The 109782-nt window shown below is 42.1% G+C and overlaps 2 protein-coding genes and 2 non-coding genes across 10 annotated transcripts; 3 read left to right on the top strand and 1 right to left on the bottom strand.

Annotated features, from left to right (window-relative positions):
• Nucleotides 1-49614: 49614 nt before the first annotated feature.
• On the top strand, nucleotides 49615-78494 carry CAP1 (cyclase associated actin cytoskeleton regulatory protein 1). Of its 6 annotated transcripts, none has more exons than XM_061412381.1 (13): nucleotides 49615-49875; nucleotides 65018-65139; nucleotides 65727-65830; nucleotides 67527-67604; nucleotides 69278-69421; nucleotides 69516-69601; nucleotides 72739-72844; nucleotides 74023-74200; nucleotides 75568-75743; nucleotides 75910-76033; nucleotides 76173-76255; nucleotides 76571-76714; nucleotides 77324-78494. In XM_061412381.1, exons 2-13 carry the CDS (start codon nucleotides 65028-65030, stop codon nucleotides 77405-77407), a joined length of 1419 nt encoding a protein of 472 aa, XP_061268365.1. In that variant the 5' UTR covers nucleotides 49615-49875; nucleotides 65018-65027; the 3' UTR covers nucleotides 77408-78494. The 6 variants fall into 6 exon arrangements, with proteins under 6 accessions (XP_061268365.1, XP_061268366.1, XP_061268368.1 ...); XM_061412382.1 differs by having other exon boundaries at nucleotides 49615-49893; nucleotides 65015-65139; XM_061412384.1 differs by having other exon boundaries at nucleotides 49616-49875; nucleotides 65730-65830.
• Nucleotides 73345-73417, top strand: TRNAR-CCU (transfer RNA arginine (anticodon CCU)). Its single transcript has one exon. It is a non-coding gene; the product is annotated as a tRNA-Arg (tRNA).
• Nucleotides 78495-78565: 71 nt separating the features above from the next.
• Nucleotides 78566-95401, bottom strand: PPT1 (palmitoyl-protein thioesterase 1). 2 transcript variants are annotated; one of them, XM_061412386.1, is made up of 9 exons: nucleotides 95056-95401; nucleotides 90313-90422; nucleotides 89971-90098; nucleotides 89420-89490; nucleotides 87816-87918; nucleotides 84498-84588; nucleotides 83543-83641; nucleotides 81725-81796; nucleotides 78566-80012 (listed from the first exon to the last, which is right to left on the bottom strand). In XM_061412386.1, the coding sequence occupies exons 1-9, from the start codon at nucleotides 95267-95269 to the stop codon at nucleotides 79890-79892; spliced, it is 1011 nt and encodes a 336-aa protein (XP_061268370.1). In that variant the 5' UTR covers nucleotides 95270-95401; the 3' UTR covers nucleotides 78566-79889. The 2 variants fall into 2 exon arrangements, with proteins under 2 accessions (XP_061268370.1, XP_061268369.1); XM_061412385.1 differs by lacking the exon at nucleotides 78566-80012 and adding an exon at nucleotides 80078-80315 and having other exon boundaries at nucleotides 95056-95212.
• LOC133245466 (small nucleolar RNA SNORA79) lies at nucleotides 80194-80340 on the top strand. Its single transcript, XR_009735723.1, has one exon. It is a non-coding gene; the product is annotated as a small nucleolar RNA SNORA79 (small nucleolar RNA).
• Nucleotides 95402-109782: the final 14381 nt, after the last annotated feature.

Here is a 109782-nt window from a genome sequence, read left to right as displayed (position 1 = left end):
ATGGCTGGCTGGCTGCATTTTGCTCACACATGCCATTGGCAGACAATTTATGATGGTTCAAGTTGGTCTGTTTTATTTGTAAAGAAAGAAAGTGAAAGTTGCTCAGTTGTGTCTGACACTTTGCGACCCTAAGGACTATACAGTCCATGGAATTCTCCAGGCCAGAATACTGGAGTGGGTAGCCTTTCCCTTCTCCAGGGGATCTTCCCAACCCAGGGATCGAACCCAGGTCTCTGGCATTGCAAGTGAATTCTGTACCAGCTGAGCCACAAGGGAAGCCCAAGAATACTGGAGTGGGTAGCCTATCCCTTCTCCAGAGGATCTTCCTGACCCAGGAATGGAACCGGGGTCTCCTGCATTGCAGGCAGATTCTTTAGCAACTGAGCTATCAGGGAAGCCCATTTTATTTGTAAAGAAAGGTGTTAAAAAGAGAAATTCCTCATCCTAATTGGAACTAGGTCCTTCTGGTTTGTCCCCACAAATCCACAAAACACAACCTCCCTCCATCCATCTCCTATTTAAAAGAGTCCATTTCTAGACTCTTTACTCTGTTTCAGCGATCATATTTATCTATTGTTGCTCCAAAGTCTCCCTGTATTAATTACTATAGCTTTATAAATCTCAAAATCTTCCAACTTTTTGGAAGTTGATGAAAGTCTTCCAACTTTTTTTCAAGAGTTCTTGGATATTCAAGGTCCTTTAATTAGCATATAAGTTTTGCTCTCACTTTATCAATTTATACAAAATCACACGTACACACACATACTACACATATGGAATTTTAATTGAATTGCAATTAACCTATAGACCAATTTGGAAAAAACTGATAACAATATTGAGTCTTCCAATTCATGACCATGTAACATCTGTCCATTTACTGAGGTTGTGTTTAATTTTTCTCTAGTTAGGTCTTGTTTTTTGTTTTTGGCCATGAAGCTTGTGAGAGCTTAGTTCCCTGACCAGGGATTGAACTTAAATCCTAGACAGGAAGACCACAAACTCCTAACCACTGGACCACCAGGGAATTTCCTCTTGAGATAAGTTTTATAGTTTTCAGTGTTAAAGTCTTGCACAACTTTGATAGATTTATTCCTAGGTATTTAATACTTTTCATGCAGTTAAAAATGGTATCGTTTTTTAAGTTTCATTTTTCCAGTTGTTTCTTGCTAGTTTGTAGAAATACATTTGTTAAGTATATTGATCTTGTATCCAGTAGTCTTTTAAATTCACATATTAATTCTAAGAAACCTGCACATATTTAATTAAATTTTTTTTTCATCCATCTAATGTTCCAGCTGGTATTTTCATTATTTTAAAGCATCCCATGTTTTGACCATCATGCTTATATTTCTGACTCTCTTAAATATCCTGAATCCATTAACTTTCTAAGCTCTTTAGGACCTCCAGCCTATTGACCCTACCACCTTTTTATAGCCCTTCAAGTTGCCTACTTACCTCTTGCGGTCCACGGTCTCATCATTATCGTTATTTTCTTGCCCCTTTCCCCTTCTGTTTCAGTCCAAACCCTAGGCTCAAGGTGGTTGAGAAAAAGACACAATGATGTTGACTAATTTCACAATAAATGGGCCTGTAATGCTACTCATTTCCCCAATCCCTTTGCTTTTTTACTCTCAACTGACTATCTCACACCTTCTATCTTCTCAAACCTCCAAAGCCTTCTTTCCATCTTCACTCTCAACTCATGATCTTGCTTCTTATTTTACTGGAAGAGCAATCAAAAGATTCTGCATTCTACAACCACATCAACCCACCCACCAGCACATGCACTCTCCTATTCAAGCACATTCCTTCTACAATAGCTTTATCTTTCTCTCTCACATCTTCCTCTTCTCCCTATCTAATGATTCCTTCTCAGCAGCTTACAAACACATCATGTTATCTCCTGTCTTAAAAACCAGATCAAACCAAATCCCTCCTCTGACAGCACACTTTTTTTCCCCTAAGTACCAGCTCACTTCTCTAATCCACTTTATAGCAAAACATCTCAAAAGACTGACTTTACCCCTCTACTTTGTCCACTTTTATTCTCTCTTGAACCACTCCAGTCTACTTACCCTAAGCTGCAGGCAGTGCTGTACAGGGAGCAGGGAAAAGAGCAGTATTGAGAGATGGGGATGACTGGACTCTAATCCATTCAGGCTTTGCCCCACCATTCCACCAAAACTGCACTTATCAGGTCACCAAAGGACCTCCGTGTTGTTAAGTCCAGTGCTCAGTAGCCTTCGTATTTGCTCATCTACAGCCCAGATGTTCATTTCCTCCTTGAACTCCTTTGACCTCACAGGGACATCCTTCTCTCTTCTCTTCTTCCCTGCCTGACTTTCCTTCCATCTTCCCAACCTCTACCTGAAGTGCTCAGGACCCAGTCTCAGACCTCTTTACACTACCTGCTTTGGTTGATGGTTCTCAACCCTAATGATCAAATGCCCCTTTTAATTTAATTTACTTTTTAACTGTTTTATCATAAAGAATGTCAAACATACAAACAAAAATGGAGAGAATACTGTATTCCTATATAACTATTGGTTATGGTGGTGTAGGTGCTAAGTCATGTCCGATTCTTGTGACCCCCTGGACTATAGCTTGCCAGGCTCCTCTGTCCATGGGATTTCCTGGGCAGAATACTGGAGTGGGTAGCCATTTCTTCTCCATCATGTGTCTATTATCTGGGTTCAATACTTAATAATACTTCTGCCCATTTTCTTTATCTATCCCTTTTTTTTCTTTTTCTATTTTCTTTGCAAATCCCAGGCACCATGTCATTTTACTCCTACTTATTTCATTGTGAATCTCTTTTTAATTTTTCTCTCTTTATTTCTTCTTTTTTTTTTGTAATTCCAGCAAAATTAGTATGCATTTCTTAAAGACATGGGCCATTGCCTTGCAAAACCACAATGCCATAACCAAACCTAACACATTTAAAATAGTTCTTTAGTATCATTTAATATCAGGTCCATAATTTACACTTTCCCTAATGTCTCAGATATATCTCCTTACCTTGAATTTGTTCAAATTTGGATACAAATAGGTCTCCACATTACATTTTGTTACTGTATCCTTTCGGCATTATTCACCACGAGCAAGCAGTCCTCCTCCCTTTATTTTTCATGATTGACTTATTGCAGAAACCAGCTCAAATGCCCTGTAGAATGTTCCACATTCTGGATCCACTTCCTTTTTATAACAAATCTTTTGTAATTTGCCCTTTACTGTCCTGAAATAAGATTCAGAAATAATGTAGCTACTGTATCAGTTAGGGTCTGGCAGGAAACAGATGGCACACTCAAGCCGAGTCCAACTGAGTTCAGTTTTATGAAGGGATTATTGACAAAGATGTGGGCAAAGTTAAGGGAACCAACAAGAAATGAGGAAGCAGTGAAGGGCATGTCTCATCCCTGGGCCTGAAGGACCAAGATGAGGGAGTGGTAGCTCCCTTTGGTTGAACACAACCAGAAGCCACTGGGCAAGGAAGCTGGTTGATGTCATGTATGAAAGTCTGCCTTCTGGGGCAGAGAGCAGAGTGCAGAATAACAGAGATCTGGTCTGAAGGGACAAATGGAGAAAACTCATAGCAATTTATACACATAATTTCAGAATAATGAATTGAATTTCCTGTTACAAGGAGAAACAAGAGGAAAACTAATGCATAAAGTGTTATATATTTATTTATATGCAAAAAAAGTTATATATTTATTTATATGCAAAAATTTTGCACAACTTCACCAGAAGTCCTAATGGAACCATCAGGTGCTTGCTTCCCAGAATCACTGTGTCTGCCGAAGCTGCACATGATCCAGCAGAACTGGAGTGGCATCTCAAATACAGAGAAAAGCTGTGTGGTTGATTTTCTGAACAAGGCAAAACACCCTCTTCCATCAATTACGTGGAAAGGGTGTTCTTGGGAAACTTGATGAAACTGGAGCCTATTATACAGAGTGAAGTAAGCCAGAAAGAAAAACACCAATACAGTATACTAATGCATATATATGGAATTTAGAAAGATGATAACAATAACCCTGTGTACGAGACAGCAAAAGAGACACCGATGTGTAGATCAGTCTTATGGATTCTGTGGGAGAGGGAGAGGGTGGGGAGATTTGGGAGAATAGCATTGAAACATGTATAATATCATGTATGAAATGAGTCGCCAGTCCAGGTTCGATGCACGGTACTGGATACTTGGGGCTGGTGCACTGGGACGACCCAGAGGGAGGGTAGGGGAGGGAGGAGGGAGGAGGGTTCAGGATGGGGAACGCGGGTATACCTGTGGCGGATTCATTTCGATATTTGGCAAAACTAATACAATATTGTAAAGTTTAAAAATAAAATAAAATTAAAAAGAAAAAAAATGTTGAATACTCTGTGTTTATGTGGAGAATCAATTTAGGCTCTATGTTGAGATAAATAATAAGCATATTTTTCATCAGATGAATGTCTGATAGGACATTTGAAAATCGTGTGGAACATGGGACAATTTCTGTTGTGCAGGACTGTCCCGTCCATTGCAGGATGCTGAGGAGCTCTGGCCCCACCCACTAAAGCCCCAGAGTGCTCCCCACCCTAATCACCATGACATTACCTAACCCCCAGTCCCTCCCCACAAAAAAAAATTCTGGCAATTTTCCAAAATTTTCTTTAGTGGGTGGATTATCCTATTGGAGAATCACTGGCTTACATGATCTCCTCTGGTCTCATGGGTTTAAGTGCACTGACAGCTTCCGATTTATTCATTCAGGCTCATCTTCTTTCCTGAGTTCACACTTGTAGATTCAATTTCTACTTCACGTGTCTCTTTACATCACTAGCTGGTATCTCAAAATTTATCTCTAAAACTAAGACCTTGAATCTACTCCTCAGCCCAGACATCCCCACCCTTTTCCTTTCCCAGATTTATTTTAGTTTAGTGACCGTTTAATTCTCCTAGTTGTTCAGGCCAAAAACATCTGAATCATTCCCGACACCTCCCTTTTTCTCACACTCCACTTGGGATTCATCAGTCAATTCTGTTGGCTCCACATTCAAGTGTTAGTTGCTCCGTTGTGTCTGACTCTTTGGACTGTAGCCCGCCAGGTTCCTCTGTCCATGGGGTTTCCTAGGCAAGAATACTGGAGTGGGTTGCCATTTCCTTCTCTGGGAGAATCTTTCAACCCAGGGGTTGAACTTACATTTTCTGTGTCTCCTGCGTTGCAGGTGGATTCTTTACTCACTGAGCCTTTGCAGAAGCCTCCATCATATGAATTTTGGGGGAACACAGTTCAGCCTATAACAGTTGCATTGTATTAAGGAGAACATTACTATAATTTGAAAGTTAAATATAGACAGAAAATGTGTATGAATTTCACTGACTGGCCAAAGGGATAGACCATACCAGGTTGTTGGCATCCCAGTATCATTCTAACTTCCTTCTAAGATTCATCCTCACTTCCCTTATATTTTGGAGGCTGGAAGATTTAGGATTACATTTCCCAGATTCCTTTGACAGCATGGTTCTAGATTGGGTCTTGCAAATGAGAGATGTGCATGTGAGATTTGCAAGGCAGAGGAAAGGAGAAGCTTTTGTTACTCTAGCAGTGGTGACCAAGCTATAGCTTCTGCAGGCAGCAGGTGATCTGGGATGTGACTTCAGATATCCTCCTGTGACTCACCCACTTTCGTGTCTCCGGTAGCTAAGCTCCTTGGTGTTGGTTCCTTATGATTTCTGTACGTCTTGATTTCCTAAACATTAGCAGACATATTTTTGGCTGCAGGATTCTTTGCAAGGTACTTCCCCAAATCTCATATTATTCATTACGTACATTATTCAATTGTACAGCCATGGAGACCAAACTGGGCAGGGCAATGTGCAGTAGCCTGGTTCTCCAACCAGGAGCAGAGGCCGGGAGCTTTCATAACACCCTCAGGACTTGGAGTCTGACATTTTTCCCAAGGGAACTCTGCACCTGGTGGTTGGTTGCAGGACATTTAAGGAGATGAATTAAATATTGCGCTAGGATCAGAAGTCCTTAGTTCTAGGCCCAGCCTAGGTGATTGCTACATGGCCTTGAGCAAAATCCTTATCTTTTGGGATCTTCCTTTTCCCATATATAAAATGGGAGAAAGAAGAAGAAAACACATTTGAATAATAGCTAATATTTACATACTACTTTCTATGTTCCAGTCATTATTCTGAGGACTTTTTGTACATCCGCTCATTGAATCATCACAAAAACCATATGAGAAAGGTACTATTTCTATCTTACATTTGGGGAAACAGATATTAAGAAACTTACCCAAGGGAATTCCCTGGTGGTCCAGTGGCTAAGATTCCAAGCTCCCAATGCAGGAGGCCTGGCTTCAGTCCCTGGTCAGGGAACTAGACCCTACACGCCACAACTAACACCGAAGATCCTATGTGCCACAATTAAGACCCAGCACAGCCAAATAAACCAATAAAATAAGTAAATACTGAAGAAAAAAAAAACAAAGCAAATCTAAATTGTTTTTTTTTTAATACACTTCTTTTTAAAAAAAGAAAAGAAAGAAACTTACCCAAGGCGCCCAGGAAGTCACAGCGTGTTTTAGCCAGTATGCTATTTTGCCCCTTGTTACATGAAAATGTGTGACAGATGGCAATTGAGGGCTTCCTGGGTGGGTCAGTGGTAAAGAATCTGCCTGCCAATGCAGGAGACATGGGTTCAATCCCTGATCCAGGAAGATCCCACATGCTGAGGTGTAACCCTGCGCCACAACTAGACTGTGATCTAGAGCTCAGGAGCTGCAACTTATTGAGCCCACGAGCTGCAATTACTGAAGTCCATGGGCCTAGAGCCCCGTGCTCTGAAACAGGAGAAGCCACCACAGTAAGCCTGCGCGCTGAAACTAGAGAGTAGCCCCTGCTCGCCACAAATAGAGAAAAGCCCACACAGCAACGAGGACTCAGCACAGCCAAAATAAATAAATGAAATTTTGAAATGGCAACCTATCTACAGCTTGGAAATGGCTCGTTGGAGATGTAGTGACCTTTGTCCCAAGTTCTTTGACCTCCCCACACAAAGCAGGAATTCACTGGATCCAGAAACTAAAGACTATTCCGTTTCTTTGTCTTATATGTCTCTCTGCACATCTTTGCTCAGCTTTTTTTCCCCACTAACAGGTAGAAGACGGCCAGCTCATAGCTCTGAAACATACTTTTCTGTTCAAGCGACCTCCCACATTTGAGTTGCCACTCTTAATTCTAATTAGTGATTTCCCCCAGAGAGACCCTATCAGCCTGGCTAAAATCTGGAAGTGATTGCTCTCCAATCACTTGGAGGCGACACATTCGCTGTCTTGACTGTAAAGATATTTAGATCCTTTCTCACTGTTGTAGCCACGCATTCCGGAAACAAACTCACTCCAAAGGACAATGCAGATAGTGGGGTGCAATTTATTACACCGGTGGGCCCAAGGCAGTCTCCTTTTAGCCAAGGACCCCAACTAGTTTTTATGAAAACCTTATATTCCCTAAGTGTATATGCTCAAACCCACCTCCCCAAATTCCCTGAAACTAGTCTGAACAAAGGAAAAGAAAGAGACAATTAAAGTTAACCCGTGATGCATATGCCTTAAACCCGTGGATTGGTGTGCCTTAAGCCTAGGTAGTTAACAGGGGACAATTATCAATAGACCTGTGGTCATACCCCAATAAGCATAATAGAATTTATGATTCTTTTTGGTTACACAGATAATTAGTTATTAGGTAGTTAGAATAGGGAAAAGGAGTCCAGAATGGTGGCGGCTAAAAGATAAGGAAGAGAAAAGCCCGTGAAAATAGAACAAAGGAAGGTCCGAGGACCGGAGTCAGGACCTCAGGTAGAACAACACTCCTGGCTAACCGAATTTACATAGGGCCAGCCCAGGGGGAAAAGAAAAACATATAAAAAGAGGAGCCAAAGGGCTCTCTCTCCCCCTATCCCCCGCCCCCACCCCCCACTGCCGCCCCCTCCCCGCGCCGTGCGCCCAGGCGCTCTTCTCTTCGCGTCTTTGGGTCGACATGCCCTCACGCCTCGAGGATGGATTTTCCTGTTATTATCTAAATAAAATAGAGCTGTAATACGGAGCTGTAACAGTGATTTGTCTAAGAGCTATAACATGGTCCGTTCGAGACCTGAGAGCTATAACACGTTCTGTCCAAGACCTGAGAGCTGTGACATCCCGAGGGTTTTAATGTCCATCACTCCAAATCTTTGTTGTGACGAGACAGAACCGAGGAGAATACACTCGCCTGACAATTAGGGTTTCTTTTAGGCGACGGAGAGTCTAGGTACGAGCCCTGGGGCTCTTCCATGGGGTGGGGGTGGGGGTCTGGTTTTCCAGTTGGTGTGTCGTTTCCATAGATACTGAGCATATAGCTCAAAGTCCACAGTCCGGCCCTAGACAAGTCCTGCTTTCAAGATGGAGCCTGTTCTGTCTCTTCCTTCATCACCAGCTCAGAGGCAATAATATGTCTCTCTCTTTATTGAAAAATCTCTTCTCCAGGCCTGGCAGCCAGCCTTCATCTCCCAGGGACAGTCCAATTATAGTAGAAAGAAACTGCAATCTGAAGTTGTGGGATGGGATCAATGTCCAGGTCACCACTTACTGGCTGTGTGACCTCGGGTAAGTTATATAACCTCCCTGAGCCTCTGTGTAGTCATTTCAGAAAAATCAGAAAATGCAAACAATTCTAACTAGAAAAAGAAAACTACCTTCTTTGTCCCCTTCTTTTTACTAGGCTCCTTTTGATGTAACACACACAGGCACAGATGGGAGGAGTCTAAGGGTTTAGTTTCAAAGCTTTGGCAGGGTCTTTGTGTCTTTGTAGGAAAAGGAAAAGCCATTAAGAAGTACCTGGCCCTTCAATAGGCCTACTCATTATTCCCAGCGGGCTTAAGTGAACACAGTTGGGGAGGCCAAAGATCAAAGAAAGAAATAAAACTGTTCTGCATTGCAAATAGAAGTCTTATTCCATTGTGAGAGAGACGGCCTTGCAAATTTCGAGGGTAGCGGAGGTGAGAGAGCTAAGTCAGGAACAATTAGTGAAACCCAAGAGGGGGAGAATTATGTAAACCTCTAGGGGAAGGTAGGCGACAGGGACAAGTATGGGAGGGGTAGGTTTCCCCTTCCTGTTCTGACCCAGTTAGTGGCAGCAGGCCACCTTTAATCTAATCTAATGGGACTCCTTAGAGGAATTTCGGAGAAGGCAATGGCACCCCACTCCAGTACTCTTGCCTGGAAAATCCCATGGATGGAGGAGCCTGGTAGGCTGCAGTCCATGGGGTCGCTGAGGGTCGGACACGACTGAACGACTTCACTTTCACTTTTCACTTTCATGCATTGGAGAAGGAAATGGCAACCTACTCCAGTGTTCTTGCCTGGAGAATCCCAGGGACGGGGGAGCCTGGTGGGCTGCCGTCTCTGGGGTCTCACAGAGTCGGACTCAACTGAAGCGACTTAGCAGCAGCAGCAGAGGAATTTAGTAAACGGTGCCCCTTCCCTGAGTGGGTGCAGCTCTGTGCCAGCGTGCAGGGTTTGGAAAGTGGAGTGTGAACTGGGGGGCTTCCCTGGTGGCTCAGGTGGTAAAGAATCTGCCTACAGTGCAGGGGACCTGTGTCAGGAAGATCCCCTGGAGAAGGGAGTGGCTACCCACTCCAGTATTCTTGCCTGGAAAATTCCTTGGATAGGCGCCTACACACTTTATGGTCTCCAAGGCTATGCTCAGCAGCCCTGAGGGCCAGCCATCAGTGTAGACCAGTGGGCCGCAGGAAGATCTGCTTAGAAGACGGGCCCAAATTGAGCCAAAACAAGGGTGATGCCCAGAGCTCTGCCCTGTCTCAAGACACACCTGCTGAGATGAGAAAAGGAGAGACCAAGCATTCAGGCCAACTTGCTACCCTCTGAGATTACTTAAAATCGCTTCTACCAAAAAAATAAAGAACAAAGCAAACAAACAAAAAATTGCCTCTGACCTCCAATTCTAAACCCTGTGGAGGAAATCCACAGCATCCTTAAGAATCCTGTGAATTCCTAGGGTTTACATTCTCAGGTTATCCTACTGGGTTCCTGATCTCTTCCACATGCATGACCTCACTTCTTTCTCCAACTTTTACAAAAAGTTGAGAAGCACGTTTAAAACTGGGGTGGGGGTGGGGTTCAGGGAAGTATTTGCAGTGAAAAAGGGAACCCTCCAATTTTAACGTTCTTTTCAGTTATTCCACCATTTTACGGGTTTCTCGCTCACATTTAACCCTGTGTACATTCAATCCTCCAGAATTTTGCTAGCTCCTATCGCTCTTCCTTTCCTATACGTTCCTCCTTCTAGAATCGCCTTCTGCTCTCCAATGTGTCCTTCTCTGTTATGCAGAGCAATTCAGCTTTCCCCAGCTCTGAATATGCAGCATGGATATCTAAAGTCATCAAGTGGGGGTCTTAATGGAATCCATCCTTCTTATAACACCATACATATGATGTAGTTGCCAGAACCTAAAGAAAAAAGGTTCATTTACCATAAAATGCTGGTAAACCTCCTGGGTAATGTGGTACTTAACAAATAGGAGGTGTAGAATATCAGGTAAGGTTAGTTTTAGTCAGAAATATATTGGTCTTCTATTAGCGTGACCTTTAAATAGAAACTAGGGGCTTTCCTTGGGGCCCAGAGGAAAAGAATTCACCCGCCAGCGCAGGAGACATGGGTTTGATCCCTGGGACTGGAAGGTCCCCTGGAGAAGGAAATGGCAACCCACTCCAGTATTCTTCTCTAGAAAACCCCATGGACAGAATAAGGTCTCTTGAAGTCTTCAGTTTGTTATTCACTAAAGTATGGAAGAGATGAAGATGGGCTTTGTAGGGTCTGAGGATTATATAGTTTTACCAAGTGCTTTTTATTTTATTTTATGACCGCAAGTCATGTGGGATTTTAGTTCCCCAACCAGGGATCGAACCTGTGCCCCCTGAGGTGGAAGAGCAGAGTATTAAGCCCTGGCCACCAGGAAAGTTCCTTTACTGCTGCCTTTTAAAAATGTTGGTTCTTAAACAATAAAAAAATTGTTCTTATAAATGTAACTCAGTGCGACTTCAGTGTCCTGCTTTGGAAATGATGAAGGGGAAGGATGCTGCACCTGGGAAGAGCTGTCACAAGTTAAGCCGTTCTGCGCAGTTTTGCCTAAAGATGGAGCTATCAGAGTCCATGCATATCCAGAGTATTTTGATTGTCCATGATTTGGGCATAGAAATCAAAGCAAAAGATCTTACCTGGAGTTAAGTTTAATAAATCAGAAAGTGTGCTGCGTTCCAAGAAGTTCAAATACATCCTGCCGGGACTTTAGAGAATCACAGTCTGTATCCTGGATGATGGAGAGGCGAGGCCAAGAGGAACTATTGCAAACTGGTCTCTCTCTGTTCTATGGAGAAGTGATGATGAAGCTGACATAGAAGTGTTTTGTTGTTGTTTTTAATGCGGCTATGCTGGGTCTTAGTTGTGGTCCTGGGGATCTTGGTCGCTGCGTGCGGAATCTACTTCCCTAACCAGGGTTGGAACCCCAGGCCCCCTGCATTGGGAGCACAGAGTCTTAACCACTGGACCACCAGGGAAGTTCTGACATAGAGTTGTATAATAAAGATATTTAGGATCATCTTTTTCAACAGGGTCTCATGGATAACTACACAGCTGGCAATCTTTCAGGATTCTTGGGAAGGAAAAACAGTGGGGATGGCTGACTTAAGGGTGTGGATGTTGAGTAGCTTGGAATGGTTGGGACAGAAGGTCTCTCAGGGTGTCAGCAAAATAGAAGGTTCCAGGGACACAGTATTGGCTGCTCTTTTCCCCCAACCCATATCATCGACATCCTGAATCTCCTTTCCCTGGTAGCTTCACAAAACCTGGGAAGAGGGCTTGTGAACTTGGTTGCAAAAAGGGGTGGGGGGATGATCTTTTTAAGGAAAAAGGATACATTAAATATGAATAAAATTTAGGTCCGGGGCTTTGGAAGGGTCTCACACAGGAAGGGAAGGATGAAGCTAAGCTTCATTAGCGTCACAGTAAGTGTGTCTCTATTTTGGCCTGAGTCAGAAAACCTTTTTCTGCCCGCTGTATTTCTGGCCATTGGTCCTTCTGGAAGGCATCATAGAAAAAGATCAAAATCCACCATATTCATTCCTGTGGAGTGATGGCATAACATCAGAGCACCAACCCTGGGCCATCATAGGAACTAGCCTTTCACTAGCTCATCAAAGGTCAACTTTGTAATGAGAGAAGCGAAAAGAACAGCAGGGATCTATCTGGAAAACATCAGGTTATTATGACCATTTTCCCAGCATTCTCATGCTGATTGCTTAGAGGTTGTTTGTGCTAGCTGAATACCAATGAAGGATGGAGGAGAGCCAAGATGATCAGGCCAATCTCTGCAATTTATAACTTCCCATAAAGTTCTCATGCAGCTTTGCCTCCCTCTTTTTCCATTATTTGCTAGAGATAGAACATCACACTTTTTTTTTTTTTTTTGCAACTGTCCCTGGCTTCCTGCAATGTAGCCATAGGAGGATATGTTTTCCAGTTGCCTTTCAAATTTGCCCATGACTGGATATCTGATCTGATTTATATTTTGAAAAGTTCCCTCTGACTCTTGCTAGTGGGACATAAATGGAAGCAGGCAGGTGAGCTGGGGGCTCTGTAGTAGGCTAAGCAAGAAATGATAGGGCTTTAGACTTGGTAGGTGGACTTCAGAGAAGAGGTTAGAGTCTTTAAAAAGGAGAGTCAGCAGGACAGCTAGTGAATTGGGTGTGGGATGAGGGCTATAGGATGGGATGGAAAAGAGGAGTCACAGTAGCTTCCTAGGATTTTGGCCTGAACCACTAGATAAAATTTCAGAGAAAGGGAAGATGGGGGCAAGTATAGAAAAAAAGAATCAAGAATTCTCTTTTGATCATGAAATTGATCAAGTCAAACTCCATAGACTATGGAAAAGCTATTCTAAACAGTGCAAATTTTCAAGTCAATCACTAAAATATCCATTCATTAAAGAGCAAGCTCTATAAAAACCAATGCAAATACTATATTTAGATAAGTAAGTTTTGTTTCTTTTACCCTGACATAGAGAAGTCCATGTCTGGTCTGTGTTATAACTAGGTCAACATAACCAAATTCCACTTCCTCTGGAGACTTTCAAGGTTAAATAAAGTACAAAGAAGTAAAACTACAGCAGAAATGAACACACTGTGAATCAACTATACTTCAACAAAATAAACAGTTTTTAAACAAGAAGTAAAACTCAAATGACCACCATGTTTGCAGACCAAACAATTATATCTACAAAGCAAGTCTCAAGGTTTAATTATCACAACAAACAATTCTGATAGAGAATTTTGTTAAGTGTGGAAAGTTTTGTGTGCCTTCTCATTAATTAATTGATTATTAATAATCTCACATGCAAACAAAAAGTGCAGCTCCTTCCAAAAGGTGCCAATCCATGTCCGGTTTCGGCATCCATTCCTTCTCTGGTTACATTTGCTCATTTAACAAACATGTAATGAATAGACATTATACCAGGCACAGTACTAAATTATGAGAACATAGTTATGGATAAAACATTTTCCTTATCTTTGTGGAGCTTGCAGTCTAGTTGGGGAGATAGAAAAGTGAACACGTGGCAACTTCCAATGTCAGCAATCAGGAGCACTACATAACCTGAAAATGTTCATATGGTTAACACTTAGAAACACTGGCAAAATTTTAAGGGGAAAAAATGTAAGGAAACGCATAAATGAACTGGTAAGAAGAAAGAGTAATCTCCAGGGTCCAAAGTAAAGAGACAGCTGAAAACCAGAGTGGTAACCATGAAGGCAGATGACGTAGCTACCCTGGGGAAGACTGAATTCCAGGAATCTAAAATAGTCTAGGATTAGGCCTTCCCTGACATTCCGGTGGTTAAGACTTCAAACTGCTGCTGTGGGGAGGAGGGGCATGGATCCAATCCCTGGTTGAGGAACTAGGATCCTGCATGTCTTACAGCGAGGCCAAAAAATAAAATGAAATAAAATATTCCAAGGTATGTTCAGTGTGGGAGGGGACTAGACAAGGACATGATCTCCAGGGGTGAGAATCACTGGGTGCCACCTTGAAGGCTGACTACCACAACCCATCTGGCAAAGTATTAGCCCAACAAAGATGCCAGCCAATGACAAGACAATCTGGACTGGTGGGAGAGGAGAGGAATCATAAATATCATGACCAGTTCCATTAAGCGAGGACTGTTGCCTCTTCTTGAATTTTCTTTCTTGCTGTGTCATGAATTTTTTTTCTCTTTTATTGAGGTATAATTTTATGAGACAACAGAAAAATATATATAATTTTCTCTACTCCCTGGTTCCTGGCACAGAGCTCCTAAAGCCTTTGTAATTTCCTATTTTCAAGGAATCCATTAATTTATAATTAATAGGAGCATTAGGAACATCTTCTGTCTACCATTTGGTCTTTGACTCCAGGTCCTGACACAGAGTTTCTTGGAATTTCCTGAGTGATAGCAGGGCGTTTGTTCTAATGGGATGACTCTGAGTAGGCTCCTAGATGGGGGCTGGTCACAAGAAAGACCAAGTCATGATTAGAAGCCTGGAATTTTCAGTCCTACCTTCCATTCTCTAGAGAGGAAAGAGAGGCTTGGAGTTAATAATTGATCACGTCTGTGTGATGGAGCCTCCTTAAAAACCCCAATAGTATGAGGTTCTGAGTGCTTCCAGGTCAGTGAGCATGTGGAGGTATAGGGAGATTGGCATGTCCAAAGGGGTCATGGAAGCTCTGTGCCCGTCCCCTGGTGCCTTGCTCTGTGCATCTCTGCTCTGCAGGTGTTCATCTGTGTCCTTCATTGTACCTTCTATAATAAACTAGTAAAAGGTGAGCAAACGGTTTTTCTGAGTCCTGTGAGCCATACTAGCAAATTGGTTGAATCTTACGAGGAAGCCATTTATTGTTTGGTTGCTCAATCATGTCCAACTCTTTGTGACCCCATGGAATGCAGCACACCAGGTTCCCCGTCCTTCACCATCTCACAGAGTTTGTTCAAACTCATGTTTATTGAGTCAATGGTGCCATCTAACCATCTCATCCTCTGTCACCCCTTTCTCCTCCTGCCCTCAATCTTTCCCAGTATCAGGGTCTTTTCCAATGAGTTGGTTCTTCACATCAGTTGGCCAAACTACTGGAGCTTCAGCTTCAGCATCAGTTCTTCCAATGAATATTCAGGGTTGATTTCCTTAGGACTGACTGGCTTGATCTCCTTGTTGTCCAAGGGACTCTCAAGCATCTTCTCCAGCACCACAATTGGATTGGAGGAAGGCATGCATACCTCCAATTGATAGCCAGTTGGTCAGAAACACAGGTGACAACCTGGACTTGCAATTGGCGGCTGAAGTATGTGGGGGAGGGGCAGTCTTTCTTGTAGGACTGAGCCCTTAAACTGGGGGATCAGACATTAACTTCAAGAAGATAGTGTCAGAATTGACACCTATTGTAGGACACCCTAGAGAAGGCAATGGCACCCCACTCCAGTACTCTTGCCTGGAAAATGCCATGGACGGAGGAGCCTGGAAGGCTGCAATCCTTGGGGTCGCTGAGGGTCGGACACGACTGAGCGATTTCACTTTCACTTTTCACTTTCATGCATTGGAGAAGGAAATGGCAACCCACTCCAGTGTTCTTGCCTAGAGAATCCCAGGGATAGGGGAGCCTGGTGGGCTGCTGTCTATGGGGTCGCACAGAGTCAGACACGACTGAAGCGACTTAGCAGCAGCAGCAGCAGCAGCAGCAGTAGGACACCCAGGTAATATCACAGAGAATTGCTTGTTGTGGAGATAAACCTCATACATCTGGTGTCAGAAATGTTGCAAGTGTGGTAGTGGTGTGAGAGTCAGGGAGAAACACAGGAAGAAGGCTGGGTTTTTCCTTCTCAAGCTGACATAGAGTAATACGGAGAAAGTCAGATGTATTTTGAAAGTAATTATCCTTCTTTTTCTTTTTCTCATCCCTTAGACTTATGCACGATGTGAAATGTGATGGTTAAATTTGTCGTTTTGTTAAGTTGCAAAATCATAATGGAACCAGGGGAGAAATGGATGCCATAACTGGACATGGGTTCTCTCCTTTCAGAAGGAGTTGAGTATATTTTTTGTTTGTATGTGAGACAATTGCATTATGTTAGGCAGAGGCATTTAAAAAATTGTATATGGCATGAAAAAAGTGGGAGGGCGTTGCTTGGCAACCCATGGTTGGAATGCAGAGGACATCTGTTGTTTTCCTCTATCAGCATTCTATCTCCTTCTTTTGGAGTATGCTTCCACCCCCACTGTATGCTGGCTTGGTGGGGCTGTCAGTCATTGTTCTCTGCTCTTCCCTAGTTGGAGAGAGGGGGGATGGGGTCCAGTCCCGACTAGGCCACCTAGAAGTTCCTTCTCTGGAAGAATATCTCGCTGGGAGACAAGAGGACAGAAAACTCTTAAAGTTGATTCATTTTGACACACTGTCCTGAAGAGACTATCTGTTTCTGTCACTTACCAATCCAGAACTGCCCTGATTCCTGATTATCTTGATAGTCAACTGTTGAGATTATCTTTTTAAAAAAAATACTAATTTATTTTTGGCTGCTCTGGGTCTTGGTTGCTGCACTCAGCCTTTCTCTAGTTGCAGAGTGGAGGGGAGGCCACTCTTTGTCCTGGTGCATGGGCCTCTTATTGCAGTGGTGGTTTCTCTTGTTGCGGAGCACAGGCTCTAGGCGCTAGAGCTCAGTCGATGCAATGCATGGGCCCTGCAACATGTGGCATCTTCCTGGACCAGGGATTGAACCCATGTCCCCTACATTGGCAGACAGATTCCTAACCAATGGATCACGAAGGAAGCCCCCAGAGTATTTTTTGATTTTGTGAATTTTTACATTTTCTCCTTCCTTAAGTCAGCCAGAGTTAGTTTCTGTTGCTTGTAGCCAAAGAAATGTATTTGGCAGTTAATTCCTCACACTAAGTTCAATTAGAAGAATCCCATAGCAAAAAGAACACTAAATTCAGTAGAAGGGTTTTGTATCAAAGAGGTCCCCCAAACAAGATGATACTGAGTGATTCAGCTTTTTCAGCATCTACATATAGTAGGTTTCTCCCCAAGCATTATGCCGTGGTGTCTGGACTAGAAAAGGTTTCAGGAAGGGTACCAGTACTTGTTGATACCTTGTATGCAGAACCATCACCTAGAATATGGCCTTAAAGATTTTGCACTACAAAAAACTTCAAGGAGTGCCATTTACATAGATTATGATGTGAATGGTACCCTTGGTGATGTGTAGTGCAGTGACTTGTTACTCCCCTCTCATAGTTCCTGTTGCTGGATTTGGCTTTTTGTGTCAGCCTCATACAGCCTTCTTTTGAATTTTCCCTCAAGTGCACAGTTGACTTTCCCTCCAATCAGTCAGGGCTAAACCAATCCATCAGGTGAGTTTGTATGTGTATAAATCAAATAGTGAATAGTATTCAAAACTTTCTCAAGAAGTTCCTAGGAGGTCAATGGATAAACTGAATATTTGTGTCCCCCTCAAATTCGTAAGTGGAATCCCTAAACTCAGCATTGCTGTATTGGGTGATGGAGCCTCTAAAGAAGTAATTAGAGTTAACTGAGATCATGAGGGTGGGTTCCTGTCCAATAGTGTTAGTGTCGTTATAAGAAGAGATACCAGAGAACTCTCATTCTCTTTCTCTCCACACACATACACTGAAGGAAGGTCATGTGAAGATAAAGCAAGGTGATAGTCGTCTGCAAGCCAGGACCAGAGCCCTCACGAGAAACTGAATTGTCTGGCACCTTGATCTTAGACTTGCCAGTCTCTAGAATTGTGAGGTTTATTTTTAAGTCACCCAGTCTGTGGTATTTTGTTATGGCAGCTCAAGCCAACTAAGACAGATTTAAATAGATATGTGGAGGTGGAGAGAAGGGCATTAATGAATTTCATTTATTAGAAGTACTGACTCCCAAACTGTGTCCCATCTAGCCACCTTGCTACATGAAGAAGAAAAAATGAGTTGATTAGGTGTCTTTTGGTTTGTTGTGGGTGAGGACAGGTGAATGGAAAATATGAGAGAGAATGGAGTCGACTCTGTTTCATGTTTTCTTCAACATATAATCCATAAATACTCTGTCAAAGGAATTATCACACCATGACCACCACCACCGCAATCACACACACACAAGCACTAGAACAGTGCTTAAATTAAATTGTATTAATCATCAGGGAAATGAAAATGGAAACAACAATGAAATACCACTTCACACCCACTAGGATGGCTATAATAAAAAGGACAAGCAACAAGTTTTAGAGAGAGCACAGAGAAATTAGAACCATGATCCATTGCTGGTAGGAATGTAAAATGGTGCAGCTGCTGTGGAAAATAGTTCAGCATTTTTTCAAAAAGTTAAGCACAGAGTTGCTATGTGACCCAGCAACTTTACTCCTAAGGCTTCCCTGGTGGCTGAGGCAGTAAAGAATCTGCCAGCAATGCAGGAAACCTGGGTTCAATCCCTGGGTCAGGAAGATCCCTTGGAGAACAGAATGGCAACCCACTCCACTATTCTGGCCTGGAGAATTCCATGGACAGAGGAGCTTGAAGGACTATAGTCCATGGGATCACAAAGAGTCAGACACAACTGAGTAACTAATACTTTTTTCTTCTAATACCCAAGGAAGTTGAAAACACGTTCATACCAGAACTTGTACACAAATGTTCATAGTAGCACTATTCATAATAGCCAAAAAGTGGGAAGAAACACAAATGTCCCTCAACTGATAATGAATAAACAAAATGTGGTATAAATGAAATAATATTCAGCCATAAAAAAGAATGAACTACTAATAATATATGCTGAACATGGATAAACCTCAAGAGCATTCTGCTTAATAAAGAAGCCAGATGCAAAAGGTCACATGTTGTATGATTCCATTTGTATGAGATGCTCAGGGACTTTCCCCAGTAGTGAAGAAGTTAAGACTCTGTGCTTCCTGGGGACCCGGGTTCCACCCCTCATTGGGGGAAACTTACAAGATCCTGCATGCCACACCGGGCACTTTTAATTTAAAAAAATTAAAACAAGTAAATTCATAGACAGAAAGTAGTTTAGTGTTTGTCAGATGCTGTGTAGGAGACAAGGAGGATGACTGCTAATGGGTATGGGGCTTTTTTTTTTTTTTTAGCCAAGCAGCACATGGGATCCTAGTTCCCTGACCAGAGAAGTTCCAGCATGGGTCTTCATTTTGGGGTGATGAAAATGTTCAGGAATTAGATAGTTCTGATACATATACTGAAAATGACTGAATTTTACACTTGGATGAATTTTTTACTATGTGAATTATACTTCAATGAAGAAAACCAGGAAGGATAGCAAGCTGACTTCTATACTTACACATCTTGGACAATCAGCCATTTGGTAACTCCATCCACTTTGCATTTTCTCCCCAAATTCACGGACTTATAGAATAAGGAGAAAGAATTGATTATAAATTACAGAGCATTATTTTTAGAAGCATCTATATTATATACAAGGCTAATTATAAATGCCATATAAAATCCTACTAAATATAAACAATCCTAAATGCAGACCTTAGCAAGTTAAAGTCTCCTAAACCCTGTTTTATAAGCTAATGTATAGTGGTAGTTAAACAAATCCTCACATATCAAGTGCCTAATAAAATAAAAGTTTATTTTTTAATTTAGAATTCCAAAACAGGATTTTCTCACTGATCAATAAGCAGTACTCCCTTAAACAATAACTCAGGGACCCGACTGCTTTCATCTGGTGTCTCTATCTTCAACACAGAGCTTCCAAAGTTGCTCTTTCACAGAAAGAGAAAAAGCATGGAGAACTGTCCACAATTCCATTGGCCAGATCCCAGGCACAAGGCTATCTGTCTCTATAAGGGGGCCAAGAAATGTAAGCTAATGAGGGCCCCAGTGGAAGAGGAAAGAGATTTATTAAATTGCTGACCAGTCTCTGCCCACACCCAGCCCTCGGTTAACTCTATCAACAGTTTAGAGCAAAGTCCTCCAGCTTCCTTTGTATGCATACATTAATATATAACAATATTTTGTAATGAAAATGGAATCACACCATGCACATCAGATACTATGCATGGCCGCTGATTCAGATATAACCTACACGTACTTGTCATCCGTATACATTCAGAATTTAAGAACACACAGGTCCAAACCTTGTTAAGCTCCAGCACTGTTATTCAGTGTTCATGCTGACACGGACACTATCCAGCACTCTCTCACATGCTTGCTGTGTGGATGGTTAATCCCAAGTGAGAAGAATCGAATGGGAATTTCACAGCCCTGCTGACATTCCTCTTCCTCTTGACACTCATTGTCCTCTTATATTGTCTGATATTTTAATATTAGCTTCAGATGCAGTTCATCATTTTCTTCATTTCGTGGCACATTATCATCATTGGTTCATGCAGTGCTTCTCATGCATATTTTATATTCCCTTTCATTCCATTTGTGGCTCAGCTGGCTTCCCTGGTGGCTCAGCTGGTAAAGAATCCACTTGCAATGCAGGAGACCTGGGTTCGATCCTTGGGTTGGGAAGATCCTCTGGAGAAGGGAAAGGCTACTCACTCCAGTTTTCTGGCCTGGAGAATTCCATTGACCGTATAGTCCATGGGGGTCCCAAAGAGTTGGACATGACTGAGCGACTTTCACTTCACTTCATTCGATAACCCACTTCCTTCCCACTCTATAGACACCTCTGTAATGGGTTTAATACATACCTTTGTCTTCGTGTTCTTGCAAAATGTATATTGCTGTGATCACATATTTTAAATTTGTGTGTTTTATATGTATAACTTATTCTGACTTTTTAAAATCAATGCTATTTTTAATTTAAGATCCATCCATGTTATTGAGTATACATCTGATCCATTGTTCCCAACTGCTACATGTAGTACTCATGATAAAATTTTACATAGTTACTTTTCAAATGCAGAAACTCAGATCATCTCCACTCCTCCGCATCACAAATAATGCTGGAATGAACAGCCAAGTTCTTGACTCTTTACAAGCTTGTGTGGGAACTTCATTGCACTATAGATTCGGGAGCAGATTTGCTGGGTCCTTAGGAAGACATTCACAGTACTGGACTATGCGCCACCATACTGTGCTCTGGAATGGTTGCACCTGTATTTATTCCCCTCATGAAGAGTTCCTAGTTCCCCAATGAAGCTCATTATTAGTCTCGAATTTTTGCTGTTTGACTAGATGTGAAGCAATATTTCATTGTTCATTTCTATTTTTTCTCCTTATAATTTAGTTTAAACATTTCTTCATATGCTTGCTACCCTTCTGAGTTGCCTCTTCTGTGTATTGCCGACTCATATCCCTTCCCATTTTTAAAATTGAAGTTGTTGTACTTTTAGCAAACATTCAGGACTTCTTTGTTTTTTTCTAGATCAAGAATTAGTAAACAATGGCCCACAGACCAAATTTAGCACATGTCCAGTTTTTGTAAATAAAGTTTTGTTAGAACGCAGTCACTCTCATTCACTTATCTACTGCTGCTTTTCTACTAGAAGAGTAGAGATGAACAGTTATGTCAAAGATCATCTGTTCTACTAAGTTGACTTAAATTTTCACTGTTTGGTCCTTTACAGGAAGTTTGCCAAATCCTGTCCTAGTTAATAATCTCTTATTGGCGTCAGACATGACAAACCTCTTTTCCCGTTTTGTTATCTTTGAACTTTGTCTATACAGTCCTTTATTGAACAACAACAACAACAAAAATCTCTACTTAATGTAATCAAATCCACTGATATTTTCTTTTTTACCTCAGGTTACACTTTTTTTAAGTTTAAAAAATGATTTCTGTTCTGCCTCTAGGTTACAAAACTACCTTCCTACTTTTTTTTCCTATTTAATTCATACTCTTACCTTTTATGTTTAGGTCTTTAACCCATTTGGAACTCACCTTTAAATACAGTGTTAAATAGAGAAATCTAGCATTTTTTCTCCATATGCTGCTAAGTCGCTTCAGTCATGTCTGACTCTGTGCGACCCCAGAGATGACAGCCCACCAGGCTCCCCCGTCCCTGGGATTCTCCAGGCAAGAACACTGGAGTGGGTTGCCATTTCCTTCTCCATATAGAGAGACAATTTATCAAAAACTATCTACTAAACAATCCAATTAGCCTTTGTGCCAGTTTTCAATGTATTGCCTCCTAGTTCCAAATCGACCCTCCCTTGCCTGCTCAGCAAAAATTATGATGATCCCTTTAAATATTTCTCCATTCTCTATTAACATCCGGCATAATGTTAAGCTAGTCAGTAGAGGATGCCAGGGGAATACTGGAGGAAAAAAGAGATTTTTCCTGCTTCCTTTTCTTATCAGGCTCTTGCAGTATGCAATCTCTGTGATACCAGGTTTGCAGCACATAACTTCTCCAGCACCTGGTTCCTGGATTGTGCAGCAGCCTGCAATGCGCAGTATATAGCAACTTTCCCTGGCACCTTCTCGGGTATATTTCCAGCAAAATTCACTGGTGCCACTTCATCATCCAGTGAAGAGGACACTACTTTGTCAACACATTCTGGGTTTCAGTTTGGAGGGCAAGGAATACTCTTCTGCAAGCATTGCCCTAGAGGTAGTTGCTTTTCCCGACAGTTGAGATTGTTGTATTATTTAGGTGCTCTCTTTATTTCTTACTACTCAATCTCCTGTAATTTCATCCCCTGCTATAGTTACTGGATCTTTATATAAAATTTTTCCTGTTCATAATAATGTATAGTTTCTGTCCCGTGGTGGGACCCTGTCTGCTACAGTCATATTCTCATTTATTTGTGCTGTATTTTTATCATATATTAAATTCATGTATTTATACCTAGGTCTGTCTCTGAGATCTACTTTTAATGGTGTGATTTAATCTTAAATGAGATAATAGATGCAAAATACCTGGCCATTACTTATCATAGAGTAGGTACTCATTAAATGATATTAATCATGGTAGAGATTACCTATCTTTGCCCTCAAAGAGTACATCTAAGACCAATAATCTGACTTTGGTTTAATTTTGTGGGCTGGAAACGGGGAGTCAGGTGTAGTAGAGGACAGTGGCTTATTTCTCAGTTCAATCAACTTATGAATGAATGAAAATCCAGAAATCACTGCATTTTCCTGATTTTAAGCCACTGTCTTAGTCATCATCCATTATTTAAATTCATGAAGACATTTATTCCCACAAGGTTACTGATAGGTCTATTCTATAATTATAAAAATTTCTTAAACATAATAATTATAAGTCTGGATAATGTAGCTTCATATAGGAATTCAAGGGAATACAATATATTCCAAGTATACACAATGCTTTGTTTCTTTTACATTCTCATCCCAAACAGGAAGTTTCTCTTACTAAATACAACTGAGGTATAAAGCAAAATCTAAACAAACAGAAAAACATGTCCTATTCTTGGAAGGGAAGACTTAAAATGTCCAGTCTATCAAAGTTTAATACAGTTATAATTATAAACAATATTTTTTGAAATGGACAAAACAATCTTTAAGCTGATTTTGTAGATAGTCTCCACAGATGAATGTGATTAATTCCTTCTTTTGCTGATGAGAGTTATCTCTCCCCTTAAACCTAGACTGGACTTAATGACTCATCAGTAGAATAAAAGGCTGACTTACTTAATCAATAGAATGCAGAGAAAGTATCATTTTGGGATTTCCAATGTTAGATCATAAGAAATATTGCAGCTTCCATGTGGATCTCTTGGAATGTTTTCTCTTCAAATATTTCCCCTCAGAACCCAGACACCATGGTGTGAGAATCCCAAGCCATATAGCTAGATCATCTATAGGCACTATGATTGACAGCCCCAAATAAGCTCCCAGCAGAGAGCCAACATGAATTCCCAGTTATGTGAATGAGCCATCTTTGACTGGCCATATCCAGCTCAGTCAAGCCTTCAGGTGGCTCGGGCCCCAGTAATCACTTGAGAGAACTGCCCAACTGAGGACTGTCCAGCTGGGCCCAGACAAGCCAAAGGAGCACGAAAGATAGCAAATTATTGTTTTAATTTACTAAGCGTTAGTATGGTTTGTTATGCAGTAATAGATAACTGGAACAGAAATTGATAACAAAAGTGTCATCCTTCTATGACAAAAACCTAAGACATGTGGCAATGGCTTGGGACCATGAGGTTTTTGGAAGCTGAAAGGGCCTCAGGGAGACTGTTAGTGAAGATTTGAAGGAGAGAAAGGAAATTGTGATTGGAAGTCAGAGAAAAGGCAACTCCTGTTATGTAGCAGCAAAAAGTTCAGAAGTGGTAAAACACAAAATAGAAAATGTAGTGAATTTGGGTGAATTTGGCTAAGGAAGTTTCTAGGTAGACTGTCCCAAGCCTGACTGGTTTATTTTAGCTGTCAATGACAAGCTACAACGATAAGCTGTCAATGATAAGCTAAGAGAGAGGTAAGTTAAAAGGGAACTAGTCAGCTTTTTAGAAAAATTTGGAGGATATATGAAGGACACAGGACAGTCTTCCTGCCATTAAAAATTCTCAAAAGAGGAATGCTCTTCAAATAAAGAAGAAGTCAAGAGTGCATCTGTAAGACTCTCTGTTAAGACTTTAGAAAGTTTAAGTACATATTTTATAGCTTCTCTCAAGTAAACAAAATCACTTCTAAGGATGCTAGAATGCCTCTTAGACTTTTTTTTTTTTTAACTAGACAAGAGAGCCTTTAAGAATCTTAAGGGTGTTTCCTATAGCATACTGAATCTCAGATCAAGGTAGAGAAGGGCAGACCAAGATATTTTGAAGACATTTGTGGATGTGACTTTTGAGAACTTAAATAAAATCCCCAGAAAACACAAATGTTCAGGAGAACTGCATTTTTAGAAATAACATCAGCTTCAAGTAAAGAGTACAGTTCAAAATGTAAAGAGCCCTTGAAACACCCAACTTCCTGTGGGCAAGAAGCAGGATGTGAAGGCTACGTATGAGGCACTTTTTAGGAAAAAGGAAGGATGAGTCAATGTGAAGAACCAGACCAGAAGGCAGAGCCTAAAGCTACAGAGAATCATTCCCCAGAAGCAGGCGTGCATGAGTGCTCAGTCACTCTTTGCAACCCCATGGACTGTAACCTGCCAGGATCCTCTGTCCATGGGAATTTTCAGACAAGAATACTGGAGTGCGTTGCCATTTCCTACTCCACACAGAAGCAGGACTGGGTCCCAAACAAGGAAATGGAAGCATGTACCTGACTGGGATTTCAGAACTGCTGTGGACCACTGTCATGTGTCTCCTGTTTCTCCCTTTTGAACAGAAGTTGTTTTTTTTTTTTTTTTAACAAAAGTATTTATTGCATTTGTCTTATCCCCATAACACCACTATCTGCTGTGTTTGTGTTGCAGACAACTTGATTATTTTTTTATAGATATTCAGATGAAGAGGAACCATGCCCAAAGAGACTCATCTATAGCTAGACCTCATTTAGATGATGAGATCCTGAACTTTGAGCTAATGCTATCATGAGATGAGATTTTAGGAATCCTGGGAAGAGGATTCACATTCAATGGACGTGAATTGTGTTGTCCAAAGGGTGGGTGGTGGTAGGTAGTCTTTAAATTTGTTACACATTCAATCTCTTCCGTAGTTTCTTTTTACTCCAAAATTTTTGTGTGCCTTCTCATCATCATTTCACCAAAGATTTATCTATTTTGTTATTCTTCTCAAGGAATCAACTTTTGGCTATGTCAGTCTTTAAAAATCACATGTATTTGCTTTTTGCTTAGTTTCTCCTTTTACTTTTATTAACTCATTACTTCCACTTTCTTTTTGTTAGTTCTGTTGTTCTTTGTCTAACTTTCTCTCCCTTTTTTTTGGCCACACCCTTTGGCTTGTGGAAACTCAGTTCCCCAACCAGGGACAATGAAATCCCAGAACGCTAATCAATAGACCACCAGGGAATGAACTCTCTGCCTAACTTCTTGACTTAAACATTTAGCTCTTTAAGTTTGTACCTTATCTTCTTTTCTAACATTAGTACTCAAGGCTTTGCATGAAATATATCCTACAAGTATCAATGTATAGTATTTTTTTTTTGTCATTTCATTCTAAAAGCATTTTCTGATTTCTTATCTGATGTCTTTGATGAGTTTGAAAGTGAAAGTGAAGTCGCTCAGTTGTGTCTGACTCTTTGCGACCCCATGGACTGTAGCCTACTAGGCTCCTCCATCTATGGGATTTTCCAGGCAAGAATACTGGAGTGGGTTGCTATGAGTTTAGCAGCATGTTTAAAATTTTCCAAACAAACAGGGCATTTTTAGGTGTTGCTCTTATTGTCCTCTAATTAAGATTTAGACACCCAATGTGGTAAGTATAATACTGATTCTTTGGTATTTGAGATTTTTCAACAAGGCTAGAGAATGGTCTAGAGTATGGTCAATATTTACAGCAGCTCCATGGAAATGATCAATGAAAATACATACTCTCTAATATTAGGTAAATTTTCTAAGTAAGATATATTAAATCACCCCTTAAAACTGTGTTCCACTATTTAAAATGATGCTCCTTTGGATGGACATGTACACTCTGCTCTATTTAAAATGGGCAATCTACTGTATAGCATAGGGAACTCTGCTCAATGTTATGTGGTAGCCTGCATGGGAGGAGAGTTTGTGGGAAAATGGTCACATGTCACTTTGCTGTCCACCTGAAACTATCACAACATTGTTAATCAGCTATATGCCAGTATAAAATAAGAAGTTAAAAAACAACAACTGTGTCTTCGTCTTGGGTCCCCCTGTGATAACTGTATGCCATTTGTGACATCTTTTGCAGGTATCATTCCAGTTTTCCTTTTTTTGTTAATATGATATAAAATACTCCAAACTTTTATGGTGTAGGCAGTATGTTTGATATTAAACTATTAATTAATGGAGTTTTATACCTAATAGTTTGTTAGTATTTTAAGATACTGATATTTTATATCCTTTTTCTTTTTTTTTGGTTGCACCATGTAGCTTGTAGGACCTTAGTTCCCCAACTAGAGATTGAACCTGGGTCCCCTGCAGTGGAAGTCCAGAGTCCTAACTACTGAACTGCCAGGGAATTCCCCTGATATCCTCTTTATATGAAACAATTGACTTCAAATTTTAAGCTGGAATGTCATTGCAAAATTGTTCAGAAAATTATTGCAACCATGTAATTTGTAGAGATTTTCAATACTTAGATTAAGAATTATGTGCAAACTGGTCACAGTCTATGTTCTGATCATCAAACAAAAATAATTTTTAAAAGGTTATAAAAAAGTTTATGTTACCATAGAAAAAGATTGAACTCAGACGTACATTTCAGTGTACATGAAAATTTTAGGAATGAAAAAACAGTCATCCTTCCTCAGGCAGGAAGCTATAAGTGATTTAATAAATGCACAATTAGCCATCCATGAGAAGAAAAAAATAAGATTGGACTCCCAAACTCACTACATTCAGAAATAAAGCCTGGATGCATGAAACTTCAAAGATAAGAAAAAAATGTTAATAATATTTTAGAGTCTAAACATATAATTTAAGATTTAGAAAGATCTTTCATTTATTTTTTATTTTATTGAAGTATAGTTGATTTAAAATGTGTTAATTTCTGTTGTACAGCAGTGTTTCAGTTATGCATATATATGTGTATACTTTTCATATTCTTTTTCATTATGGTTTATCACAAGATATTGAATATAATTTCCTGTGTTGTGCTCGACAGTAGGACCCTGTTCTTTATATTATACATATCCATTCTTTATATTAATATGATAGTTTGCATCTGCTAATCTCAAACTCCCAAACCTTCCCTCTCCTTCCTTCCCCTCCCCCCAAGCATGGCAACCAAAGTCTGATTTCTATGACTGTGAGTAGAAGGACCTTTTAAATAGGAGAAAAATTCAGAAAATCAAGAAAAAGTTAGATTATAGCTCATAAAAATATTTTTTTAATGTGAAAAGATAACAAAAGCAAAAAGTAGATTGAAAAAATGTTCGCAGTGCATGAAATTGAATAAGGATTATTACCTGCAATATACAATAAGAGTCTATAAATTAACATTTTTTAAAAAGACAACTCCACGCTCTGTAGCAATGGAGGCTATAGTTCATCCCATTAACCTCCCTCTTCTGTCCACCCTCAGGAAGAGGGGCCTAGGAGAGCCTTGGAGGAGAAGCTGCTTTCCAAAGCTGTGTGGAAGAATGGATCCTTGAGCTGTACAAGGAACAGACTATGTCAGCAAGGGATGGACTGTGTCCATGACCTCTTCAGTTCAGTTCAGTTCAGTTGCTCAGTCATGTCATGACCTCTTAGATCTATATTCAAATAGAGAACTGCTCGACTTCCCAGTGGTCCAGAGGTTGAGAATCCGCCTGCCAATGCAGGGGACGTAAGTTCGATCCCTGGTCCAGAAGGATCCCACATGCCAGGGAGCTAAAAAAAAAAAAGCTCCTGCATCACAACTAATGAAGCCCATGCTTTAAAGCCCATGCTCTGCAACAAGAGAAGCCACCACAACAAGCCCTCACACCACAGCTAGAGAATAGCCCCCACTCATTGCAACTAGAGAAAGCCCATGCACATCAAGGAAGACCCAGTGCAGCCATGCTGCGTGAGGAGTGTAGGTGGCTGGCAGCTTCCAGCTGCAGTACTGCTGGGGTTTGCCACAACCTGCATGCCAGGGCAGAGTCTCCCTGGGTTATTCTTAGTCCATGGCTGAGCCCAGTAGGCCTAGCGCTGGGCCATTTGTGCCTCGCATAGTGTTCAGCTAATGGGAAATCAGCCTGGCCAGGGCATTCTCAGTGCTGTCTGCACTGCCCTTGAGGCTCTTCTTAGCCGCTCCTCCTTTTATGGGCCAGTCCTGTGTCATGATGTGAAGGTTCTCCCTGTCTACTCTGGCTTCTCATTTTTATCTTTTACAGGCATTTACCCTTGAACTTCCAATTCCATCTTTGGCATCTGCTTGCTAGAGGACTCAGTCTGGGGTGATTCATTGTGCAGCAATACATAACAAAACAGCTAGATGTGGGTGCTGCCATAACAAATGCCCAAAATGTGTGGCGCTGGTTTTGAAACTGCCCGGCAGGGGCCGGAGGAGCCTGAGGGCAAAGGCTTTCAAAGAGCTTCAGTGAGAGTGTAAGCTAAAACCTAAAGGACCCGAAGAGAATTGTTGGAGGACACAAGGACAGAGCGGAAAGGGGGTCCTTTCCCAGAAAGGTCGGCAACACTGTCATGTGAAGTAATACAGAAAAGAAGAAATGTCTTTGTTGAACTCAAGGAGTCAACCAAGGAGATTTCTAGGTAGAATATTGAAGGTGTTACCTGCTTTCTACACATTGCCTGTGATGAAACATGAAAGGAGAGAGAGAAACTGAAAAATAACTTAACTGTAAAGGAGACTGGGGCTTCCCAGGTGGCACAGTGGTAAAGAATCTGCCTGCCAATGCGGGATACTCGGGTTCAATACCTGGGTCAGGAAGATTCACTGGAGGAGGAAGTGACAACCCACTTCAGTATTTCTTGCCTGGAAAATTCCATGGACAGAGTCTGGCGGGCTACAATCCTTGGAGTCACAAAGAGTTGAACACGATTGAGCACATGTGCAAAGCAAAATAAAGGAGATCACGTATGGTATGATTCCATTTATATGAAATGGAATCAGAACAGGCAAATCTATAGAAACAGAAAGGAGATTAGTGGTTGCTATAGCTGGACACTGAGGACTGTGGGGAAATGAGGAATGACTGCTAATGGGTATGGGGTTATTTTTTGGGGTGATGAATATGTTCTAAAACTCACAGCGGTGATGGTTGTAAAAGCTCTATGAGTGAACTAAAAACCATTGGATTGTATACTTTAAATGGATGAATCGTATGGAATGTGAACTACATCTTAACAAAGGCTTCCTGAATACTCAGGACCAGGACTTGGACTCAAATTTAAAATTGGTTTTCATTGTTGGCATCTCCAGATGGTAAATTATTCTAAAATTAAGAAGTATCTCTTGGGAATTTCCTGGTGGTCCAGTGGTCAGGACTCTGGTACTTTCACTGCCATGACCTGGGTTCAATCCCTGATCAGTGAACTCAGATGTTTCAAACCACGAGGTGTGGGCGTACAAAAATAGTGTCTCTTTGCAAAAATAAAATCCAAGACACTATTAGGAAAACATTATCTAAAAATGAAATTAAAGGTTAACACTACAAAACGATCTAAGGAGGTGTCCAACAGAACCTGTCAGATAGAAAGAAGTCTCCCCAGGTATCTTCAGGATATTCACTCACAGTAGTCTTTTAGTGAGCCCAAGGTAGAGAAGAGCTGATCTCAAAGAGTTATGGCTTTTGTTGAAAGGAGTGGGATAAAAATCAATGCATTAAAACCCCACAGCGCCTTTAAGAGAACTGCCCTGCCAGCAGCATTATCAGCTTAGACTAACAGGCACAAAATGAAAAGAGGCCTTTGCAACCCTTTTATAGGCAAGAAGCAGGCTGAGAAGACTACTTGGTTGCAAACTCAGTTTTTCTTTTGGGAAAGGAAGGATGATTCAGAGGGTGGAAACAAGAACCCAGACATTGGAGCCAGAAACCACAGTGAACAAGAATGATTCTCAGGCAGTTGGGCAAAAGACTAATCCAACAAACATTTCAGAATTGGCTCTGTTGTGTACCCCCTTCTTCCCCTCTTTTTGAGGTTATCTGATGCCTTTCCCAGTATGGTATGAACAACGTATGTAGGGAAGAGATAACTTGCCTCTTTAGTTTACAGATCTGCTATACAGAGAAGGGGTGTGAGGGACAGACCAGTTAAGAGATAAATTCAGAAGCTCTTAAGATAGCCCAAGCAAGAGATAGTGGTGGTTTTGAATAGGCAGCAGTGGAAAAAGTGATTAAGTGGTGAGATTCAATGTATTTTGAAATCCGAGCCAACAGGCTTTGAGTTCAGTCAGTTCAGTTCAGTCACTCAGTCGTGTCCGACTCTTTGCGACTCCATGAATTGCAGCACTCCAGGCCTCCCTGTCCATCACCAACTCCTGGAGTTCACTCAGACTCACGTCCATTGAGTCAGTGATGCCATCCAGCCATGTCATCCTCCGTCATCCCCTTCTCCTCCTGCCCCCAATCTCTCCCAGCATCAGAGTCTTTTCCAATGAGTCAACTCTTCGCATGAAGTGGCCAAAGTACTGGAGTTTCAGCTTTAGCATCATTCCTTCCAAAGAAATCCCAGGGCTGATCTCCTTCAGAATGGACTGGTTGGGTCTCCTTGCAGTCCAAGGGACTCTCAAGAGTCTTCTCCAACACCACAGTTCAAAAGCATCAATTCTTCGGCGCTCAGCCTTCTTCACAGTCCAACTCTCACATCCATACGTGACCACTGGAAAAACCATAGCCTTGACTAGACGGACCTTTGTTGGCAAAGTAATGTCTCTGCTTTTGAATATGCTATCTAGGTTGGTCATAACTTTCCTTCCAAGGAGTAAGCGTCTTTTAATTTCATGGCTGCAATCACCATCTGCAGTGATTTTGGAGCCCGCAAAATAAAGTCTGACACTGTTTCCACTGTTTCCCCATCTATTTCCCATGAAGTGATGGGACCAGATGCCATGATCTTTGTTTTCTGAATGTTGAGTTTTAAGCCAACTTTTTCACTCTCCTCTTTCACTTTCATCAAGAGGTTTTTTAGTTCCTCTTCACTTTCTGCCATAAGGGTGGTGTCATCTGCATATCTGAGGTTATTGATATTTCTCCTGGCAATCTTGATTCCAGCTTATGCTTCTTCCAGTCCAGCATTTCTCATGATGTACTCTGCATAGAAGTTAAATAAGCAGGGTGACAATATATAGCCTTGACATACTCCTTTTCCTATTTGGAACCAGTCTGTTGGCTTTGAGTTAGGACATGAGAAAAAAAGAAGAGTTGAATATGAAGCCCTGGAAGAACCAGGTGAATGAATGTCCCACTCATACCCCTTTCGTCTGCCTCCTTTCAGAGCAGAATTTTCCAGAATGACCTACACCGTTGTCTCCATTTTCTCACTCCCACTTTGTCATCCCACACCTAGTCTCTGCCTACTACCTCTGCAAAATTGCTGTTGACAGTATTACCAATGACCACCGTATTTCTAAATCCAATGGACACTTACCCATCCTCTTTTATTTTTTTTACTTTAAAAAATTTATATTGGAGTGTAGCTGATTTACAATATTGTGTTGGTGTCAGGTGTACAGCAAAGTGAATCTGTTATACATATATATACATCCACTAACTTTTAGATTCTTTCCCATATAGACCATACACAGTTACTGTGTAGAGTTCCCCATGCTATATAGTAGGTCCTTATTATTATCTATTTTATATGTAGTGTCCCAATCCCAATATTCCAATTTATCCCTTCTCTCTTATCCCCTGGAAACCATAAGTTTATTTTCTAAATCTGTAACTCTTTTTATTTTGTCAATAAGTTCATTTGTACCATTTTTTTTTTAGATTCCACATACAGCTTATCCATAATTTTTATCTTTCTCTGACTTACTTAACTCAGTATGATAATCTCTATGTTCATCCATGTTGCTGCAAATTGCATTATTTTGCAACTAGCCAATCTGATCGCATGGACCAGAGCCTTGTCTAACTCAATGAAACTAAGCCATGCCTGTGGGGCCACCCAAGACGGGCGGGTGATGGTGGAGAGGTCTGACAGAATGTGGTCCACTGGAGAAGGGAATGGCAAACCACTTCAGTATTCTTGCCTTGAGAACCCCATGAGCAGTATGAAAAGGCAAAATGATAGGATACTGAAAGAGGAACTCCCCAGGTTGGTAGGAGCCCAGTATGCTACTGCAGATCAGTAGCATACTAGACATACTAGATCAGTAGACATACTGGAGATCAGTAGCATACTAGACATTCTAGGAATCAGAGAACTAAAATGGACTGGAATGGGTGAATTTAACTTAGATGACCATTATATCTACTACTGTGGGCAGGAATCCCTTCGAAGAAATGGAATAGCCATCATAGTCAACAAAAGAGTCTGAAATGCAGTACTTGGATGCAATCTCAAAAATGACAGAATGATCTCTGTTCGTTTCCAAGGCAAACCATTCAATATCACGGTAATCCAAGTCTATGCCCCGACCACTAACACTGAAGAAGCTGAAGTTGAATGGTTCTATGAAGACTACAAGACCTTTTAGAACTAACACCCAAAAAAGATGTCTTTTTCTTTATATGGGACTGAAATGCAAAAGTAGGAAGTCAAGAAACACCTGGAGTAACAGGCAAATTTGGCAATGGAGTACAGAATGAAGAAGGGTAAAGGCTGATAGAGTTTTGCCAAGAGAACGCACTGGTCATAGCAAACACCCTCTTCCAACAACACAAGAGAAGACTCTACATATGGACATCACCAGATGGCCAACACCAAAATCAGATTGATTATATTCTTTGCAGCCAAAGATGGAGAAGCTCTATACAGTCAGCAAAAACAAGACCAGGAGCTGACTGTGGCTCAGACCATGAACTCCTTATTGCCAAATTCAGACTTAAATTGAAGAAAGTAGGGAAAACCACTAGACCATTCAGTTATGACCTAAATCAAATCCCTTATGATTATACAGTGGAAGTGAGAAATAGATTTAAGGGACTAGATCTGATAGACAGAGTGCCTGATGAACTATGGACTGAGGTTCATGACATTGTACAGGAGACAGGGATCAAGACCATCCCCATGGAAAAGAAGTGCAAAAAAGCAAAATGGCTGTCTGGGGAGGCCTTACAAATAGCTGTGAAAAGAAGAGAAGCAAAAAGCAAAGGAGAAAAGGAAAGATACAAGCATCTGAATGCAGAGTTCCAAAGAATAGCAAGAAGAGATAAGAAAGCCTTCCTCAGCAGTCAACGCAAAGAAATAGAGGAAAACAACAGAAAGGGAAAGACTAGAGATCTCTTCAAGAAAATTAGAGATACCAAGGGAACATTTCATGCAAAGATGGGCTCAACAAAGGACAGAAATGGTATGGACCTAACAGAAGCAGAAGATATTAGGAAGAAGTGGCAAGAATACACAGGAGAACTGTACAAAAAAGATCTTCACAACCCAGATAATCACAATGATATGATCACTCACCTAGAGCCAGGCATCCTGGAATGTGAGGTAAAGTGGGCTTTAGGAAGCATCACTATGAACAAAGCTAGTGGAGGTGATGGAATTCCAGTTGAACTATTTTATCCTAAAAGATGATGCTGTGAAAGTGCTGCACTCAGTATGTGAGCAAATTTGGAAAACTCAGCAGTGGCCACAGGACTGAAAAAGGTCAGTTTTCATTCCAATCCTAAAGAAAGGCAATGCCAAAGAATGCTCAAACTACTGCACAATTACACTCATCTCACACGCTAGTAAAGTAATGCTCAAAATTCTCCAAGCCAGGCTTCAGCAATATGTGAACCATGAAATTCCAGATGTTCAAGCTGGTTTTAGAAAAGGCAGAGGAACCAGAGATCAAATTGCCAACATCTGCTGGATCATCGAAAAAGCAAGAGAGTTCCAGAAAAACATCTATTTCTGCTTTATTAGCTATGCCAAAGCATTTGACTGTGTGGATCACAATAAACTGTGGAAAATTCTGAAAGAGATGGGAATACCAGACCACCTGACCTGGCTTTTGAGAAACCTATATGCAGGTCAGGAAGCAACAGTTAGAACTGGACATGGATGAAAAGACTGGTTCCAAATAGGAAAAGGAGTATGTCAAGGCTGTGTATTGTCACCCTGCTCATTTAACTTATAGGCAGAGTACATCATGAGAAACGCTGGGCTGGAAGAAGCACAAGCTAGAATCAAGACTGCCGGGAGAAATATCAATAACCTCAGATATGCAGATGACACCACCCTTACGGCAAAAAGTGAAGAGAAACTCAAAAGCCTCTTGATGAAAGTGAAAGAGGAGAGTGAAAAAGTTGGCTTAAAGCTCAACATTCTGAAAATGAAGATCATGGCATACCGTCCCATCACTTCATGGGAAATAGATGGGAAACAGTGGAAACAGTGTCAGACTTTATTTTGCGGGCTCCAAAATCACTGCAGATGGTGATTGCAGCCATGAAATTAAAAGACGCTTACTCCTTGGAAGGAAAGTTATGACCAACCTAGATAGCATATTCAAAAGCAGAGACATTACTTTGCCAACAAAGGTCCATCTAGTCAAGGCTATGGGTTTTCCATGAGTTTGGGTAAACTCTGGGAATTGGTGATGGACAGGGAGGCCTGGTGTGCTGTGGTTCATGGGGTTGAAGAGTCGGACATGACTGAGCGACTGAACTGAAGCGAATTGATGGTTTTTCCCGTAGTCATGTATGGATGTGAGAGTTGGACTATAAAGAAAGCTGAGCGCCAAAGAACTGATGCTTTTGAACTGTGGTGTTGGAGAAGACTCTTGAGAGTCCCCTGGGCTGCAAGGAGATCCAACCAGTCCATCCTAAAGGAGATCAGTCCTGGGTGTTCATTGGAAGGACTGATGTTCAAGCTGAGACTCCAATATTTTGGCCACCTGATGCGAAGAGCTGAAGAGCTTTTCATTTGAAAAGACCCTGATGCTGGGAAAGATTGAGGGCAGGAGGAGAAGGGGAAGACAGAGGACGAGATGGTTGGATGGCATCACTGACTCAATGGACATGAGTTGGGTGAAATCTAGGAGTTGGTGATGGACAGGGAGGCCTGGCGTGTCGTTGTTCATGGGGTCAGAAAGAGTCAGACACGACTGAGCGACTGAACTGAACTGAACTGATGACTGACTAATATTCCATTGTACATATATACCACCCCTTCTGTATCCATTCCTCTGTTGATGGACATTTAGGTTGTTCGATGTTCTGGCTATTGTAAACAATAAATGTTGGCGAGGGTGTGGAGAAAAGGGAACCCTCCTTGTTGACGGGAATGGAAACTGGTACAGCTACGATAGAGAACAGTATGGAAGTTCCTTATAAAGCTTATAAAAGAGCTACCATATGATCCAGCAATTCGTACTCCTGGGTGTATACCCTGAGACAACCAGAATCAAAAAGACACATGCATCCCAGTACTCACTGCAGCACTAATTAAAATAGCCAGAACATGGAAGCAACCCATTTTCTTTTTATTTAGTCACTCTGCTGCATTTAGTACAGGTACACTGCCTTTTTGAAGTATATTCTTCCCTTGGCTCTCTTGAGCCATGTACTTCTGATTTTCTGCTACCCCTCTGGTTGCCCCTTCTCATTTTCCTCTTCTGGATTCTTTTCTAATACACTATTTATATAGATCAATACCTCTGAATGACCCTTTTCTATAGTCTGTCAATTCTAGGATTTCTAAACCAACACCTCCTGCCTAGACTTGTCTTCTGAGCTCCGTATATGTCTACTTGCATATTCAAGAATCCAATAGATAAACAAACTGAACGTGTGAGTGTAGGAGTCATCACTTTCCCCAACAAACCTACTCTTCCTCCAATGTCCCCAGTCTCTATAAGGAAATACCATCTACCCAACTGCTCAAGCTAGAAAGCTATAGTCTTGGCTACTCACCCTCTCTTACACACAGACAATCAATCACTAGTCCTGTAATTCTATGTCTTGGATCACTCACTCTCAAATCTGTCTATTTCTTTTTATCTAGTGCTGCCAAGCAAGATGTAGGCCAAGCCATCATCATCCCTTGCCTGGACTTTTGTATCAGCCCCCTGCCTCTATCCAGCAGCCTCCTTGTACTCACTTTAGCTCTCCATGCTATTTGCTTGTTTAGGCACAAACAGGACGGTGCATTCCCTCAGTTTAAAGTCTGTCAATGATCTCCTACATCCTTGGAATTTACTACAAATTGCTTAAGATAGCTCATAAGACTTTGCATAATCTGGATTGTGCTGTCTCTTTCACCTCAGCCTCATATCATTTTCCTTTCTTTTCTGGAACCCGTCTCAATGATCTGCTCTCAATCCCTTGAACATGCCAAGATTTTCTCACTTTTGGACCTTCACACTTTCCCTCTGCTTAAGCAGCTCTTCTCCATTCTCTTTGTCTGGCTCTCACTCATCCTTCAAGCCTCAGATTAATAACACTTCCTCAGGGCAGTTGACCCTAGCCCCCAGATTACGTCAGCTCACTCTGTTGCGTGTTTTCTTAACCTTTTGAACTTCTGCTTGGCAGCACTTTGCTTGTGATTCTTCTAATAAGTTAGTAGAGTATCTGTTTCATGTCCGCTTTCCCCACCAGAGTATTAGCTCCGGTACAACAGACCCTGCTTATTTTATTCATCATCATAGATAAGCATGTAGTTAGATACTGAGTATTTCTGGACTGGCTGACAGCTGGGGGGCCCAAGTAGCACTGGTCTTGGGCACAGACTAGACTTGCCTGAGGCTATAACCCCCACCCTTTCCTCTCTTAAAGGAAGTTATAAGGACCAGAGGAAATAAAAGTACTGGGTGACTTCATGCACTGTCTAGTACAATATGAAAGAGTATTCATCACAATTTTACTCATTAGAGTGAAAAATTAAAAAAAAAGCCAATAGCCCCTAAATGTCCAGCAATATGGGAATGGCTTCATACATTAACCAGTGGTTTAAAATAACTGCCTAATATATCTAAGCCTTGTTTTTCAAATAGAACCTCACATAGGACCCCAACGTAAGATGCATTAAAATTTGGCTATTCTGGTGAACATGGGAGGGGGCAGAGCTTCATCTTTTCGGCCTCCCCAGCTTTCCCTTTCTCTCACCTCCTCCACTCTTCATCCTTTCTCTTACAGGTCTTGAAGGTGTTCCAGTTCCTGGCTCTATTCTCTCTTTTCAAGTCAGGACATAATTTTCTGGGTTTCCATGAGACACTCCCAAATACTTTGTTGTGTCGTTGTTATGCTGACTCAAGTTGGTTTTCTGTTACTTGTAATTTTCAAAAACAAAAACATCTTAATACTGTTGCAGCTTGAAATTCATTTATGTAATGGAAAGAGAACTGCATTTGGAGTCAGAAAACTGTTTTTAAATCAATGTTCTGACTTCAGGCAAATAATCATTTTCAACTCAGTTTTCTCATCTGCGAACGGAGCTGAACTTTTGCAAGTATTAAAAAAACAATGTTAAAAAAATGTTAATATATTAAAAAGATCAGTATTAAGCAGGCTTTCAACAAATGCTTAACAAATAAGATTAAAGTCTTGTTAGAGGTCCCTCCTACCCACTATAACTTGAAGGAGCATATTTAGTGCAGCCAAAGTTAGCAAGGCTGCCATCTTGTGGTAATTTACTGACGCACTGAATAGCGTCACGACACATTTGAAGTAAAACGTTCATGGTCACATCTCTTTCTTTTTAAAAAAAAAAATTCTTTGGCAGCACCACGCAGCATGTGGAATCTTAGTTCCCTGACCAGGGATGGAACCTACAACCCCTGCATTGGAAGCACAGAGTCATAATCACTGGACTACCCGGGAAGTCCCATATCTCTTTTTCTGACTGACTCTCCTGCTTCCTTCTTTCTCTTATAAGCCTCCATGTGATTGTATTTGGCCTACACGAATAACCCAGGATCACCTCCCCATCTCAAGATCCTTAATTTAATCACATCTTCAAAATCCTTTTTGCCATGTAAGGTAGCATATTCACAGATTCCAAAGATTTGAACGTGAACATCTTTGGAGAGTCATTATCCCACATATCACAGTGCATTTTTCTTCAGTATAACATTGGTAGCTTAAAACTGGCCATGATAGGAGTATTTACAATACAGAAATTGGCAAATGCTACAAATCAGGTATTTCCCCAGGGGAGCACATACTGCTAAAGTCTTACTGCATACCTCTGGTCCTGATGGTTTATTGAGGTGAAGAGCCATTAGAATTAGGATATAATCCAGAGGATTCCTAGGGCACCTCCCAGTTCTGCCATGTTTAATGCAAAAAATTGTGGGAATTTTATATAGGCAGGAGCACCAAGGTCTTCAATCCCTTAAGAAAAAAGTTTTGGGTGACCTACAGAAAATCAGTTATGGCTCCATCTAGAGGCTATATGATTAAGTTAAAGTTAATGCAGTATATGTGGAAGTGATATCTACCATTTATGGATCAGGACTTTTCCTTCATGCCCTACCTCTTTTTCCATCACTATGATCCTGATGAACGTAGGTGTTGGTTGAAAACAAAGAGAATATGGAATGTGTAGTGAATACGTGAAATCAAAATGATCAACTAAGGCCTTGTGATCAGTTCCAGAAAGATTGTGTCATGTCAGCTCAATAGGTATGCGTGTGGGCAGGCTAAGTTGCTTCTGTCGTATCTGACTCTTTGTGACCCTATGAACTGTAGCCCGGAAGGCTCCTTTGTCCCTGGGATCCTTTAGGCAAGAATACTGGAGTGGGTTGCCATGCCCTCCTCCAGGGGATCTTCCCGACCCAGGGATCAAACCCACGTCTCTCATGTCTCCTGCATTGGCAGGCAGATTCTTTACCACTTGTGCCCCTTGGTAAACTCTCAGTTAAACTGCATCTAATTTTCTTCTCCCCATCTTCCAATAGATATAGGGTGTGGCTTGTTGTGGTGGTTGCTCTTTGAAGTTCAATTCATAGGCTGATATACATTGATGAAGGGTCACTGTGGAAATGGAGGAAGATGAATATTATTCCAAAATCCTGGACTTGGAGCTGGATGAAGTAATTGATGAGACTTGGATCGATTCCTTTGCGGGGTGGGGGGTAGTAGGAGGATAAGTATAGTGATGACAATTTGGTTATAAAAGGGAGGGTTGTTTTAGTTAGGAGTTTTGGTTTGTTTTATTTATTAAAGTGTTAATATAGAAAGAAGAAGATATATTGCTCTTGGGCCATCCAGGGTTTATTATCATGACATCTATCACTTATTGGGCACTCAGCATCGGCCTGCGCTTCATATATCTGGGCAATACTATCAAGAAAGTGCACCTTTTATCATCAAAGCTGACAGAGCTCACTGTCCTTGTATAGCTGACCCAGCCAACTCCATTCCCTTTACTTTGAGTTCCCTGAGACGAGTGATTTGGGGAAAGGAGAAAAGCCATTAAAAGTTCATTAATGAATGGGTTCCTACTGTGGACAGCTGGAGCTCAGTCCCTCTGGGGACCCTCAAAAACACTGAAACACACACCTGAAAATGTCCCTCCAAGGGACAAGGAAGCTGCAATATTTGTTGACTGTTGGTTCTGGCTCTGAGACAGAAAGTAGATTAGGCTTTGTGGAGTTCTTTAGGAAATTCTAGCTTTCAAGTCTCAGAAGCTGCAACTTCCCTTTTCTCTTTACTTACACATGATGTGATGGCTTGGGCTACAGCAACGAACTTGCAACTTTAAAAGTAAGTCAAACTGAATCACAGAGCTATCAGCTTGGACATTGGCGAGCCAGTAAAAGTGCCCACTGACATTATTCTTGCGAGCAAAACATACTTTAAAAAAATGTTACCCTAGTCAATTTCTCTCTTATCTGCAGCCAAAAGCATTCATATTCCTGACTTATCTAGTCTTGCAGGCAAGGGCACATAGGCCCAGACTTTGAATCAAAAGTTAGTGATATAAAGGAAATTTACTGGTGGTCCAGTGTTTAGGACTTGGCACTTTCATGGCCTGAGCTCATTCCCTGATTGGAGAACTAAGATCCCACAAGCTTCAAGGTGAAGTTAAAAAAAAAAAGTTAGTGATATAAAGAAGCAGACGCTTGGGACGTTCCTGGTGGTCCAGTGGTTAAGAATCCACCTGCCAATGCAGGGGACACGAGTTCAATCCCTGGTCTTGGAAGATCCCACAAGCCTCGGAGCAACTAAGCCAGTGAGCCACAACTACTGAGCCCACATGCTCTAAAACCCATGCTCGGCAACAGGAGAAGCCACGACTATGAGAAGCCTATGCACCGCGACTAGAGAAAAGCATGTGTGCAACAACGAAGACCCAGTGCAGCCAAAAATAAAATACTAAATAACAATTGTTAAAAAGCAGATGCTCTTTGATGATGGGTCAGTAGTGGCAGAGCTTCTAATGGCACCATCCAGAATGTTGACCCTTCAGATCTTATTTTGCCTCCTAGTTACCTTTACCAGGGACAGAGACAATAGACTTTCAGAATCCAATAATAATGATTACTACTCATTGAATATTTAGTGAGCCAAATGTTTTTATAAGTTTTTTTCTAATTGCCATATCGATGATCCAAGATGAATTTTAACATATATGTTAAAAATTTTTTGGCTGCAGCATGTGGGATCTTAGATGAATTTTAACATACATATATATTTAAAAATTTTTTTGGCTGCAGCATGTGGGATCTTAGATTCCTGACCAGAGACCAAACCTACACCCCCTGAAGTAGAAGCACAAAGTCTTAATCACTGGGCCAACAGGGAAGTTCCTGGATTTTAATATCTTTTCCTGAGGTTAACTGCCTTGACCAAGATGACACGTTAAGTGGCAGTGTTGTGGTTCAGGTTCAGATGAGCGCGGTGCCAAAGCCAGATCTTAACCACTGTATTATCATACCTCCAATATCTCTTTTGCCAACTTGTAATGTTTGGACTTGAGAGCTTAACTCAGGCACTCTGTCCTAGGAGGAGAAGAAAGATGGGCTCACATAGATTGTCGTCTGTCAGCCCCTTCTGGCAGGGGGATACAGGATCTGCCCAAACACAGACAGGCTCTGGGCCAGGCAGCACAGATGCAGACACTCCTCTGAGCCAGGCTGGGAAACACTCCAGATGAACCAGCAGACTCTGTGTCTGAAACTCTGAGTGATAAGGAAGAATCTTGTGTGGCATCCTCTGAGACAAAGCGATCCTGCAGGTTTAGAATTTTGCTGAAATCCAGGCAAAATAAGTGGCAAAATACATGAAGAGGGGGCACATGTGAGAATCAATCAACTCTCTGCTGACAATTCTTGCATGAGAAATAACTGCACTCCTTTCTTCCTTTCTCTTCCCAGGCTAGATTTTGAAGCTCTGAGGCTGAAACCCCCCAAATCCAGTCTTCCACTCACCTCCTATTTACCCATCTCCAAGTCTCAGAGCCACCTTGACCCCTCTCACCCTTTCGTTTAGTCACATTCTCCATAAATATCTATTGAGTATCAATTTTGTGCCAGAGAAGCAAGGACTCTAACCTCAAGGTACTTAACAAGATACTAAAAGATAATCACACAAATAATTATTTAATTAAGACTGTGCTATCTGCCAAGAAGCAAAAGTAATATTCAATAGGAGTGGACCCCTGGGGAACTAGATCTAGTCTGAAGGTTCCTGTTCATCCTCTTTCCTCCTGTCTGCCTCCTCTTCACTGACCGCTTTGTACAAATGCTGTCTCCTGCACTGTCTTCTTTGTTGCATCCCCATGCTAAAGCCTTGATTCAGACCTCACTACATCTTTATAGCTGTTTTCTAACAGGTCTCCCTGCCTCTTTTTTCACTCACTCAAGCCCATGCTCTACACCAGAGAGTTGTATTTCTAAAATGCAATCTAACCTGCTCTGTCTCGCTTTCAGATTAGGGTTTCGCATCTCCTGCCTGGTACAACTTACTCAACCTTTTTTTTCAGGCTTATCTCCTATCCTTCTCCTCCAGGAAACTCTCACCTCATCCAGGCACAGATTCCCATCTCCCCTACTGTTTATTCATACTTGCCCTGCAATGAATTCATCTCAGCCCAGGGGAAGATTATTCTGAATTCAAGGGGCTCACTGAACATGGGCTTGATGAGAGTCCAGCATGGATGAGGCACTGAGCACTAGGCAATGAACAAGATCAGTGAGGAGGAAAAGCTGGAACCAGTAGTCAGCGCATCTTCTGATAATATCCCCCAGTGGTGATGTTGGTATCCACAATACATTGCGAAAGGTCCATGAGAGCAGTGAGAGGGCCTGACTTGTCTACTGCTGCACTCCTAGTTGTGCCTGGTACAAAGTAGTGTGGAGCTTAGCACAGAACCCAGTAATTTTTTTCAGTGTATAAATAAATGAAAAAAATAAAAGTCACAGATTTAAAAAAATTCTTAAACAGTCTTGCACTGGAGTCACAAGTGCCTATGCTCAGACTCCTTGAAAGATTAGAAGTTCCTGAAGGGCAGGCATGGTGTACACTCTTTACAAAGAATCACTTTACCAAATGGTTTTACATGGGTTACTGGTTCTGTTTCTCATTACAACCACATAAATTACTATCCTCAGTTTATATTTGGGGAAGATTTGTTCCTTATTTTCTTCATTCTCCTTTATATTTCCTCCTTTCTCTCCCCTTCCTTTAGGATGTATGTATGGTTTAAGCATTTCCTGTCTCTAATCCAGAGAGACTTCAGTTCAGTTCAGTTCAGTTGCTCAGTTGTGTCTGACTCTTTGCGACCCCATGAATCACAGCACGCCAGGCCTCCCTGTCCATCACCAACTCCCGGAGTTCCACTAAGACTCACGTCCATCAAGTCAGTGATGCCATCCATCTCATCCTCTGTTGTCCCCTTCTCCTCCTGCCCCGGATCCCTCCCAGCATCAGTCTTTTCCAATGAGTCAACTCTTCGCATGAGGTGGCCAAAATACTGGAGTTTCAGCTCTAGCATCTTTCCTTCCAAAGAAATCCCAGGGCTGATCTCCTTCAGAATGGACTGGTTGGATTTCCTTGCAGTCCAAGGGACTCTCAAGAGTCTTCTCCAACACCACAGTTCAAAAGCATCATTTCTTCGGCGCTCAGACTTCTTCACAGTCCAACTCTCACATCCATACATGACCACTGGAAAAACCATAGCCTTGACTAGACGGACCTTTGTTGGCAAAGTAATGTCTCTGCTTTTGAATATGCTATCTAGGTTGGTCATAACTTTCCTTCCAAGGAGTAAGCGTCTTTTAATTTCATGGCTGCAGTCACCATCTGCAGTGATTTTGGAGCCCCAAAAAACAAAGTCTGACACTGTTTCCACTGTTTCCCCATCTATTTCCCATGAATTGATGGGACCAGATGCCATGATCTTAGTTTTCTGAATGTTGAGCTTTAAGCCAACTTTTTCACTTTCCACTTTCACTTTCATCAGAGGCTTTTGAGTTCCTCTTCACTTTCTGCCATAAGGGTGGTGTCATCTGCATATCTGAGGTTATTGATATTTCTCCTGGCAATCTTGATTCCAGCTTGTGTTTCTTCCAGCCCAGCATTTCTCATGATGTACTCTGCACAGAAGTTAAATGAGCAGGGTGACAATACACAGCCTTGACATACTCCTTTTCCTATTTGGAACCAGTCTGTTGTTCTATGTCCAGTTCTAACTGATGCTTCCTGACCTGCATATAGGTTTCTCAAGAGGCAGGTCAGGTGGTCTGGTATTCCCATCTCTTTCAGAATTTTCCAGTTTATTGTGATCCACACAGTCAAAGGCCTTGGCATAGTCAGTAAAGCAGAAATAGATGTTTTTCTGGAACTCTCTTGCTTTTTTCATGATCCAGCAGATGTTGGCAATTTGATCTGTGGTTCCTCTGCATTTTCTAAAACCAGCTTGAACATCTGGAAGTTCACAGTTCACATATTGCTGAAGCCTGGCTTGGAGAATTTTGAGCATTACTTTACTAGCGTGTGAGATGAGTGCAATTGTGCGGTAGTTTGAGCATTCTTTGGCATTGCCTTTCTTTGGGATTGGAATGAAAACTGACCTTTTCCAGTCCTGTGGCCACTGCTGAGTTTTCCAGATTTGCTGCCATATTGAGTGCAGCACTTTGTTCGTAGTGATGCTTTCTAAGGCCCACTTGACTTCACATTCCAGGATGTCTGGTTCTAGGTGAGTGATCACACCATTGTGATTATCTTGGTCTTGAAGATATTTTTGTACAGTTCTTCTGTGTATTCTTGCCACCTCTTCTTAATATCTTCTGCTTCTGTTAGGTCCATACCATTTCTGTCCTTTATGGAGCCCATCTTTGCATGTAATATTCCCTTGGTATCTCTAATTTTCTTGAAGAGATCTCTAGTCTTTCCCATTCTATTGTTTTCCTCTATTTCTTTGCATTGATCACCGAGGAAGGCTTTCTTATCTCTTCTTGCTATTCTTTGGAACTCTGCATTCAGATGCTTGTATCTTTCCTTTTCTCCTTTGCTTTTCGCTTCTCTTCTTTTCACAGCTATTTGTAAGGCCTCCCCAGACAGTCATTTTGCTTTTTTGCATTTCTTTTCTATGGGGATGGTCTTTTTTTTTTATTTTTTTTTTTATGGGGATGGTCTTGATCCCTGTCTCCTATACAATGTCACGAACCTCAGTCCATAGTTCATCAGGCACTCTGTCTATCAGATCTAGGCCCTTAAATCTATTTCTCACTTCCACTGTATAATCATAAGGGATTTGATTTAGGTCATACCTGAATGGTCTAGCAGTTTTCCTATTTTCTTCAATTTAAGTCTGAATTTGGCAATAAGGAGTTCATGGTCTGAGCCACAGTCAGCTCCTGGTCTTGTTTTTGCTCCATCTTTGGCTGCAAAGAATATAATTAATCTGATTTCGGTGTTGGCCATCTGGTGATGTCCATGTGTAGAGTCTTCTCTTGTATTGTTGGAAGAGGGTGTTTGCTATGACCAGTGCATTTTCTTGGCAAAACTCTATCAGTCTTTGCCCTGCTTCATTCTGTATTCCAAGGCCAAATTTGCCTGTTACTCCAGGTGTTTCTTGACTTCCTACTTTTGCATCCAGTCCCCTGTAATGAAAAGGACATCTTTTTTGGGTGTTAGTTCTAAAAGGTCTTGTAGGTCTTCATAGAACCGTTCAACTTCAGCTTCTTCAGCGTTACTGGTTGGGGCATAGACTTGGATTACTGTGATATTGAATGGTTTGCCTTGGAAATGAACAGAGATCATTCTGTTATTTTTGAGACTGCATCCAAGTACTGCATTTCGGACTCTTGTTGACCATGATGGCTACTCCATTTCTTCTAAGGGATTCCTGCCCGAAGTAGTAGACATAATGGTCATCTGAGTTAAATTCACCCGTTCCAGTCCATTTCAGTTCGCTGATTACTAGAATGTCGACGTTCACCCTTGCCATCTCTTGTATGACCACTTTCAATTTGCCTTGATTCATGGACCTGACATTCCAGGTTCCTATGCAATATTGCTATTTACAGCATCGGACCTTGCTTCTATCACCAGTCACATCCACAACTGGGTGTTTTTGCTTTGGCTGCATCCCTTCATTCTTTCTGGAGTTATTTCTCCACTGATCTCCAGTAGCATATTGGGCACCTACTGACCTGGGGAGTTTCTCTTTCAGTATCCTATCATTTTGCTTTTCATACTGCTCATGGGGTTCTCAAGGCAAGAATACTGAAGTGGTTTGCCATTCCCTTCTCCAGTGGACCACATTCTGTCAGACCTCTCCACCATCACCCGCCCGTCTTGGGTGGCCCCACAGGCATGGCTTAGTTTCATTGAGTTAGACAAGGCTGTGGTCCTAGTGTGATTAGATTGACTAGTTTTCTGTGAGTATGGTTTCAGTGAGTCTGCCCTCTGATGCCCTCTTGCAACACTTACCTCTTGCAACACCTACCGTTGCAAGAGACTTAGAATGGCTAAATGTAGAGCTGATTACAATGAAGGCCAGGCAGGCTACTTGCCTTGGGCTACCCACACAGGCTGGTTTCCCTGTTGACTCACATGGTAAACAATCTGCCTGCAACGTGGGAAACCTGGGTTCCAATCCTGGGTCAGGAAGATCCCCTGGAGGAGGGTGTGGCAACACACTCCAGTATTCTTGCCTGGAGCATCCCATGGACAGAGAAGCCTGGCAGGCTAGAGTCCAGAGGGTCTCAAAGAGTCTGAAGCAACTTAGCATGCATACGTGCACACATGAGCACACACATACACACTCACACACACACACGAAGCACTCAAATATAATCTTTTGATGTTCAGTTCGGTTCAGTCGCTCAGTCATGTTCGACTCTTTGTGACCCCATGTACTGCAGCATGCCAGGCCTCCCTGTCCATCACCAACTTCCAGAGTTTACTCAAACTCATGTCTATTGAATCCGTGATGCCATCCAACCATCTCATTCTCTGTCGTTCCCTTCTCCTTCCGCTTTCAATCATTCCCAGCATCAGGGTCTTTTCAAATGAGTCAGTTCTTCGAATCAGGTGGCCAAAGTATTGGAGTTTCAGTTTCAGCATCAGTCCTTCCAATGAATATTCAAGACTGATTTCCTTGAGGATGGACTGGTTGGATCTCCTTGCAGTCCAAGGGACTCTCAAGAGTCTCCTCAAACACCACAGTTCAAAAGCATCAATTCTTCAGTGCTCAGCTTTCTTTATGGTTCAACTCTCACATTCATACATGACTACTGGAAAAACCAAAGCTTTGGCTAGACGGACCTTTGTTGGCAAAGTAATGTCTCTGCTTTTAAATATACTATCTACGTTGGTCATAACTTTTTTTCCAAGGAGCAAGTGTCTTTTAATTTCACAGCTGCAGTCATTGTCTGTGGTGATTTTGGAGCCCCCCCAAAATAAAGTCTGTCACTGTTTCCACTGTTTCTCCATCTATTTGCCATGAAGCGATGGGACCAGATTCCATGATCTTGGCTTTCTGAATGTTGAGTTTCAAGCCAGGTTTTTCACTCTCCTCTTTCACTTTCATCAAGAGGCTCTTTAGTTCTTCTTCACTTTCTGCCATAAGGGTGGTGTCATCTGCATATCTGCGGTTATTGATATTTCTCCTAGCAATCTCGATTCCAGCTTGTGCTTATTCCAGCCCAGTATTTCTCATGATGTACTCTGCATAGAAGTTAAATAAGCAGGGTGACAATATATAGCTTTGATATATTCCTTTCCCGATTTGGAACCAGTGTGTTGTTCCATGTCCAGTTCTAACTGTTGCTTCCTGACCCGCATACAGATTTCTTAGGAGGCTGTTCAGGAGTTCTGGTATTCCCATCTCTTTAAGAATTTTCCACAGTTTGTGGTGATCCATACAGTCAAAGGCCTTGGCATAGTCAGTAAAGCAGAAATAGATGTTTTTCTGGAACTCTCTTGCTTTTTCGATGATCCAGCACATGTTGGCAATTTGATCTCTGGTTCCTCTACCTTTTCTAAATCCAGCTTGAACATCTGGAAGTTCACAGTTCACGGACTGTTGAAGCCTGGCTTGGAGAATTTTGAGCATTACTTTGCTAGCCTGTGAGATGCGTGCAGTTGTGTGGTAGTTTGAGCATTCTTTGGCATTGCCTTTCTTTGGGATTGGAATGAAAACTGACCTTTTCCAGTCCTGTGGCCACTGATGAGTTTTCCAACTTTTGATGTTATGTCTGAATAAAATTTATGTGTGAGACACTGTTCTTGTTAAATGTCATTATTTAAAATATACTCCAATTTTTGTTCCATATTTTGTCACGTGATTTTTTTCTGTTAACTATTCCGGGAGTCATAAAACTGAGAAGAGCCCCAAGTTTAGAGAACTTAGGTAACCTGACCAAATTCTGACCCCTGGCAAAGCACCTAAGCCATAGCTGGAACCCCAGATGTCTTCCCACCAGGGCTATCACTGCCTCCAAATTGCAGTAGATGATTCCAGTATGGTCTGTGACAGGGGTTACGTTCTGGGGTTTAGTCACATAAATGTGTTTCCTCTAAAATTCCGATACTTTGTGAACTTGGCAAATAATTCAGCATCCTCGCTTGAAAACTGGAGGCCATAATGGTACCTACTGCGGAGAGTTCCTATTCGAGTTAAGTGAAAATGAGCTTGAAGCTTTCAGCAGAGGCCTGGCATGTACTCAGCGCGCAGTAAATGGTAGTCGTTATTATAAGAATTGTATTTGTTGAATGAGTGACTCTGGCATATAACGCTTGCATTGAACTTGACACTTGGAGCTGTCAGAGGCGTTGAACTGAAGGGGTGGCATCTTGCCAATTTTTTTCTGGAAATAAAATCTTTGTGGGAGGATAATCACTGGTTGGAAAGCGTGAGCCTTGAGAGAACAAAGCTCAGATCCCAGGCCCAAGGAGCACGGAAGCGAAGTCTTCCTTGCGCTTAGCGGCCACCTTGCTGAACCTCCCCCGGACTGAGTGGCAGCCGGCTGGAAACGCCCAGCCGGGGCAAAGATGCCTCAGAAGCCAGGTTTTAGCAGAGTGAAGCAAGATCTCTTCTAATTCTGCTCATCTTTTTTTCCCCTCTCGATTATCTTATTTTCGGGGACCACACCCTGAGTGCGGGGAAGAAGGACTCCTAAACCGCGGGGCGGAGGCTTCCGCGCGGCCCCAGACCTGACCATCTATGGTCACAGAGCGCACCGAACTAACAGGAAGTGGGTTGCGCTTCCACCTTCCCAGCCCCGGCGAGAGCTAGCAAGGCAGCGGCGGCGGGTACGCCCAGAAATCCTGGGCTATGCCTGAGCGCCCCTGCCGACCCCTCCCCACACCCAGCCTACGCAGGTCCTCTCGAGACACTGCCCAGAGTAATGGCCTCCTAACATCACAAACGGGGAAACCGAGGTATCCACGCCCAGAGGGAGGCGGAGCTTAGCTTGGTCTACTACTGTTGGAGGGCGTGGTCTAGCCTTCCGTCGCTCCCGCCTCGGGGGCGGGGCTCTTTTACCAAGCTAGAGGGGAATTCTTACTCCCGGGCGTGGCGGGTAAGGGGCGGAGTCACTAGCCGGGCGGCCAGACTTCCTCCCGGGTCCCTCCACTGGGCCGGCGTTTTAGCCGGCCCTTCATTTCCGGTGGGGGTGCCGCGCCCAGTGAGGGCCCGGAAGTGGGTCGCGCGAAGGTTGCTGGGCGGTTCTTGCCGGAAGTGGAGAGAGGCTGATCACAGTCCAGAGGTGAGACAGAAGTCTGAGGTGAGTGTGCGCGGTGGGGAGTGACTGGGGTCCACTCCTCGGCCCACTGGCCTTTGACGTTATTAATGGCCTTTCTGGCCTAGGTGCGTGCGGTGAGCCCTCCTGAGGGGGCCGGCGCTGTGGGGCTCTTACGCCGACCCCGGATCCTGGGCGCGGTCTCTTGAGGTGGGGCCGGGGTGACCAACTGAGCCGGGCTCTCCTGTGGAGGCCCTCCCTCCGCTGGACCTAGCGGTTCTGGAGGTCAGTCTCAACGGAGGCCTGATTCCTAAGGAGCTCTCACTGAAAGAAACCTCCGAGACCTTAGAGTCTTCACTAGTCCTGGTCTCGCCCCCATTGCTTGGATGGGTAAACTGATTCCCGAAGAGACGAGGCTTGTCTTACTGCGAAACAATCGGAAACAATCTTTAACGGGGAAACAATCGGAATCTAGACCTCAGTTCCTTAGTTTACCAGCCCCAGATCCTTCCCCCGTTCATTTCCCAGGAACCTTTCTGTACCTTGGGGTGGTCTTCCGGTAGGTGTCTCTCAGGCAGTTGCAGGTTTAAAGGCTACCCGCTGCGTGGAACTTTTATTTAAAAATACAGCATGTTTGGAATGCCTGGGGAGTTGTTTTTTTTTTTTTTTTTAAAGAGTGGAGCAGGTCTTTGTGTTTGCAATTTGAGAGCCTCCCCTTTCTCTTAGTCTGTAGTTCTTATCTTGAAAACCCAAGTTAACTTTGTTGAAGGTATCTCATACTTCTGGTCATAAAATCTGTTGGCTCAGGTTTGGTCTGGCTCCACTGCAAAGCCCCGGTAGCCATAGGTGCTTTATTTACTTTGTTTGAGCCTCATTTTTTCTCATCTTTTAAGTGAAGATCTCTGCTCACCTCACAGGATTAAATTCTGTGTAACAAATTATGTTCATTCTTTGTTAGGCACTCTGCCATATCCAGGGGTTGCAGAAACAAAATAAGGTAGACCCTGCCCTTATGGATCTGACATTGGTCACAGGGAATTTAACAAATATTATAAATGTGATGCCTGTTAGGAAAGAACAGGGTACTATGGCAGTATGTAACAAGGGGCTCAGGAAAATCGCTTCTGCAGAAGCAGGGTTTAAGATGAGTTTCAAACAACGAAGAGCTCGATGAAGACAGGATGAGAAACTTAAAGCAGAGGTTAGTATCAGAACTGTCAGTTGAAGCTCTTTATAGGGATCCCTGTTCAAGTGATAAACGGGGTGGGGAGCCCAGCACGTTTATCATTTGCTAGTCATTTATTGAATATGTGTGAGGCACGTATGAAATGAGACGCTTGGCCCTGGTGACCAAGAATACAGTAGTTCTCTTGGAATGGAGGAGGAAGCAGACAAGTAAATCGAGGGTAGCTTACAGTGTTGAGGTGCGATGTGTGAGCACAGGACTACCTGAGCCAGGTTTCCAGGCTTTGGGGAGGAAGTGGGAGAGTAAGTCTTGCAGGATTTATTTAGCCATATGGTGAATCTGAAAAAAGAATTTCCAGCCAAAGAGTCCAATGCAAGAAATGGAGACTGGGTGTTGAAAGACCAAGACTGGAGTTCAGTAAAGCTCAGAGAAGTGGAGGAGGTGGGCAGTGGTGGGATCAAATATGAAGGCCCTTGTAAACCCTGCTAAGGAATTTGGAGCTTACCCTGAATGCTGTGGGGAGGCTTTGAACACTCTTAAGTAGGAAAATGATATGGTCAGATTGATGTTTTATTAATAATTTGCCTCTGGAGGGGGGAGGGGAAGGACCTTAATGGGGAAGTAGACGGGTGTTCGCAAGGTTGAACAATGGCTTGAACTAAGACAGTGAGAATGGAAAGAAGAGGAGGGATCAAATTTGAGCAATATGAAAAAGATGGAATCCATAGATTTGGAGGCTGATTACTTATGGAAATGAAAAAATAGAGCCTAGGACAATTGTCTGATTTTCTGGTTTAGGGAAGTGGTAGTACTATTTACCAAGATAGGTACTCAGTGAAGAAGGTTAACTGGAGAGGTGATATGGAAAGAAAATAAATTTTGGACATATTTAGTTTGAGGTGTTTGCAGCACATCTAGGCAAAGGTGTCTAATAAGGTATCCCGGCTAGAAGAAACAGCACGAACAAAGATTTGGAGGCAGGAGAGGGTTTATATTGTTCAGTGAAATACTGGGGTCTTGGGTTTGTAGGGGAAGATAAAACCAGAAAGAAAAGGTAGGTGCTCCCAGGTTGTCAGGGGCTTTTGATGCCTTGTTTGAATGCATTTGGATTTATTCTGTGGTTGCCGTTTTGCTTATTGTTTTGAGTTACTGCTGTTCAGTATAAAGAAATTACAGTTGAATTTTCTTCCCCCTTCCCCAGAAATACTTCATCAGATGTTTTGGAGGAGTTTAAATAAAGTGGTAGTAGTGAAAGTACTTTGTCAAGTACAACCTGTCATACAAATCAAAAGTGGTAGTATTGCTAAGCTTCAGTGTGTGTATTTTTGATTTGCAGAGGTTAGCTGTTTAGTTTGTAAAATGTTTCCAGCCTGAAGGATTGAAGCCTTTTTTTCATCCCTTTTCTTCCTTATACATACCTTTGTTTAGTTGCAGTTATTTTTCAACTAGGAACTGAGCCTTTAAAAAGTGACTTCCTTCTTTCAGTTTTCTGTGAGGCGTGATGAATCAAAGATGCATTTTACTTAAGCAAATGCAGTGTCATTGGAAACTGAACCTTCTGGTTTGAAATTTAATCCTGAGATTTGAAATCTGAGGATCATCAAGCCATATCTTAGGCAGTCCTACTGATTATTTCTTTGCCTTACCCTCATCAGTTTATTTTCTATTAAGCTGGCTTTCATATCGATACTTAAGCTTTTCAACCAAACCAGACTGCTTTTTTGAAAAGAACCATTTTCATCTTGTTACCCCTTCACTGGCTTCATTTTCCCAGAAAATCAAGTCTAAACTCTTTTGTCCAATTTACAGAGTTCTCCAGAGTCAGATCCTTAATTTAGTTTTCATTGGGTGGTACAGATTGACATTCTGATTTAGAGAGTTCCAAACTATTAGCATTTTATTTGTACCTTTTGCACTTACTTTTGCTCATGATTACATTAGAACAGAGTTTCTCAACCTCAGCATAATTCACATTTTGGGCCAAATAATTCTTCATTTTGCAGGGTTGTGCTGTGCATTGTAGGATTTCAGCAGTATCCCTGGCCTCTACCTATAAGATGCTAGGGGCAGTCCTTCATCTGTGATAACCAAAAATGTCTTCAGATATTGCCAGATGTCTCCCGCATGGAGAATAGTGCATGAGAAAATATCTTAGCTCTGATTGTGTGGTGTCTTATCTTCAATTCAGTTCTCTGAGAGCAGGCTTCATTGCCGTGATTAACACAGTGTATGGCACATGATAAGCGCAGTGTACTTTGCAAGAAATGGGTCATGGGTTTCGTTGAAGTGTCAAGAATTGTTTATTCAAGGAATTTCTGGGTGGGCTTTGAAGGACTGGCTGTTTTGTGGTTTTTTTCCCCTCAGAGAATGTGATCTTAATGAAGAAAGCCATTGTTAAGGCACTCACTAGAAATGAGATTTGTATTAGTTGACAGCACAAGTCAGCCGATTTATATTTCTCCTATATTGGAGGTATATAAATTCCTCTTTTCTTTGCCTGCACTTAGGCAGCTTTCTTTAGCAAACAGGGATTCTCATTTTATTTATTTATTTTTGGTTGTGCTGGATCTTCACTGCTGCGCACAGGCTTTCTCTAGTTGCGGCGACTGGGGGTTACTCTTGGTTGCAGTGCATGGGCTTCTCGTTGAAGTGGCTTCTCTTGTTGCGGAGCATGGGCTCTAGGTGCATGGGCTTCAGCAGTTGTAATACTCAGACTCAGTAGTTGTGGGCTCTAGAGCTCAGACTCAGTAGTTGTGTCGAATGGGCTTAGTTGCTCTGAGGCATGTGGAATCTTCCTGGACCAAGGATGGAGCCAGTGTCCCCTGTATTGGCAGGTAGATTCTTATCCTCTGTATTATCTTCTGGATTCTTATCCACCAGGAAGGTGCCTATCATTTAGTTTAAATTGCATGCAGTTTATGGTTTTGTTATTCAACATTTATTTTGACTGATAAAATTGTTATATAGTTGACCCTCGTACAACATGGATTTTCAAGGGTTCAGTTACACGGAAGGATATGGAGGGCTGGCTGTAAAGTTATTTGTGGAGTTCCTGCTGCACTGAGGGCCTGTGCTCATACCTCCAAGTAGTTCAAGGGTCGACTGTAGTTTCATGACCGTAAAGTTAATGCAGCTCTAGCATTCACCGTGGAACTATTTGTTCTTGATATGCCATCACGTAAACATAATAAAAACTATCAAAGCTCTAAAAATACTCCTCAGCTACAATGCAGCTTTGTTTGCCTTATATTACCAGACCTGTTGTGTCACATTTTTCCATTCCACTGCCAAACATAGTTGAAATGTTTAAAGAGTGAGCTTTGTTGTTGTTGTCTTTTTCCCTCCAGGGGTCAGTAAAATTCCTGTACTTAAGTTAATTATAGAGGTACAGTCACAGATCTTTTCATATGTGTAGCTGTAGCTGAATCATGGCTAGGGACAAATGACATCCTTGAATCTATCTTTATGCATGAGAATGGGAAATGCTGTTCTGTTTAAAGCAACTACCAACTGAAATCAACCAATGTGGTTTTTCCTTATATAATGTAAAAGATGCCTACTGAGTGTTTTTATGCTGTTAGTCTTCATAATATGAATGAATGTTCATTGAATATAAGAGAGAAGGTAACCCATGACCACACAAAGTTATCTCTTTGCCCCAAAGCATTGAAACAGCTAGTTCTTAAATCTGACTTCAGCTTGTACAGTTACTAACTTTACTCACTCCTGGAGCTTTAGATAGAGGACATGTTTATTGAGGGAACAGGAGACAAGTGCTGATATTAGGCAGAATTCTTTCCCTCCCTAGAAGACAGACCTTTCTTGCTGGGGTGGCAGTGACTTGGGCACTAAATGTCATTGGTTTCATCAGAGAAACCAAATGCTTGGGGAAGAACATTGGCTCCTGATTTGGGTTAGATTTAGATAGCATCTTTACTGGGGTGAAGTGCTGTCTGTTCTTTGGTTTCTGGGTTACAAGCCAACTTGTAAGTATCCTGTTAGCATGTGTAGGTTTTGCTCTGTAACATGTTAGAGCCTAGTGATGAGAATTTCTATATTGTTAGGAGTAGAACTAAACTAATGCCTTATGGTTTAGCAGTAGCTTAGAAGAGATATCCAAGTGGAACTGTTTTGTTGTCTTTTGTTTAAAAGAAATTATATAACTTTTTTTTTTTTTTAAAGTTTGGAAAACAGAAGGGGAAATTGTGCAAAAATCCATTGCTCTAACTTGGCAAATATTGTAAATCTTGTGTTCTTTTCAAGTCTTTTTCCACAGTGCATGTAGCTATTTCCCTGTAATTAGAAGTCTAAGCTAACACTGCAGTGAACATCTTCATGCCTGTCACTTTTCCCACATTAGTATTACTTTCTTAGGATAACATCCTGGGAACAGAATTCCAAAGTAAAGGCCAGCAGAAGCATTTTGAAGCAGATCGGGTGGGCTACAATAATATACAGGGTGACTTGTATAGTTGCTTTATTTTCATTTCTACTTAAGGGTATGACCTACAGGAACAACTACCAGACAAAGCAGAAAACATTTGATCATAGCAGCTTTTTGTAAGTAGAAATTCATTCCACTGCCTTAATTGCCTAGTGAAAAGAGGCAAGAACTGCAGGAGTAACCTGGTTCCATTTACTTCTGAATGACAGGTAGAAGGAATTGGGTTGTTTGAATTGTTAGAATGAGGAGAATATGGAGCAGCTTTGGCAGGAGTCACTGACCATTTCTGATTTCACTTAGTTTCAAACCACAAAAGAAGTTGCTGGAGAATCAAGCTCCTCGTTTCTTTTTGTTCTGCATAATATCCCTCCAAAAGCCTATGCATTCTCATTACTTAATGATGTTTCCTTGCTGATGACTTGTAAACTTTGATCTCCAGCCTTGATCTTTCCCCAAGCTTATTTCTAACTATTTATTGGATATTCCTACTTGGAAACTTCATCTTCTGTTCAAACTGTGTATCCAAGATTGATCTCATGTTCTTGCCTTAGTTAGAACATGCCAGAAACGTGTTTTTGCCTATAGCATCATCATTCTCTTACTCCCCTGAATTTGCCACTGTGGAGTCATCTTTGACTTCCTTCTCTGAATGCTACTATACTCAGCAGTACCAGACAGTTAATACTTGTTCTGTGTTTAATGCTCACTTGGTTTGTGTGACCTCAGAGGGCAGAACCAAGATCAGTGGGTGGAAGTTACAGGGAGACTGGTTTTGCCTCCATATAAGGAAGAACTTTTAAATACTTTGAGCTGTGCAAATGGAATAGGCTGCCTCCAGAAGTCTTGAGTTCTCCAACTGAGGGTGTTTGAACAGAGGCTACCTGACTAATTGCTGAGGATGTTGAAAGATTTGTTCTTGCATCTGATTATGCTTTCTAGACTCTTTCCCGATCCTGAGAGCCAGTGATTCGGTGAAAGACAGCTTTGTCATTCCTGCTAGACTCCCTCAGAACAGAAAAACTATTTTACTGTTAATTCAGGTGCTGGTCACTTAGTGCCCTAAAAGTGATTTTTTTTTCCCTTTGCAATATCAAAAATGTTGTTTTGCAGTAGCACTTTTATTTTGCAGCTAGTTGAATAGCTTTCAACCTAACCTAAATCCTAATATCGTCCTTCTTTCCCCCTAAAACTGATTCTCTCAGTACTTGTAAAAATTTTGCTTTCATCATATTACTCCTTCATTCAACATCCTTGAAAGGCTTCACATTTATCACAGCACGAAATTCAAATGCTGCCTGGCCCTCAGTGCCCTCCATAACTAGCCCACCTTGCTTATCCCCATAATACTCTGTAGACTGTCCGCTCACACTCTGTACTGAGCCTCCTTGGTCTCGATTTGCTTTTCATTGCTCTAGAATGTCTTCTCTTTTTTCTTTTAGTTTTTCTGCCCCACTTCTCTCCTGAAACCCCTGAGACTAACTCTAGTCCTCATTGATTTCTTCTGAACTCCAAGCATATAGTCATTTATACTCTAATTTAGGACCATACAACATCTTACAAAGAAAAAGCTCCAGTGTATTGGTTGATACTTTAACTTTTCCCAATCCAAATGAAATTAATCTCTTAACAGAACTTTAAAACACATAGTCTTCAGTATTTATTCCATTGGCATTTGTGTTGTCCTTCTCAATAAGAATGAAAGCTTCTAGATGGCAGAGACCGTGGGTCTGCCATTTCTTCAGTAGCTGTGACAGTCTGAGCACTTTCATGTTATGAGCATCTCCTATGTGCCAGGTTTTCTAGATGCTGGAAATTTGGGGGTGGGGGTGCAGTTAGGGGAGCAGAGGCAGGGAGAATGAAGAAATTTCCCATGCTTCTGGAGCCTATATTCTAGTACGTGGTAGGCAGTGATAACATTTTACCTTTGAACTGCATTTTAAGGCTCCCAAAGAGACTGTGCTTAGTCGCTCAGTTGTGTCTGACTCTTTGTGACTGTAACCTGCCTGGCTCCTCTGTCCATGGGGATTCTCCAGGCAAGAATACTGGAGTGGGTTGCCATGCCCTCCTCCCCAGGGGTCTTCCTAACTCAGGGATCAAACCCAGATCTCCTGCATTACAGGTGGATTCTTTACAGTTTGAGCCACCAGGGAATCCCATGAATACTGAAGTGGGTAGCCTATCCCTTCTCCAGGGGATCTTCCCCACCTAGGAATCAAACTGGGGTCGCCTACATAGCAGGCGGATTCTTTACTACCAGCTGAGCTACTTATCTATAAAACCAACTCATTGGATCCTTACATCTCCATGTGCTAGGTGCATGCATGCTAAGTCACTTCAGTTGCATCTGACTGTGTGACCATATGGACTGAAGCCTGCCAGGTTCCTCTGTCCATGGGATTCTCCAGGCAAGGATATTGGAGTGGGTTGCCATTTCCTTCAACCCAGGGGCTGAATCCGTATCTCTTAGGTCTCCTGCATAGGCAGGGTTGCTGTTCACCACTGGCCCCATCTGGCAAGCCCCAGGTGTGCTAGGTGATGATCCATTAAATGACTGTCCTGAAGTTTCACAGCTAATACATGACAGAGTCGGGACTCAAACCTTGGTCTCCTGAATCCTAGTTTTATTAAGACTTGAGTAATTAAGACTGCCTCGCCTTCTGAGGGTTTTATGATGAACACATAAATAGTTGGGAATCTGTATATTCATTTATGGACACTTACATACAGTTGTTGGCTATTGGCAACCAAAAATGGCAGGGAACAAGATTAGATTCTGTATTGGGAAAAATCTTATTGTAAATATTTACCTTCCAAATATGTGTCATCTCTACTGAAGGTGAAAAAAATATTGGCCTCCATGGAGGAAATTGAAGGCTGCTAATAATGTGACTCAGGATACCATAAAGAGACCTTGAAGCCACAGTGCTGTGCTCAGCAAACAGCTGGGGCTGGATGCTGTGATGAACCCGTTAGTCCCTTAAGCGCTTGAAAGCCATGTAGAGTGGTGGGAAGAGCCTGAGAATTTGTGTTCTCCCCACTCTAACTTCTGTCAGTTTCTTTCCTCTAAAGATGGGGATCAGTATCTTTGTAACATACATCATAGAATTACTAGACAAAGAAGCGGTAGTTTGATGATGAAAAGCACAACTATAACGGACTTTTGTTTTTTTTTTCTTTATAAATTTTTGTTTTGTTGGCTGCACCTTGGGGTGTGCAGGATCTTAGTTCCCCGACCGAGGATTGAACCTGTGCCCCTTGCATTGGGATTGTGGAGTCCTAACCACTGGACTGTCAGGGAAGTCGAGGAATTTTGTTTTTAATTGATAGTATATCATCTAATAAAGTTATCTTCCTTAAGGTATTTGGTTTGACAATCTCCATATCAGTGTAATTTGTGCCCAAGAAGGCTGTGTTTATTTGAAAGACAATGTTTGTTAGATCCTACAATTGGGGGGAAAAATTTTTTTTCAGAAAGGGGGAAAAACACCCCACACGTCTCCTCAGACTTGACACAGAGAGGAGACAGCCAGGCTTGTGTTGAGGGGAGAGAGGGTAAAGGCCCTTATTATTATCATTTTTTTCAAGGACCTATATTAACCTATTGTGTTTAGTGCCTACCACATTTATAATACTGGAATTACAAAGGCAAGACATGGTCTCTTCTGTAGGGTGACTAATTGCCTGTTGACTATTAAATGATTTTAAAGCTGTGTGTGAAATGTATGGTAGAAATAAGTACACAATGAAATATTGTGGGAGACATACTGGAAATGCTTCTTGGTGAGATGATACCTTGGCTGAGATTTAATAGATGGTAGGAATTCTAGGGGCAGATTGAGAAGGGAAAGCGTACCAAACCGGAAAAAACTTGCTAGAGGAGGTGATAGCGTAGCTGAATCTGAAAAAGGTAGTAGGAGTTATGAGATAAGGAACAGGTTGGGAGGGAAAGCAACCAAGCAGAGTGGATAGCATTGAAAAGTCTTAAAAGTGAGAGAAAGCGTAACTCTTTCTGGAGATGGCCAGTAGTTTGGGTTGCTGTGGAATGTTGAGGAAAGGTGTGGCAGGAGATAAAACTGGCGGAGAGGTGGGAAATTTAAAACAGGGCCAGATTGTGGAAACCCTTGTTTGGACTTTACTATGAGTCACTGTGGTAATAAGGAGAATGGATAAGAGGGTGTGTTACTGAAATTAGAGGACTAGTGAAGAGGTTATTGCAGTAATCTAGGCAACGTCATGATGGCTGAATTTTTATAAATCAGGATGAAGACAAGGGGCATTTATTTATGATACACAAAATAGAGCCTATGGATTTTGATGACTGATGAGATTAGTAAGAAGACAATTTAGTTAATGTTTATGGAATCCTAGCCATGTTTCAGGACTGAGCCAGTCAAGCAATTGCACATGTATTTCCTCACGTATTCTTTCTACAGCCCTTTGGATTTTATGCTGTTGTTCCTGTTTTACAAATAAGGAAGCTGAGGTTCAAAAAGTTTGGTAACACTCAGACACAGAGACTCCTAAACTATCTGACTTTTCTGAAGAATAATGCTATTAACCACTATACTGTACTGCTTAACAGTTTCCAGGTTACTGTCTTTTTTTTTTTTTTAATTGGAGTATGGCTACTTTACAATGTTGTATTAGTTTCTGCTGTACAGCAGAGTGAATCAGTTATATGTATACATATATCCCCTCTTTTTAGATTTCCTTCCCATTTAGGTCACCACAGAGCATTGAGTAGAGTTCCCTGTGCTATACAGTAGATTCTTATTAGTTATCTATTTTATACATCAGTTTATACATCAGCTCAGTTGTGTCCAACTCTTTGCGACCCCATGGACTGCAGTACACAGGGCTTCCCTGTCCATCACCAACTCCCGGAGCTTGCTCAAACTCATGTCCATTGAGTCAGTGATGCCATCCAACCATCTCATCCTCTGTCGTCCCCTTCTCCTCCTGCCTTCAATCATTCCCAGCATCAGGGTCTTTTCACATGGGTCAGCTCTTCGAATCAGGTGGCCAAAGTATTTGAGTTTCAGCTTCATTGTCAGTCCTTCCAATGAATATTTAGGACTGATCTCCTTTAGGATGGACTGGTTGGATCTCCTTGCAGTCCAAGGGACTCTCAAGAGTCTTCTCCAACACCACAGTTCAAAAGCATCAATTCTTCAGCGCTCAGCTTTCTTCACAGTCCAACTCTCACATCCATACATGATTACTGGAAAAGCCAAAGCTTTGGCTAGACGGACCTTTGTTGGCAAAGTAATATCTCTGCTTTTTAATATGCTGTCTAGGTTGGTCATAAATTTTCTTCCAAGGAGCAAGCGTCTTTTAAGTTCACAGCTGCAGTCATTGTCTGCAATGATTTTGGAGCCCCCCAAAATAAAGTCTGTCACTGTTTCCATTGTTTCCCCGTCTATTTGCCATGAAGTGATGGGATCAGATTCCATGATCTTGGCTTTTTGAATGTTGAGTTTCAAGCCAGCTTTTTCACTCTCCTCTTTCACTTTCATCAAGAGGCTCTTTAGTTCTTCTTCACTTTCTGCCATAAGTGTGGTGCCATCTGCATATCTGAGGTTATTGATATTTCTTCCGGCAACCTTGATTCCAGCTTGTGCTTCATCCAGTCCAGCATTTCTCATGATGTACTTTGCATGTAAGTTAAATAAGCAGGTTAACAATATACAGCCAATGTATTTTATATATAGTAGTGTATGTATGTGAATCCCAATCTCCAAATTCATCCCATCCCCCTTCCTCCCCATCCCTGATATCCATAAGTTTATTCTCTACATCTGTATCTCTATTTCTGCTTTGCACATAAGTTCTTCTGTACAACTTTTCTAGATTCCACATATAAATGATACTGTATGATGCTTGTTTTTCTGACTTCACTCTGTATTACAGTCTCTAGGTCTGCCCGTGCCTCTTCATATGGCACTATTTTGTTCCTTTTTATGGCTGAGTAATATTTTATCATGTGTATGTTATATTTTCTTTATCCATTCCTCTATTGATGGACATATAGGTTGCGTCCATGTCCTGGCTGTTGTAAATAGTGCTGCAATGAGTTTTGGGGTGCAGGTTACTGTCTTGATTACCTCAAGTGATTGGTGGCAGTGCTGTAAGTGCTGTATTACTGAAACAGTGAGGGTGGGGTCTGGAGGAGCAGTGTTAGGGAAAGTGATGAGTTCTGTTTTGGACATTTCCTTTGGGACATCTAGTTGATGTCTAGGTGGGAGCTTGATCTAAAATTCTGAATTCCAGAAGGATGGCCTGAGCTGGATACACTGCTCTGGGAATTGTTAGTCTGTAGGTGGTTGTGGTGGTATCACTCGGTGAGTGGACTGAATAGTAATATGATAATACTGGTTGACAGCTTTGGAGTGGACATGACCACCTAAAGATTGGTATATACGTCATAGAGCATAAGACAAGGTATGTCTTTTGGTCCCTTCAATTCTAGGCATTCTGAAAGAATGTCTAGAATACATACATCTCAAATTTCAGTCCCCCCCTACCAAAAACAAACTAGGTACTGTTTTCCTATATTTGATTAGTGGTGGAATGAGATAGCTTTAATGATAGCCGTTTTGTCCTTTCTCATTCTGCTTAAGTTAAACAGCAGAACGATAGCTTGTATAGAATTAAAAACTTGTAAGTACAAATGAAAAATGGAAAAGAAGAAACCAAAGTCCCATGAAGCTGTATTATTAAGCTATTAAGACTGGTAAGTGTTCATTCGGCAACCCTGGCAACCTGTAGAGACACTTGTACTGTGTAACCATGTTAACAGTGGCCTCAACCTATAGCATCCAGTATGTATGAAGGAACATGTTTTATAACAGAATGAGTGGTATCTGTTAATGGAAGGTAACTTGGGAGTTTATTGCATTCACTGCCTTTCCCCATGGTATTTACATAGTGTGATGTATTATATATATCAGTCTGTCCCTGGATAGTACCCAGAACAAACAGGGCAGCAGTTGGGATACTCAGTGATCATGCTGTGACGTAAGGGAGAGTTATGGATGCTTCTGGTCTGCTCCATAGTCTGTTCATTTTCAGTAAGAATTTGGAGGCTTCTGGTGCCTCTCCAGGCCAGGGAATGGAAAGGTTTATTTGGTTCACATTCTCATCTTTCTCTTTGATTAGCTTTTAAACAACACACTTTGGCAAATCACTAGCCTCTGAGAGATCAGAGCCTGTACACAGAAAAGAGTGGGCAGATCAGATCAGATCAGATCAGTCGCTCAGTCGTGTCCGACTCTTTGCGACCCCATGAATCGCAGCACGCCAGTCCTCCCTGTCCATCACCAACTCCCAGAGTTCACTCAGACTCACGTCCATCGAGTCAGTGATGCCATCCAGCCATCTCATCCTCTGTCGTCCCCTTCTCCTCCTGCCCCCAATCCCTCCCAGCATCAGAGTCTTTTCCAATGAGTCAACTCTTTGCATGAGGTGGCCAAAGTATTGGAGTTTCAGCTTCAGCATCATTCCTTCCAAAGAACACCCAGGGCTGATCTCCTTTAGAGTGGACTGGTTGGATCTCCTTGCAGTCCAAGGGACTCTCAAGAGTCTTCTCCAACACCACAGTTCAAAAGCATCAATTCTTCGGCGCTCAGCCTTCTTCACAGTCCAACTCTCACATCCATACATGACCACAGAAAAACCATAGCCTTGACTAGACGAACCTTTGTTGGCAAAGTAATGTCTCTGCTTTTGAATATGCTATCTAGGTTGGTCATAACTTTCCTTCCAAGGAGTAAGCGTCTTTTAATTTCATGGCTGCAGTCACCATCTGTAGTGATTTTGGAGCCCAGAAAAATAAAGTCTGACACTGTTTCCACTGTTTCCCCATCTATTTCCCATGAAGTGGTGGGACTGGATGCCATGATCTTCATTTTCTGAATGTTGAGCTTTAAGCCAACTTTTTCACTCTCCACTTTCACTTTCATCAAGAGGCTTTTGAGTTCCTCTTCACTTTCTGCCATAAGGGTGGTGTCATCTGCATATCTGAGGTTATTGATATTTCTCCCGGCAATCTTGATTCCAGCTTGTGTTTCTTCTAGTCCAGCGTTTCTCATGATGTACTCTGCATATAAGTTAAATAACCAGGTGACAATATACAGCCTTGATGTACTCCTTTTCCTATTTGGAACCAGTCTGTTAGGGATGATCTTAGTTTATCTCGTGAGTTGCTTCTCTCACAGGGAAGACAATGTGTTAAATCAAGGTATTCGGTCATGTCGTCATCTTTGAGGGAATTGTGATTCTATCGTCATTTTAGGTGGCTTCAAGGGAGTTGAGTCTTCAGTTACCTGACCAGATTAATGCTTTGAAATGAAATCTTTTCAAGTCTTTGGCTCAAATTTCATGTGACTGATTTTTACAAGATCACTTACAGTCTCAGCCACTTTATATTGATGTATGTTGATAACGTTAACACTTATATGGGTTTGTGGGCAACTTTCAGAACCCTTGTCCCTTTGGAGTTCTGAGATTCTATGCTTCAGGTTCATTGACTTCATAAATATTTATCGAACACTTTCTACCTGCCAGGTAGTGGTCTAGATGGTAGAGGATAAACTTGTTTAGGAAACAAACCAGAAAAGGTCCCTTCTCTTTTGAGAAGAAAGGAGCTTCCTTTCTTTAGGATATCAGACATTGAATGAGGCTAGTTCAGTAAGTTGGTATTTGTGAAAAGATCTATAACAAGCCCTTCTGGATATGTCTTGTTTTCCTTCTCTATTGCATATCTAGATCCTGCCCATCCTCCTTGGAAGCCTGGCTCAATTGGCAGCTTCTCCCTGATAGCCTTATCTGACCCTTTCAGCTGATATAGCCTTCTCTTCTCTGAAATCCTATGTTATTTTGCCTGCAACTTACATCACCTTAAATATTTTTCTGTTTGTTTTTAATAGTTTTAGTGCACAGTGTACAGTTCTCTGTTAGACTATAAGTTATTGTGGGTAGAATAAATATCCTGTTCATCTTGGCCTTGGGCATTCCGCATGCAGGCAGCAGGATGTTGTAGGAAAAAACACTGAACTTAGAGCCAGAAGACTTGATTTGAGTACTGGCTTCCCAACTAACTAACTTTGTGACTATAGGCAAGTCATTTAACTTCATTGAATTTGTTTCCTATCTTTAAGAATATATTAATTATCTTTCCATTCATAAGTAGTTGTTGAGAGGCTTATTAAACTGAGAGAACATATGTGACTGTTCCTTGTAAATTCTAAATTCTTACACAAATACTTAGTTGATGATATCATAGTAAATATTCAGTAAGTATTTGGATGAGTAAGTATTTGCTTTCAGTTAACACTGTTTCCTGGGTAGTTCTTTTGCTTAATGAGGTCTCTAGGCTTCTGCAAATATGCTAAACTATCTTCCGTCTTACTTTACTGTAAAATGATTCTGTTCCTCAGAATTGGCATCTTCTTTATCTCCAGGGCATTCTCCCCCCACCCCCCCACCCCAGGTTCTGTGTCATATTAAAACAACAAATAACATTTGGTCTGTTTCAGCAGGTGGTGCATTATGGCTGACATGCGAAATCTGGTAGAAAGATTGGAGAGAGTGGTGGGCCGCCTGGAGGCAGTCTCCCATGCCTCTGACACACACTGTGGGTATGGAGACAGTGCTGCAAAAGGTAAGCAGTATGCATGCCAGTAGAATGCTTTGAGTGAAACTTGGTGTCCTGGCCTGAAATTCTTCTATCTTGGTATGATCTCTTCTTTGGAGCTAACTTGCTGAAACATTAAATTTAGAAAGTTCATCGCCTGTAAGATAAGGGAGGAAGTGACTTCTTTGCAGGGAGGCCTGTGGTTAAGTTATTTTAACACGAGAACTTCCTGCTTCCTGTTCTTTCTTTAGCAAAATGACTCTAGTATAAGTCAAATGACAAGTGATATTAAAATTTCCTCTCTCCAAATTATTGGCAGATTGACCACATGTACCAGTTGAATTATAGAATGTTAGGCTAAAAGGAACTTTTAGGGGGGGGGGTAATTTTGTTTATTTTCATTCTGTTGATCAAGAAAATCAAGCTCAGTTAGGAATGGGGACTTAGCTAGGATCACATAAGAAGTTAATGGTGATTCTGGAGCTAGAATGCAAACTCCTGACTTACACTCCAGCCTTCTGTTTACTGTTACCTTGCCTCTCCGCTTTCATATGGAAGTGCCTTTAACAAATTCTCTCATGTGTGACCATTCTTGGTGGTGTGACTGTCTTCAGCAGGAACGACTCCATATGTGCAAGCATTTGACTCACTGCTGGCCGGTCCTGTGGCAGAGTACCTCAAGATCAGTAAAGAGATTGGGGGAGATGTGCAGAAACATGTAAGGAGGTTTGGCCCTTTTTCCCATCTTTTACAGACTGGTGGCTTTCTTCAAATCATAGTCATACTTGGTTTAAGAGCCCCTTGAGAGGCTCCTGGCTTCTTCTACCTGCATTGAGGAACTCAGTCTATGCACTGAAACAGTTTTTCACATTTTTTCCCAGGCCCTCTGCTTTTATCACATGCTCTGATGGGCTTCTTTTATATAGATAGCGTGCTCTGCTCATCTTGGTAGTGAGAATATGCTACCCCACCATGTTATATAACCAAGCCTGGGGTGGCTTATTCAAAGGACTCATCATCATGACTTAGCATTTATGAAACTGTGCTTGGTAGTTATGCTAAAACTATGCTAATGTGAGTTATTTTCACACTTAGCCCACAGTAAGGATACAAAGTAGGCACTGACAGGTGCTCTCCACCCACCTCCCTTCATGTGCTGCTACCCACGTTGTCACCACCGCCCCCCCCCCCCCACTCTTTCTCTTCGGGACCCAGAACCTTACTGCTAGTCTTTGAGTGATCCTTTGTAAGCAGTAACCATGTTTAGGATCAGCCTGACCCTTCAGTAAAACTGTTTCCCTGATCTTTGAAAGATCTATTTGAAGCCTCTTAGATACCATCTGTTGGCAGTGGTGTTAACTCTAGAGAGTGGGACTGGGACTTAGGAGTATGGGGCTTGCATTTTTACTTTATACAGTAGATAACATTTGAAAAAGTTTAAAACATATCAGTTCTACATTTAAAAAATACAAACCCAGAAAAATGACTTGACTTTGAATTTTTATATGTGGTAGTGCTTATAGCTTCATGCTTCTTAATATTCATTTGTCCATGGCCCTCAGTAAGAAATACATATTTGTAACCAAGATATGCATGTGTGCTAAGTCTCTTTAGTCGTGTCCGACTCTTTGCCACCCTAGGGACTGTAGCCTGCCAGGCTTCTCTGTCCATGGAATTCTCCAGGCAAGGATACTGCAGTGGGTCGCCCATGCCCTCCTCTAGGGATCTTTCCGACCCAGGGATCGAAACTGTGCCTCTTACATCTCCTTCGTTGGCAGGCAGGTTCTTTACCACTAGCACCACCTGGGAAGACCAGTTGAGATAGATGTTTCACAAAATAGTGTTTATGCTACTTGTATTGAACCTTAAAAAAAAATTTCTAATTGCTGTATTGCACTCATTGTTCTACTATACTTCACTTAATGAAGTGCTCATTATGTGTCACAAAGTTGATTTAATTACCTGTGATAGGTCATGGTCCAACACCTGAAAACAGCTTTAACCTTATGGAGTAAATACCTTAAGAATTTGAGGCATAAGCTTAGGCTTTTGCTTTTACTCCTACCTCTGGTTTTTGAAAATAATTTTTTTTTTTGGTGATGAGAGGTAGGGGAGATTTTTCAGTGCACTTCATACCACACATGTGCAGTTGCAAACTTGACTTCTTTGAAAGCCCTAAGTATCTTCATTTCCAACTCTGGATATACAACCCTGATTAGTTCCAACAGGAGCGATGGTATATGTAATTCTGCTATCAGTCCCTGAAATCTGGATTACTTAAAGAAATCAACATGAAGTGCCTGGGTTGCTGCCAGAATACATGAACGTGGAGGCTTCAGGTTATTCTTATCAGGACCTGTCTAGTTGTGAAGTATCGCTGATAGCTGGTTCTTTTCCTGTCTTCTTGTTTCCAGGCGGAGATGGTCCACACAGGTCTGAAGTTAGAGCGAGCTCTCTTGGTTACAGCCTCTCAGTGCCAGCAGCCAGCAGGCGTAAGTTCACTGCTAGTTGGTTTTGTTATGGTTTGACGTGCAGGACAGGTTGAGGGCTTTCTGCTGAGCTATCACAACATGTTAAGATAGACCTACCAGGCACCAAGTCCCAGGAGAGTCTGATTTTAAGCCCCACTATGGGAATGTGCCATTTGACAGTCTTTTCTAGCCTCTTGGCTTAGCCCAAATTCATCATATTGTCTCCTAAGTTCATTAGGCCCTAGAAAGTGATTCTCTTACTCCACTGTGGATGTGCTTTTATTAGTAAGACTGCTGGGGAGATCGTAAAAGTATTGCTTCTCCCCTCACCCTAAGTGGTTGGACATCTCTCTTAAACTTTATTCCTACCTCAAAATTTTAAGCTGCCAAAGTATGAAAATAAATTTGAGAAAATTTAGATTTTTCTCAGAGCCACACATTTTAGTTTTGTTTTGTTTCTTCTTTTTTGCATTTGGCTCTCCTAGGTAGAGGGTAATAACATAAGTTTTCGTGCTAATGCTGTATTAAAACCTGTGAACCCTCAACATGCCTAAATAATGTAAAAGTAGCAGAAGTAATGTTAAATATGTTAGACTCTAATTTTTAATCTTAAAATTAAAAGACAAAAGGTTAAAGCATTTTGTCTAAACCTTTTTTCCCAACCCCACACTTTTCACAACAATTCAGGCTGCTGAGACATTATTGTATTCCCCTTACTTTAGATCCAGGATTGGCAGACTGTAGTCTGCAGGCCAAATCGGCCCACCACCTGTTTTAAGTGAAGTTTTTTTGAACACAGCCATGTCCATTCTTTTAAGTGTTGTCTGTTGTTGCTCAATGCACTACAACAGCAGAGTTAAGAAATAGCAACAGAGCCCGTATGGCCTGCAAAGACTGAAATATTTACGGTCTGGCTCTTTACAGAAAGTTTACCAATTCCTGCTTTAGACTGTTCTCATACTGAGATCTGAGAATCGAGATGTTCAGGAAACCAGGCTTTGTGGGAAGGATGAAAACACAGAAACACAAGATTGGTCCATTATGCTAAGCTTCCTGCTCAAATGCCAAGTCCTCTAATTGCATTTGATTCAGCAGATCTCTTCTCAGCAGCTGCTATATGGCTAGCACTGTGTTGAGGGCTGTGGAGATTATAAAATAGGGCTAAAACAAAGCCCTTGTGTTTGAAGAATTAATGAGAAAGAAAAACATGTTCACATGGGTTCATTAATAAATGGTTGCATGGTAAGGTGCCAGAATTGGCTCTGCTGACGAGAGATGCTGTAGGAGGCCAGTGTGGCTGGGGTTGGAGGGCTGTTCCTCATGAAGCAGAGGATCACGTGGATAGATGGAAAGACAAGAGCCCATCGTGAGTCAGGGCCCAGAAATGAGCTGGTAGCTCCTGTTAGTGGGACAGAAAAGAGACAAATGACGGAAATGGTAGAATTTTGTGGTACAGCTGGGGTATGGGTCCTGATCATGAAGAACCACAAAATCCTGCCTGAGAAGTTGGAACTCTGAGGAGAGTGAGGTGTTGAGTAGTAGTGTAGCCATATGAATCTTTGGAGATAAATACAGAGTTTATGTGCATGCTTGTTATAGTTCATGAAGAATTCTTGCCTTACAAGATCAGAGTTGAGCAACATAAAACATAGAAGGACTCTAACCTCTGTCTTTTCCTGCCTCTTTTTTTCTAGAACAAGCTTTCTGACTTGTTGGCACCCATCTCCGAGCAGATCCAAGAAGTGGTGACCTTCCGGGAGAAGAACCGAGGCAGCAAGTTGTTCAATCACCTGTCAGCTGTCAGCGAAAGTATCCAGGCCCTGGGTTGGGTGGCTATGGTGAGCTGTGCAGCTTCTATGGGAGGGAAGGGATAGTGATCAGGAGATGTGGCTGGAAAGGCCCTGCGTCACTGACAGCTTTTTCTTTTTCTAGGCTCCCAAGCCTGGTCCCTATGTGAAGGAAATGAATGATGCTGCCATGTTTTATACAAATCGAGTCCTCAAGGAGTACAAAGATGTGTAAGTCCAGCTTGTCCTCAAGGGGTCAAGAACAAACCCAGCTGGTTACTTGACTTGCTAGAGTAGGGCTTTGGGTTAAGTTAAGGCTGGCCATGGCTGCTGTGTTTATTCTCTTATCTCAGGGCTGCTTTTTGGAAAGTGTGATAGATGTTGACTCATAGAAGCTGCATTTGCAAGCAGAAAGTGTTTCTTCTTCCTCTTCTGCTTTTTATCTGGGGTTTGTAGGGGGCTTTTGAGTTTTCTCATCCTTGCCTTTACGGTTTAGGAGCTTTTGTTGGATATGAAAATGAACTAATGCCCTTTTTTTTTGGCCTGTGTGGATAAGATTTTGTTCCTTTTTGAAAACTTCTAACTGGCTCAATGGCAAAAGTTACAACAAGATTTACTATAAAGTGACCCTGACTATTCTTATAGTCAGGTAAAGTGAGAGGAAGGCTGCCTGACCATTGCAGGTGTTGCGTAAGGGGAGTTACTGTATGTCCAACCACATGTGTCCACCAGTGTGAACTTCTCCATCACTGGTTTTGAGCTGGAGTGACTACAGGCACCTGTTACTTGGCCACGTAACTCTCCAAACCCTTCTTTTCTTCCCTCTATTTGTCCTCAGTAATCAGCATATGTTGAGTGACTACTCTGAAGGAATGAGCCTTCATGTGGGTCTGAAATATCTCCCAGAACACCAGGCAGTTCCTTGATCCTTCCAGTAATCTGAAATTAAGCATCACAACATTCTGATTATATTCCACTATTATACTCCACAATTTACAGTTGAGGAAATTGGGTTTTAAGCTCAGTTCAGTTTAGTCGCTCAGTTATGTCCGACTCTTTGTGACCCCATGGTCTATAGCACACCAGGCTTCCCTGTCCATCACCAACTCCCGGAGCTTACTCAAACTCATCTCCATTGGGTCGGTGATGCCATCCAACCATTTCATCCTCTGTCGTCCTCTTCTCCTGCCTTCAATCTTTCCCAGTGAGTCAGTTCTTTGCATCAGGTGGACAGAGTATTGGAGCTTCAACATCAGACCTTCCATTGAATACTCAGGACTGATTTCCTTTAGGATGGACTGGGTTGATCTCCTTGCAGTCCAAGGGACTCTCAAGAGTCTTCTCCAACACCACAGTTCAAAGCATCAATTCTTTGGCGCTCAATAATCATAAAGTCTTCCAGCTAATGATACGTAAGAGAGGAGACTTGAACTACAGTGCAGTGCTACTTCTGTAATTTAATACTGATTCAGTTCAAACGCTCAGTAGTGTCCGACTCTGCAACCCCATGTATTGCAGCACGCCAGGCCTCCCTGTCCATCACCAGCTCCTGGAGTTCATTCAAACTCAGGTCCATCCAGTCGGTGATGCCGTCCAGCCATCTCATCCTCTGCTGTCCCCTTCTCCTCCTGCCCCCAATCCCTCCCAGCATCAGAGTCTTTTCCAATGAGTCAACTCTTCGCATGAGGTGGCCAAAGTACTGGAGTTTCAGCTTCAGCATCATTTCTTCAAAGGAACACCCAGGACTGATCTCCTTTAGAATGGACTGGTTGGATCTCCTTGCAGTCCAAGGGACTCTCAAGAGTCTTCTCCAGCACCACAGTTCAAAAGCATCAATTCTTCAGCACTCAGCTTTTCTTCACAGTCCAGCTCTCACATCCATACATGACTACTGGAAAAACCATAGCCTTGACTAGATGGACCTTTGTTGGCAAAGTAATATCTCTGCTTTTGAATATGCTATCTAGGTTGGTCATAACTTTCCTTCTAAGGAGTAAGCGTCTTTTAATTTCATGGCTGCAGTCACCATCTGCAGTGATTTTGGAGCCCAGAAAAATAAAGTCTGACACTGTTTCCACTGTTTCCTCATCTATTTGCCATGAAGTGATGGGACCAGATGCCATGATCTTAGTTTTCTGAATGTTGAGCTTTAAGCCAACTTTTTCACTCTCCTCTTTCACTTTGATCAAGAAGCTTTTTAGTTCCTCTTCACTTTCTGCCATAAGGGTGGTGTCATCTGCGTATCTGAGGTTATTGATATTTCTCCCGGCAATCTTGATTCCAGCTTGTGTTTCTTCTAGTCCAGCGTTTCTCATGATGTACTCTGCATAGAAGTTAAATGAGCAGGGTGACAGTATACAGTCTTGATTGACATACTCCTTTTCCTGTTTGGAACCAGTCTGTTCCATGCCCAGTTCTAACTGTTGCTTCCTGACTTGCATATAGGTTTCTCAAGAGGCAGGTCAGGTGGTCTGGTATTCCCATCTCTTTCAGAATTTTCCACAGTTTATTGTGATCCACACAGTCAAAGGCTTTGGCATAGTCAATAAAGCAGAAATAGATGTTTTTCTGGAACTGTCTTGCTTTTTGGATGATCCAGCGGATGTTGGCAATTTGATCTCTGGTTCCTCTGCCTTTTCTAAAACCAGCTTGAACATCTGGAAGTTCACTATTCACATGTTGCTGAAGCCTGGCTTGGAGAATTTTGAGCATTACTTTACTAGTGTGTGAGATGAGTGTAATTGTGCGGTAGTCGGAGCATTCTTTGGCGTTGCCTTTCTTTGGGATTGGAATGAAAACTGATTTTTTCCAGTCCTGTGGCCACTGCTGAGTTTTCCAAATTTGCTGACATATTGAGTGCAGCACTTTCACAGCATCATCTTTCCTCCTAAAGGGAAGTGTTTTATTTTTAATTTTTTGGAGGAAGGCATATTTTTGACCTAAGGCATTGTGTTACAAGGCAGTTGAGTTTCTTGGAGTCCTAAAGATCCATAGTGATGCTTGAGCGCCCTCCTGACCATGGCTTCAGGCACAGAATATTTGCTCTTTTCAGTTTTTTATATAAGATTATGCCTAAGGTCTTATTATGCTTTGAAAAAACAGTTTGTTACTTTAAAAAGTTTAAGGCATATTGCTATAAGAGGTAGAGAGATAGAGTCCCTGTCAGTATGGACTTTGGTCTAATTAGGGTAAGAAAATAGGTTTAAAAAAGAAAAGAGAAGCTCAGTTATGATAGAAAAGCTGCCATTGAGCAGAGCCTAAGGAGCATCACAGGCAGGAAAATGTGAGCTCATAGATAGGAAGGATCTGGAATCATTGTTGTAATGTACCCTGATTGCCTACAGTGAGTTGTTCTTTAATTCTCCCAGGGATAAAAAGCACGTGGACTGGGTCAAAGCTTACTTGAGTATATGGACAGAGCTGCAGGCTTACATTAAGGAGTTCCATACCACCGGACTGGCCTGGAGCAGAACAGTGAGTTCTTGTCCCCTACTGTCATTCCTCCAGGAAATAGGAGAGGAGGAAAAGGGGTAGAAGAGTAAAGAAAGCGAGGGTAAGGGAAAGAATACTCAGTTCTATGCAGTGTCGGTAAACATGGGTCAGGGACATGCTTGGGCTGGAGGGGAGATAGATGAATAAATAGCATCATCCCAACCCTCAGGAAGCTTAAAAACAGATACGAAACCCCAGTACCAATCACCAGGCCAAGTGGTATTATAAAGGTACACACTACAGAGTATGAGAAAGCGTGATTCTCACCTGGGAGAGACTGTACTTTAAGGAGTCATATTCTCATCTGAGACTTTTCAGGTATAGGATGGAAGTGGGCGAGATGGGTAACAGCAAAGCTTAAAGTAAATGCAGAATAAATGTCATCTGCCTTCAGTAAGAAGAGAGAGTCAAATTTTTAGGAGGAAGGGATGAAAAGGAAGTAGTTGAGACATTTAGACTTTGTAACAAGTGATAAGGGGACTTCCTTGGTGGTCCAGTGGCTAAGACTCTGCACTCCTAATGCAGGGGACCTGGGTTCAATCCCTGGTTAGGGAACTAGATCCCAATGTGCCACAACAAGGACCTGGCACAGCCAAATAAATACTTTTTTTTTAAATTGATGATAAGAAACTATAATAGGTGTTTGAGCAAAATAGTGGTAATGATCAGATTTGTCTTTAAAAGAGTCTTAGTATATAGATTAGGGGCAAGGACTAATTAATGTAAGTACTATGTGAGTACTATGTAAGTACTATTGAAGTACTCATGGTGCAAGAGGCTGATACAGACAAACTTAGGGAGATACAACCAAGATAATAGAATGAGTTAATGAGAAGATGATTGAACAGTCAAGCTTGGATGGTAATACCTTTCGCTAGAATAGAAATGGGGTGATTGTACAGGAAGGGGAGCAGGCAGGAGATGGTGAAATCAAACTTGGATTTTGTAAGTCTGAGGTATTGCTGATACACTAAGATTTTTAGAACTCTAGGTTTAGAGCTGGAAAAATGGAGCTGAGTTGGGTGTGGGTTGGGAGCATTAATCATTGCATCAAGGACTACAGTAAAAATCCCATGTATCTTGGACACATGTAAGGCCCTGTTGGGGCTGGTACCGAGGGGAAGAAAAGTTGACTGTGTTCCCTGCACTTACTGTTCCAGGGGCCTGTGGCAAAAGAACTGAGTGGCTTGCCATCTGGACCCTCTGCTGGATCTGGTCCTCCTCCTCCCCCCCCAGGCCCACCTCCCCCCCCAGTCCCCACCAGTTCAGGCTCAGATGACTCTGCTTCACGCTCAGCACTGTTTGCGCAGATTAATCAGGGGGAGAGCATCACACATGGTAAGTGAACGCTTTGGCAAGAGGAGTCAGTAAACAATTTGTTTTGGCAAGAACTTACCGGCTAGCAACCTGGTAGTCTGTAAACCAGAATCATGGTTTGTTTATGGGAGGTTCTTTTGGGTTGTTACATTCTTTCAGGTTGCCTAAAGGGACAGCAGAGCTGGCTTAAATGGAAATTGAAAATGGGTCATTATAGTTGTGGGAATCTCTCTTCCCATTGGAAGTGATTTAAGGGGCACGTACAGAGTACCTTCTGTATTGTGCCAAGGCATGGTGCCAGTGGTTCTCCCTAGAGCTTTTTCCATGTTACCACATGGTCTCTTTGGGAAGTCATCATGGAAGAGGGTGGTTAACTTCTTCTGAGGATGTATATTAGTCATAACGGAAAACTTGCATAAGAATGACCTAATGTTGGCATAGAAAAGGCTCATATACAGTAGGTTGAAGTCTAAATTATACAACACTCTCCTAAGAATCTACCTATAAAAATATTCAAAGGACAAGTTTTAGACATTATTATTTATAGTGGCTAAGAATGGTATAACAATCTGTATATCCAACTTTAAGAGAAATGGTTAACTGTGGTATGTTCCTTTTGATGGAATATTATGCAACCGTTAAGTCTTTTTCTGCCATGAACCATGCAGTGTTTAAAGAAAAAAACTAACCACACGGAGTGGTGATACTAAAAAGTTAGTGTTGCTTATGTAGATTGGGCTCTGTTCATAAGCAAGGCACGTGTCAGCCTATTGAGGGCGATTGTGGAATTTTTTTTCTCTTAAAAAAATATATTTTTAGAAACTATAGGCTAACTTGAGAAAAATTGTACTGTGTTAATTGGTTAAACCAAGTTTTTTTTGGTCTAAGTGTGTATGCTTACATCTAAATAAAAAACAACTATGAATAGAAAAATCATTGGAAGGGAAGTTTCAAGTGCCAGCACTGATTGGGGGTGGGTGGTAAGTTAGCTGTGAATGAGGTTATTTTTCCTTTTACCAAATTTTCTTTATTATCACATAGTACTTTTTCTTCCTCTGTTGATTTAAAAACTGTGTACGTATTTTGTGAGTATATACTTAGTGTCGTTCTAGATCTTTTTCTTGTGTTTTTATCCCCATCCCCCCATATATACACATTCTGCATTTTATTTATTTTTTAGTGGAATTTTATAATTTAACCTTGAGGTAGAAGAGAATTATACAAGTGCTTCTCCAAAGGTGTGAGAGAGAACATCTCAGAGGCTCTGGGTTTTGGCTTTGAATTTTTGGTTAAGGATCAGTATAACTTCTGATAGCAGAAGTTGATTATTGCCTCAGCTCAAAGCCCTGGTATGAAGGACAGGAACAAAGCAGCTGTTGTTCTTACAGCCCTGAAACACGTATCTGATGACATGAAGACTCACAAGAACCCTGCCTTGAAGGCTCAGAGTGGTCTGATACGAAGTGGCCCCAAACCCTTCTCTGCATCTAAACCAGATCCCCCCAAACCAGTTGCAAAGAAGGAGCCAGCCCTACTTGAACTGGAGGGCAAGAAGTGGAGAGTGGTGAGTTAAAAATGCCCAGAGTGGGGGAACAAGTGGGGGCACAGAGACTAAACGGGGCGCAGCCAAACGAGTGCAGGCTTTTGATTACAAGAAAGAAAGTTTGGCATAGTCTGGTTTTGGGGGTGTGCTTAGTGATGAGGTTCCTAAAAAGGGATCTCTTTAACAGGAAAATCAGGAGAATGTTTCCAACCTGATGATAGAGGATACAGAGCTGAAACAGGTGGCTTACATATTCAAGTGTGTGAACTCAACATTGCAGATCAAGGGCAAAATTAACTCCATTACTGTAGGTGAGTTCTTCTTGGCCCAGGCAGGCTCTGTCCTAGAGCTTAAGAGGGCTGGCACCCTACCTCCCCTATTTCTAGAGATTCTTAATAGAGTGTTTTCCTTTAAATTTATACTGTTAACCTGCTCCCTTTCTTCTCCTAGATAACTGTAAGAAACTTGGTCTGGTGTTTGATGACGTGGTGGGCATTGTGGAGATAATCAATAGTAAGGATGTCAAAGTTCAGGTAACTCGATACCTTGGCTCCTTCCTTTGGTCTCGGGGATTAATTGAAAGAGACACAGCCGACCCACAGATGTTGCCCTGGTAGAAATCTGACTCTGTGGGGTCTGTAAGCTGAGCTGCTCCGTATGTGGCAGGAAAAGAGTTGGCCCTTAGCGTGAGCTGTTTCCAGCACCATCCCCACCCACCCCTAGTATCCAGTATCTGTTGTACACCTGTGAGTTGTTCATGTGCTCCTGTGAAACAGGGAAAGCTTTTCCCACAGTTAACTGTTGTTCTTCCAGAGGCCAGAACTCAGTGCTCTTGGTTTCCTCTGCAGGTAATGGGTAAAGTGCCAACCATTTCCATCAACAAAACAGATGGCTGCCACGTTTACCTGAGCAAGAACTCCCTGGATTGTGAGATAGTCAGTGCCAAATCTTCTGAGATGAATGTCCTCATTCCTACAGAAGGCGGTGACTTCGTAAGTTTCTTGATCCCTTTAGTAGTATGATGTGAAAACAGAAGGGCCTGAAGGCTAGTGTTGGAGAAAGCTAGTTGATGGACATTCTGCACCAAGTGAGGTCCAACCCAGCTGTGCACACCTCAAGCACATGGAAGCCTGAGGTGGTCCCACAGAGTAGACCCCCTAAGAAGAGTGGTTTCTGGCTTTCTTAGGCTGAGCAGATGCTCAGGGTAGCAGAAAGGACTGGGGTTGAGTCACAGCACCCTGCTGAGCCATTCACATTCCCATCTGTACCTCACAGGCGTAACAGCTGTCCAGGGTCACTGGTCAGTAGGAAATAGACTGCCACCTCCATCTGTCTAGCTTTGGAGGCTCTGTCCTCATTCCTGCACTGCACTGCACTGCTTCGTCACTGTGTCAGTGGTGGGGCAGGTGGTCTCTAAGATGTGGTGCTGCCAGTTCCATAGCCCCCATAGCCAGGCTTTCACAAGAGGATTCCGTTTCCCTCATTACATCCTACTTGCTCTCACAGTTTAGTGCAAACAGGCATTGGGAGAAAAGTGTTAAGATTTAATTAGCCCCATGTTGCCTAGCTCAGGTTTAAACTTGTTGTTTCTCTATTTGCAGAATGAGTTCCCAGTCCCTGAGCAGTTTAAGACCCTATGGAATGGGCAGAAGTTGGTCACCACAGTGACAGAAATTGCTGGATAAGCGAAGTGCCACTGGGTTCCTTGTCCTCTCCCTCAGACCATGGGATAAATCTGTATCAAGACGGTTCTTTTTTAGATTTCCTCTACCTTTCTGCTCTTAAACTGCTTCTCTGCTTTGAGAAGCACAGCTACCTGCCTTCACTGAAATATACCTCAGGCTGAGATTTGGGGTGGGATAGCAGGTCAGTTGATCTTCCGCAGGAAGGTGCAGCTCTTTCATATCAGCTCAACCACACCGCCAGTCCATTCTTAAGCAACTGCAGACCAGGACAGGTGTGTTTTAGCTTTCAGCCTTTGGGGTTATTTGACCAACAAATAGTCTTTTGGGAAGACTATAGCAGTCCCAGGAATTAACAGGTCAGAATGTTCACACAAGATAACCTTTTTCTAACAACAAGTGTGAAGGTAACAGAAGCTGATCCTAGTTAGTTCTTCTAACTTAAACTAATTATCACTATTGACAAGTGCGGCAAGGGTTGCACGGGACCAAAGGCTGAAGCTTGGCCATCTAGCATTCCTAGGAAAATGATTTCCTACGAGCATTCCTTTTCTTCTGCATTCCATCCCGCACCTGGCCAAACCTGACCGTAGGTTGTCCTGTGGAGGCTGCTGTGGTGGTGCCCTGCCCCCAGGCCAGCTAAGGGAGTCTCGGACCCTTTCTGTCTTGGGCCCCTGCCCAGCACCTTCCTACAGAGATGACTTTAAAAGAGTGAAAAAAAAGGAAAACTGCACCATTCCCAGCAATCTGGCTCCCTTTCTCCTTCCATTCTAGGTGCCCATCATCCGTCTTCACTGCTTCCATGGCCCTGTCACGCTCACAACTTGTGGCTTCTGTCTGGGCACCTGAACAAAGGACCAGAAATCTCCACTGCAGGCTGTTTTAGGTCTTGTGTAAAAACCTTGCACAGCCTTGCTAATGCAACTTTCAGTTTTTCCTCTAGGACAGACACTTTACCAAAATATGCAACTTTTTTTTGGTGGAAAGAGAGATTGTCCTGTGATTTCTACCCATTTCCTGAGGCCTGTGGAAATAAACCTTTATGTACTTAAAGTTATACAGAAAATAGAATAAAATTAATACCAAACTCGCTTAGTATTTATGTATGATATTTGCTGAACAGAGATGTAAGAACTTTGAAAAGAAAAATGACACCAAGGATAAGAAACTACTCTTTATTTTAGACGACTTCATAAAATTGTTTTCACCCGTCCCCACTTCTTGCCTTTCATCCCCTTGTTTCAGTTGAAAAGTCTTGAAAGAGGTGAAGTAAAACCAGAAGGTAAACTTTGTAGCACTTAAGAAAGTGCTTCCCCCAAATGCAGCTAATCATTTCCACAGATGGGGCATTCTGCAGAACAGTCTTCCAGAAGTGGTGCTAGGATTTCATGGGGTAAGGGAGTCAGGGGCTAAGATGTTGTCTTTAGCAGAAATTCTCAAAAGAGTCCTTAATAGTCTAAGGTGGGTTGATCTCCAAGAGAAAAGGGATATGGAATGTTCCCTAAGCTTTCTTGGGCAATCTTTTTTTTTTTTTTTTCACAGAACACATCAGAAGCAGTTTGGAGTGTGCTGGTAATACACATTTTTGAGATGGAAGTTAGAAAGCCTGATCTGTTCATATTTTTCCCCCTCCCATTCTTTGCTAACGCCAGCAATAGAGTAACTCTGGAATCCAGACCACCAGTCATATTCAGAAGGGACAGGTTTATCAAGGGTGGAATGGAAAGAACCAGCTACCTCCTCTTTAAATTTTTACATTTTTCTTTAAACCTCCCTATCGTCCCCATCTAAGTTAAGCAATATGTATACTTCCTGCCTTAAGCAATCCAGTTGGGTGCTACTTCCCTCCTTTTGTGACAGAGCAACTAATTCATCACTACCTAAGGAGACAGTGCTACCAAGGCAAGATCATGGGCTGCCGGAATTTGTAAAATAATACCCAAGACACACAGAAAGCAACATACTCAGAGGAGGACAGCCATAAAGAAATTACATGGATGCATTAGCCAAGCGATACTTTTCCGAGCACTGGTCAAATCACCAGAACAGTTAAAGCATTTTTTGTGAATACCTCAGGCCTGAGTACTGGCCCCTTGGCTTGAGATGTGGCTAGATTTTCCTGAGAAAGTTACTCATCTTAGACTATTTCATTGGTTCAGTTTGTTCAGTCTCATCCAGGCCTGGGCAAAGCTCTGGCACTGACCTGCAGCAAACTCCTGATTCCTAAAAGAGTCTGACCATATCAAAGGCTGTAAAACAAGCTCCACGGCTATTTGCTAATTAAATTGGCATTCAGCACCATCTGCTGATAGGATGAGGCAAAGGATAAGATTCGTATCTTGGATCTTTCCAAGCGGGGCATGTTCGATGATGACTAGAGAAAAGGATTAGTTGCTAGCTGGATCTGAGCTCAGGCTTGGGCATAGAGGGAACTGGTTTGGGAGTGGGAGGGGTTCCCTGAGCTCTGGTTCAGACTACAAGGGTTTCACTCAAGGAAGGGTATGATGTGGGCGTAAAACCATTCTTCAGACAGTTGAAGATGGTCACCTTCAAGAGCCAGGAACACCAGCTGTCCGGCCTTGTCCATTGCCTTTAGCCCCAGGCGGTCCTGTAGAGGATAAGGCCATAATTAAGAAGCTTAATGGTTTCACAGTAAAATCATAAATAATGTTAACGAGATATTCTCAAAAATGCAGTATTTTCTCTTGAGTATTAAAATTTAGGTAAATGAAATGCAAATAAGGATACTTCCCTCCCATTTTTTCCCCTGAATATTAAAAACGTGTTTTTGATGGCTGTTCCTCTCCTTGCTTGAAGCCTTGGGTGGTAGGGTTTTGGTCCACTGTGTAGCTAAGCTGATCAGTCTTCTCTCAGGACACCATGGGGATGGGCGGTGGTCCATTATTGTCTTCTGATTTTTATGGAGTCAAGCAATTGGGAAAAAAGTTACGTGCCATTGAGGTTGTTCTATACAGACTTTTATACTCTGCTTTCTGGAAAGTCTCCCAAAGCTTCCGGAGGACCACCTACAAGTGGGCAAGCCATGGACAAAACCGCCTCAAAATGTCAACTGGGACTGAGCCAAAGATGGGAGAACATTAGCTGGAGAACTTAAAACATACCCAACTCTTAGATAACAAAACTCAGACACTTCAACATTCGGCAGCTGGATAAGTCATGACAGCTGGGTTGTTGAACAAGTGTGGCTGGGAAGATGAGCAGTTAGGATGGTGCCAGAATGCTGCTCCTGCTGTTCACTCTCTCAGTCGTGTCCAACTGAGACCCCGTGGACTGCAGCATGCCAGGCGTCCCTATTCACCAACTCCCAGAGTTTACCCAAACTCATGTCCATTGAGTCAGTGATGCCATCCAGCCACCTCATCCTCTGTCCCCTTCTCCTGCCCTCAATCTTTGCCAACATCAGGGTCTTTTCAAATGAGTCGGCTCTTTGCATCAGGTGGCCAAAGTACTGCAGTTTCAGCTTCAACATCAGTCCTTCCAATGAACACTCAGGACTGATCTTTAGTATGGACTGGTTGGATCTCCTTGCTGTCCAAGGGACTCTCATGAGTCTTCTCCAACACCACAGTTCAAAAGCATCAAACCACCAATTTGAGTTTCATGACAAGTTCTTAATTGTAGCTTGCAAAACTCTTAACAGACCCTAGCTTCCTTTTACCTCACCCGCAGCAGAGCACCAGAGGCAGGAGAAAAGCCAAGAGATGACAATTGGCCTCTGAAATTACTTGGGATCTGAATAGAAGGCAAGTGGTTCAGATGTATCATTTCTGCACTTTAGGAAAAGTATCTCCAAGATAAAAGCCTGAGAATGTGGGAGACTCCAGAACTGGGAGTGGTGAAAAGCTGCTTGAGAAAAAAGCCTACCCTGAACAAAATTCATAGCTCTGTTCCTCCCAGTCTCCTGCAGGAGGAGCTTTCCCCTGTCTGCCTGGTTTAACAGCATCTATTGATATTAGTGTTTTGAAGTAACAGCCCTCCATATTTTCTCATGTGGGGGCTCTTTGGATTTGTGATGGACTGTGCCTCAGCAAAGGAAGCCAGTTCTAACCCTGTTATCAGAAGGAGTTAGAGATATGTTCCTTGCCCAGGCCTGAAAACACGAGGAACAGGTCCTTTAACCTTTAGGACGGAGACTTCAGTAAACCAGTGCCTGATAAGCTGGTGCCAGAATCAGCAGCCTAACGAGTCTTGCCCACAGCACCTGCTGTGCTGGAGTGTACAGGACCAGGTATGTCACCAAAGCACCTAGCAGCTCCCAGAACTGAGCTGACAAGGACGGCACCTCCCCTCCCCAGTTACCTGTGTGTATAGGGTGCTCTCCTGTAAGGGAATGGTCTCCTTGGCTTGGCCACTTCTGTAAAATCCAAACCACTACAGGAGAGGAGGAAGAAAGGAGGTCAGATCAGATACACCCGCACATCGCCAACTACTTCAAGACTGGCTAGTAGCTAAGACTACTGACGAACAACTCCCTAAGACTGCAGCAAGGAGGGGCAACAAAGCATGTCTTGAGTCATTTCTTCTTAAGGGTGGATCCTGAGGTGTGAGTTAATCATTCCGAAGAGCTTTCCAGTTCCCTAGAATTGCTGCTTCCTACAGTTACTGAGCACCTACTCTGAAAATCCTTGTGCGGTATAAACATTCCAAGATGAATTTATGTATACAGTCCCTACTTTTAAGCAGCTCTGGTCCAATGCACAGACACAACTGTTTAGCATGGAAGTCAGCAAACTTTTCCATAATAAACACAAAATAATTCAGGCTTTAAGGGGCCACGTGGTTGCAACTACTAAATACTGCCATTGTAATACAAAAGCCACGAGACAGTATTTTTTAAATGAATATGGCTGCATTCTTTTTTTCCTCTGTCTCTGCCCACCAGCTCCCAGCTGCATCCCAGCATGGCATGTGGGATCCTGGCCGGCATCAAACCCACATCCCCTGCAGTGGAAGCTTGGAGTCTTTAACCAGTGGACTGCCAGGGAAGTCTCAATATGGCTGCATTCTAATGAAACTATTATAGACACTGAAATTTGTAACTCATGTAATTTTCACATTATCAAAGTTTTTTACTTTTTTCTACCATTTAAAAACAAAAACCATTTTCCTTCGTGGGCCATACAAAAGCAGGTGCAGGGTGGATTCAGCCCATAGGCTGTGGTGTGCTCTGACACAGTGTGATGAACACTGATATGATAGAGACTGAGAATTCTTAAGAGGGAGTAAATTCTGCCTAGAAGAGGGGTGGCTTTCTGGATGGAGGAAATGACATCTGAGCTGAACAGGAGCCTGTCAGGTGGAGAAGCCCAGGGAAGGGCATTTTAGAGACTAAAGCATGAACAAAGGAACACAAGAAACCCGGGCCGGGAGCAGGGCATTTCCAGTAGCGCAATATGACTTGGTCCGAGAGGGGATGAAGGGATCATGAAGTAAGATTAGGTTGGAAAGAAATCAAAGCCAAGTCAAGGCTGAACGTGAATGTGAACCTCAGGGAGTTACAGATTTTGGACTGGTGCTGCTGAACCTTTTCTGGATCACAGATTTCTGAAAATCTGATAAAAAATTTCCAGACCCTTCCTCAGAGAATGCAACTTCAGCTTACCCTTGAACAACATGGGTGTGAACTGCTCGGGTCCACTTTTTTGTGGATTTTGTTCAGTACTGTGGATGCTGAGGGACAACTATAAGTTATATGTAGATTTCTGACTGTGCAAAGCACCAGCGTCCCTAACCCCTATGTTGTTCAAGGGTCAACTGTATATAAGTTTGCAAACAGTTTTGGGTTGTGGGGGGTTACAACCCTGAGTGTCCCATTTATAGACCTCAGAACCCCTGCTCTACACAAATGTGGGTGGAAGGGACTGACAATTCTTCCAAGTAGGCAGCTGTGGGGGTTTTTTTTGTTTTTTTTAAATTGATTTATTTATTTGGCTACATTGGGTCTTGGTTGCAGCATGTGGGATCTTAGTTCCCTGACCAGGGACTGAAGCTGCATCCCCTGCATTGGGAGAAGAGAGTTTTAACCCCTGAACCACCAGGGAAGTCCTCAGGCAGCTATGTTTTAATGCCACTTCTCTGCCAGTCTCCTGGCATGTTGTGGCCTAAGAAGCGTCTCACCTCAGAATCCACAGGGTCCACAATGGTATCATTGAGGAATTTCACCATCACAAACTTCTTGAGGGCCATCAGGTTTTTCTTGTAGGACTCATTGACACCCTGGAGGAAAAGGCAATAGTAAGACCGTGGGGACATTACCATCAGATTCTAGCCAGGGAATTAAAAGCTTGCAGTGCTCTGGTCTGCGTGACCCTGGGTTTCTTCTCCATGGTAATGGGCTGCTTTTCTCGCTTCCTGCCCAGAACACACCAGGTACAGCCTTTTTCTTAACATGCCATCTGATTGACTGCTCCCAGCAACCATGGCGGACAGATGGCCACCATGAATCTCTCACTGCACTCCACAGGTCTCCATCACATAGGTTAAAGGCTTCTAGCCAGAGAAAGCCAAGGCAAAATAAGAAACTGCGAACTCTGAGTGGTTCTGCCATACTATTCTGTTACCGTCGCCCCCCTCTTCAAATTCTGTTTTTGTTTGTTTGTTTTAAACCTCCAGATATGCCAATAAAAACTGAGCCAGAATCTCCCAACCCATGTTCATCTCTGGGATGCACTCAGTGCCCTGTGCAGTCTCTCTTCTTAAGTAAATCACTCTTCTGAAAAAATACGACCCCAAAGCGATCCACTGGAAAGGCTTCCCTCAGTAAGGCAGCAGTTGAGTTTCCTGCCAGCCAGCACCTATTGAGTTCACCCCGCTGCTTCAACACTAGGCAACAGGAAGAATCCACAGGAAGAAAGCCAAATGAATTTCAGCCTCCCTAAAGCGACTTAGCAGCAGCAGCAGCAGCAGCAGCAGCAGAAGGAACTGAACCTCATAAGCACCGCCTCCCCCAACACAGAACTTCCGGTTTCCTGGGTTCTGCCTGGGATATTTGGACAGTCACTGCTCATCTGTTTATAATGTCCCTAACAGGAAAGGGAATGCACAATTATGGTAGCCTGGCTTGGGTGCTTACTCTCTCTTGATTAATATCTGCCAGGAAGATGCTGTGGTTGCGGTATATGTCCTCCCTGATGGGGTCGTGCCAGTATTCTGCTTGCACCAGGCTGCGGGAGAAAAAAAAATAAAGGTGACCAAGCGGCACACTAGTCAGTATGCCTGAGGCTGGCCCTGGGCACAGGCCAAGAGACCGAAGGGGCAAAAGACCAGAGCCTTCTGTTCCTGCTGCCTGATCCCTTTTTCCTTAGCATTTCCTATGCTCCTTCCTTCTTGTCCTTGAGACCTAGCTTAAATATCTTTTCTTCAAAGACCATTCTGGCCAAACTAGGCACCTCCTCCACTGCTGTCCATCACTGCATCTTGTTTCTGCCACAGCCTTAGCTGGTACTAAGGGGGGTCTAGTTCCCTGATCAGGGATTGAACCCAGGCTCCCCTGCATTGGGAACTCAGAGTCTTAACCACTGGACCATCAGGGAAGTCCCTGGGCTATCTTATTTTGAACTTCCAGGATCTCTCTCTTACTCTTTAATGATTGGTTTTATTTGAATTCTTTTCTAGAGTCATGGATGATCTCTTTCTCTCTGAAGATAATAATATAGGCTTTTTTTTTTGTTTAAGGTTTCCTTCAGCTTCTTGAATTGCCATCTGTTTCTTCCAAGTCCCTTTTTACTTTTTGTTGTTTTGATCTATCTTCTATTTTGGAAGCTTTCCTCAGATGTCTGATGGAGGGGTGGGTGGCGGTCCTTGGCTCACTGTTCATATTTAAACAAGAGCTTCCCTGATAGCTCAGTTGGTAAAGAATCCGCCTGCAATGCAGGAGACCCTGGTTCAATTTCTGGGTGGGGAAGATCGGCTGGAGAAGGGATAGACTACCCACTGCAGATTTCTTGGGCTTCCCTTGTGGTTCAGCTGGTTAAGAATCCGCCTGCAATGCGGGAGACCTAGGTTCAATCCCTGGGTTGGGAAGATCCCCTGAAGACAGGACAGGCTCCCCACTCCAATATTCTGGCCTGGAGAATTCCATGGACTGTATTGTTCATGGGGTTGCAAAGAGTCAGACACAACTGAGCCACTTTCACTTTCACTGAGCTGAATGGAAGTTCTTCACACAGTTGGAAGTTCTTCACACAGTTCAGTTCAGTCGCTCAGTCATGTCCAACTCTTTGCGACCCCATGAACTGACGCATGCCAGGCCTCCCTGTCCATCACCAACTCCCGGAGTCTACCCAAACCCATGTCCATTGAGTTGGTGATGCCATCCAACCATCTCATCCTCTATTGTCCCCTTCTCCTCCTGCCCCCAATCCCTCCCAGCATCCGGGTCTTTTCAAATGAGTCAGCTCTTCGCATGAGGTGGCCAAAATACTGGAGTTTCAGCTTCAACATGAGTCCTTTCAATGAACACCCAGGACTGATCTTTAGAATGGACTGGTTGGATCTCCTTGCAGTCCAAGGGACTCTCAAGAGTCTTCTCCAACACCACAGTTGAAAAGCATCAATTCTTCGGCGCTCAGCTTTCTTCACAGTCCAACTCTCACGTCCATACATGACCACTGAAAAAACCATAGCCTTGACTAGACGGATCTTTGTTGACAAAGTAATGTCTCTGCATTTTAATATGCTGTCTAGGTTGGTCATAACTTTCCTTCCAAGGAGTAAGTGTCTTTTAATTTAGACAGCTATCTACTGGTGGTTCCACTACGTGCTAGTCAAAAGGAGTCCTGATTTGTTGGAGGATTGCAAAACATCAACCTGCAGATCTCTCTGGGACCAATCAGTTTTTTCAGGGAGGGATCCATCAAACTTCTGCCAAGGAGGAATAACCTGGCTGCTATCATTCTGGGAATCAAACAGGAGGAGGTGGGTTTTCACTATGGTATCTTATCACCATCCTGTGTTTATTATCACAAAGTCTGGTACTTCTTGAGTTAAACTGCTCCAGAAAATAAATTTGGCTTCTCTTGTCAGGGTTGGGGACGAGCAGTCACTTGGACATACACTTAAGGGATTCGGGGAGTCTGATCACTGTTTCTACAGATTTTCAACAAAGAGTCTCATGCACTTACTCTACCAAAGTATCTTAGATGTCAAATTCCTGAGTCTTTCTGAGATTATAAAAAGTGAACTGGTCCCTTCTTGTCAGTGTTTCCTTCAACAGACATAAAGGTTTCAGAATTTTCTGCTCTGCTAAAACAGTTATCACTCATTCATCTGCTTTCTTTCAAAAAACATACTGACATCTTTTTCATCATCTCTTCTCTCCTCTCTGTTCTCTTTGCCCTTGTGAGTTTATCACAGTTTATTCTTTTAGCTTCCCTGGTGGCTCAGAGGTTATAGTGTCTGCCTGCAATGCCAAAGACTCTGGTTCGACCCCTGGGTCGGGAACATCCCCTGGAGAAGGAAATGGCAACCCACTCCAGTATTCTTGCCTGGAGAATCCCATGGACAGAGGAGCGTGGTGGGCTACAGTCCACGGGGTCGCAAAGAGTTGGACACGACTGAGCACTCTTGCCACGTTGTTGCCATTCTTTTGCTTTGTTGTTGTTTAGTCACTAAGTCATGTCTGATTCCTCTGTGACCCCATGGATTGTAGCTCATCAGGCTCCTCTGTCCAAGGGATTCTCTAGGCAAGAATACTCGAGTGGGTTGCCATGCCCTCCTCCAGGGGATCTCCCTGACCCAGGGATCAAACCCAGTCTCTTACGTCTCCTGCATTGGCAGGCAGGCTCTTTACCACTAGCGCCACCTGGGAAGCCCCATAACCATACTAGTTGATCCCAAATCTCAGCTATCACCCAGAATATTCTAGACCTACTAAATCCAAATTTCTAGGGATGAAGCTCTGGAATTCATTTTTAATGAATTTCCCAGGGGGTCTGACATATAATTTAGGTTTGGGAACAACTGAAGGACAACATACTCCAAAAGTAATTCTGAATATGTTTAAATACCCAAACATATGTAGTTGAGGACACTGATGTAAGAGGTTAACCCTTTGCTGCTGACAATATAAAGAATCTGTCCTTCAAATATTAACAGTAGTTTCTTAGCTTGAGTAATTTCTATAGGCTTGTTTTTTTTTTTAAGATGAAAATGTATTGTTGTAATTACATTCTTCTTATATAGAAAAATGTCCTCCCTTTCTTTAAATTACTATTAGAGCAGCTTTAGATTTACAATAAAATGAAGCAGATAGTATAAAGATATTCACAATCATTTGAATATCATTTAAATATCACTAGCAACTACTCCTAGAATCACGGTTAGCATGCAAGTCCGCGTGATATCATCATGCGGTGACAGTTCTGCATCCTTCTCGGCCAACCGTACATACCGTTCCTGTATAGCTTTGTTGTAAGCTCCAGCGTTCAGTGTTTTTCTGATGAAGTCACAGATGTGTGAGCTTTCTCCTGGGCACCGAGGGAGTCCAAAAACACCTACAGCAGCAGAAGACAAATACCCATGCCTTTAATAATCATGTCCTGAATACCTACTATGTGCAGGGCATTGAGAGAAACAAAAAAACCAGCAATAGATCCTGATTTCATTCATTCATTTCTTAAGGAAATAATGTCTTTGGAATTAATACTCTAACCGGCTCCCTCCTCCTCCGGTGTTCCCTCTCCTTTCTGCCTCAGGCCCTTTGCACCCACTCCCCTCCAGAGGATGTGCTTCTCACTGCTTCAACAGGGGGCCTCATTCTCATCTCTTGGGTCTTGGCTTAGAGAAGTCATATCTGAGAACCCTAACTCAAGCAGTGCTCAACCCCTGTTCCTCCCCCAACCCAGTTATACCTGCGTCCTCATCAATAACATTTTGCGGGGTACCAGACATACCAATTCTAAGCATATATTGGCAATAATTAATTTAATCCTTACAATCACCCTGTGGAGTAGAAATCATTATTTAGAGCATATTACAGATAGGAAACTTTTAAATGGAGAAGTTAGATACTTTGAGGTTAGACAGTAAGTGATGAGGCCACGATATGAACATGAGCATTCTGGTTCCAGCGGCCAGGCCTTTCACAAATATAACCACTGTTCTTCCATTATTGTATTTTTTTCTTTATCACAGTTACTGCTATCTGTATTTATTTTGTTTGCTTACTTGTTTCGTGTCTACTCTCCCCTACTAGGATGGAAGTTTCATGAAGACAGAAACCTTATCGGTCTTGTTTTGAGGTTTTCAATAAATATTCATGGAATCAATGAATGAATGATAAAGCTGTTTCTACCAATTTGCATCTGAATAAAACATATACTTTTAAAAAGTATTTTCCTACCTGTTATTTTATTTCCTCCTCTGAAAAATTCCCGTAAGATGGGCAGCGTCTTATTTTAGCTTCTTTCTGTGAGAGGGACCCTACGATACCAAATTACTTGCCCAATTAACACTTAATTGGATGAATTCAATTTACTGATTATAAGGGGAATCCTGCTCCTACACTCAACCAGCTTAACAGCTAAATCCATCAGAACAGAAATAAAGTTCTACCCCAAGACACATCTGCCCCAAAAGTTTATTAATTCTATCTAAATAGCAAACCTGTTGGGGTGTTTTTTTTTTGAAAGATTTAATCTCTGCTGTTAATTTTACAGACAAAAAAGTCTAGACACTATTCACTGCCTAAGTCCCAATTCAATATGACACCACTCACGTCAAAACAGGAAAGGTTGTTGGACTTTCCAAACTCCTCAACCACTGCCTGCTACACGGCTGCAACCATCTCAACTGCAGGAAATCATGTCAATTATATTAGAGAAAAGTAGGCAGTAATGTAATGACTCCCCTGTGTTCCAGGTGTCTGGAATCCGGTTTTGTCATCACTGCTGGCTAGTTTGTTATAGCTTAGCAAAACAGGATTTGGGGGAGGATGGCTGACTTCTTGTACAAATAGAGATGCTAGAATATTTTAGGTAAAAAGGACAAAGTTACCTTGATGTTGTCCCCCAATTGAGATGAGATTGACCATGGGAGGTGATGGGCATCTCTGAGCCACTGCCCGCCTGGAGAAAAAAAAAGGGATTATCAGTTTCCACTGTCAGATGGAAATAGATCATCAATAATCAACTCCCCAGGGGAGTCTGGGGGAGAATGGGTACATATATATGTATGGCTGAGTCCCTTCACTGTTCACCGGAAACTCACATTATCTGCTAATCAACTATACCTCAAAACAAAATTAAAAGTTTAAAAAAAAAAAAACTTCCCAGATTAAGTTACTTAATCTGTGGTTCCCCAAAGCCACAAAGTTTCAGGATTTATTTTCCTCTGATACAGCAAACACAAATCTTTATTCCTTCATAGAAAATAAATTAAGTTCCACAGAGCTTCTTTCAAGGGGCTATTTTAGAAGAGTTTCCCATCCAAGGTAGATGAAGATTCCAGAAACACTAAACGGATAGATCTACCTGCATTAAAGGGCAAACAGTCAGTTTCACGTGATACGATATATAAGTGGTATGATATAACAGAAAGGGACTTACAGAAACTGGCCTCCCTGGGAGAATCCCATAGCATTGTAGCCTTGCTGCAATTTAGGATCCTTAGCAAGAATCTGACACACTGTTGTTACTTGGGAGTTGACATTCAAAAAGAAGCTGTTCTCCACATCCTAAAAGAGAAATCAAAGGACGGGGCTGAACACAAGCACTGGCACCTTCTCTAAGAGGCAAACTTGTTTAGGTTGGTACCCTCATAAGCCACTCAAGAACTTAAGTATCATTGTATGGTCTTCTGCTAAAAATGCAAGGTAATGCATTTTAATATTACATTCTACGAAATCAGTCAGCAAACCTTCAAAGGAACTGAACGGTGAAGCGCCTCACCTCTCTGAGAGTCTTCCCAATCTCTAAAGACAAGACGTGAATTCCAGGTATTTTCTTCTCAACCATTTTTTTAATAGCACCCATACTTAAGGGATTACAACAGCTGTCTCCTAGACAACAAAGACAATCATGGAAACTTATGAGTAAAACAACATTATTTAACTTTTTAAAACTTTGTACTTCAAAAGCATTAATGAAAATATGCAAAGTCAACACAGAGAAGAAAATATTTGCAAAACATACTTAATAAGCATTTAATATCTGAAATATACAAAGAACTCTACGAGTCAGCAAGAAGATAATCTAATTAAAATAGGAAAAGGACTTGAACAGATATCTCTTCAAAGAAGATATACAAATGGCCAACAAGCACATGAAATTATGTTCAACATCACTGATCATTAAGGAAATGCACATCAAAATCACAATGAGGTACCAATGCAAACCTACTAAGATGCCTTTAAAGCCTTCAATATTTTTTTTAATTAACTTATTTAAAAATGGAAAATAACAGACTTACCTGGTGGTCCAGTAGTTAAGAATCCACCTGCCAATGCAGGGGACGTGGTCCTAGAAGACTCCACATGCCACAGGGAACTAAGCCTGTGTGCCACAACTACTGAGCCCACTCACCCCAGAGCCCCTGCACCACAAGAGGAGCCACCGCAACGAGAAACCCATACACTGCGACCAGAGAAAGCCCTCACACAGCAACGAAGACCCAGTGCAGCCAAAATAAAAAATAAATGTAAAAAACTTTTTTTTTCGTGTGTGTGTGCAATTAATTATGAAGAGACCTTGTCCGCCTTGTCAGATAAGTTTAATGTTTTCGTTTGAGGCATGAAGAAGAAAAGGGTTTCCGTTCTCCAGCAGTGAGCCTTAGCGTCAGCCATTAGTTTAAGAAAAATGAAGGAAAAATTGTGCAATTTTTTGTTTCGTGAGCACATTAGTGCTTCGCCTTTGGCCGCGGCCGTGGCCGTCTTGCCGTTTTCAGACTTGGGAGACGAGGTGGCTGTTGTAATTGCTGATCCTGTGAGAATGTGAAACTGGATAATATATGAAACGCAAAATAAAAAGAAATCATCCAAAGCAAAAAAAAAAAAAAAAACCTTTTAAATAGAAAATAACAAGTGTTGGCAAAGACAGGGAGAAACAGGAACTCTTCACATTGCTGGTGGAAACTGTGAAAACAATTGGATGGTTCCTCAAAAAGTTAAATACACAATGACCATTTGATCCATTAATTTCAATTCTAAATACATAACCAAGAAAAGGGAAAACATATGTCCCTACAGAGCCCTGTACAAGAATATTTAAAGCAGCATTATCTGTAATAGCTAAAGGTGGGAAACACTCAAAAGTCCATCAATGGATGACTGGATAAACAAATTATGGTAGATATATACAAGCAAATACTATTCTGCCATAAAAAGGAACAAAGTATTGAAACATGCTACAACATGGATGAACCTCAAAAATGTTATTTTAAGTGAAATAAGCCAGAAATGAAAGCTTACATACTGTATAGTTCCTTTTATATGACACATCCAGAACAGGCACATCCACTGAAACAGAAAGCAGACTGAACATTTCCTGGGGTGATGGGAAGACGGGGTGAAGAGTAATTCCTTAAAATGGGGCACACATGTTTTCTGCGGTGATGAAAAAGTTTTGAAACTAGAGAGAAGTGGTGGTTGCACAACATGAATACACTAAATGCCACTGAACTTATGCTTTAACATGGTTAAGTGTATGTTACATGAATTTCACCTCAATGACAACAAAAAGAACAACATTTTTTGCTCCGCTCATGTTGTTAACAAGTAATAACTTCAAAAGCCCAACACGGTATCATAGGGACCCCAAATTCACAATTGAAAATAAGCAGAGGTGCGTGTTCTCTTATCATCTAGAGCATCTGCGGCTCACAGGCCCCAAGGCACCTTGAAATCTTCTCTCTCTTTAGGGCCAGGACTAGAGCAAGACAAGTAAAGAAAGCTCAGGTAAGTGCTGACGCTGAACTCACATTCTGCACTTTTTTTTCTTCCTGTTTCAAGGAACCAAGAACTAAGAATAGGAAGCAAAGTGACTGACTGCTGAGTAGGATAAGTGGGCTAAGATCATTTTCCATTTTGAACTTAATCTTTCCATTTTCAACCTGAGAGCTAAACTTAAAAATTCGTTTTTAAAGAAGGAAAAGAGCTCGAGCATGTTCTATTTCTCACACTGAACTATAATCACGGGTTACTTAGGTGGCTTCCAAATAGACTGTGCTCTGGGAGAACACAGAGCTCTCATGCTCTCTTTTAACTTCACTGCAGTAGCCTGAGGCCCTGGCACAGACCCTTGAAAGAACAATCTCTACTTACTGACTCTAATTCCTCTCTGAACATTTTTCTTTCACCTATTCCAATAAGGTTCTCACTCTCACCACTCCCCTAAAAGTGGTTTAATCAAGGTCATTACTGATCTTCCCATTGTTAAATCCAATAACCAATTCTTAGCCCTCATCTTAGTTGACCTATCACCAACATTTCACAGTTTGCTATCCCTTCCTCTTGAAACATTTTCACGTGGTTTCCAAGACATTGCACTCTCCTGACTCCACCTTCTCCCTAGCTGTTCTATCTCTGTCTCCTTTGCTAGTTCCTCTCCATCCCCTTGGGGGCTTCCCTGGTGGCTTAAGGGTAAAGAATCTGGTTTGATCCCTGGGTAGGGAAGATCCCCTGGAGAAGGAAATGGCAACCCACTCCAGTATTCTTGCCTGGAGAATTCCATGGACAGAGGAGCCTGGCGGGCCACAGTCCACAGGCTCAAAAGAGTCAGACATGACTGAAGCGACTTAGCACACATGCATTCCATCTCTACATCCTCCAGATGCTGGGAATGCCTCAGAGCTCGGTCTTTAGACCTCTTTCCTCTTCTGAATATCGTCACTCCCTAGGTGATCTTGTCCAGTCTCACGGCTTTAAATACTAGCCATATGCCAAAGGTTCCCAACTTAATCCTCCAGCCTGTATCTGTCTCAAGACTCCAAACTCCAAATGCCTCTACATCTCCTGAATATGTAACAAACATCTCAAATTTAGTAAGTCCCAAAGCACATCCTTGATTTTCACCCTACAGGCTCCCCCATTTTGGTAAAATGACAACCTCATCCTTCTCGTTGTCCAGGCCATGGAATCATCCTTGACTCCTTTCTCACGCCATATATAATCTGTTAGCAAATCCTACTGGTTCTATCTTCAAACTGTTTCCAAATGTTGACTACTTTTCAACATCTCCCCTTTTACTATACTTTTTCAAGTCACCGTCACCTCATTTCAGTTCAGTTCAGTCGCTCAATCATGTCTGACTCTTTGTGACCCCATGGACTGCAGCACGCCAGGCGTCCCTGTCCATCACCAACTCCCAGAGTTTACTCACTCATGTCCATTGAGTCGGTGATGCCATTCAACCATCTCATCCTCTGTCGTCCCCTTCTCCTCCCACCTTCAATCTTTCCCAGCATCTTGTTTAGATTATTGCAAAAGCTTTCTAACTTTTTTCCCTGCAAAGGTCCATGACCTCCTACAATCTAGTCTCAATATAGCAACTTGTCTTTGTTGTCACTCAGTTGTGTCTGACTCTTTTTGACCCCATGGACTGCAGCATGCCAGGCTTCCCTATCCTTCACCACCTCCCGGAGCTTGTTCAAACTCATGTCCATTGAGTTGCTGATGCCATCCAACCATCTCATCCTCTGTCGTCCCCTTCTCCTCCCACCTTCAATCATTCCCAGCATCAGGGAATATAGGAACTAGAGTGCTTTTAAAATGCAAATCAGATCATGTCACTCATCTGCTCAAAACTCACAACAATGTCCCATCTCTTCTAGCCAAAGTTCCTACAGTAGCCTTAGTAGCCCCAACAACATATGCAGGCCATCCTCCTACCCCTATTTTCTTCTGACTCACTGCGTTTCAGCTACACTGACCTGAGTGTTGCTCCTTGAACACACTAGACATACTAGATATACTTCTGCCTCATGGCTTTGCATTTGCTGATCTTTCCACCATATACTCACATGGCATCTTCTCTTATGGACTTCAGGCCTTTGCTCAGATAATCACTTTTTCAGTAAATCCTGACTTTGCTCTATGAAACTGCAAGCCCTCACTTGCGCTCTCTATCCTCCCCCTCCCCTGCTTTATTTTCCTCCATTGCACGAATCACCATTTGACATATGTTTATTTATCGTTTGTCTCTTCCACTGGGAAGTTCTAAAAGAGCAAAGAATTTAGTCTGTTTAGTTTACTGTATCCTCAGGATCCAGTAGGTAGTCAATAGCTACGCGTCAAAAGTATAAACGAATTACAGGTGCCTAAGAAATCTCTGTTCAATGCATGAATGAACAAAAGGATGGAGATACCGCGGTCGCGCAGGCACAACCCTGCCCTCCCGAGCGAGAGTCGGATGCTGCACCCTGACGCCACTGCCGTGAGATTAAACCAGGACACCGCGTAAAACCCTACCGCAGTGCACAGCCTGCTGTGAGCGCTTACCAAAAGACAGCTCCTTCCTCATCATCTCCCTTTCCAATGCAGGATAACCCCTAAATCCTAAAACGTGGAGCCAGTCCGGTCCTGTGTGACCATGGTCCCCGCCCTCCACACTTGCACTTTGCAGACGCGAACCCAGGCTCGGAGAGGGAAAGGGTCGCGAAACCTTTTTGACTCTCTTCTCACTCCCTCCTTCACTCACCCATCCCATGCCAGATCACCAGCGGCAGGGGAGCCGGCGGGTCGAGATGCCCCAGCGCCAGGGAAGTGCAGGAACCCAGCAGGAAAGCGAGAGCCAAGAGCCACAAGCAGCTGGACGACGCCATCTTGACTCTATCACGTGACCGCGCTCCCCTGGCCCCGGCCTCTATGCAGGCGCGGGCGCGAGGGCGGCCGCGGCCGCGGGCGCATCGCATCCGCCACACCTCCGTCTGGGGTGCCCCGGTCCGACGGGCGTCTCTCCTGGCTAGTTACCCCAGTAGACTGCTCGCCATCAGAAATCAAACGCGTGCCAACATATTCTCAGTGCTTCCTGTGCATCAAGCACTGTTCTAAGCGCTTTACATCTGGTAACTGCTTTAATTCCCATCACGCCCAAATACCCTTCTCCCCATTTTACAGGTCAGGACACTTGAGGCACTGAGAATGTGGGTTAGTAACCAATGTCACAGAGATAGTACGTTGGTGGATCCAAAGGCTTTGCTCTTACCCTTGCATCGCCCTGCCTTTGGAAGAAAAGTACTTTGTGAAAGAGAAGGAAGAAAGAAAAAAGAGCTGACTCAGCTCTTTGTCAGAAATTGAAGGTGAGTTATAATTTCCAGGGCTAATCATAGCAGTGTGGTGTTTGCTATCGTGAAGGAAAGATAGAACTTCAAAAGGCAAAGATAAAATGCCAGAGAAGGACTGGTATAAGCTAAGATAGAGAGGGAAGGTACATGTTTTCTAGAAGTGTCACAACTTCCAGATTGACAAGAGCGTCTGCTGGATGTAAGCATGGTGGGAAAAGCCACTGCCATTTTCTGGTATAATCTCAAAAGCTGAATTATGGTAGGAACCTCTCATCCACCATTTCCCACTTTTCATTTGCCTCTAGATTAGTAATCTCAATCCTTGCCCGCAAAAGAAAAAAATGATTTTTTTCAGCAAAACTTTGAAATTGTTTAAATGGAGAGTTTAAGTGAATTAAAGTGTATCCATTATATAATGGTAAATTGTGAGGTGGATTTTATTAAAGGATAGGTAAATTTGTATATGTGGTGCTGGTTGTTTAGTCTCTTAAGTCATGTCTGACTCTTTCGCAACCCTATGGACTGCGGCCTCCCAGCCTCCTCTGTCCCTAGGGTTCTCCAGGCAGGAATAGGGGAGTGGGTTGCCGTACTCTCCTCCAGGGGATCTTCCCCACCCAGCGATCGACCCTACCTCTCTTGCATTGGCAGGAGAGTTCTTTACAACTAGCACCACCCGGGAAGCCCAAAGTTGTATATAGTGACATGGGAAAATGTTTTTGATCTATTTTAAAGGAAAAACTAGGAACTGTATTTTTACAGGAAATATGTATGTTGTTCTGAGGGGCAACTACTGAGTCCCATGCTCTGCAACCAGAGAAGCTGTGGCAACACTCAGAGCAAATAGAGAAAGCCACAAGCAGCAACAAAGACCCAGTGCAATCAAAAATAAATAAATAAAAAAAAATTTTTTTAAAAGAAGTATTTATATTGTGATGGATATACCACTCTATCTTTACTGAAAATTGTTGGATTGTCCACATGAAATTGGTGAACATTATGATATGTAAAACCTAGCTTAATAAAGCTGTTCTTCCAACATCTGTATATTCACATATTTCTCCTGATTTTGACTGAAAGGCTGAAGCACTGACAAGCAAAAAGAAAGAAAATAAATATATACAAAGATCAGGAAGCTGTCAAAAGTGACATCTGGGGGATGGTATTATGTCAACTGAAAAAAAGTGCACAACATAAGAGCTGTGATGTGAATTTTATTTGGGGCAAAGTGAGGACTATAGCCCAGAGATAATTTCTCAGAGAGCTCTGAGGATCTGCTCCAAAGAGGTTAAGGGGCGGATGTCAGTGTATAATGTGATTTTGGTGAAGCAAGAGACCTGCAATCAAGTGCTTATTTTGGCAGAGGGTTGCTGCTTTTCGCTATAAGGTAGCTGCTGGTCAGGAGGAGCAGATGCTTCTGTTGAGGATTTTAGTGCTTTCCTGGGCATGAGAAGATGCAAGAATTGGGGCTCATAAAATCTCCTGAAAATCTCTGACTACCTGGAGGCCTGTTCTGCCAGTTGTTTCCAGAGCCCACTGTGCTTCATTCCCGATCTCCACCCTGAACTCCCTTCAGGGGATGTTGAAGGTCAGAGACTGAAGGCTAGTGACTTCATGCTTGTAGTGCCGCACAACGAGCGACAGTCTTCAGTTGCCAATTATAAGGCACTTTCATTTTGTGTTTTATACGCTTCTGTATGGTTTTAATTTTTATAGGAAGGATATATAACTTATGTTTCCCCCAGTTTTATTGAAATATATCTACAACATTGTGTTAGTTTGAGGTATACAACATAATGAATATGTATAATAGATACATAACTTTTATAATCAGTAAAAGATATATATGTACATTAAAAATTATTGTGTTTCTCGGTTAAGGCAATGAAATAAAGCTTTCTCATAGACTCTGTTTCCACCAATACCCAAGAAAGTTTTAAAAGTTAAAATTTCATCCACAGCACGCAAAGAGTAACAGCTTAATATCTTAAATGTCAACAAGTGGCAGTCAAGGAAAGATATAGAAGATTCTGGTCTGGAGCATTCCATCAATACTCATACTGCTAAAACTCAAAATCCTAGAAATTAACACATACATATATGCACATATATCCTGAGAGAAAAGTAAGTGGCTTCCTTATCTTTTATCTCTTCTCTCCGGAGACGTGAAAATGGCTGCTGAGGAGAAGAAGGTGGAGTGAGAAGTGGAGAATAGACTAAGTCTTTAGGTAGCAGTGAAGACTCCAGGAAAGCCTAGTGAATCAGGGGAGGCTCTTTCCCATAGTAGAGTGAATTCTGAAGTAGACCCTTGAAACCTCAGAAGTGACTGCAGAATATTTGTATTCTAACAAAGACTGCATCCTACCTCCCCTAAGTTCTGCACCCTCCTCTCCTTCAAACTAGCTTATAAGTCATAGAAAAATAACAGTCTCAAATTGCTGTTCCTTAGGAAAATCAAACCAGTTTAAGATCAAGTAGGAAGGAATTCAAGAGGCAAATAGAGAATCAGAAAAAACCACTCCAAGTGCTTTCAGCACTAAAATAATCTAAAAAGAAAATAAACTCAGTAGGCAAAACTCAAAAATGAGACAATAAAACAACTGAAAGAGATGGACAGAGAAATCGCACATCTGATAAAGTAGAGACCAAAACAGTGTCATTAAAGAACTAATAAATACATTAAAACAGCAAGGAACAGAAAAGACATGGCTGGAAGTTGAATTATCGATGTGGAAAAAGGCTTGAAATAATTATAATAAAGGCAAATGGAAAAACACCAAGAGATTAAAACAATCAGAGAGAAGCTACTAGATATGGAAGACAGAAGTTGTTGGTGTCCTCAAGTTAAGAACTCTTAATGGAATAAGAAGTTTTAAAAAATATAAGAACAGAAGTTCCTCTAAAATGATGTTAGTCTGTAGCTTGAAAGGTCAAATATTTGATACAGAATATTTAACCCTGAGATGTATTTCAGTTATTTTATTGAAATTCAGACATCCAGGCAGAAAAAAAGGCAAATCATCTCTAAGGAAAAAAGTCAGACTGTCCTCAGATATCTCAACAGCAACATTCAGAGACAGAAGACAGTGGAGCAGTTCTGATAGGTTTCTGAAAGGGTTCTGAAAGGACAAATCTGTGATCTAAGAATTGTAAACCCAGTCAAGATGTCATTCAAAAGTAAAGGTATTGGGCAGTTCCCACAAATATAAAAGAACTTATAGAAAAGAGAAATACTTAGAGTGAAATTCAGTCAGTTAAGAAATAGGGCAAAATCAATAACCTCAGATATGCAGATGACACCACCTTTATGGCAGAAAGTGAAGAGGAACTAAAAAGCCTCTTGATGAAACTGAAAGAGGAGAGCAAAAAAGTTGGCTTAAAGCTCAGCATTCAGAAAACTAAGATCATGGCATCTGGTCCCATCAATTCATGGCAAATAGATGGGGAAACAGTGGAAACAGTGTCAGACTTTAATTTTGGGGGCTCCAAAATCACTGCAGATGGTGACTGCAGCCATGAAATTAAAAGACACTTACTCCTTGGAAGGAAAGTTATGACCAACCTAGATAGCATATTCAAAAGCAGAGACATTACTTTGCCAACAAAGATCCGTCTAGTCAAGGCTATGGTTTTTCCAGTGGTCATGTATGGATGTGAGAGTTGGACTGTGAAGAAAGCTGAGTGCCAAAGAATTGATGCTTTTGAACTGTGGTGTTGGAGAAGACTCTTGAGAGTCCCTTGGACTGCAAGGAGATCCAACCAGTCCATTCTAAAGGAGATCAGCCCTGGTGTTCATTGGAAGGACTGATGCTGAAGCTGAAACTCCAATACTTTGGCCACCTCATGCGAAGAGTTGACTCACTGGAAAAGACCCTGATGCTGGTAGGGATTGGGGCAGGAGGAGAAGGGGATGACAGAGGATGAGATGGCTGGATGGCATCACCGACTCGATGGACATGAGTTTGAGTAAACTCCGGGAGTTGGTGATGGACAGGGAGGCCTGGCGTGCTGCGATTCATGGGGTCGCAAAGAGTCGGACATGACTGAGCGACTGAACTGAACTGAACTGAAGATTTTAAGAATTGAGGATCAACTGATTTTAATTTAAAACATGTTTTTTGAAAACAACAGAATAACAATATCAAAACCACTTTTTCTAACCTTAAATTGATATTTTAAGAAATGATAGCTCTTGTAGTGAATAAACCCTTATTTGATGTCTAGCTTTTCTTCTAGTTTTTAAAAATTCTGTTAAATTCAACTAAGTTTGAATTTAACACATGTTAATCTTTAAATATGGACTTCCCTGGTGGCTCAGACGGTAAAGCATCTGCCTGCAAAGAAATTTTTAAATAGCACATAAATTATGATGCCATTTAAAAAAATTAGATATATCATTTACATTCCTATTTATCTATCATTCTATCTGTAATAAAGCATGCAAAGATATTTAGAATGAAGTTAGCCAAATGTTAATAGTGGTTATTTTTGATGATGAGTTTTGAGGGATTTAAAATATTTTTCTTTTGTGTGTATGTGTTTTGCATTGCTTAAATTCTTTATCATGAAAATGTATTTTTTATAAGAACAACAGCATAATTTTTCTTAAAGCAAATTGAAAAAATTTCAACACTTCTTCCTAGTTTTCAGGATATGGTTGATCCTTTTGCTTTCAAAAAACAAAAAACCCAAACCATCTTTCCAAATGTATCTCCCTCTAATCTTGAATTAACTGGTCTGATCTACTAGAGATATTGCCTGAAAATCCCTTCTCTGCTCCTTTTCCAACATCATTTATAGCGTCTTGAATGGGCTCATCATCTTTATTCCAGGCAAATACAGTCCATCCCACAAAGCTCAACCTCTTGTCTGTCTCTTCCATTGATCTCTTCAGAGTTTATTCCCTGCCCAAGCAGTTTTTAATCAAATAGTTCAAAGTATCCATGTAGAGAAGTACAGCAGTGTTCTTACTTCCTTTGGATTTGGTTTTAAGAGGAACCATTTAGTATGAGACAAAGTTCTTTCAATTTAAGTCAATTCCAGATTGTTATTCTAATAAGTAGCTTCTGATGCTTATTAATAGTATAATAGGAAGTGAGAGCTTGCAAAGTCTGAATTCCCATGTAGCTTCAAAGAATACTGAAAGTTAATAAGATACATATACATTCCCTAATTAGGCAGGGAATAATGAGAACTTGGAGAGGTATCTGAACACTCATAAATTTCAATTCTCTGTTTTTGCAGATAAATGAAAGCACTTTTCATAGATTGTTAAAATTTGGTAAAGTTGCTTGCCATTAAAAAACATGATTATTGATGACCAGGATCTAGACACCCACTGACTTTTCAATAAAATTAACAGAGATTTCAAGTGCCCACATATTATAATTCTATAAGTAATAGTTGTAGAACCAAGTAACATGATTAGATCCTTAGTGATAGAAATATATCCGTATAGCATCAAAACTTTGTAGCTCAAAAGGAAGCTTTCCATGTATCAGGATCTTATGGATCTTTAATTTTTGTTTCCCAAGCCTTTTTCACTTTGTCTAGTCTTATACTTCTATCTTTTTTATCCGATGTCATATAGATCTTTGTTAGATTCGATTTTCATTTTGCAGAAGTTTTATGGAAGTGTATCTATGAGTATTTTTTTCACATAGAGTATATGATGTTACCCATTTTGCATTCTACTTGTTTCTTATTTTGCCCTCACATTCAGCTGGCAGTTTGGCTAGGTACAGAATTCTGACAAAGACTCCTTGACAAAACTTTAGACAGGCTACTCTGAGTCCTCTTTTTGACTCTTCTTCACCCTTGGGCTCTTGCCTAGCCCAGTTTTAGCAAGCATCCTGCTGAGTTAGTTTAGCAAGACTTGCCCCATTCTTGGTATCTCATCACCATTGATACCTCATGAAGTTACTGATTCCCTACCCTTAATATCTAAGTCCTTGGCCTGCTCTTAGCAAAAATCCTGTTGTGGGACTTCCCTGGTGGTCCAGTGGCTAAGACTCAGTTCCCATTGCAGGGGGCCTGGATTCAATCCCTAGTCAGGGAGCTAGATCCCACATGTTGTAACTAAGATCCAGCACAGCCAAATAAATAAAACAAACAAAAATTATGTTGCGTGCTATGGATGCTATGTCGCTTCAGTCATGTCCAACTCTTTGCAACCATATAGACTGTAGCCTGCCAGGCTCCTCTGTCCATGGGATTCTCCAGGCAAGAATACTGGAGTAGGTTGCCATGTCCTTCTCCAGAGAATCTTCCTGATCCAGAGATTAAACTCACATCTCTTACATTACCTGCATTGGCAGGTGGGTTCTTTACCCGCTGAGCCATAGAATCCTATTACACACGTTTATCAACAATCCCCCTACCTTTCAAGTCTCTCCCCTTAGTAACTTCCATTCACTGACCCCCCTCACTTTGCTCTTCCAGCTGTCTTTGTTGTATTCGAAAATGAGTTTTAGTGAAATTTAGTTTCACTGCCATGTTGCAATGGTACTAAATAAAATCTGTCTTTATACAGCCTTTAATTAGTATCTGGCTCAATTTCTTAACAATTCTAGGTTCAAACAATTATTCCCTCACAATGACATTCATTGCTAATGTTGACAAGTCTCATTTCTTTATACAAGAACTTGTTTTGTTTGCTTCTTTGCCTCTTTAGATACCTGGTTGCCCATGCACATTCTTATATAGAGAGTTAGCTTGAATTTCCTCTGCATGTGTGTTTTCCCAGGAGACCTATCCCTTAACTTTGGGCTCTAAGTGAACAAGAAGTGAAGATCATATCGTCACGCAGTCTTCTTCGAAGGTTCCTGGGGAGGAGGTGATCTCTGATTCCCCCTTCAGATCAGATCCTTGTGGTGGAGAAGGGGCTTGCGTAACTCAATGAAGCTATGACCCACACGGTGCAGGGCCACTCACGATGGATGGGTCATAGTGAAGAGTTCTAACAAAGCATGGTCCACTAGGGGAGGCAATGGCAACCACTCCAGTATTCTTGCTGCAAGAACCCCATTCTCAGTATGAAAAGTCCAAAAGATATGACAACAGAAGATGAGCCCCCCCAGGTCAGAAGGTGTCCAATATGCTACTGGGGAAGAGCAGAGGGCAATTACGAATAACTCCAGAAAGAAAGAAGTGGCTGGGCCGAAGCAGAAATGACCTCAGTTGTGGATGTGTCTGGTGGTGACAGTCCGATGCTATAAAGAACATTATTGCACAGGAACCTGAAAAGTTAGGTCCATGAATGAAGGTAAATTGGATAATATGGTTAGATAGCGTCACTGACTCAGTGGACAAGAATTTGAGCAAACTCTGGGAGATAGACAGTGAAGGACAGAGGAGCCTGGTGTGCTGCAGTCCACGAGGTCACAAAGAGTCAGACATGACCTAGAGACTGAACAACAACGAAATAACAAAAATACTGAATTGTTTCTAACTGAAGTTGCTTTCCCACTCCCTGCCCCTTGGTTCCTTTTATACAAGATCTACTTTTTGTCCAGTAAACTATTCTCTCTAGGAACCTGCTCCAGTTAAATCCCCACTGCCTTCAAAGACCAGGTATACTGTGATTAGCAGACAATTCCTTAAAAGAAAGGGGTTAGGTTCTTCCTTTGATGACTGGCTGTGTCGGACTGTCTGTTGGAAATTCACCAGTGGAGTTCAGGTTACTGCCAGCCAATGAAAGTCATTCAGATGAGATTTGGAAAGCAAACGAGAAGTGGAAGCTATATATTGTTGTTTCTTCACCAGCAAGCAGCAGGAAGACAAGAGGTTTTGCAGTAGTCTCCATGTAGTTCCCCACGCCTCCGTGCCGCTTGCAGGAGTAATCATTGCAGTTCCTAAAACTTTTGACTCTTTGAAAGCCAGTGACAGTTCTGAGAACAAAGGACGACTTACTCTGAGCTCCACCTCTCCAGCTCTTCTAATGGTTTGAGACAAAAACTATTTCCCTGAGATGAATTCCTTCCTGCTTGAAACATCTAAAATAGTTTCTGTTTCCCTGACTGACTTCCAACTGAAACAGTGATATGACAAGGAGGGCTGCGAAGATAAATATGCTTTAAGACAAAATTGGCTAGAGAAGGTCCCATGTGGTGAAGGCAGGAGGTGTCAGCTCTGAGAAGAGAGAAGCCAGGATTGAATGTCGGGGGCTCACAGCAAAGAACAAAGGGACCAACCCTCCAGAAGAAAGCGCCTGGGGGGCTGCTTTTAAACTGTGAAGACACATCCTTGTTTACTACTATCTCCCTGGTGCATAGCACATGCTTGACACAGAACTAGTCTATGATAAACATGTCTAATAAATGTGTAACCTAGTAGAGAACAGTGCCTTTCATTGTGCTTCAGTTACGATGATTCTGATCGCAAATAATAGAAATCCCAACGCAAACTGGCTTAAGCAATAACATGAAGTCACTCAGTCGTGTCCAACTCTTTGTGACCCCATGGACTGTAGCCTACCAGGCTCCTCCGTGCATGGAATTTCCAGGCAAGAGTACTGGAGTGGGTTGCCATTTCCTTCTCCAAGGGATCTTCCTGACCCAGGGATAGAACCCAGGTCTCCTGCATTGCCGGCAGACACTTTATCATCAGAGCCACCAGGGAAGCCCTAAAGGGAATATATTCCCTTTAAGCAATATTCCTATAAGCAATAAAGGGAAATATATTATTCTACATAATTGAATATTTTTCGAAACTGCGCTAAAACTTGGTATCAGAACTTAAGGTAACACACTAATCCAACAGCTCAACAAGGATGCAATATATTTTCATCCCTTATCTCTGCCTTCTGAAATGTTGGCATAAAAGTCAGTCATAAAACTGACTTCTTTTTTTATGAGTTATATGTTTATTGAGTGATACAAGGAATTCATTATTCTATCTTACAATATCATTCCAGGTGTAATAATGAGGATACGGCAAACACAAACACTTTCTTACCTTGACCTTCATTTGACTGGTGAAATATATCATTCAATGTATCTGGCTGGCATGATTATCCAGTTGTATTTTTAAAAAATTTTACTGGAGTACAGTGACTTTACAATGCTGTGCTAGTTTCTGCTGTGCAGCAAAGTGCATCAGCTAAATGTATTCATATAGCCCCTATTTTTTGGATTTCCTTCCCATTTAGGTCACCATAGAGCATTGAGTTGAGTTCCCTGCGCTGTGCAGTCGGTTCTCATTAGTTATCTATTTTGTACAGTGTATGTATGTCAGTCCCAATCTCCCAGTTCATCCCATCCTCTTTCCCCTCTTGATGTCCATGCATTTTTTCCCCTACATCTGTAATACTGACTGCTTTTGTTAACTGATCGATGCTCAAAGCTCCAGGGTTTGGCATCAGGAATCTTTAGCCTAGGGTTTCTAAAAAAGATACAATTGGATTGGATTAGATCACAAGTCCACCCCTGGACCTGTGACTGTGGTCACGTGTGCACTGATCCACTCCACCCCTGAGTTAGAGTCAGCTTCTCCAAACGAAGGGTATGAAGGGAGATTTTTTAAAAAGCTTTCTATTCTTAATATCTGATCTACTCAACTTTATTGCTAATTCTTGGAGGGAGTGATTCATATCTCTGTATAACTGGGACTGCGCTTGCTGTGGGAGTCACTAGATCCATGGAGATTTGACAGTGGGTAAGACACAACCAAATGATTCCACTTAGTGAAAGAGGATCCCACCTATCTTGATGACAAGCCCAATCATTCTTTGGACAAGGATGCTCATCCTCCGGAGCTAGTGCTGATAAAGAAGGGGGACTGTCTCTACCCTAGGACCTGACCCATAAGAGGCAAGGCCTCTTCAGAATTTCCTGTAGCTACTGAAATGAGTGATCTAAAACCCTAAATCCGACTTCCTCTTACCTACTCCAGGAATTAGCTCATGAATTTTTTGTCTCACTTCTACATCATCAGAATTTCCCTGTCTACTTTATTGTTTCCATGAGCCTACCAACATGCTATCGTTTCTCCTCTCTTTAAAAGATGCCTCCTTTGAGCCTCACACCATCCTCTGGTAATGACTCCCTTTCCCACCTTCTCTTTATGGGAAAAAATAGATCCCTTTTAAAAGCTCTGTGTACTAGAAGTCTCTATTGCCTCTCCTCTCATTTTCTCTTAAATCCATTTTAATCAAGCTCTTGTGCTAACCTGCTCTCATTGCTGGTGATCACAACTTCCTTAAATGCAAGGGTCTTTTTTCAGTCCTCATCTTTCCCAGCTTCTCAGCAGCATTCAGCACAATTGATCCTTCCCTCCTCCTCCTTCTTTTTTTTTCTAGTATTTTAATTCATGAATTAATTTTTTGGGGCTGTACTGGGTCTTCATTGCTTTCTGCGGACTTTCTCTGGTTGTGGCGAATGAGGGCGACTCTTCATTACGGAGCACAGGCTTCTCGTTGAAGCGGCTTCTCCTGTTGTGGGGTGTGGGCTCTAGAGTGGGCTTCAGTAGTTGTGGTGCACGGCTTTAGTTGCTCCACAGCACGTGGGATCTTCCTGGACCAGGGACTGAACCCGTGTCCCCTGCATTGGCAGGCAGATTCTTACCCACTGGACCACCAGAGAAGTCCAAATCCTCCCTCCTTCTTGAAACCCATGTTTCACATTGCGTTCAAGATCCCACATTCCCTACCCTTTCCCTCACTTGTTCCTTCTCAGCCCCCTCAAGTGGTTCCTAATCCTAATCTCTAAAGCAGAGTCGTAGATCAATTCTCTGACCTCGTCTCTATTTATACACACTCTGTGGGTAATGTCATTTGTTTAAAAATAATCCATTATATACTGAAATATTTATGGGGAAAGCAATAAATATCCAGAGTTTGTTTTAAAATGCTGCAGCCCTGGAGGAGCAGGGGAAGATGGGACAAGATTAGCAAAATATTAGTAACTGATGAAGCTAGGTGATGGGTATGTAGATGATAGTTATGTTATTCTCTCTGCTTTTGTATATGCTTAAAAGTTGTTTCATAATACAAATAAATAAATAACATCTATATACTGAACTCTTTTGTATTTATGTTTCTAGCCCTGACTTCCCCCTGAACTTCAGATAAGTATTTTCAATTGCCTAGTAAGCATTTTTACTTGATTGTTTAACAGTCATCTCAAACTCAACATGTCTAAAATGAACTCTGGGCTACCCTTCCTCTTTACTCCACCACCCACCACCCGCCCTCCCCGGCCCTCCTTCCCCTGCCCCAAACCCTATTCCTCTTCCATGGTTTCCTGTCTCTGTAAGTGACACTATATTCACCCAGTTGCTCAGATCAAAACCTCTGGAGTCACCCTTCACATTTCTCTTTCTCTTATAACCCCACCCAATCCTATCAGCAAAACACATTCAGGATCTGGCAATAGCTCACTACCTCTACGGCTACCATCCTTGCCTGTTATTTCTCCCCTGAGCTCCTGCAAAGGCCTTGAAGCAAGTCTCCTTGCTTCCACTTTGACCCCTACAATTTGTTCTCCACAAGCAACAAGACTGATTCTTTGAAAATGTGAATCAGATCATGCTACTCCTCAACTTTCCAGTAAGGTCCAATCGCACTTAGAATAAAACCCAGTATCCTTACGATGCCTGCAAGACCCTACATGACCTGCCCCTAGCCTCCAGCCTCACGTCCCTGGCTGCATCTCTTCCCCCATCATTGTCATCCCCTGAGCTCTAGCACACTGGCCTTCAGCTACTCCATGAGCCCACCAAGCAGACTCTCACCTTAAGATGCCTGCTATTCCTTCTGCCTGAAATGCTCTTCTCCCAAGTATTTGCATGGCTGACAACCTCACTTCGTTCTCATCTCCATTCAGTGGTCACCTATGTAGAGAGGCAGCGGTGCTAAGTTACTTCAGTTGTGTCTGTGCAACCCTATGGACTGTAGTCTGTGAGGCTCCTCTGTCCATGGGATTTTCCAGGCAAGAATATTGGAGTTGGTTGCCATTTCCTCCTCCATGGGATCTTCCCAGGAGGGAAGGGAATCGAACCCTTTTCTCTTATATCTCACTGCATTGGCAGGAAGATTCTTTACCACTAGCGTCTTCTGGGAGTTTTCAGCAAATAATATATGTTAAATATACATATGTAATTATTTATTTCCCTTTTCCTGCTTATTTTTCCACCTATTTTATATCCATTATTTTATGACTTGCTTTGTAATCTACCTAAGAGCAAGAACTTTGTCTTGTTTACTACCATATTCCTAACACACAAAATAGTTCATAGTCTACATAGTATAAGTCATAACCAACACTGAGTGAATGAATGATTAAATGAGTGGGTCTTAGATAAGGGTTAAAGACAGATCTGTTTGTGAACACTCTAGAATGAGAGGTAACTCTGCCTTCCTCACTCCAGCTTCTCCCCTGCTCACTTGAACTGATAAAACTGTGTCCCTTGAACATCCAAAGGTTTGTTCTTAGAGTAGAGTCAACTAAGTCTATTTAAGTCAGATGGAGCCTGACTCCAGAGTCTAAGCCTTCATAAAGGAGTTGTGAAAATTCTGCTTGTGATGGTCACGCCCTGAGAAATGAGGAAAGGAGTAACATGGGTTAGTTAGTCTGTTCACATAGGAAAGTGGGAGAAAGTGCAGTGGCAGAGAGGAGTGGAAATGCTCTAAGAGGACTGAGTGTTCGGGGCATAGGCCTCCTGCTGGGTATAACCTGCTCACTCAGATGATATCCTGAGACCACAGATAACTCAGTGGATTTCTCCTTCTGAATACATACCTTGTCCTTACTTAGCCCAGGAATGGTCTTGGTTCAGGAGGGACCATGAGCAGCCCTTCCAGATACCTCCGTCTCTGGAGAGAATGTGGTTGGCAGAAAGAAGAGCAATTAGGGAGAATGAGGCTGTTGGTGCCATGCTTTCTCTTCTCTGCTTATACCCAATAAACAAGTACCTTTCTCCTTTCTATTAATTTGTCGTTGTTGTGGTTTAGTCACTAAGTTGTATCTGACACTCTACGTGAGCCCCATGGATTGCAGCACGCCAGGTTCCTCTGTCCTCCACAATCTCCCAGAGTTTTCTCAAACTCATGTCCGTTAAATTGGTGATGCTATCTAACCATTTCATCTTTTGCTGCTTCATTTTGCCTTCCATCTTTCCCAGCATCAGGGTCTTTTCCAATGAGTCAGCCTTTCACATCAGGTGGCCAAAGTACTGGAGCTTCAGCTTCAGCTTCAGCATCAGTCCGTCCAATGAATATTCAGGACTGATTTCCTTTAGGATTGACTGGCTTGATCTCCTTGCAGTCCAAGGGACTCTCAAGAGTCTTCTCCAGCAACACAGTTAAAAGCATCAATTCTTTGGCGTTCAGCCTTCTTTTTGGTCCAATTCTCACATCCATAAATGACTACTGGAAAAGAGCAAGAAGCTTTTAATCTCATGACTGCGGTCACCATCCGCAGTGATTTTGGAGCCCAAGATCCACTTTCACTTTTTCCCCTTCTATTTGCCATGAAGTAATGGGACCCTACGCCATGATCTTCATTTTCTGAATGTTGAGCTTGAAGCCAGCTTTTTCACTCTCCTCTTTCACCCTCATCAAGAGGCTCTTTAGTTTCTCTTTACTTTCTGCCATTAGAGTGGTATCATCTGCATATTTGAGGTTGTTGGTATTTCTCCCAGCAACCTTGATTCCAGCTTGTGATTCATCTAGGCTGGCATTCCACATAATGTACTCTGCATATAAGTTAAATAAGTGGTATAGCAATATACAGCTTTGTTGTACTCCTTTCCCAATTTGGAACCAGTCAGTTGTTCCATGTCCGGATCTAAGTGTTACTTCTTGGCTTGCATACAGGTTTCTCAGGAGACAGATAAGGTGGTCTGGTACTCCCTTCTCTTTAAGAATTTTCCACAGTTTGCTGTGACCCACACAATCAAAGGCTTTTGAATAGTCAATGAAGTAGTAGATATTGTTCTGGAATTCCTTTGCTTTTTCTATGATCCAATGAATGTTGGCAATTTGATCTCTGGCTCCTCTGTCTTTCTTAAACCCCGTTTGAACATCTGGAAATTCTTGGTTCACATACTGCTGAAGGATTTTGAGCATTACCTTGCTAGCATACAAAATGAGGGTAATTGTAAAGTGCTTTGAACATTCTTTGTCACTGCCCTTCTTTGGGATTGGA

The sequence above is a fragment of the Bos javanicus genome, chromosome 3 (assembly GCF_032452875.1).
Source record: "Bos javanicus breed banteng chromosome 3, ARS-OSU_banteng_1.0, whole genome shotgun sequence".
In the NCBI taxonomy this organism is placed as follows: domain Eukaryota; kingdom Metazoa; phylum Chordata; class Mammalia; order Artiodactyla; family Bovidae; genus Bos; species Bos javanicus.
This window is presented reverse-complemented; position numbering and strand designations above follow the sequence as displayed.

What these genes read in the sequence shown, in the direction of transcription:
- CAP1 (XM_061412381.1), top strand. Translation starts at nt 65,028, where the DNA reads ATGGCTGACATGCGAAATCTGGTAGAAAGATTGGAGAGAGTGGTGGGC. An exon ending in TGGAGACAGTGCTGCAAAAG is followed by an intron (nt 65,140 to 65,726) that starts GTAAGCAGTATG and finishes GACTGTCTTCAG; the next exon opens with CAGGAACGACTCCATATGTG. An exon ending in CTACAGAAGGCGGTGACTTC is followed by an intron (nt 76,715 to 77,323) that starts GTAAGTTTCTTG and finishes CTCTATTTGCAG; the next exon opens with AATGAGTTCCCAGTCCCTGA.
- PPT1 (XM_061412386.1), bottom strand. Translation starts at nt 95,269, where the DNA reads ATGCGATGCGCCCGCGGCCGCGGCCGCCCTCGCGCCCGCGCCTGCATA. An exon ending in GGTGATCTGGCATGGGATGG is followed by an intron (nt 90,423 to 95,055) that starts GTGAGTGAAGGA and finishes TTTGTTGTCTAG; the next exon opens with GAGACAGCTGTTGTAATCCC. An exon ending in TTGGGAAGACTCTCAGAGAG is followed by an intron (nt 90,099 to 90,312) that starts GTGAGGCGCTTC and finishes TTTCTCTTTTAG; the next exon opens with GATGTGGAGAACAGCTTCTT.